At 44.7% G+C, this 121,896-nt stretch overlaps 1 long non-coding RNA gene across 1 annotated transcript; it reads left to right on the plus strand.

Annotated features, from left to right (window-relative positions):
* The first annotated feature begins 44,304 nt into the window (after window positions 1-44,304).
* LOC123365138 lies at window positions 44,305-120,713 on the plus strand. The gene is made up of 3 exons (XR_006577444.1): window positions 44,305-44,344; window positions 46,719-46,851; window positions 120,613-120,713. It is a non-coding gene; the product is annotated as an uncharacterized LOC123365138 (long non-coding RNA).
* The last annotated feature ends 1,183 nt before the right edge of the window (window positions 120,714-121,896 follow it).

Genomic DNA, 121,896 nt, shown 5'->3' on the forward strand with positions numbered 1-121,896 from the left:
TAAGGGTGCCTTACAGGGAGGCTCAGCACCTTGCAGGATTGAGCCCTCTTTTTTTTTTTTTTTTAGAGCCATGTTATAATCCAAACAACTAGTCTAATTTACATACTGTAAAGCTGAGTTTAAGGACCACTCTCAATTAGTCATTGCCTCTTGTTAGTAGCTGCATCTTTACCATGCCAGCCGCAGGCAGAAGTAATTAAATGTAATAGAAGCCACACTTATTTTGAAACCCACCCTCCATTTTTTTATAGCCTCAGAAACAAAAAATTAAATTTAACAGAGGCTATAGTGTTAAAATAAAAACCAACTGTATAGTAGAGAGGAACTTCACAAATTTGGAGTTCAGCTTTTTTTGTCTAACAGGCTTTAACTTCAAGAAAGTTGGTGAATGATGTCATATTCTAAATTCAGTGTTCCAGGCTTTATTCTTCAGATATAGAGAAGAAAGTGAAAAAGAGCCTGACTTGACAGCTGGGGGATGGAGGAGAAAAGGGAAGGATTGTGAGTACAAAAGGAGGAGAGTTCAGAGGATATCCTCTATAGGGTTACCATATTTCAAGTTCCCAAATAGAAGACACTGTTGGAGGGAGAGGAAGTAGGAGTGGGGAGGATGGGTACAGGTCTCCGGCTGCCCAGTTCTGAAGGCAGCACTGCCGCCAGCAGCAGCTCAGAAGGGTGGCAATACCATACCACACCACCCTTACTTCTGCACTGCTGCTGGCGGCAGTGCTGCCTTCAGAGGTGGCCAGCCAGCACCCACCGCTCTCTGACCACCCAGCTCAAAATCACAGACGTTTGTTCTTATTTCAGAAATGCAGCAGCATGGAGATTGGAGGACCTAAACAGAGGTCATGTCTGGGAAAACCCAGATATATGGTAACCCTAATTTCCTCGATGTGATGACTCCTCTTAGTCACTTTGAAGGTGTATTTGTGTTTCTTCACATTGGCAATGTCCAAGGGTCAGATCAGACTGTTTAACATAAATGGTTAACATCCCAGCAGGATTGGTGTGACTGGGGTTTTTAATTTTGTTGGTTTATGGATAAAGGTTTAAATAGAGATAGTGGACCTCCCAAATTAAAGATTTCAGAAATAAACTGCTATACTAGTCCATTGCAGCTCTGGAGCCAGGGGAGAAGCGCCTCTCCCCGCTGCGTGTCTGCATGGCCTTTGATAGTGTGGAGGCCAAGAATTAATTAATAAAGGTTTGAAGGGATCTTAATGTATGTTAGCTAATTAGCAGAGGTTAAGCTGTTACCCTGTATCTGGTGCAGAGTGAATTGTGTGAAAAGTCGTTACGACCTTGTGAATTGCAGTCTTGTTTTCTGTTCTGGTATTGCAGACAAATAAGATAATGAATAGGCTTATGTATAAACAAATGCAAATGTTTACTTTTACTGTCTGCAAGTTTGCTAGCCACTGTCTGTTAAGAAGGTATAAAGATTGTTATGATTGTTTTACTAATGGAGAGAGATCTGTTCAGGACAAGGGGCAACCCAGTTCCTGACACTCTCTCCCTCTTGTGTTCACTAGAGTATTATAATAAAGTATTTGTTTTTGCTGCACCTAAACATAAGCGAGAACTGAGTTTTCTTCGACAATTTGGGGGCTCGTCCGGGATGGCAACGCCCACGGACACACAGACGGCTGCTACGGATCGTTCCCCTTCGAACCCCATGGCGCCACAATAGAGGTAAGAGACCTTTTGAAATCTCTATTGGGGTATCGGAGGAGGACTGTCTGTGGGGGACGTCTGTTTCTGTTGGGCTCACGCCATCTGAACTTTTGACTGTGCAGCAGGATCAAATGCAGAGTGGTATTGGGGAGAGGCCCCAATAAGGTTAGTTTATAGCAGTACTGGGAACTGCTGAGTTGGCCAACAGGTAATGCATAAGGTAATGCATTAGAATGCACCGGTGCTGAGGGGTTTTTACCGCCTCAAGAGGGGTTGTCATACCGCCTCATGGTATTGGTCCGGACCAGGTAATGATGCATCTTGGTTAAAAAAATAAAAAATAAAATAAAAAAGAAAAAATTTTAAAAAAGGTTAAAAAAGGGTTAAATAGAGGAAAAGAGGCCTTGGTGTGTGTGTGTGTGTGTATACCTGTGTGAGTGTTCGTTGCTGGAAGACGCCCAGATTGCCCTGTGAAGCGATTGCTAATGATCAGGAGTAGTCTAACGCAAGCCCAGTAACTAGTGGATCTTTAGGAGATCCGACCCACGGTGGGCTGACTCAGCTTGGCATAGTCCGGCGAGGAAGCTGCCTGGGTCTAGGAGTGTGTGAACCCATCTTCCCTCCTTTTCCCTTCTGTGTGGGCTACTGACAATCTGATCGTCTCCCTGGAAGCACTTAGAGTATGCGGGTTTATCTCCCGGAAATGGAGTCTTTAGCCGACGCTCTTTGCTGAAAGGAGATGTACGAGGGTCGTAGTCTTTCTTGTGAGTCTCTCCTGTACGTGAGTGCCCTGTAGGGAGGGATTCTTAGATTCTGGTCCGCTAGCGCGGACAGGGACCCCTTCAGTTGGTGTGACTGGAACATGGGGGGGGAACAGTCTAAACTTTCCACTTTACCCCCTAAGGGTACCCCAGCATATTACATGTACGTACATTATGGTCCTAAAACCTGCAGGTATTTAAATGATTGGAATCTGTACACGCGTGAAAATTCATTTAAACAATGCCCATTAGAAGGTACCTTTGAGTTAGATAAACTTACATGCCTCCGGGAAGCCCTTAAATCACACACCTCTGCTGCGCAGTGCGAGCAGTTTCTGTCTTGGTGGGAGGAAGCAACAAAGAGACTCCATGAGTCTCGGGTGCGGAGTCTGAAGGACTCCCAGGAGAAATTAAAAACTGAAGTACAAGATTTAAAACTTAAATGTCAGACATCCAAATGTCTTCCTGCTTCAGTGCAGCCCTCTGCTTCTCTTTATCCTCAATTAGTTAAACCTGAAAGTGAGGAGGAGACTACAGAAGATATAGTGGATTTTTTTAGCAGCATTCCACAGCCGCAGCAGGCTTCCCCCTCGGCCCCCCCTTCTCGGGCTGTGCAGGCAGTAATTGTTTCGTCGCCGCAATTATCAACTGCACAAGTTGTTCATTCTCCTTCTTCGGAAGAATTATCTTCTTCCCTACTGACTGACACCAGTAGTCCGGTTAACCCTGCTTCTGCTGATAACCATGCCGGCTACTTTCTTAGAAGCACGACACAGGCACTCCAGGCTCCTTTAAGGGACTTGCCTGGAGCTGGAGCGATAGGGGGGTTAATTAAGGTACATGCCCCGTGGACACCTGGAGATCTTAGAAACTTGGTGAAAGAATTTCCTAAAATCAGGGAGGAGCCAGTAAAGTTTAGAGAAGAGCTCCAGACAGTGATTCAGTGCTATAATCCATCTTGGGCAGATATTAATCAACTTTTACGAGCTGTACTGCCCGCCGAAGTACAGCAACGCCTTAACAGACAGGCGGCTTGGCCTGATGCCGACCCTGGTATTGGGGATGCTTTGACAGAGGCTAGGAATCGTCTCTTGACCTCTATTTCAGAAGTTTGTCCTAAGAAAACAGATTGGACCAAGATTGCAAATTGTAAACAAAATAAGGGAGAATCCCCTGCTGATTATCTTGATAGACTGACTAAGGTCTTTGAACAGCATTCGGGAATTACTGATCCAGCTGATAATGCCAGGGAAGCGGTGGGAGCTGCTTTTGTTCAGGGACTCTTGCCAAAAGTTCAGCAACCATTGAGAACTATTTGTATTGGCTGGCAAACTAAACCCCTTTCAGAATTGGTGACAGTTGCAAATCATTGTACAGCTTGCATAGACCAGAAGAAAGAAACCAGTGAAACAAAACTTATGGCTTTACAGTTACAAACTTATCAGAATAGGGGTCGTGGGGGAATGAGAAGAGGACGGGGACGAGGTCGTGGGAGAGGTATGGGACGAGGTTCCTCATATCCTGCCCAGAATCCTGCCCCGACTGGGAGCACTGCATGCCACTTGTGTGGTCAGGAGGGACACTGGAGAAATGAGTGTCCAAATCGATTTGCTCAAAATCCTACTCAGTTCCCCAATCCTGAAGCGCCTGTTTTCTCCCCACAAGGAACCCCTTACTAGGACAGCCTGAGGGAACGTAACTGCATCATGAATCCTTTAATTTCTATTAATCAAGAAGGCCCGTTTGTTGATTGTAATATTGCTGGTAAATCTGTTACTTGTCTTGTAGACACTGGGGCTAGTAGGTCTGCTCTGAGATCCTCGGAGTTTCCCTCTGTTCCTTTGTCCGCTTTGTCTGTTAATGCTGTGGGCATTTCAAACTGTCCTGTTTCGCATCCTGTCTCAGTACCCCTCGAAATTTGTCTTGGCCCTCTAGAAGATAAACATTCCTTTCTACTCAGTTCTACTTCTCCTGTGAATTTGCTGGGAAGAGATCTGTTGTGTAAATTAGGTTGTACCATCTACTGTACACCAGATGGCGTATTCTTACAGGTTCCTGATGAGAATACTAACCTGGTGTTGGCTACACTCCATATATCCGAGCCAGCTGCGTCGAAGTCTCCACTCAGCCCTGACCTTGTGCATTTGTTGTCACAAGTGCCCCCCCATCTCTGGTCTCGTCATGCAAATGAAGTGGGACAGATTAAAACAGCCGAGCTGGTTAAAATTCTTGTGGACCCTGCTAAGCTTTTGCCAAGGATTCCACAGTACCCACTGCGTCCTGAAGCAGTGGCAGGCATAGCTCCGGTTATAGAATCTTTATTGCAACAGGGTATTATTTTTCCCACTATTAGTTCTTGTAATACTCCTATCTTTCCTGTAAAGAAGCCAGGAAGGAATACCTATCGGTTTGTTCAAGACCTTCGCGCTATTAATGCTGTGGTTTTGCCTTCTTTTCCAGTGGTTCCAAATCCAGCTACAATTCTTTCTTGTATTCCACCGTCAGCCACTTATTTCTCTGTTGTAGATTTATGTTCTGCATTTTTTTCCATTCCAATTCACCCAGATAGTCAGTATTTGTTTGCCTTTACTTATAAAGGATGTCAGTATACCTGGACCAGGTTACCCCAAGGGTATACTGAATCTCCCTCCCTGTTTTCTCAGATCCTGAAGAAGGATCTGGATGATGTGGTTTTCCCTGGAAAATCAGTACTTATACAATATGTGGATGACCTTTTACTGGCGTCTTTCTCTTTTGACTCTTCTAAAACTGATACTCTGACTCTTTTAACTGCTTTAGCTGCCAAAGGTCACAAAGCATCCCGAGAGAAACTCCAACTGTGTCAACCCAAGGTTCATTATCTTGGTCATGATATTTCTCATGGCAAGCGTCATTTATCAGACTCTCGTATTTCAGCTATTTTAAATATGCCTAGGCCCAGTGATGAGCTGCCAAATTTTTAACAACGGGTTCCCTCCTTCCCCCCCCTCCATGGGGGGGGGGTCGTGCCCCATCCAACCCCTCATGTTCCTTAACACACACTCTCCGAGACCCCTGACCCATCCCCCCCTTCCCTGTCCCCTGACTGCCCCTTGCCGCCCCACCCAACCCCTCCTCTCATTCTCAATGGCCCCCCAGAACCCCTACCCCATACAACTACCCCTTCTCTCTGTCCCTGAGTGCCCCCACCACCTCATCCAACCCTGCTCTTTCCTGACTGCTCCCCAGGACCCTTGCCCCCATTCAATCCCCCTGTTCCCTGCCCTCTGACTGCCCTGACCCCTATCCACCCCCCCACAACCCACCCCCTCCCTGCCCCCTTACCACACTGCCTGGGGACCGGGTCCACTCTGCCAGGACCACGACCGGCGCCGCGGGGCCCGACTCCCCGGGCTGGGCCGGCACCGGGGCCCAGCCACGGGGCCCGACTCCCTGGGCCGGGTCGGCACCGGGGCCCGACTCGCCGGGCCGCTCGGCCCGACTCCCCGGGCCGGGCCGGCACCGGGGCCCGACTCGCCGGGCCGCTCGGCCCGACTCCCCGGGCCGGCACGGGGGCCCGACTCCCCGGGCCGGCGCTGGGCTGGAGGGAGCCGCGGTCTGGGACCGGGAGCTGCTGAGCCAGCCGCACCTCCCCTCCCCCTCTGCGCCCCAGCTTACCTGCTGGCTGCCTCCATGCTGCTTGTTCAGGCTTCCCGTGAACATCTGATTCGCGGGAAGCAGGGGAGGGGGAGGAGAAGGGGGCGGAGCAGGAGAGGAGTGGGCGGGAACTTTTGTTAAATTTAGCAGCCCTTAACAAGCGGTTCTAAAATGGCTGCTAAATTTAACAACGGGTTCCCGCGAACCCGTGCGAACCCGCTGCAGCTCACCCCTGCCTAGGCCTAGTACTGTTTCTCAAATGCGTACTTTTCTGGGCATGACTGGATATTGCAGGCAGTGGATTTTAGGTTATGCAACAGTGATTAAACCCTTACAGGATCTGACTAAGTCTGGTACCCCTGAACCTCTTCCTTGGCCCCCAGAGGCTGAGAGTGCTTTTGTTGCTATTAAACAGAGACTATCTACTGCTCCGGCCCTGGGACTTCCTGATTATACTAAACCATTTACTCTTTTCTGTCATGAGCGTAATGGGTTTGCTTTGGCTGTACTAACGCAAAAGCACGGGGACAAACACCGTCCAATTGCCTACTACAGTACTGCCTTAGACGCTGTGGCGGTAGGATTTTCCCCTTGTTTACGGGCTGTAGCGGCAACGGCCCTTTCTGTTCAGTTATCTGAATCTATTGTATTGGGTTCTCCTTTGAGTGTGTGTGTTCCGCATGCTGTGGCTGCACTCTTGTTGAAATCTAGGACGCAGCATTTATCCGCTTCTCGTCTTATCAAATATGAACTGGTTTTGCTTTCTTCCTCTCATATTGCTTTGGCTCGTTGCCCTGTTCTTAATCCAGCCTCTTTGTTGCCTGGGCCTGAAGATGGAACCCCACATGATTGTGTGTTTGTAACGTCTGTTCTTACTCGTCCTAGAGATGATTTACTGGATGTGCCTTTGCAGAATCCTGATCTCCTTTATTTTGTGGATGGCTCGTGCTTGCGAGATTCTAAGGGTACATTAGTTGCTGGTTATGCTGTCTGCACTACCTGTGCTGTTGTTGAGAGTGCTTTCCTTTCTTCAGTGTTTTCCTCTCAAGTAGCTGAACTTGTGGCTTTGACTCGAGCTTGTGTTCTGGCTAGAGATCAAACGGTCACTATCTATACAGATTCTCGTTATGCTTTTGGAGTGGTTCATGATTTTGGATTGCTTTGGAAATATAGAGGCTTCCTTACATCCACTGGTTCTCCTATTAAGAATGGTTTTTATGTTTCTGCTCTTTTGGATGCTCTTTTGTTGCCTAAAGCTATAGCTGTTGTTAAATGTACTGCTCACAAGACCCCTCATGATGAAGTTACCCGTGGGAATGCTCTAGCTGACTCTGCAGCTAGGACAGCGGCTCTTTCTGCACCTCAGGCTGTACATTCCTGTGTACTGATGGAGCAGCCTTCACTGGCCTCCCTTGACGATCTGGCTAAGATCCAGGAGGCAACATCAAGAACTGAGAAGCACTCTTGGAGTGCTGCTGGCTGCATTTTACATTCTGATAATCTTTGGCGTGCCCCGGATGGTCGCCTGGTGGCACCAAAGATGTTATTGCCCTATCTTGCTCGCATATACCATGGGATGGCACACGTGAGCAAAGGGGGGATGGTTGCTGCAGTTGCCCGAGATTGGTTTGCACCCATTTTCCCTTCTGTTGCCCATTCCTACTGTCAACACTGTGTGATTTGTCAACAACACAACATTGGTAAAGCTGTTAAAGCTATGCGAGCAGCCCACCCTCCTCCTTGGGGACCTTTTGTAAATATTCAGATTGATTTTATTCAAATGTCTAAATGTTGTGGTTATGAATATGTATTGGTTTTAGTTGATGTATTTACCAATTGGGTTGAAGCTTTTCCCTGCAGGAAGGCAGATGCCAGGACTGTTGTGAAACTTCTGCTTAAGGATTTTGTCCCTCGTTTTGGCATTCCTGTGAGTATCAACAGTGATCGTGGAACTCACTTTACTGGACAGATTGTAAAGGAGTTATGTACAACTTTGCAGATCCAACACAACCTTCACTGCCCTCATCACCCACAATCTGCTGGGACAGTGGAACGCCAGAACGGGATTTTAAAAAATAAACTGGCCAAGATTTGTGCTGAAACGAACTTAAAGTGGCCAGATGCCCTTCCATTGGCACTGATGAGTATGAGAGCCATTCCCAATCGAAAGACTGGACTCAGCCCTCATGAGATTTTGACGGGGCGCCCAATGCGACTACCAACTGCACCCCCACTGACCTTAGCTCAGATGGACATTCATTTGATGGATGATATAATGCTTAAGTATTGTCAGGCACTAATGAAATGTGTTAAGTCTTTTTATACACAGGTGAAGGAAGCCTTACCGAAGGATCCTGTGCAACCTTGCCACTCATTGGAACCGGGAGACTGGGTCTACATAAAGGTCCATCAACGAAAGACTGCCCTGGCTCCACGCTGGAAAGGCCCTTTCCAAGTCCTGTTGACTACCAACACTGCTGTGAAGTGTCAAGGACTACCTGCCTGGACCCATGCATCGCACTGCAAAAAGACCCCTCCACCTCGGGAGGCCACACCTACTGATGATCAACGTGCTCCTTCTTCTAGCCCTGCTGCACCTGCTGGACAGCGGAAGAAGAGGACAAGGTGACGTGCTAGAAACCTCTCCCTTGTCCTCTGACGGACCTACTGTGCCTTTGGATTTTTCTAAAGGTATTCCCACATTGCAACCCTCTTCCCTTTATCATGCTAGACCACGATTGTTTTTGGGGGAGAGGAGAAGATACATTCGTTCTGCAAACTCCTCCAGAGTTCAGGGATTCCTGACTAAAAGAGACATTATGAACTGGCCCTGGTGGAAGAAACGAAGCATCGTTTATTGGCAAGGAGGGAACTGTGGGGAGCGTGCTTGGGCGTGTGGGGTTCAATGGTGGCTTGGATTTCTTCCAGGGGCAGGGCTCTGTGCTTATGGACAAGTACCCTGGGGATGTACTGCCCTCCCTAATTGGCTTTCAGATACTGACTACCAAAAGCACCTTGCTACCACAAAGGTTACCCCCACTAGCCCCTCAACCCTGGCCGTCACTTCTGTAATTTATCCAGATGTAAACGAAATTGTATATTCTAATGAGATTCGTTGGCCCAGACCTTCCCATCTTAGTGATTTATTAGGATATTGCTCAGAAAGCCTATTTTTTAAAGTTCAACAGACTTCATATGAGAGAACCATTGAGTGGAAAACAAATGGATCAGTGGCAATAGAGATCCATAATATTACTGCAGATCAGCCCCTAGACTTTAGATATGAAATTGATGGATTCCATAGTGAAGTAGATATGATGGTTATTCCTGGACTTTGTGCTATGTTACCTGAAAGAGGCCCTTATTGTTATTTGGTTACCCAATTAGTGAATAATCAAACGACTACCCAAAGAGTTTGTTCTACTACTGGAAATTTTACCTGTCTTGAGACCATTCCAGTGACTGATAATGTGACTTGTACTTTATTGCAATACACTCCCTCTTATGCTATTGATATTAATGCCTCTCAGAAATATATGCAGGTCTACAACCAACAGATGTGGTATAGACCTACGCTGAGGGGAAATGTGCCAGAATATCGGTGGACTGTACTAAACACTACACTAGGGACTGTGAAGTTTACATTGCCTTTATCTAGTTTTCAGATCACCTCTACATATCCAAATTGTTCCCAAGGGGCTGCCATTAGATTAGCACAACTGAGGGCCTGGGTTATTTCCTCTAGAAAGAAGAGGGATCTAGCCGGATCCTTGTGGGATGGGGCCAATTCTGCAGCTGCTGTTTGGAATATTTTTAAGACCCAGGAGCATGATGAGAAATTGGGCCAATTGAAGAAGGCCACTGGCCTGATTTCTGGGGCACAGCTGACACAAGTGCAAACCGGGGTGGGTGAGTTACATGTCATTTCCGCCCTTAGTTCTCTGACCCAGAATTTATTGAGAGAGATGGTACTGAATATCACTGAGGCTGGGAAGGCATTGCAGTACAAAAGGGGGGAATGTGGAGGCCAAGAATTAATTAATAAAGGTTTGAAGGGATCTTAATGTATGTTAGCTAATTAGCAGAGGTTAAGCTGTTACCCTGTATCTGGTGCAGAGTGAATTGTGTGAATTGTGTGAAAAGTCGTTACGACCTTGTGAATTGCAGTCTTGTTTTCTGTTCTGGTATTGCAGACAAATAAGATAATGAATAGGCTTATGTATAAACAAATGCAAATGTTTACTTTTACTGTCTGCAAGTTTGCTAGCCACTGTCTGTTAAGAAGGTATAAAGATTGTTATGATTGTTTTACTAATGGAGAGAGATCTGTTCAGGACAAGGGGCAACCCAGTTCCTGACACTCTCTCCCTCTTGTGTTCACTAGAGTATTATAATAAAGTATTTGTTTTTGCTGCACCTAAACATAAGCGAGAACTGAGTTTTCTTCGACAATAGGCTGCTGTGTGGCCACGCAGCTTAGAGGGAACTTAGCCCACAACCAATGTATAATGTTCTGAATGTCATTTAAATTAGTGCTGTATGTGCCTCTCACCTCAAACTCCATTTCAGTATTTCTCAGATGAAAAATGCTTATGGCTATTTTTTAATGGTGAGTTTTTTGGGAGGGGAGTGGTTGATAATATGACTAATGATTCTGTGACTTTTTCCTGTTTTATGTTTGGAAATATCCAGGACTTGCTTCATTGCTGAGGGCATGATTTTCACTTACGCTAAGGCCCCTAAACGCTGCTCTGGCACTGTAAAGCGGCCTTAGAATGGGTATAAATGGCACTTACACACATTATTTTATTATTAATTGTATTCCAGTAGCACCTAGAGACCGCAGCTCTGATCAGAGCCTCTTTGTGCTGGAACTGTACAAACACAGTGGGAGACAGTCTCTGCCCAGAAGAGTTAACAATCTAAATAGATGAGACAAAGGCTTTGGCGGGGGAGGGATATAATGTGAATACCATGATGGTTTGCAAGCATCATGTTAGTTCCATATAATTTTTGTGTTTTTTCAGATATTTCTGGGTGGGTTTTTGTTTGATCTACACCTTGTATTTATAGAGCACTAATCAGAGGTGCTTTCTTAAGTACTGTATGTATAAAATACCAAGTCTTAAAATGAGAGTAAGCTCTTCTTATACGTTCCTGGGGTTGGTCACTTGTGATTATTTTGTTTTTATGTAAACATCACAACTCTTGTTTTACGTGTAGTCTTCGCTTGTTCTTCTACCTAATGTTCCCAACTATTTGCTGGTACAGTAACAGCGAATATGAACTTCAATATTACATCAGAAGCTTCCTCAACTACACCTAAAGAGCCAGTGAACTCGGCAATGCTTCAAATGTATAAATATAGCACAGGACTAATCATGGTTAGTTTGGTTTGGAGAATGTAATGGTTCTAGAGCTCTAAAGAGAATTTTGGCATGACCTTGATGAATGTGAAGAATTAACATGGTTTTGGGTTTCCGAATGAAAAGATGAAACTTGTAGATCTATTTCTAGAAATATTCAGTCTAGATGGCTTGAGACTGGTGATAAGTTAAGAGTTTTGATTCCGCTTCTAGTTTGAATCCAACTCGGGTCAGTAGAGACCTAAAGGCATTTTCTTTGGATAGCTCTTTAAAGGCCTCTGTAAAATAGGTTGGTGGTCTCAGATCATTGTTTACTGGACAAGTCTCTACATTTTGCAGACAAACCACCATGAGAACGGGCACAAAATAAAATCCTTATTGGCAATATCCTCAGTGAGGCTATGGAGTGAATGTGGTAGTTCCAGGAGGAAGGGCATAGAGGTGCTCCTTTATAAGTAGTCCTTCTGCTACCTACCTTGCAGGTAGTCCACTGGTGGGGCATTCTGAGGGTATTTGCACCGTTATTCCCTATACTGTACTTGTCCTGTGCATAAATAATTCTGTTTCCAGAGCTAACCATTTATCTTCTTGTCACTATTGAAATGCAGATGGAAAGTATTTGTAAGACCCTGGTGCTGAGCAATGCACCAGTGATGGTAGCTGGGCTTCACACTGATCAAGTGAAGGAGAAAACATAGACAGAACCCAGGCACTTAAAGACTCTGAACTAGTCTCTTCCGTGCTGTAAAAGATTCTAGAAATAGTAAACAGAATGAGATTTGCTCCCTCATGCTCAACAATCTGGGAAATGATGATGGATGGAGGCTGTGAGTGGCGGATGGGCGGGACCATTAGTTATGCAGCTAAAGAGAGAGAAGGCTGGTTGCTGAAAGAAGTACATGGACTACATTAGAGGCACAGAAGAACAGGTACTATAGCAGTACCTAATGAATTTTTGGTGAACTAAGCAACAAGGCAGAGAAATATATAGCTCAGTGAGTCAAGAGGGAATTGCAAAGCAGTTCTGTGGCTCTGATAGAAAAGATGGGTTTATTACCTTTGGGAGGACTGAGATTGGCAGAGCCAGATTCAGGATTTTATACTGACTGATACGTTTGAGAATTTATCGCATGAGAATGAGGGAAAGGGGAGACAATGAGAAATTAATTCACAGATTAGGCGTCAAAATTATGATTCCTTAATTGCGTCAAAGGAAGATGGACACCTTCTGAATTTTATATGCAATTGGATAACACCAATCAGGTACCTCCAATTACTAGACCACAACTTGATACTACAGTAATAGCTTACAAATGCATATAGCTAGCTTTGTTAAGTCAAAAGGAGCAAGCAAACTTTCTGGATCACTAGAACAATTTATTTTGTGTAGTTCTAGAAATTAGTCTCCACATCTGTCCTCCCTATTGTTACCATAAAGCACAGTAGAAAACATGAAAAGGTTTTGGATTTGATCGCAACTTTGTTCAGTGGCTCAAAATACTCTGAGCTAGCCCCACGACAATGGGCCCAACTTCTGCTCTCTCTGTTGCACTCATGCAATAGGATTGTGCCAGAGAGTGCAGAATGAGCAAACTACAACTGCTCTCTTTCATTAGGGCACACTAGACAAAGATGCCACTACTCCTTCCCTTTTCTGTCTGTGACATTATTGACATGAACTGTTATAGATCATTGTTGCAACCAGGGTCTTATGGTTGCACCAGGTCTTGTGCAGAGAAGGACAAGTGGGGTGTCCATGAAAAGGCTGTAACTTGCTGGTTATGATTATGCTGTCTGTATTTGTGTGTCATTTTTGTATTTGAAGTTATGAATATTGGCTATGTACTTGTATCTCAATGTGGTTGATGCTAAGTAGCCTCAGTGAAGCATTTGGTCAGCTTCTTGAGAAAGGACTATTCTCAGTAAGTGCCCAATCAAGAAACACTTAACTGACAATGAACTTTGGGAGATGCCAATCCACATCTGTGCTTTCCTGGGAATGTTCAAACTAACATGTAAACAATGGCGGCAGCCTGCAAAAATCTGAATCATTCAAAGACATGTGACTTGCCCAGGTGGCTACAAATTCCATCTTGTTGCTGTGATTTTGCACAGGAAAACAAAGGGGTTTTGGCTCACGAGAGAATATAAAAGGCCCAGGAACCCCCTCCATTTTGTCTTTAGCTGGCTTAAGAGATGGCCTCTCCACTCCAAAGAGATGCTTGAAAGAAACTGGAACAAAGGACAGTAACTACGAGGGTGTGAGTGATTGCTGGACCCAGACTAGGAAGAAGTCTAGTTTGTGAAAGAAGCTTATTGGAACATCTCTGAGGGTAAGATTTTACCTGCCTTCAGTTTCTTACTGTATTAGGCTTAGACTTGCGTGTTTTTGTTTTATTTTACTTGGTAACTTGGAACCACTTAAATCCTACTTTTTATACTTAATAAAATCACTTTTGCTTATTATTGAACCCAGAGTTAGTTAATACCTGGGGGACCAAACAGCTGTGCATATCTCTCTATCTGTGTTATAGAGGGTGGACAATTTATGAGTTTACCCTGTATAAGCTTTATACAGAGTAAAACAGATTTATTTGGGGATTGGATCCCATTGGGAACTGGGTATCTTGGTGCTAGAGACAAAAGCACCACTTAAGCTGTTTTCAGTTATGTCTGCAGCTTTTGGGGGACATGGTTCAGACCTGGGTCTGTGTTTGCAGCAGGCTATCATGTCTGGCTCTAAAAGACAGGGTGCTGAAGTCCCAAGCTGGCAGGGAAAATGGGTTCAGAGGCAGTCTCAGCACATTAGGTGGCAGTCCCAAGGGGGTTTCTGTGACCCAAACCATCACACTGTCTTCATGAGTTGCTGACTTTGCACATCAGGAGGAAGATACAGAGAAGCAATATAATATTTTCTTTACACAGATCAGCTGCCTTGTTTTATTTTTACTTACTGATAAACACCCAATCCTCCCTGGGAGCTGTTTTGACCTGGATTTACAAATGTGATTTAAATCTACACCATAGGATGAATGATGACAAATGTGAACAACTGCTCAGTGGGTTATATCTCAAGCATATCAAGGATGTATTCCCTTTCAAAAGATGCATATCAGGCCTTAAGTGCTCAAAAGGAATGTCTTAAGTACTAATGATTTGGTACTCTTTGAATGTAATGGTTTGTATTGGATGTGCAATGTAAGGGAAGCTGCCTATGTCACAAAAGGGGTCTAACAAGTCAGCAAACCAAACAAGAATGTGATGTTTTGGCTCCAGGCTTTCTGCCCAAGAAGAAGATAGCAAAGATAAGATTTGGAGAAGTCGGATTCCCATGACCTGTGAGGAAGCCAGGCCTTTTCAGAGAGGGTTCTCCTTGAAGGTTTGGGTCCTTGTTGTAGCAGGTATAGTTGGTCTAGTGAAAACCCTGGTGGAAAAACTCCTGCAGGGTTCAGTTTGTAGAACTAAAATGACTGAACTCTGCAAGGATTGTTCAGATTGATCAGTTGCTACCTTTTCTATGTTCAAATACAGCACTTGATAATGTAATCCAGATATTTAGTGGTTGACTATAAAGCAAGGTATAGCTTTGAAACCCGCAATCAAATCTTTGATACCTTTTTGGTTTATCTGATGTTTATAAATCTCTCTTCTGCAGTCTGGATTGCTGACTGGCCATTCTCCAGGTGTGAAAGGAAAGTTGAGAAATATTTGGTAGAGAACTAACAAACAATAAAAATAGCCAAAGCTGTAAAATCAAAGTGGACAATCTAATCTTTTCTATAGTGTCTATCACCAAAGTATGCAAACAATTACTATTTGAGGAATCTTCAATGGTATTAATTCTCTTAGCAGATTCTTGGGCCTTGCCTTCACCAGGAAAAAAGGTGCATATTTGATAAGTGTTAGCTAGCACATGGTTAAATCGTAGTGGGAACAAGGCAGTAGTAGTTATAAACTACCACGTTAGCTAACAGGCTGCCTACTTGTTAAATTTTAAAACGAGCACCTTCGTACTTTCTCCCATGCTGCCCCTCACACGTGGGAGGAGTTCCCTGTAAACATCCACAAATCTAACTCAGATGCTTTAAAACTCTCTCCTTTTTCCATGATGCCTACAAAAACCTTAACAACCGTTAGGCTGTTGGTGTGCTGAGTCCACTGCCTGTCATGCTCATGGGCGGCAGGTTTGTATATGTTTGCGGTGCCCGGGCTCCAGGAATATTCAGGGCTGGGTGCCCTGCTCCAGCAATATTTGGAGCTGGGTCTCTTTCCCCCCCCCCCCCCCGCCGTGTCCCTGCCTGGAGCAGGTCCCAGCCCCTGCTGTGTGTCCCCCCTGCCACGCCGCGTCCCTGCCTGACAGAAAGCAGCACGGGTCTCTCCCCTGCCTGCTTCCGCTGCCAGAGATCGGCTCCCGGCAGAACTGCTGTCTGCTGCCCCAGGGTCCTAGCGCCTGCCATTTACTAAGGGCAAGGCAGGCTGCCCTTACTCTGTTTCCACCCTCGCCCTGAGCCTCTGCAATGCCCCAAACCCTCATCCCCAGCCAGAGCCCTCATCCCTCTGCACCCTAATCCTCAGCCCCAGCCCTGAGCCCCCCTGCAGCATGATTCCCACGGCCCTCACCCCACACCCCAACCCTCTGTCCTAGCCCTGAGCCCCCCACATCATGAACCCCTCATCCTCAGCCCCACAGCCCTCACCCTGCACTCCCTCCTATCCCCAAACTCCCTCCCAGAGCGTGCACCCCCTCTCAGAGCCTGCACCACCTCCCCCTTCCTACACCCCCAGCCCAGAGCCTGCACCCAAACTCCATCCCAAAGCCTGCACTCTTCACCCCCTCCTGCACACCCACCCCCTGCCCCAGCCTGGAGCCTGCACCCAGCACCCAAACTCCCTCCCAGAGCCTGCACCCCTCACCCCTTCCTACACCCCCAGCCCAGAGCCTGCACCCAAACTCCATCCCAAAGCCTGCACCCCTTCTGCACCCTAATCCCCAGCCCAGGACCTGCACCCCATACCTCCCCCTGAAACCCCACCCAGAGCCTTAGGCAGGTGGGGGCAGAGTTTGGGGGGGTGGAGTTGGGGGGGCGGGTTCTGGGCACCACCAAAATTTCTACAAACTTGCCACCCATGGTCATGCTGACCAATGTTGTCTCATTATGTCTTTGTCCTCCCTGATCTGTCTGTCTGTATCCATCTGAGGTCTTTTCTCCTATACTTGGCCATGTCCACAGTACAGGCGCTACAGGCACAGTGCTGTAGTTATGCTGCTGTAGCGCCATAATGTAGAATCTTCCTACGATGAGAGAAGGGGTTTTTCCATCACTGTAGGTAACCTACTTCCCTGAGTCACAGGATGGAAGAATTCTTCCATTGAGCCAGCTGCACCTCTATGGGGGTTAGATCAGTTTAACTGCAGCACTCGGGGGATAAATTTTCACATCTATGGGTGCTGAAGCTATGTCGACGTAACTTCAAGTATAGGCTAGGCCTCTGATTATAAATTCTTTGGAACAGGGACTGCCTTTTTGTTCTGTTTGCATTGTGCCTAGCACAGTGAGGTACTGGTCCATGACTAGGACTCCTAGGTGCTATGGTAATACAAATAATAAATAATAATAATAATAATTAAAAATACCTTTTTTTCTAGCCTGGATGGAGCCTTAATAGAAATATAGAAGAGCTCTTCTGGCATGTCCTGGGGGCCTTTCCTAGCAATGACTTTCAAATGCATGGGACTTAGAATGTTCTAAAAATAGGGAATAATGAAATTTGTCTTCAGATTTCTTGGCAGTGCTTTAAAATAGTGGAAGTAGCACTTATAGGAATCTGGCATAGGACAGTCATTAGAGCTAGCTGATTTTTTTTAAAAATAGCATAACATTTTGAAGACATTTTTGCTCTACAGGTTTTGTAAACAGACAATTTTTTGTTTCTTTAAACCTTTTTATGAACTTTTTAATCAAATTTTTGGTTTTTCAACCTTTCCAATTTTTTTCCTTTTTTTTCTCTTTTTCCCCTGCACTTCCCCCTCCCCCATTTTATCACTGAGAAACTTGTGTGTATGGGGGAAGGAGTAGGGGGAGGGTAGAGGAAAAAATGGGGAAGAAAGATGGCTAGGAAGGGGAGAATGAACAATACACTGAAAAATGCAAAGCAGAATATTAATAAAAATTATCGTTTTATTTTTTATCAACAGTATCAGAAAAACAAAGCTAAAAAAATCTGCACAAAAATTTGTATTTCAATAAAAGGCCACTTCACAAAATTCTAACATTTTCAAGCATCTTTATCAGTAAGATATTTCAGATTTGCAGCTTGATGTGTTGTGAAGCAGGCATATATATTTTAGAGTTTGTAATTTGTTTCTTCTCTCTATTTCTGTACCTGTGCCTGAAAAAGCATATGTTACCCAAACTAATGAGCGTCAGAAAAACATACTGATCTTACTATCATCTGACTAGGCTTGGAAGGAATAGATTTTTAGTAGTAAAATGTCTCGAAACATCAATTTCACTGTACAGACACACAAACCAATGAAACAATATTTCCATTGATCCATTTACAGATAGACAAATGCGGTTTTGAGAACTCAGAGTTTGATTTAAGGATATTTACTTTGTATACTTTGGTATCTGATGTTGACAGTATTTTAATGGGTTATAGAGCTTTAACCATTTGAATCTCAATGTCTTCTGTAATTAAATAATTGTCTGATCCCCCCTCATTGCCTACACCCCATAATTTCCTACAGCTGTGAATCTAAATAGATAAAAATAGGTTTAAAGCTCATAACTTTGCACAACTATGAAAGCTTTAATCGTTAAAAATAAAAAAATGCTCAAAGATAAACATCAGTATTATCTGTTGCAATATATAAAATTGATTTTTGACAAGCCTACATATGACTGAGTTCCTGGAGTCTTGGTAGAGGAAAGCTAAATCTTATCTCCTAACCACATAACTTATTTCTTATCTAGTGAGGCTAAAACATGCAGACAGGGAAAAAAAATGTTCTCAAACTTTTTATATTGGTGACTCCTTTCACACAGCAAGCCTCTGAGTGAAACCCCTGTTATAAATTAAAAACACATTTTTTATATTTGCCACTATTTTAAATGCTAAATTTACAACCCTGTTGTTTAAAATGAATTTACTTTTTCTCACTGCTTTTAAATTGACTAAAACACATTTTTTTCAAATTATTGTTAGAAGAAGAAAATATTTTTTTTAAATAGCTCCTGTTTAATACGGGGTGGGGGGGGGAGAAATGTTGTCAATATCTCTGTCCACACCATACATAGTGCCCCATTGGCACTCTTACTTCTGCGCTGCTGCTGAGGGCAGGCACTGCCTTCAGAGCTGGGCAGCCAGAGAGCAGTGGCTGCTGGCCAGACACCCAGATCTGTAAGAAGTGCCACCACCCGCAGCATTGGAGAATTGCAGAAGTAAGTGTGCCAATGACATACTGTGCCACCCTTACTTCTGCTTAATGTTTGACCTCTCTTCTGGGAGATGTGGCTACAAGGGGTGGGGAGGCCTAAGGCAAAATTTGGGGTGACTATTGCCCCTGAAAGCATCTCTCAGTACCACCCCTGCCTGCGTGTCTGACTATTAAATTATAAATTACTTTTTTTCCCCAATCTCAGTGTTTTGGCTTGCCTGCGGTTTAATGCATCACTTCAGCTGCTGAACAATCAAGCCCTCTAACGTTGTCTCAGTCCCAGGGCCAGCCTTAGGGGAAAATGGCGCTCTGGGCGAACTTCTGTTCTGACACCCTTTCTTTAGAGCCGCAGACCCGCCATATGCAGGGCTGACAGGCCATGACCCGCACATCATAACCTCACATCCCCCTGATCCGTCATGACCCCAAGTTTGAGAACCCCTGGCTTAACCTACTGTCTGAGGTTATGAGCTACCTACATTGATTTAGACAATTGAGATTATTATAATAATTGTACAATAGGTAAATTAGAATATTGTACCAAGAGCATCAGAATGCTAATAACCCAATCCCCAGAACAAAAAAATGTATCTTCATCTGGCATGAACACCTTTCTGCCTATTTCTATTTATGTAGGTTTTTATAAGGTATGGAGGTAGGATCTCAGATACTATCTGCAATTCCTAGTGGTAGGCAACATTATACACTTACTTCATGCTCATTCAAGGATCACATTAGCTCTTTTGGCCACAGTATAGCTCTGGTTGCTCATGTTCAGTTGATTATTCAGAATGACCCCCAAATCTTTTTCAGAGTCACTGCTTCCCAGCATACAGTCCCCCATCAGATTGGGAAACTGAGACAGATGTTAAGTAACATACTCAAGATAGCACAGGAAGAAAGTGGTAGAATCAGGAATTTGGAGATCTCCTAATTCCCAATCCAGTATTTGAATATACAGTAAAACCATCTTTTCTCTCTCTCTTCATAGCGTCATTTTTTTTAAAATCCTCTTGAAATTCTTCAGACTGAAATAAACATGAAGTGATAGGTCAACTAATCAATTAATGTGACTTTGGATAGATATCAATATACTAAGGGCTGGCATCAGAAAGTTTGTCTATACCATGGATTTTTTTTTTTACTGGTGAAATTAGCAATATAGTTGCACCAGTGCAAATCTGAATTGCAGACATGCTGCACTGTTGTAAAAAGTGACTTGCACCAGTTTAATTTATCCTGGTTTTAAAATGGGATAAGATACCTCAATTCAAAGGTCCATCCACACTAGGAAAAAGGTGTATTCTTACCTCTTTTTATTCAACACAAAGGAAAATTTCTAGTGAAGACAAGGCAGTTTGTAGTTTTTACACATGTCAAGGTAAACTCTGGGGGAGACTTGCATTTACCTGAAAGCTTCTCTACACATAAAGTGCTGTTTACACTGTGAGGTTGGTATAACTGTGTGGATGGGTGGATTTTCCACACTCCTGAGTGACGTACTTATACCATGTGACAGAGTGGACTAGGGCCAGAGGTCCCCTGCTGGAGGCCTCAGAATCCTGCCAGACCCATCCCAGGCAGGGCGTAGTGGAGCTAAGTCCTCCAAGCCACCTAGAGAGACTGTGCAGGAAGCAGCCAATCAGAAGGGGTGACTGCAAGGGGCTCATTGATCAGAGGATGGCAGGCTAGTATAAAAGGAGCTGCAGTGTATACTAGAGTCAGTTGCTGCTTGGAGCCTGAGGAGGGAATGTGGTGCTCCTTGTGGACTGAAAGATGGTATCACTATGGACATCTCAGTGCTAGCAGGGGACTGGGAGAGTGAGAGAGGGCTCCAGGCTGGCTGCTGAGCCTGAAAATAGAAGAGCCCTGAGGTAAGGATGAAGCATTGGTGAACGTTGGGACCATAGGGAAGTGGAACTGAAAGCAGTTTAGTTAAAGGGACACCATGGTGTGTGGCTGTTATTCTGAGGGTCCTTGGCTTGGGACCTGGAGTAGTGGGTGGTCCTGGGTCCCCCCCATAGGCTACTGGAGAAGTGGCCTACAATTAGATGGTGATTAAACCCTCCCAGAAGGGGATCTGAACTGTTAAGAGGCCCAGCTGGGGCCAAAACAGACCAGAGTGGGCCAGGGCTGCCTGGGGGGAGGCGGCAAGTGGGGCAACTTGTCCCGGGCCACGGCTGGGACTCCCTTCCCTGGCTAGAGGTGCCTTTTCAATTTTTACTCACCCAGCAGTGGTCTTGGTCTTCGGTGGCACTTCAGCGGCAGGCCCTTCACTCGCTCTGGGTCTTTGGCGGGTCCTTCAGCGCTGCTAAAGATGCGGAGCAAGTGAAGAGCCCACCGCCGCAAAAGTACAAGCGCTGCAGCAGAAGGTGCCTTTTTCATGTCTGCTCCCCTGCTTTGCCCCAGGCCCCCTGAACCCTCTGGGTGGCCCTGGAGTGGGCCAAGAATCCCCAGGGAGGCAGTCCTGGGGGCTCATCCCCCTACCAAGTCATGCTTAAAGACTTGGTTGGACTAATACCCCAGAAGGGGTCTGTTGGAGTGGTGTTCACTAGAAACAGGCACAGAAACTGCCAGAAGCGGTCACCATAAACCGAGAAGTGCAGAAATACCCAGCCAAAATGGGGGATTTGCCAGGGGTGGGTGTCATGCTGTTACATAACATACGTTTGTAGTGTAGACCGGCTAACATGTGGAAACTGCAACCTGCCTTGTGTCCACAAGGATTTTACTACGTGGTTAAATGGTAATATGTGGTAAGAACCCACCTTTTTTTTTTCCTAGTGAAGACCAAAGCCTACGTCACCAGTTACATTGATGCAGTGCATCTACACTGGCACAAATCCCCACCCCCACAAGTTCAAGTCCTCAGGTCTAGCAATATGTACCAGAAAGCTGTTGCAAGATGTAGCTGTTAGTCCTGACAGAGCATGAAAGCTCATTTTATTTTCTGGTTAGCAAATTCACTGCTCTACCATTGAAAAGGCCCTGATTTGCTTCCTCTGGTGTAAATCTGAATTTGTCTTGTGCATTTTAGGAAGAGAAGATGCTCTCTGTACTCAGTCTTCTTAAAATTTTCATCCCTCCCCCCCACCTTTGTGTGTTGATGGAATTTACCACTGAGCAGTTACTATGGTAACCAGGACATGGCTGTTCTAGTAATGAAAAATCTGCAGAAAGCAAATAAGCAATCCGGCACATCCACGGCTGGATCATTTAGACAGAAAATAATTGTGCATTGTACCAATAATGGATGAGCAAGCCTGTTTAAAAGGCAACATGAAATAGAAAACTAATATGATTCTTCATCCTCTTGTCTTATTTTTAAATGTAATCCTCTCCTTCCTTAAGTCTTTTTTTTTTTTGATTGCTAATGTCACAGCAGCAAATACTGTGGTTCATGTGGTCCCCTTTGTAGTAAAAAGAGATGGAAAAGGCTGTGCTGCAAAATATACCAGAACTAGAGTGTGAGATGAAGGTGCTCAAGGAGGGAAGCAAGGTTCTGCTGCATACTCCCCCCTGACCCAATGCACACAGAAAGCTCCTCTATGGTTGGGGCTCTGACTCAGTCTGTACAGGATTTTTCTTTATCTCTCTGTAGTTAGAATGCTAGGAGGAAAGATATACTTTAAACATGATAGCTAACACATGTTAGAAGCCTGGTGTAGACAAGGGACAGTTTTAACGTGCTAGCTAGTTAAGATAAACCCTACAGGTACTCAAGAAAAACTGGGCTCACCATTCTTTCCAATGCCTTGTCTTAATTGGAGTGTTTTACTTCAGGGTCATTGGTTGCCAGTTAGCTTTCTCCTACCTTGTCTCTCTAATATAAGTATAGTTGAATTTCATGTAGGCTAATAAGTGCACTTGAGGACCAGCTAACATGCTGGCTAGAACTATCAAAGGCCTTCAGTTACATCCTTCATGTTGCTGTACATGTACTGCTATGGATTCTTTTTCAGCCACTGACTCAAAATGAGTCTTTTGCTTACCAAGCAAACGAACCACCCATCCATCCAAAACAAACAGAACTTTTTATTAGCTTCATAAGCTACCCTGCTTTTCCTTTAATATTCCAGTCCATATATATATTTGGTGGTTATAAAGCTCCAGTCTTTACCACTGGAAGGAAAAAAAGATGATTGTCTCATGGAAGAAGAGCCATTATTTGAGGGAGATCTTATTGGGTAGTAGAATACTATGAATGGCAATAAATATTAAAATTCTAAATGTAGAGCAATACATTTTATACTGCAAAAATGACTATAATCAGAGCTGTCCCTTGGGTAGGGCAAATCGGGGCAATGCTCTGGGCCCCGTGCTTTGACATCATGGCATCAGGTGGGGCGAGGACAGCAGCTGTCTGCCTGCAGCAGGGCAGCCAGCGAGCAGGAAGCAGTGTGGTGTGTCTGTCCCCGCCTCCCCACAGTGGTTCATACTGCTTGGCATAGTTGTGCGGGAGAGGGGCTCAGCAGGCCTGGGTCAGGGGTTTCTGGCTGCTGTGCAGACAGCCAGGCTTCCCCGTGGCACCTGTGCACAGATCTCCTGGTCCCTGCCTCCTCCCTGGGCTCTTGGGTCCCTGCTGGGCTCAGGGCAAACCTGGCAGGAGGGTGCTGCGCACACAGCTCCCCTGCCTCATGCGCCCACCCTGGGGCCCCGCCATTATTGAAATGCAGAGGCTGGAGAGTGTGGGGGTCCCAGCCCAAGCTGGGCAGAAGGCAGCACCGGCAGCCAGCCGATGGGCACCCCCAACCACCAGTGGGTGTGCCTTGCTCCAGGTAAGCCGCCTCAGCCCACACCCCATGGAGCAGCTGGAGCCCCATTTCCCCCACCAGCACCCCAGGGGGAGACCCAGCCTGTCTCATGGGGAGCCCATACGGGCTGATTTGTCCCAGGCCACGCACCCCCGTAAGGACGGCCCTGACTGTAATACTATTTATTACCTGTTCCATTTTATCATGCAATATTCATGATTAATAATACACTAATATGCCATCTATGCTAGTGAGCTCACAAACTGAAGCTAGTTGCTTTTGATGAATGGTCTTCAGTGGCATTAGCTGTCTGAAATGTCTTACTACAGATGATCTGCAGCTGTTGTAGCCATCTGCCAAGGACAAGCCATGAATGATCATCCTTTGAGACAACAGCTGCTTGATAAAGCAAGCACTCACTAGATATTTACTAGTGAAATTAGTCACCAAGTAGAGACTTCTGCAGTGCATGGGTCATGCCACAGATCGCTGCTCTGCAGAGCAGTCAGGCTGGATTAAGCTTTGTTCCTCGCAATATGGCTTTATGTGGACATGAGTGTCTGCCTACACTGGTCTGATGGCAGAATCTAGGCTTTTGATGAGGCCTTTCCAGTGCTACAGTCAAAAGCTAGAGTTGTATGGGAAGAAGTGGGCCCATAGATTCCCACTGATTTCACTGGAAGTTTTTTGTATGTGTATCTACGGGCAGAATTCAGCTAACTATTTTTTTCTATGTTGGAAAATATCCTTTTTCTCTCTCTCACACACACACACCCCAATCATACAGGAGAGACATGGTTTCAGCTGTTCTGGCTGCAGCATGGAATCTCACCAGAAAAATGCAGAACTGGTTGTAATGTCACAGTAATAAAGCTGTAGCTATTGCAACATGAGATGGAAAGCAAATGGCTCCTCTAGTTGCTCAGCAGCATTTCTGCAAGGGTTACTTGCCAGTGCTATGGTCAAAGTTAACTTTCCTCACCCCAAAACCTCTCCATTCCCTGCTTCCCCCTGCCCTCCTCCTCCTAAGGTAATAATAAAAAGAAAAAGGTAATAATTGGAGATATACCAATCTCCTAGAACTGGAAGGGACCTTGAAAAGTCATTGAGTCCAGCCCCCTGCCTTCACTAGGCAGGACCAATTTTTGCCCCAGATCCCTAAATGCCCCCCCCTCAAGGATTGAACTCACAACCCTGGGTTTAGCAGGCCAATGCTCAAACCACTGAGCTATCCCTCCTTCCTTCTCTTTGGCTGTGGCTTCACTTAGCACTTCAAAGCGCTGCTGCGGTAGCGCTGCCGCGGCAGTGCTTTGAAGCGCTAAGTGTAGTCAAAGCGCCAGCACTGGGAGAGAGCTCTCCCAGCGCTGTCCGTACTCCACCTCCCTGTGGGGAATAACGGACAGCACTGGGAGCCGCGCTCCCAGCACTGGGGCTTTGACCACACTGGCGCTTTGCAGCGCCGCAATTTGCAGCGCTGGAGAGGGTGTGTTTTCACACCCTGCTGCAGCGCTGCAAATTTGTAAGTGTAGCCAAGCCCTTTCTTTTTGAGGGGTATTGTTGTTCTTGAAGGTGTTAATAGGTACCATCAATAGGCTATCTGATCTAGAGACAGTTGGAAGTGGTTGAAGTTTCTAGCTCTGCCTGGCGCTCTGTGTGTCCCCCATTTCCTCCTTTTGGTTGTGTGACTTTCACCAAAGTTAACAGGGTTCTGCCCATGATGCCTAAAACATTATCAGGTAATCAGATGCAGCATTCAAAAGGTATGGCATACATCCAAACAGAGAAATGATATCGAGTTGAATATAAGGCCTTGCAAGGTTGCTCAGGTATACCCATTTTATCAATGGGGAAACTGAGGCACAGAGCAGGTAAGTGATTTGCCCAAGGTCATATAGAAAGTCTGTCATAAAGTAGGGAACTGAATGTGAATCTCTGAAGACCCAGGATAGTGCCCTAACCATTGGATCAATCCATGTGATATCAACAGTAAATCTCAGAGCTCTTTACATAGGAGGTCATTATCATTATTATAGATGTGCTGATATGTCATAGTTCTATCATTTTCTTCCACTAAGCTTTGTTTTCAGATATTTAGTAATTTGAGAAGTTTTCAGGAAGAAACGTACAAATGCTTTGCATTATCATTTCATAAAGGGGAAAGTTATCCATATTTTGCCCCTAGCAAGACACTTTCATAAATATTTGATTCAACATTTATTCTCCCTCTGAAAAATTAAAAGGGCTTGAATTTTCAGAAGAGTTGAGGACTGGCAGCTCCCACTGACTTCAGCTGGAGTTGTGGAAGCTCTGTACTTCTAAAAATCAGACTCTTTATTACAATAGTGAAGTCGATCACTTATATGCGGAAAGGTCAAGATAGTCTCGTAAGGCTTCTGTGTAGGTTTGTGGTTTCTGTAGGGGCTCGTGACAATCCAGCTTCACTGAACTGCAACATAATTAATTTAGGGTAAACTCCATAGGTCAGATTCATCACTGGTGCTACTTTTTGGGGCCCGAGCCAGGTTTATCCCAGTGTAACACTTTGTCTAGACCAGTGTACCTGAAATCAGAATCTTATGCCAGGAATGAAGTTGGCCCTATTACATTATGGAATGTTATGCATGTGATAATTATTGTTATCAAAGATGTAAAGGGGCTGAAAAACAGCTGATAAGAATAATAAAAATATAATGCCCTGTCAGGTCAAGCAGTGACCAACCATTAGCAGACAACAGAAAATATCTACAGTTTAAGAACTTCTAACTCTCAGATCAGAGTATACACTTCTTCCACAGGCTGTCTGGCTCAGGATATAAGCTTATCTATCTCTTACTTCCTTCTTGAACAAATGATATTCAGTTCACTTGCAGTTTATTAAACTGCATCCCTGAGCCCTGTTTTTAATTTGGTCTGTGTACTAACATCTACATTTGTGGAAGGAGGTTTTTTTTTTTAAATTAATTAAACAGTGCATAAAATATTGCCCACATCAATGGCTTTGTTACTGGTATGACTTTGGATCATTTACAAACAATTCAGCTGTGTATAGTTTGTTGGTGTTAAACATAATATTGAAAGAAAATACAAACAACAGCTGTTTATCTTGACACTTTTTTTTTTGAGGGTTCACATCAATAAATATTAGCACTGAGACAAAAGCAGAACATTGATGCTGACTTTTTTTTTAGGTGATCAACCCTAAAGGGGTGTGTTTTTTCAGAGAGTGGATCCTTAGTGCTTTCTGAGGCTTGGTCTACACTAGCAACTTATGTTGGTATAACTACATTGCTCAGGGATGTGAAAAACTCCCGGTGAAGATAGCACTATGTCCATGGGAGGACTTCTCCTGTTGACATAGCTACTGTCTCTCAGGGAGGTGAAGTACCTATGCCGATGAGAGAAGCCCTCCCATTGGTGCAGGTAATGCTTTCACTGAAGCGCTACAGTGGCACAGCTACAACATCTCAAGTGTAGACAAGCCCTCAAATCTGCCTCCTTTAAGGTGGCTGTAGTTGGAACTCAAAACCTGAACCACCCAAATTGACAATCACTCTGAAAATCTTGACCTAAAGTCATGACATCTTGGGGCCCCTTCTAGGGAAAGAAGTGAGTGCTCTGTGCTCCACTGGGTAGAGAAAATCCTGCCTTTGCAATGGTATAAAGTTCCTGTTTCTAGCCCTGCAGGGCTGAATGGTAACAATCTAAAAATTGTGACCCTTTTATGCCTTAAACTCACTGGCTCAGGACTGAATCTCACTCATCCTGGGTCTTGGGCCAGGATAATTTTTGGAGGGAAAAGTACTGTACACATTTGAGAGGGAGACAGAGGAAACATTTCTCTACTGGACTGGTGGTGTGGTGGGTTTTTTGTTTTTTGTGTTTTTTAAGGCAACAAAATTTGGAACAAGCCTGGGAAAATAGCAAGTGTTGTAGACACAGGTGTGTGATAATCAGTATACCCTGGAGACAAGTATTCTCTAATGTGGCAGAAACAACTCTTACTTTCTTGGTCAAACCTTGAGCTTATAAAATCAGTGGAAATTTAACTGTTCACTTCAGTGGGACCAAAGTTTGGGTCTCTGTGTACAATGAATTTCCAGTGCAATCAGAGCTCAAAGTCTGTGTTGCAACTTCTGCATAGAGAGATCCAACATGGTAAGCTAGATGTTGGATCCTAAATTCCCTCCTACACCACTACTTGCAAACAGGTTAAAGAGTGTAGTCATGCTCTGGCATTTCTGACTTTCAGATATTTGAAAGGCACTTGGTTGCATTTGGCACTGTAAAATTATGTGAAGATGGCAACACACCTGTGACAGGTTGAACCCTCCATTCTGGGATGCCAACTGATGTGCTGGGGTCCCACTGATTCTGACCATTCACCAGCCTGGGTTTACTCACCCTGTCCTAGTTGTGACAGGCCCTCAAGCCTTCTAGCACACACAGGTAAGGCCACACCCAGACACTGACTGAAATAATCTCTGTGTGGGAAGATTCAGATCAGGGATTTATCCAGCACTCATGTGCACACCTCCTTTGGGGTGTAAACCCAAACTAATATTGTCTTGCAGTGTATAGAGATCTGCACAATGCAAGCTCATAAAAATTGCCCCCTCCCTCAAGGTGGAGAGAGAGATGCACAGCTTTTTGCCCCCCCTAGATATGAATTGCACAAAATGGGTTTTGAAATGAACAAGAAATAAGTTATTAACTACAAAAGGTAAATTTTAAGTGAGCATAAGGGATAGCAAACAGAACAAAGCAGATTACTGAGCAAATAAAACAAAACACGCAAACTAACCGTAATACACTCAAACAGGTTACAAAATGTAATTTCTCACCTCGATGTTTTAGGCAAGTTGCAGAGTTTCTGTTGCTTAGAGTTCGCTTTGTCTTTACAGACTGGACCCTTGTCTTAGCGTGGACTCACCCTGCCTTTCCCTGATCCCAGCACATAAGGTGGCATCCCAGATAGGGGGGGTCCAACCCATCACAACCCCCACTTCTTCTACTGCATGTATCCTAGAAGAGATTTTTTTTTGTATGGGATACAGATGACTGCTTTAAAAACGGCATTAAAACATTTACAGCTGTGCTTTTAAAGCGTAGTATTGCCCTCTTGCTAGGTAGAAGAACAACAACTGATTAAGAGAGCTTTAAACTAGGAATTTGGGGGAGATGGTTGGGAAATCTCCAGGTAATCTCCATGCCAGAATTCAACATTGAGAGGGAAGAAAACAAAGTGAGAGAGGATACAGCCGTGGGTAGGGGAATGGACATAAGGAGGAAGGGTAGTGTAGATACCAGTCTAATAGGTGATACTGGTGGTAGAATGTCTGTGCCTAATCAAGTAAAGAATGTCAGAGAAGCCAAATGGCAAAAATTAAGATGTTTGTACATTAATGCGAGGAGCCAAGGTAACAAAATGGAGGAAGTAGAGCTATTGGTGCAGGAAGTGAAACCGGATATTATAGGGATAACAGAAACGTGGTGGAATAGTAGTCATGACTGGAGTACAGGTATTGAAGACTATGTGCTGTTTAGGAAAGACAGAAGTAAGGGCAAAGGTGGTGGAGTAGCATTGCATATCAATGATGAGGTAGACTGTAAAGAAATAAGAAGGGATGGAATGGATAAGACAGTTTGTCTGGGCAAAAATCACATTGGGAAAGAAAGCTACTAGAACCTCCCCTGAGATAGTGCTTGGGGTGTGCTACAGACCGCCAGGATCTGATTTGGATATGAATAGAGACCTCCTTTAATGTTTTTAATGAAGTAAACACTAATGGGAATTGTGTGATCATGGGAGACTTTAACTTCCCAGATATAGACTGGGACTAATAGACTAATTCAGTTCAAACTAGATGGAAGGATAAACAAAAATAGATCTGGGACTAGGGTTTTTTATTTCAAAAGGGCTAACTTTAAAGAATTAAGGAAATTAGTTAGGGAAGTGGATTGGACTGAAGAATTTGTGGATCTAAAGGCGGAGGAGGCCTAGAATTACTTCAAGTCAAAGCTGCAGAAACTATCAGAAGCCTGCATCTTCTTCAATTCATAGGCAGGAGTTGTAGACCAAGCTGGATGAGCAAGCATCTCAGAGAGATGATTAAGAAAAAGCAGAAAGCCTACAAGGAGTGGCAGATGGGAGGGATTAGCAAGGAAAGCTACCTTATTGAGGTCAGAACATGTAGGGATAAAATGAGAGAGGCCAAAACCCATGTAGAGTTGGACCTTGCAAAGGGAATTAAAACCAATAGTAAAAGGTTCTATAGCCGCTAAACACTGAGGATGGAATGGAGGTTAAGGATAATCTAGGCATCGCCCAATATCTAAACAAAGACTTTGCCTCAGTCTTTAATGAGGAGCTTAGTGATAATGGTAGGATTACAAATGGGAATGAGGATATGGAGGTAGATATTACCACATCCGAGGTAGAAGCCAAACTCGAACAGCTTAATGAGACTAAATCGGGGGGTCCAGATAATCTTCATCCAAGAATATTAAAGGAACTGGCACATGAAATTGCAAGCCCATTAGCAAGAATTTTTAATGAATCAGTAAACTTAGGGGTTGTATCATATGACTGGAGAATTGCTAACATAATTCCTATTTTTAAGAAAGGGAAAAAATGTGATCCGAGTAACTATAGGCCTGTTAGTTTGACATCTGTAGCATGCAAGGTCTTGGGAAAAATTTTGAAGGAGAAAGTAGTTAAGGACATTGAGGTCAATGGTAATTGGGACAAAATACAACAAGGTTTTACAAAAGGTAGATCATGCCAAACCAACCTGATCTCTTTCTTTGAGAAGGTAACAGATTTTTTTTAGACTAAGGAAATGCAGTGGATCTAATTTACCTTGATTTCAGTAAGGCATTTGATACGGTGCCACATGGGGAATTATTAGTTAAATTGGAAAAGATGGGGATCAATATGAAAATTGAAAGATGGATAAGGAACTGGTTAAAGGGGAGACTACAATGGGTCGTATTGAAAGGTGAACTGTCAGGCTGGAAGGAGGTTACTAGTGGAGTTCCTCAGGGATCGGTTTTGGGACCAATCTTATTTAATCTTATTACTGACCTTGGCACAAAAAGTGGGAATATGCTAATAAAGTTTGCGGATGACACAAAGCTGGGAGGTATTGCTAATACAGAGAAGGAACGGGATATCGTACAGGAAGATCTGGATGACCTTGTAAACTGGAGTAATAGTAATAGGATGAAATTTAATAGTGAAAAGTGCAAGGTCATGCATTTAGGGATTAAAAAGAATTTTAGTTATAAATTGGGGACACATCAGTTGGAAGTAACAGAGGAGGAGAAGGACCTCAGAGTGTTGGTTGATCACAGGATGACTATGAGCTGCCAATGTGATATGGCCGTTAAAAAAGCTAATGTGGTCTTGGGATGCATCAGGTGAGATTTCCAGTAAAGATAAGGAGGTGTTAGTACCGTTATACAAGGCACTGGTGAGACCTTATCTGGAATATTGTGTGCAGTTCTGGTCTCCCATGTTTAAGAAGGATGAATTCAAACTGGAACAGGTACAGAGAAGGGCTCCTAGGATGATCCGAGGATTGGAAAACCTGTCTTATGAAAGGAGACTCAAAGGGCTTGGCTTGTTTAGTCTAACCAAAAGAAGGCTGAGGGGAGATATGATTGCTCTTTATAAATATATCAGAGGGATAAATACCAGGGAGTGAGAGGAATTATTTAAGCTTAGTACTAATGTGGACACAAGAACAAATAGATATAAACTGGACATTAGGAAGTTTAGACTTGAAATTAGATGAAGGTTTCTAACCATTAGAGGAATGAAGTTCTGGAACAGCCTTCCAAGGGGAGCAGTGGAGGCAAAACACATAATCTGGCTTCAAGACTAATCTTGATAAGTTTGTGGAGGGCATGGTATGATGGGATAGCCTAATTTTGGCAATTAATTGATCTTTGATTATTAGCAGGTAAATATGCCCAATGGTCTGTGATGGGATGTTAGATGGGGTGAAGTCTGAGTTACTACAGAGAATTCTTTCCTGGGTGCTGGCTGGTGAGTCTTGCCCACATGTTCAGGGTTTAACTGATCGCCATATTTGGGGTCGGGAAGGAATTTTCCTCCAGGGCAGATTGGCAGCGCCCCTGGGGGTTTTTCGCCTTCCTCTGCAGCATGGGGCAAGGGTCACTTGCCGGAGGATTCTCTGCACCTTGAGGTCTTTAAAGTCCACGATTTGAGGACTTCAGTAACTCAGACATAGGTTAGGGGTTTGTTACAGGAGTGGGTGGGTGAGATTCCGTGGCCTGCGTTGTGCAGGAGGTCAGACTAGATGATCATAATGGTCCCTTCTGACCTTTAAAGTCTATGAGTTTATAAAGTAAATTTAAAAATGCAGATCTTCCTGTTTCCATAGAAATTATTTCCCCTCACTTAGAAAAGTGAATAGAACATTTCCTTATACAAATAAGGAGCACAACATGGCTTTTGGTTTGGAGCAGAACTGGAGCTGTAGGTAGGAATGCCCAGTGTGTCACATGCTGATATGGAAAGGAGCCAAGAAATGTTGGGGGAAATAAATCATTTTGCACAATCCTTTCAGTTGCCAAACAAATCCAAATCTCAGTTGTCACTCTTCGAAGCTGAGCCTTTTCGAAGTACTTGGGGTGCCTGTGGGGACATGAACAGGAGGGGAGGCTGACATGTGAAGCTGGCAGTACAATAGCCTTAGGATATCTTAATAGATGGAATAGAATATCCTGGCAAAGTAGATGATCAAAAAGATCTGACTTACTCTTTTTCTCCAGGAAAAAAAAAAAGGATCTTTCAGCCTCGAAATATTTTTGAATGTAAAATTGTGAGTTTCTCATAAGTGTAGATAAATAAAAATTGGAGCTGATCAAAAAGTGGCCCCCTAAAAGTTCACAAAATGCATAATTTCTGGTGTCTTTTTTTAATTGATATATTTAAAATTTCAACCAACTCTAATAAAAATCAAGCATGACCTTTGGGTATAGAAAAATCAGTCAAGCTTTTTGAAGTATGAGAGTAAGAGGAAGGAAAAATCAGATCCTGATTACTCATGTTTGGTCAATGTGCCAAGTTTGAAATGCCAGCCTTACAGCTCTGGAAGCACTGTTTTAAATCTTAGCTGGGTCAACTCAGCCCTTCATCACGCTGAGGCAGGTAAATTAAATTCCCTGCAGTTTGCTGTGTAGAGGTTTTTTGGATGGGACCTTGAAACCCAAGCACGTGGAGCTGGATCCAAAGCTCAGTGAAGTCAGTGCAAAGACTCCCTTTAGCTTAACAAGGGCTCTGGCTCAGTCCCTTGGTTCAGGATATTAAAGATTTTATGGAATGTTTCATAACAATAGGGTGTGCTTGGGTGTGCTTAACCAGCATAGCCCTATCCTCCATTATACACAGTGAGTGGCTACCCAAAAGATGGCTGCACATCAGGGGTGCTATGTGTAGTCCATTAAGGCACTACCAGCTTTTAATCATGTGAGATTTTTGCAAGATTAGATCCATAGTTTGTATGTTGTGTAGATGGTCCACAGGGCCTGATCATGCAAACCCCTGCTCACATGAGTATTGACTCCATTAAATTTACATTGATTTCCCCTGATTTAAATGGGAGACTTGCTTGTACAAAGAAGGGAGGATTGGGCCCCTTGCCTCCATGTGAGAGAAAGGGACCCATTAGTTCTCTATCAAATCAAAAGGGGTGGAAAAATAATCTCCAGACAGTTCTGAATTGCCAGTGGTTTCCAGACCTAGATTGTCCTTTCCACCCCAAATGGAAAAGATAGTCACTGTTACCCTTCAGTATTCCAAATGATTGCTTCTGTAATGAAGTGATCTCAGGAGTATAATACAATTTTTATTTCTAAAGCAGTTCTTGCCACAGAAGTACTCAGGAAACTGCACAAAAATATTTACAAGCACAATAAAATGCAGTGCAAAAATTCCACCTCATAAAATATCAAATGAGTAAAAGAAATTGAGAGGCAAAATGGTGTGGGAGAGAAAGATGATGACAAAGATACCGTGGCCAATGGTGATCATATTAAAAGCAAGTTTTGGAAAAAGTAGGTTTTTTTTTTTTAAATGATGTCAGAATGACTCAATATCTAAGGGGTCAGAGCCCTATCCCCACTAAAGCCCATCCCAGCAAAGGCACAATATCCTACTGAAGCTGTAACAATGGGATCCCTAAAAGGGGTGTGTGAGAATGTTATCAGTCAGACAGAGGCTCAAGGAGGAGATAGCCAGAGCCTGCAGTGCCAACTTTAAAACTGGTGTCTGTGCTATGGAATAGAATATGGAATGGAAGCCAATGTAAGGAAACTAGAAAGCCCTATTGGGTCACATTGCAGCCTCCCTTTTGTGGATGCAGTTTGCACGTGCAGAATGTACATCTCTATCTTTGCACCCGCAGCTGAACTGTGGATTTAGATCTAATTACATCGGGGTCGGCAACCTTTCAGAAATGGAGTGCCGAGTCTTCATTTATTCACACTGCTTTAAGGTTTCACATGCTAGTAATACATTTTAACATTTTTAAGGTCTCTTTCTATAAGTTTATAATATATAACTAAACTATTGTTGTAAAGTAAATAAGGTTTTTAAAATGTTAAAGAAACTTCATTTAAAATTAAATTAAAATGCAGAGATCCTGGACCGGTGGCCAGGACCCGTGCAGTGTGAGTGCCACTGAAAATCAGCTCACGTGCCGCCTTCGGCACATGTGCCATAGGTTGCCTACCTCTGAAGTACATGATCATATATGCAAATCAGGCAACCAAAGGTGCAAGAACTCTGATTTGTTCACACAAATTGTCTTGAAGGGCAAAAATGGAGTTGCACATTTGCAAATGCCAATTGCACCAACAAAAAGGGAGGCTGGGACTTCAGATCTTTTGAACAAGTCACTACTTTTAATCCTTCACGTGTCTATCAATGTGTATCTACCACCAGCATTTCTAAGGGCTTGTCTACACATAGACTTATTGCTAATAAGTCCATATGTGGACATTCTTCCAGAATAAGCGTGTGCACACTTGAATTTTAACCAGGAATAACTCCATGACTAGACAAGACCTAAGGTGTCTATTTTTGTGAGCCACTTGATTAATTTAATGTCTGGTCATTTTAGAACACTTGAAGGAAAACAACTTCATACACTGTCTGAGGAACTCAGTGCTCCAAGGAAATCAGAGGGACAAATCCTCTGTCTGAATATTTGAAGGACTGCATGATTTTATGACCAAAAATTAGATCTGTTGTTCCATAGGTGCCGATTCTGGGGTTGGAGCACCCCCCCCGGGAAAAAAATAGTGAGTGCTCAACATCCACTGGGGGCAGGGCCAGCTCCAGCATTTTTACCTCCCCAAGCAGCGCGCACACAAAAAAAAGCCGCTTCATTCTTCCATGGCAGGTCCTTCCCTCCGAATTGCCGCCGAAAAGCTGGACATGCAGCCCCTTTCCGTTGGCCGCCCCAAACACCGGCTTGCTGCACTGGTGCCTGGAGCTGGCCCTGACTGGGGGAGAGGAGGAGGAGCAGGGGCAGGAAAAGCCAGAGCAAAGGCAGGCTGTGCTCAGGTGAGGGGGTGGAACAGGGCGGGAAGAGGTAGGGTGGGGGCGGTGGTAGGGCAGGGGTTGGAAGGGGCAGGGTGAGGCCTCGAGGAAAGGGGCGGAGCAGGGGTCAAGCACCCTGGGGAAATCGGAAAGTTGGCGCCTCTGTGTTCTGTATGTTTAAAACAGGATTGGTCAGAGCTCATGTTTCAGAGCATGAACCAAACACTGAAAGAGACAAGAAGGTATTCTTTCCCCAGTGTGTACAGAATTGTACAATTAGTTTGATGCTGTGGTGGTGAGTTTTCCCATCTTCAGAAGCATCAGGCAAATCATGGAGGGAGGACAAGGGACTTGATATAGCAATGGTCAGGTCCAATGTAACCAGTCCTTCAGCCCTGTTATTCAGTACTGTGGATGACAGCTAGAAATTTAGCTGTTCCTGACTCTTTTTTGCAAAGGATGAATTGTTAATGAGCTTCTGTTGACATTATCCAGCAGGTTTTTTTAGTAATGAGATAAGGATGCCTGATAATCAAATTAGATTAAACCATTCACTATAACAGCATCTCATCAAGCTTGTCATTTACATCATATAATAAGTGTAAAAAGTAAACTCTTTTCATTTGAAATGCAATGGATATGTCTCCATTCAACAAAGTATAGCTATGGTTTTGATATGATTTTGATCTATTACTCAGTTTATAGTATATGTTGTCTAGAAACTAGGTCACAGCAAGAAGCGGAATTAATTTTTAAAAGAAAGAAATATGAGTTGTGGTGGCTGGAAAGAAACTAGATATCAGAGTACAATAAATAAACAGTACTAGCTGACAAGCAGGCTGCCTCTTCGTTGGACATGGCTGCTAATGCCAGTACCTGTGCAGCCTGACCAAGGCTCTTTATTAAAATCCAGTAAATACAAGCGGTGACCTCAGATAAGCTCAATTTTTCCAGTTGAGGGCTTCATGCCCATTGTGGCTGCCTCCCAGAGGAAATTAATACCATTTTTGTAAATGATTGGACTGGTGACCTCCAATGGGAAAGTCAGAGATCAAATTTGGGGATTCTTTTGCTGTCCTCCATGTCCCATTAAAAACTGCATATACAAAATGTCCAGGCTCCTGCTCAATGGGAGTATGAAAATTATTTGGGTCATTCAGTCACCCCACTAGAAGCATGTGTGGTTAGGTGGCTATCACTTTCTGTTCTAGGGTATCCATCTCTGCCTTCCGTTCCTTTCCGCTCAGCCTGCAAGTAGCATGCATGCTCTCTAATGCCTGAACCCCCTCTTCCCTTCCCTGCAAGGGGCTCAATGCCATCCTTACTCCCTGGCCAGTCTCAAAGCACTGCTCTCCCAAATGGATCCCCTCTTCCCGTAAGGCTCTAGCCCTCATCCTCACAAAGATACACTCAAAACAACAAACCAGTCACTGGAGCTGAATGTACCAAGCAGCTGGGTGCCACATCCACAGCAAGAAGGTGGGGTGACCTAAAAGCCTCCCTTTCTCCTTGATTTTCTTCAATGTCAAATAAGTGGGTTAAGCTTAAGGTATATTCCAAAGAACGCTCTCTCAAACGCTCTCCCAAATCCTTAGGCTGGGCCTGTATGGAGTGATGTGAACAGTTGTATTTGGAAGCATGGGGTTGCAAAAAATGCGTACAATGTTTATACCAGCTGAGGAGCTAGTCCATAATCTTTGCTTAGTAGTTTATTATTATTATTAAACATTTATGTAGAGCCATGGCTGCATAGCACTGTGCAAAGATATTTTTTTTTAAAGGCATGGTAGGGTCCCTTTAGGTTGTTTGTTATGTAACTGATTCCTGTAAATAAACAAATGTAAGAGTGGGAGATGTCTCTGATATCTAGGTGAGGAGGAAATTAGTTACAAGGGAGACCTCAGATTTATTCTGATATAAAAGTTGCGCGCACACACTTTTGTTGCTTTAAATCCTCTACCTGACCTTGAAGTCCCCATCACACTCACCCTTCTGTTAGCTGAAGGGAGAGCGATGCTCCTAATCAATCAGAGGGGTTGCTGTAGTGTGGTAAGAGATGCATATTCCCTGCATGGACTGTATTCACATTCTGTAGTGCTCCCAGCCCCTCTGAGAAGACAGTATCTTGAATCTAAGTGCAAAGCACTAACCACTGAGTGGACTCCTTGAACTCTGTTTTCTGCCTTTCACCACAGCTATCGTATTCGTTTTTTCCCCCTGCCCGGACAGAGGATGTTGACTATATTGGATTACTTTCTAGCTAATGCATTATTATCACAGCTGTTTTGAGAACTAGAAACATCACAGCACATAGAGAATGTGGCCAAATCAGACTTGCAATATTATGGCTGGTTTGACAAACATGTACACTGTGATATGACCAATATCATCATCATTTTTTCTTGTTCTTAATTACATTACACTAGAATAATTACAATAGCTCAGACTGAAGAATGACCCAGGGAAATTTCTAATCAGCTAACACTGTTCCTTAGGGATAGCTCAGTGGTTTGAGCACTGGCATGCTAAACCCATGGTTGCAACTTCCATTCTTGAGGGGGCTATTTGGGGATTTAGTTGGGGATTGGTCCTCTCTGAGCAGGGGTTTGGCCTAGATGACCTCCTGAGGTCCCTTCCAACTGCAATATTCTATCTATGCTCCATAGTGCAGACTGGGCCTTCTCCCCATGATGGGTAGGGGGGGAAATAAAAGACCATTTCCTTAAAGATTTTTACCCTCCACCAGTGTTCCCATATGTTAGATGAGCTTTACATTCTAAGGGATGATTGTGGAATTCCAATCTCAGTTCTCTAGATATTGGGATGGATCTAAAGTCAAAGGAGCTACACCAGTTTATACAAGGGGAAGATCTGACCCAGTGGCTCTGTTTCCCTACTGCTTTGCAACTTTTGTTTTCATTTACACTGGTACAAAGTGGGTAAATCTGACTTGCACTTTTCACTCACTTTGTACCAGTGTAAATGTTGGCACAGAGTCTGAGGCAGGGGAGAATCAAACCCATAGTCTTAAGGGGGAGCCATAAAAACATTTCACTCACATCCTTGATGTTTGTGCCACTGTGTTACCCAAGTCTGTAGCAACAGCAGAATTTAATGCAACATCCTGAAGTCTGTGGAATTACTCTGGATTTACACAATGTAGCTGAAAGCAATATTTGGGGCCAAAGTCTTTCTAGCTGCTGATGTTTTTGGGAGAAATGGTTGTCAGATCAATTCAGTTCCTATTTGGAAACCTGCTGCTACCGCCTACTTCTGAGGATCCTTCCAAAAACACTGACTCTTCCTTGAACCAGACTATTATTTGTACAGTCACTGCTTATGAGATTGTCTTGGTGAATACAGTTGGTACGTGAGGGAGAAGTCTATATTGGGATGCAAGCCATCCAAAAACCAAAATACTGGATCTGATTCACAGTTATTCCATTACAACAGTTTCATGCTGGTATAAGTTTGTTGGCTTTCACTGAAATTACTCCACTGACTTAAGATGTTACGTTGATGGCTGTTGTTGCTGATGATGCATCATTGCGTAATGGCACAAATACTGTGGGGCTGGCTAGGCTAGGTAGTTATGCTGGGTTAATGGAGTTGTCAATCAGGCCATTATCTCAAAAACCTGGTAAGCTTTTCCATGGTCTTTTCATCTTTAAAGTCTCTCTGTTGCATTTAGAAGTTTAGATAATGAATCATAGAATGGGTTTCTAGTGCCAGTTTAAAGACTCATCTTTCTTTTACATGCCATCCTTTGATACCTGCTAGAATGTATTTCTTGCTCATTATACACTTGTACAAATTTGTCTGTACAGGGATCTGACTATGAAAGTGAAAAAATATCCATAACTACTTCTACTAGATCCTTCAAAAACTGACCTGTCTGTTGTCATCTCTCTTGTCATTCTATAAAAGAACCAGAAATCTGCCTCTTAGTTCCAGTAGGGCTGTGAATTTAGGGGTAGTTGCAAAGAAAGTAGATTAATGTAATTTGCAAAGATCAGTTACATCATTCTCCTTCCAATTGTTTCTATCTTGCATGCACATCAGCATTCAGTCCATGGCCTAACTAGGGATGACCTATCATTTGCAAGACCCATCTTTTATGAGCCCTAATTAGAGTGACCAGATGTCCCGATTTTATAGGGACAGTCCCGATTTTGGGATCTTTTTTTATATAGTCTCCTATTACCCCCCCCCCCACCCCCATCCCAATTTTTCACATGTGCTATCTGGTCACCCTAGCCCTAATCATCCAGAGTCCCTGCAGCCATTTAAGTGATATTTCTATATTAATTACAGGTAACTCTAAAGAAACCTCAAATAAGCATTGAATAGTTAACTGAGTGGCAGGTAATATAAATAGTCAAATACTTACAGTAGCTCGATTAGTGTTTTGGTCTAAGAGACCGTAGTAAAATAGCAAAGACTTGTACTCTGCATGATCTCTATGGTTAAAAAGAACATAAAGCTCTTACAGGGCCAGATTGTCCCTGGCTGCTGCAGGTGCATAAGAGAAGGGTGGCCACAGGGAGCTTTCCGCTGCCCAACTCCTTGTGGAAGAACTAGGGATAATTGAATGCTTCCTTTGTTTGCTGCTGGGGTCCACTCTGCCTTAAAGGAGTGAGGTAGAGGTGGAGTTGGGACTCTTAGCATCTGATTTGTATCAGCTGGTGGCACCATCACCAGGGATGGTGCATAGGCATTGACTCTGTGGGTGCCCCCCAGCCACAGCTGTTCTCCATCGCTGCCCCACAGCTGATAGGGGCAAGGGTGCTGCCAAAGATGTTTGGTGGCTTGGGGAGGGCACAGAGTGGTGGGTGGGTGGGCAGGGCCCTCGAGGAGTGGGTGGAGTGGGGGTGAGAAGAGGCAGAGTGAGGGCGGGGCCTTGGGGGAGGGGGCAGAACAGGGGCAGGAAGAGGTAGAGCAAAGGCAGGGTCTTGGGGGAAGGTATGCAGTGGGGGCAGGGCCTCGGGTGGCGCATGGGTTGAGCGCTCCTGGGGGAAAAGGAAAAGTTGGCACCTGTGGGACAGTGTGTACACTCCCCCTATGAACCAGGAAACACCGCACTGCCTCCAGTTGGGTTAGTGGCTAAATGCCGCAATCTGTTCTGAAGTTTTTGTGTGAAGGCAAAAGAGCCTTAAGTTGTTTGTTATTTCTTAAATTTGGTATTATTAGTAGTAGTAGTATTGCAGTAGCCCCTAGGAATGCTAGTCATGGATCAGGATCCCACTGTGCTAGGTACAGTACAAACATAGAACAAAGATACTCTTTCAGAGCCGGCTCCAGGCACCATCTTAGCAAGCAGGTGCTTGAGGCGGCCACTCTGGAGACGGGCGGCAGGTCCAGCTATTCGGCGGCAATTTGGTGGAGGGTCCCTCGCTCCCGGTCAGGGCAAAGGACCTCCTGCTGAATTGCCACAGATCGCGATCACGGCTTTTTGGGCGGGGGGGTGGGGGAAGGCTGCTTGGGGCGTCAAAACCCCTGGAGCCGGCCCAGTGCTCTTTGCACCAAAGAGTTTACAATCTAAGTATAAGACAAGAGAAAACAGATGGATACAGACAAGCCGATGATGAACAAGGAAACAATGAGACAATATAGGTTAGCAAAATAGGTAGTAGACTTGATACACCAGCAGCCTAATCAGTGCCAAGTTCTTTGTAGGCCTCATGGCACAGGAGAGTTTTAATGGGGGATTTGAAGGAGGATAGCGAGTTTGTTTTGTGGATGATTATGGGGAGCTTCTCCTAGGGGTAGATTGCCCAACTGATCTCGGTTTGATACTGGTAAAAGAGCTGGATCTTGCTTCTGCTATTGACTAGGTATTGCTGGTTTAACTGACTTTTTTTTAAATCAAACTTTCTTTGGCTCACGTGTTAATAATTGAATGGACTATTTAGAGAATAAATGCTTTGGGACAGGGACCATCTTTTGTTCTGTGTTTGTACAGCACCTAGCACAATAGGGCGTGGTCCAGAACTGGGGCTCCTGACATAGACACCAACTTTTATTTTTCCCCTGGGGTGCTCTGCTCCCTCGCTCCACTTCTTCCCCACCTCCATTCTGCCCCATTCCCTGAGGCCCCCACCTGCCTGCTGCTCGCTGCTCTCCACCCTCCCCCAAGTCCCTCCCCAAGCCGCTGATCAGCAGCATCACCAATCAGTTGTGGCTGGTGGGTGCCGAGCACCCACTAATTTTTTTTTCTGTGGGTGGTCCAGCTGTCAGCACCTATGGCTCCTGAGCACTACTGCAATACAGATAATAAAGAATCATAATAAAGGGAAATGTACGTTCTAAAAGATGCCATTTGACTTTTTTCTGTAGTGTTTATAATGTCATTTTGTTTGTGCTAAACAAAATATAAACGGTCTCTTTATGATATCTGTTCTTTAGTTTTCTAAATCCCCTTTCACAGCTGTCTCCTCCACTTTATCAGCTAGGATTTGTAGCTTACCGACAACTGGCAAGTTAACAGTAGAAGAAAAGATAGGGAAATCTTCATTGTTTTTCTACAGTTGTTGTTGTTTTTTTTAACTCTTTAAAGTAAAATTTACAATTGATTTGGTCAACAACTATTACAGAGTAGTGTGCCATTTGCTGAATAATTGAAACTACATTCAGCAACCAATCTTCATTAGCTCTCCTGATGTGCTGGTGGCAGTGCAACAGTGGGAGAGTTTAAGAAAAGTCTAGTGGAGTTGCAAACTGAGGTGCACTGACTTTAACTGGTTACAGGAAACATGGTTCAGTTTGTGTCCACACTGCAGCTCAACTGCCATCGCACTTCTGCTTGTGCTTTCACACGTACTACCTAACCAGTTTGTGTATGGACACAAGTAATATTTCAACCCAACAGTCTCAGTATGTGATCATAAATTCAGTGAAATCTTGTCATGTGGGCAAAGCTTATCTACGCACAAACTTGAACCAAAATTGCTTGCTCTGTTTTAATTCATACCATCAGTTATTTCAGTCCAAGTTGGTATGTGCAGAGGCAGATTAAGATTTACTGGGGCTCAGGGGAGCTGGAACCAGGGAAGCCAGGAGGGCCATGCCCGCCTACTTTTTAACATAGGTGTAGTAGCCTTGGGCAGGTGTGAAACTGTGTTGGCAGGGGCTGCACTTCGTGGCGGGGGAGCTGATAAGGTGATCAGCCTACCAATGTCAGCCTCTTCCCGTTCGGGAGGTGGGGGGGGTCTGAGGTGGGCCTTAGCCCTCCCTCACCATGAGGCCTTGCTCCTCTTCCCCTAAAGACTCTGTCCCCTGACCAGGCCAGAAGCCAGAACCGGGCTATGGTAAGAGCCATCCAGGGAGCCCCTGACCCTGGATGGCCCACCCTTGGGGGTGGGGACACAGGCCAGGGTCTGCTCTCAGGCACTGTGGCACACTGTTTGGGCACTTGTGCCCCCCTTCCCACTCCCCCCTCACTTCTGCACAGGTTCCATCACCCTGTATATAAATGGTGTTTCCATTGTTTTGAGTCCACCATGCTTAATTTACATAGGAGACAGGTAAATAGCTGCATTCTCTCCTGGCTGGGAGGGAACCCGTTTGCCTTTGTTTGGCCAGACTTTAAAACATAATATTAAGTATCCATATTTTCTCATACAGGGTTAATACATACATTTCACAATTGTATTAATCACTGTGAATAATCAGTGTGTCATTAGGTTTTAGAAAAGACCTCACTCTATACACTTTATAATACAATAATATTGTATGCTAGTTGCTTCAATTGCTTATTGCTTGAAGTTCAGCCCCCCTGTCTTTATAGACCCAAAAGCCTTTGCAATTAATTCTTCTAAAGGTTACTGCTCAAAGTAAAGTTTATTCAAGTTGTGAGGAAGGCAAGATGGGTCTGGTGGTCTTCACCCCACTTATTAGCTTAAATGCAAATTGTTTTGTTTCCTGTGATCTCCTCTCGTTACTGTCTTGATGGTCCTGTTTACTGGTTATATGAAAATGGAGGTAAACACACATTCCTTTGTTTAGGATGGACTCGTTTAACAACTCCCCTGACACTCCTGGTTTACTCACATCTTAGTCATAATTCTAGCATATATTTATAACTCTAATACCATCACATACATATATCACACAAGAATGTTAATGATTAGTGAGCTATTAGTTTTCATATGATACCTCAAGGCATATTTTGTACAAAGATTATTACAATAGTGCACAGAGTGTGACTACAAGGTATTTAGTGTCCCAGTGATCTAGGGCAGTGGCTCTCAACCTTTCCAGACTACTGTACCTCTTTCAGGAATCTGATTTGTCTTGCATACCCTCACATTTCACCTCACTTAAAAATGACTTGCTTACAAAATCAGACAAAAGTACACAAGTGTCACTGCACACTATTACTGAAATTGCTGACTTTCTCATTTTTACCATACAATTATAAAATAAATCAATTGGAATATAAATATTGTACTTCCATTTCAGTGTATAGAGCAGTATAAATAAGTCATTGTCTGTACGAAATGTTAATTTGTCCTGACTTCACTGGTGCTTTTTATGTAGCCTGTTGTAAAAGTAGGCAAATATCTAGATGAGTTGACCTATCCTGTGGAAGACCTCTGCATAGCCCCAGGGGTACATGTACCCCTAGTTGAGAACCACTAATCTAGAGGGATGTGAAGGCATAAGGGATACCATTCCTCTGGAGTCAGAGGCCTTAAGATGGCTGGTTCGTTGGTCTGCCTCCTGCATCTGAGAAGTTGGAACCTAGTTGGTTGATCCTTATAAAAGAGGGCAGCAGGAAATGGAGGAGGGAGACTGTAACACCTTCCAGAGGGGCAGGGGCCGTGCTCCTAATGGACTGCTGTTGGAGCTACAGCAGAGACCAGAGAGGAGTTGCTCCAGAAACCAAATGGTCAGAAGGGAGACTGTGTGAAGTTCTTTGTTGCTGAGGTAAAAAGTCATCAATACAGCAAATCCACATGTATAACCTTTTCTCCTTTAATCAGTTCAGATTTAACAGTCTGCGGTGCTGTGCTGCATCCCAACGTCCAGAATGTTGAGGCTCTGTCTTCTGATTCTAATTAGCGGCACACATTGTGATGCAGCAGAGGCTGGCATTCTCTTTGCACGGGAATGAGAGAGGCTTAGATGCCAGGAAGGTATGATCCAGACCTCAGTCACATTCTTTTCTGCTTTCATTGACTACTCATGACCCACTAGAGACCATTTTCATCTAGTTAGGATCCGATCTCTTAACTACAATACTTTAGCTACTTTTATTATCTTACTGAGTTTTAGTATGAAAGGATGTGCTGCATTTGTCAATTTAATTTTATCCCGGTTTTAGATTTGTAGTGCATTTTCCAAAAATAGCCCCATCCACTCTTTGATTATTGTTTATTAATAATGATTATTTAACTTCTATGTGAGACTTGGTGCCCACGTAGCATGGGGATGACTATACTAGAATGAGATGTTTCTAGTTTTGGCAAATACTCTTTATAATGAAGGATTATTATTAATAGTATCCCCTACTTTTACTAAATGAAAAGTAATTCAAATTGTTTTGTACCGCTCAAGCTTGCAGTGCCTTTGCAACACTCTGTCAATACACAACAGTGATTTCAAGCAACTTTACAAATGTTTCTTCTACCGGTGAGTTAAAACATCTGGAGATCTTTCATTTGGGTAGAGATGAAGCAATGCAGTCTGCAATGGTTTCTCCCCAGCATTTATGAGAAGCCACAAACATTACATCTGCACATCTGATGTCAATAATACCAGCAATGAGCAGTATGTTAATTGGTTTCCAACATCTGCTTGTAGATTATGCATAAAGGTACATAAGGTTCTTTTTGCATCTTTTTTATGGTAATTTAAGGATCAGATCCTGCTATCTTTATTCACATTTAGTACCTATGCAAATAATCCCATTAATTTAAATTGGACAGTGTGCAAGTAAGGTGCTTTCTCATTATGAGTAAAGGTATCAGACCTACAGTATTTGAGATAACAATTCATGTATTTTTGCATGGAATGCTAGTGCCAATATACAAAGCCAACATCACTTTTATGTGCACAACTTTGCAATTTTTGTGCAACCAAAATTGTTTTTTTAAAGTGCATCTGCGCATGTATAGTCTATTTGCACAAGTGACAGTGTGCAGAAATTGCACATGCAAATGATTTGGCGATCCAAAGTTGCATAGGCACAATTGGAAACCAGATGGAGGTACGTGAAAATGGAGGACACCCTTTGCGCTGTTCTGTTTGTTCAGAACAGACAGTACCTTGTTTCTTAAGGCCTCCTCTGAGAGACTATCTGCAATGGATTTAGTCTGACTCAACCAGGCCAGGTGTCATAGACAGTGATTATAGGTGTTTCAGGATTTAAATTTAGACCATTGAGCCACTATCTGGAATAGACTGATTTCACTAAGCACATTGTTCACCAAAATGATGCTTTTATACATTAAACCTGATTCTTCCCTCATATGGACTTCAGACCAGAATAATTCAATTCATTTAAATGGAGCTACTCCTGATGTACACACATCCCAAGCGATGGATCTTAAAGAATTCAGAGACTTAAGGAGAGGTGGGGAGGGTGTTTCTGATTTTAGATAAATGGTCCATACAGTGGATGTGTCTATCCAGGGAGCAGTGGAAAATAGTCTTTAAAGGTTGAATGAAATGTTGTTATTGGAGACATTGGGAACACTTGAATGTTCTTGCTCCAGACAGGAGTTTGCCTATTGGATTTGGCCTTCAGTGGTTGTTTCATTCCTTGGGCATATCTGCATAATGATATTACATTGCTGTAGTTTGTTTGCTCTAAATGCAGCAGGTTAACTGAAGAGAACTTAAGTGCATCCCCACCACTTTGTTATGGTACTTTCATTGTTGATCAGTGTGTTCATTTCAGTTGACTGCTCTGCTTACTGGGCAGAAATTCCATGGTGAAATGTTCAGCTGCTCTACTCTTTCCTCTGTTTTTTGTGTGATGCGTCCTGGAAACTTCAGGCATTCTGGGATTTGGAGGTCAAACTAAACAAACTGCCATGATTTTGCTCTTGGCTTCCATTCACTTTGCCAGGGCCATTTTTGAACCCTGATGATGACTCCTGAGCAGTAGAGAGCAAGATACCAAGACAGGTTGATCCAGGTATGAACCAATGTTGTGTGGGATACTAATTAGTGCAACAATTAGGAATTGGTCCACAGAAATCTTAGAGCAAACAGACTCACTGCAAAGTAGAGTTAATTCTGTTGCAAGGATAACTATTTACTGTGACGTCAGATGCCAAATAAAATCTGTTCTCAAAAGTAGTTTATGTGGACACAAGGCACTCTATGACAAACTAACTACAGTTAGTGTGATGCAACATCTCCATATAGCCCAGGCCCTGATTTGCTCACTGCACCTCTAAATATCAGGCCGCTAATAACATAGTGTACTCCTATTAAGCTCTCTTTTAGGGGGTTACATAGGAACCCACTGCCTCTTTCCTTTTTTTTCCCTTTCCACTCTAGGATGCTGGCATGACTTTTGTATCCAGTTCTGTAGCTCACAGCTGTGGGATGGTTGAAGAAAATCGGCACTTTTTTCTTTCAGAAGCTGATGTCATTTCAGAGAGGCCAGAATGTCAGAGCTGTCAATTAAATGGTAGGTCCATGATTCTGGCTGGGCTTGCTCAACTGCAGTGACCCACGCCGCTCCGAACATAGGAAATAGATTGCAGGCTGGCAGGCAGTACCTGGTGTCATTATCTGATTTGAGTGAATCAGCAAGTGTGTCTGCATTTACAGTGAGGCAATTTATCAGCTAGTTTTGACTGGACAGGGTGTCAGACTTGTGGTGATGGGCTGGCGGATCATATTCACTAGACTTAATTGGCTGCCCCATCATGAATGACTGGTAAATAACAAGCAGTTCTTGTAAATAACTCTTCTATTTTAGGAAGAAAGCTATAATCTCCCACTGAGGTTTTGTGTAATTGCTTTGTTTGTACTTGCTTTTGTCTAGAAGTGACTCTGTGAAGCTATATGAAATATATTCTGTTAAAAACATTAGCCAGATTCTTAGCTGACATAAATCAGTAAAGCTCCAGTGAAGTCAATCAAGCAATGTTGATTTACACCTTGTGTAAATCAGACTCTGAAATGCATAAACTTGGATACCTGGCATAAAGAGTTGATTGTCAGTATTGCCAACAATAGCCAGGGAAAGTAGATTTGATTATTATTTTTTCAGGAAATAGTTTTAAAAATACCTTGACCCATCTAAGAAGGTGCTTTCGTTTTTCAGAGAAGTTTATAAGTAATTTAGGATAAGTAGATTATCTTATCTATCTTTAAATTCTGAAGATAAGTTAACCACCTCCTGAAATAATACCACAACCTGGATGATTTAAACAAGGATTTTGTGACGTAGCCTGATAAGCCAATCAAACAAAGCTAGGAAATTATTGCTGCAATACAGGATTCTCTCTGCTATTGAGTCACTGTCTCTTGCTTTGAAGTAGTCTTTCAATGAAGTGAACTTTGAGCAGAAATGCTAAAATATTGCTAAACAATATAGATCTTCAGTGACCTTTTCAGAAAGCTAAAAGTCAAATGCATGGCGCATCTCCAAGTTTCAACATTCATTGTGTTCTTCCTTGCAAACGGAATTTAAGCAATATGGACCAGCTCCTCAGCTGGTTTAATTGGGATTTCAGTGGCACTACACCCATGTACAACAGCTGAGGATCTGGTCCTTCATTCCTTCTATGCCCCTCCTAATTACCATTTTATAAAACGTTTTTGTCTGATGCCACTCAGTCTGACACAAATAAAAGGGCCGTGAGTGCACTGCTAAAAACAGGCTGCAATTTTGAATCAAAATAATTCATGTTGTTGTCAACTGGCAATCCCCATGAGCCTATAAAATCCTAGTTCCACCTAGTGCTCTGAACATCAGTGAGACATGGCCCTTGAGCCACACCATCCAGGGAGAGAGACAGTATAAATGCTCTACCGTTCCTTATTAATTATGATTATTTGTGTGCTATTATTATTACTGTAGCACCTGGAGTCCTAGCCATGGACCAGAGTCCCATCGTGCTAGCTTCTGTACAAACACAGAACAAAAACCGTTCCTGTCCCAAGGAGCTTAGGCCACGTCTATACTTACCCGCCGGGTCGACGCGGCGAGTTCGACTTCTCGGAGTTCGAACTATCGCGTCTGATCTAGACGCGATAGTTCGAACTCCGGAAGCGCCGCGGTCGACTCCGGTACTCCACCGCGGCAGGAGGAGTTGCCAGAGTCGACCTTGGAGCCGCGGAGTTCGCTTCCGCGGCATCTGGACGGTAAGTCATTCGAACTAGGGTAGTTCGAATTCAGCTACGTTATTCACGTAGCTGAATTCGCGTACCCTAGTTCGAACCAGGGGCTGTGTGTAGACCAGGGCTTACATAATACAAGAGACAATGGATGGAGACAGAGAGATGGGGTAGAGAGGCCATTCATGTATTCCCAGAACACCAGTGCATGTGAGGTCACACTGGTGTGGGGGGAGCAGCATGGTCTTCAAAATGGCATTCCCCCTCCCATATGGGACAAAACACATGCAGTTATATCTCATTACCAGCTGGGGGACAAACCACCCAAAAAGAGGGCTGTCCCATTTAAATCCATAGGAGTGGCCTCCCTAGACAGGGAAGTACAAGGAAACAGTGAGACCATATTGGTCAGCAAGATCCGCAGTCGTCTCAGCACAACAGCTGCCTAACCATTGTTAAGTGATTTGTAGGCATCATAGCAAAGGAGAGTTTTGAGGAGGAATTCAAAGGTGGATAATGTGGTAGTTTTGTGGATGTTTACTGGCAACTTAGCTATGTACACCATACAAAAAGTTCCTGTCCAAAGGAAATAACTCACTGTATATATCCTGTCACCATTCTGCCAGTCAAGCGTCATGGAGGGGCAAATATCTTCTTTCTCAGAATCTGATTCCAGTTGCAAAATAAAACATTATATTATCCATTGTTTTTATGTTGGCCCCAGCCATTAGAAAATAAATTTATTTCTTTACTCTTGCAGCTGGTAGCAAATTCTGGGTGCCTGTCATCCAGCACAATGGATGACCTTCACCAATTTTCATCCTTTGTGCATAATAGAAATGCTTATAGGAAATTACATGGTAATCTAGGACTGGAGCCAAAGGAAGGCACTTATAAAATTAAAAACTATCCTAATTTTCCTGAAAAGGGTCACAGAGACCTGACACTTATTGCATCTGTGGTGGTTTGGCGATTTGTGGTGTATCACTGCCATGGAGCTACACCTACAGCCAAAACTGACACCTCTGTCTTCCCTTTTCCTCTTACCCTCCAGATCCTGCATGTGGCGAGGTGGGTCTCTCCTACAAGCACTAAGCATGTTCTCCTACAAACTAGCTTGTCCTGCTACAATTTGAAACAGCTGTGCAGGCATCTATAAAGCCAAACTGTTTTTTCTTAGAGGAATGCACAAACAAGGAAAACAGGAGAGTTAAAAAGAGAAGGGAATTGATCCTCAATTCTAAACCCATTACCCAGACCAAAATCAGACACAGAATGGTTTAAAATTTTATCTTTTCCTTCTTCTGCACATTCCCACTTTATATGGTTTGTAGTCAGAGGCTGTACCACAGGGGAAACGGTGGGAGGGTTTTCTTCATTCTGATGAGCTGTCGTTGTCAAATGGAGTGGAGAGAGTACTGATCTGGAAGACCAGAAATCTGGGTTTTTGTACTCGCCACTTGCTGAAGCTCACACAGCAGACCAGTGGCAATCATTTCACCTCTGTACCTCAGTTTCCCCCGCCAAATAGGGATAGCAATACTCTTCCAAAGCACTTTGAGAGCCAAAATGAAACATGCTATAGAAGAGCCAAGTGTTACTATTGTTGATGTTTAAAATTCCTATAGCCTGAAGATGATGATGATGATGATTCAGGCAGAAATGGAAGACTCTAATTAATTCCACTGGGTGGCAGCTGTGCCTTTGTTTAGGTCAGGAGTTATATTCCCTTGGTTGGGTCAGGATGACAACCACCTGTTTGCTAGAAGGAAGGAGATTCAAAACCAAGCAGTGCAAACTGTGAGAATCTGGACCCAGCTGACGTGGCCATGCTGTCCTTCTGTACACTCTGACTGCTTTTACCCTTTGAATCCCTTCTTGCTCTACTGATGTTAAACCAAGATCCCCCCTGAACCCAAATATATGTTGCACATGCTGGTGTGGTGTATTGTTTGGATTATACTCAGTGATTCTTTTTAAATGGGTTATGGGTACAAACCAAAACTACACTAGCAGCAGCCATCAGCACAGTTTTTTGATGCTGTTGCAATATGCATGAAGTACAGAAAGAGGAATATCAGATTCCGAGACATGGCCCTGAACAAATGTCTCCCATTATACCCAGCTCTGCATTACTACAAATCAGATACAAACAACACCATCTCCTGGCTATCCAAGGACTTGGATGAAGCCAGCAATTGGATGAAGAGCAGTTGGCTGTAGTGGGAGGCATGGCCAGGGCAAATTGATTGTCATTGAGACCACTTTAAACTAGGTTGCAATGCCAATCGTATTTGGCACATCCACACACACCCCCCCCGTCTCCCTCCATGAAGGAGTGGACAGGCCAGATTTGAGGGTGCTGCAACCTCCTTTAGCCAGGTGAAATGTTGGGAGGTATGCCCCCTGTGGAGGGAGTCAGCCTTCGGATGACCATATAGTTAAAGCTATACAACTCCCTCCCACCATCTCCCCATCCTCTCCAGTGTGGATTCAGTTCTACCAGTAAAAAGGTGCTTATACAGGGATAGCGTATTCCCATACAGGGAATATGTATGACTACACTGGTTCTAAAAAACCCCACCTCACTCCACCCCCCCATCCCTCCCCGCTCCCAACTGACATAGCCATACTGATGCAAAAACTGCATATAGAACAGGGCTCAGACAGATGGGAGCTAGATCTCTTGCTTACTCTCCTATGATCTGTCTTACTCACTCTTACCATCTCACATTTTCACTGTCAGGCGCCAATCAGTGAAACTCTCCATCGCTCTCTGTACTTTCCTACTGGTTCATATTCCTGACTGTCTTTGAAGTAAAGGTGTGAACGCCTTCATCATTATTCCCAGCATGAAGTCATGATTTGGTTTACTGCCCAGAAAAGATTATTTCTCAATTTCAGCACCTTGGGAATCAGTTTTTATGCAGGTTGATGCCTCTTTGGCACAAAATACCATTTACAGCAAAGAAACACCTGACAAAGACACATAGCTACGTAGGGTGCAGAACTACTTGTTTGTTCGGGGTTTTTATTTAGTTCAGATGGACAAAAATACCTCTGGACATTTATGGACTGGGCTTCAAACTAACTGCAGTACTCGCTGCTTGAAGGCAGACAAGTTCTTTATTGTTGTGATGGGAGGGCCTCCCAGAAATTCTCATTAAGCCACCACTGGCCTTTAGACCACAATTTCAGAACCACTGTATTCCCACAAAGCCTGACTGACTGCTTTCACTTTTGTGAAGCAAGGGTCAATTATTCATTGAATCCAGGAATCTTCCTATTTAGTTAGGATAGAAATGTTCTCCCTAAAATATTCTTTTCTGAAGTGTCTTAAAATAAGCACAGACTATATAGCTAATCACCAGACTTGTCATTTTTAATGGTTTCTAATCTGTAAACGTCTCCCACAGAGAAACACTTATTCTCCCTTCATTTCTGTACATACATTGAATTAACAGAACAGAACAGATCAGTAGGATGGTTCATGCTAACACACTAGACCAGATTCTATCCTGAGATCTGTCTCCTTTATGCCACTGAGGTGACATCAAGGAGATGGATTCTGGCTGCAAGTGGCCAGCAGGAAATTTCCCTCTTGTGGAAGAATTCTCTCCTCCCCCACAACCCCAGTGAAATTGATGGAGACAGCACCTACACCAACCATGCTGCCTTCCCTGTGATATAAAGGGTGTGTCAGGACAGGGAGGAGGCATGGTAGAGCTATGCTATGCCTATCTGATGCTGGGATAAGGATTCTTCTCCAACAATGTTGGCATAAGTCAGAGAAACTCCTTGGACCAGCCCTAGTATCACAGAGCCATACCTAGTAATCTGATACCCTTTCCCTCTGGTGTCCAGCAGATCTTGGCCACAGGAAAGAATCTGACCCGCTCTTTTGAGCCACAATTCTGAACACTGGTTTAATGTTTCTTCACAATTTTTCATAAAGCTAATCTGGATGCCAAGGTATTTGCATGTGAGGGTGTATCAGTGAAAGAGAACACTGAGAACATGCATCCGATGAAGTGGGTATTCACCCACGAAAGCTCATGTTCCAATACGTCTGTTAGTCTATAAGGTACCACAGGACTCTTTGCTGCTTTTACTGAGAACATAACGGGGCAGAGTTCAGAGGCTTGTTATTAGAGATGGTCAGAAAATAATAAGCTCTGATGAGAGTTAAAAGAACCATTCAACTTTTATGTAAATGTTGCTTTGTTTCTATTGGAGCCCCAGACTGCTTCGCTGATATTGCTTGCAGTACTGGGCCGTGCCGCCCCCTGCAAAGCAGGTATCTTGTTGCATTGTGCTGTACTGTTTTGCACAGTATTGTAAACTCTTTGCCACACTTCCTCATGGGGAAAACAAAAGATATTTGAACAAAAGATAGTCCTAAAGTTTATTTTGGCGTGTTCTCCTAGTACACTGCTGTCGTGCAGGAGCCCTAGGTGTGAGATCTGTGAGTCACTGCTTAGCACTGTGCTGTTACCAGGCTAACTTCGTTACTAAGTCTTTCCCTATCTACTTCACAGGTAGATCCACATCCGAAGAAGTGGGTATTCACCCACGAAAGCTCATGCTGCAAAACGTCTGTTAGTCTATAAGGTGCCACAGGATTCTTTGCTGCTTTTACTTCACAGTGGGCACCTCCTGAACAACTTCAGGGTGTTCTCCCCACAAAAGTTTCTTATGTGTGCCAAATATCATTTCCTGTTGGCAAACCTTCAGATAATATTCTTACAAAACAAGTTGGTCTAACAGATCTGTACATACATTGACTTAACAGAACAGATCAGTAGGATGGTTCATGCTAACGCACTAGACCAGGAGTAGGCAACCTATGGCACACGTGCCAAAGGCGGCATGCGAGCTTATTTTCAGTGGCACTTACACTGCCCGGGTCCTGGCCACTGGTCCGGGGGGCTCTGCATTTTAATTTAATTTTAAATGAAGCTTCTTAAACATTTTAAAAACCTTATTTACTTTACATACAACAATAGTTTAGTTATATATTATAGACTTCTAAAAATGTTAAAATGTATGACTGGCACGCAAAACCTTAAATCAGAGTGAATAAATGAAGACTCGGCACGGCACTTCTGAAAGGTTGCCGACCCCTGCACTAGACCAGTCTGAGAGCTTTGCATCAGGAGTGCTATAGTGAAGGGACTAGTAAGTAGCAGGTTTCTCATTTGCTTGTTTTTTCTTCTTCCTTTCTTTCCCCCCAGACACACATCCTCCCTCCCCCCCCCCCAAAAAAAACACTTGGTCATAATTTAATATTTCTAATGTTGTAGTGTCCAAAAGTCCCCAGCAGGATTGTGTCCCCTTGTGTTACAGATAATAAAACACTCCCAAAGAAGTTGCAATCCAACTAGACTCTTTCTTAGTTTCAGGATGATACTGCCAGTGCCAAACGTTCCAAAATCATAAGATTCCCTTAAATAATACTTTGGAGGTTGCTTATATTTGCCTTCTGGTGTTGAAATCTTTTGGGCTCACACTTTCAAGCCTTTCTTCATAATTAGGAGGGCTAGAAATTTGCTTAAAAAAAAAAAGCTGAGAGTCTTGTGCAGTCACATGACCACAGGAGGTGGGGCTTGAGGGGGGGACAACACAAAATACCATGAGACTTTCAGTAAAATTGTAAGTTGCTGTCACTGTACTTTGCTTCTTGTTTTTCCATATATGAAAGGCCAACTATATACTTTCAGTCTGTCTTTGATTTCAGACCAAGGAAAACAACCAGATAAGTAGGCACTAATGTAAAGTCTCCAGGAGGGAGCATAGTATGTGTACTCACTGCAGCAGCTACAATTATAAACTGAAACTGCTCTCCAGGAAGAGAGTACTTAGAAACTTACAGGTGCAGTACACACAAGAGAGTCAGAACAGGTAACTAGCTAGTACCTTCTGAGAGGTTTGCATTTAAATTATGGTCAAAGGTACCTGTCAAGAATGGCATTCCAGGTGCTCAGATATTATAAGAGTTCTGTAGATTAAATAGGATACTCACTCCTAATATTGTGGGACTTTGTAAAAGTGTAAAAATATAAGGAAAACTCTTCCTAACCAAAAGATGTTTAAAAATACTGTGTATAATTCTTTTTTGACACTTTTTTGTAGGTTTTAATATTTTACAAAAGCTTCCTGTTATGTAAAAGAATAGTACAGACAGTGATAACCTAAAATGACTTAATCATCAAGAAATGTCAACACTCCCACCCAGTCTACACTAGCAACTTTTGCCAGTTGTCTGTTAGGGTGTGACTTTTTGTTGTTCATTTAGTAACATTTTTATAAGTGCCTTTTCTGGTATGACTTATTTTGCTTAGGGAACTGGTATAAACTCTACCTTCAAAGCATTTTTTGCAGAGATAAATGGTATTTAACTAGGAAGCAATACTAGCAAACATTTTCTAATGTAGGTGAGGCCTCTGAGAGTGCTGTTCAGTTTGTCCTATGGCAAGAGTGATACTCCTGATATATCTGATCTGCAAGGGTGCAGAAGATGTTAACAGAAACTGCAGATAAAACCCATTGCTAGGTTAATAGTTCAGTGCTTAAAGGGAGTGTCTTACTGAGCAATAATGCAACACTGCTGATGGGCAGTTAGTAACCAAAACTCAAGTTTATATAATAAAATCTTTGGGCTAAATTCATCACTGAATTTCATTGAGTCACTGCATATCAAGGATGAACTTGGCCTATTGTGTTTGAAGAGGGAGGCATGCTGAATCCTACTCTGCTTCCTTTGTGTTGCAGAGAACAGAAGAACAGCCATACTGGGTCAGACTAAAGGTCCATCTCGCCCAGTATCGTGTCTTTTGACAGTGGCCAATGCCAAGTGCCCCTGAGGTAATGAACAGAACAGGTAATCACCAAGTGATCCATCTCTGTTGCCCATTACCAGCTTCTGGCAAACAGGCTAGGGACAAGTCGTTTACCCAGCACTATGGGCAGAGTATGTCCAACATTTAACCAAAGGCAAGGCAGCTTTTATCAACCTAGCTGTGGCAGTGTCTCCACTTAAATTTGGATCCCGATGATCTAAGTGCCCTGCTATGCTGATTCAGTAACACCACCTTTCCAAGCAGCATAGAGTCACAGCTGTAGTTTGGTCGATAGTGAGTATACACACTGTGCAGGGCCGGCTCCAGACCCCAGCACGCCAAGCAGGCGCGTGGGGCGGCATTTTGCCGGCAGGGCGGCATTTGGCTCCAGCGGACCTTCCGCAGTCATGCCTGCGGGAAGTCCACCGGAGCCCCGGGAGGAGCGGACCTGCCGCAGGCATGACTGCGGAGGGTCCCCTCTTCCCGCGGCTCCGCTTGAGCTCCCGCAGGCATGACTGCGGCGGGTGCGCTGGTCCCGCGGCTCTGACGGAGCTCCCGCAGGCATGCCTGCGATACTCTACCGGAGCCGCGAACCAGCGCACCCGCCGCAGACACTTCTTCCCCGGTCCCGCGGCCGGGGCAGGGCGGCGAACGCGCCGCCCTGCTTGGGGCAGCGTAATTTCTAGAGCCGCCCCTGACACTGTGTTACCTATGTTGACCATTAATGGCCTCCAGCAGCTGTCCCACAATGCCCTACACTGACTGCTCTGGTCACCCTTGTGAACTCTGTTGCCCAGGGGTTAGGTAGACAGGAAGCCTCTCCTCCCTGTTAAATCTCCACAAATTTTTTAAATTCCTTTTCCTCATTGCCTGGTGTGGCAAGCACACCTAGAAGCTCTCCACTGTCCAGAGTAACTGCCCAGCTGACCATCCCAGCTACATGCTCCAGACATGCTACTGCCTGGAGTAGACAGGAGATATTGGATCAACTGGGCCTATAGGGAGAAGAGGCTGCACAGGCACAGCTGTAGAAACATCAACATCTATGGGCAGATTGCTCAGGGAATTCAGAAGAAGGGCTACAACAAGGACAAGCAGCAGTGCTGCATGAAAGCCAAGGAGCTGTGGTAGTCATACCGGGAGGCCAACAATTGATCCGGTGCCAAGCTGCAGACCTGCCACTTTTACAAAGAGCCGCATGCCATCCTCAGAGGAGACCTCACCACCATCCCCAGGAGCACTATGAATATTTCCAAGGACTCCGAATCACACACCCTTGCCGTGAACAACAAGGAGCAGAAGATGGAAGAGGAGGAGAAGTATGGGGGACCAGCGACAGGGGGATCCAGCTGCACCACGAGCCAGGACCTGCTTTTTGACTCCACTGCACTCCTGTCACTCTTGATAGTTGAGCATGGGCAAGCCTGATGCAGGGGAAGGAACCTCTTGTAAGTATGCAGTGTACTTTGAAATTATAGGAATGGAACCCCCACAGTAGTAGGACACATTTTTGGTCTGCTTATTTTTACCTGTGCTAGAAGAGGTAGTGAAACAACTGAGAGGTAGCGTTGCCATCTGCTTTTCATTCCCTTCTGGAGTTTGGCAGTGGGGGCCACGTGGAGCAGTTTGTTTACATGCACCAGCATGTCCTGGGAATCCTCTGTAGAGAGATATCAATGAAACTTTCATGGAGGTACTCTGCAATCCTCTGCCAAAGGTTTCTGGGGAGGACTGCCTTATTTCTTCCACAACAATAGGAGACTTTCCCACAGCTCTCAGCAATTACACTACAGGGGGCATTAAAGACAATTACAACGTCACATACACCAACAATGGCTTTCATAGTGTATAACTCACGGCACAAACAATATTAATAGGTGCATCGACAATGTTATATTCCTATATACACAGCAATCTTTACAAGAGTCACACTGGGCCGCAAAAGAGCAAGGCTGGTAGAACACACTATAGCAACACATACTACTCTGACTCAGGACTAAAATGGTCTTTCATAGCCTCCCAGAGCTGTATAGCTCTGCGTTAAGCTCTTCTAATAGCCCTTCTAATAGCTGCTCCACTTCTGCCCTCCACCCTGGCGGAAATTCTTCCCCTTTTGCTTCACAGATATTTTGAGGAACGCAGCAAGCAGCTATAATCACTGGGATATTTTTCTCACTGAAGTCCAATCTTGTAAGTAAACCACATCAATGAGTCTTCAAACAACCAAAAGCATGTTCAATTGTCGTCCTGCATCTGCTCAGTCTGTATCTGAAGCACTCCTTGGGGCTGTCAGGGTGGCCGGTGTACAGCTTAGACAAGACATTCTTGTATGAATGCTGAAAAATTATCACACAAATTTGTTCAGAACATTAGCACCAACTTCTAGCATTGGAAGTGGAAATGAAGGTACGGAGGGGTCATGCTAAGTAGAGAGCAGAATTTCAGTCTTGGAGTCAAACCAATAATGTCTTAACACATGAGCAAACTGGGTCTGCTGAAAGGAGGCCCGATGTGCTTCAGGGTATTGCATTTTCAGATATCACTCATGACTTTAAAAAGCAATGTGGGTTTTTTGTGGGTTTTTTGTTTTGTTTGTTTTTTAATTAGCAGAATACATGTAAAACTTTTTCTATTATCACTACCTCATGTTTTGGTTCTCAATACAAATTTAAAGACAAGAATTACTATTCATTTCCTTCTGTAATATGGTAGGGAGCCCCAAATTACACTGTGTCCAGAGACCACCTTTCTGCCTTCCCAATCCTCTGCTGCTCTAAGATGCCCAGTGTAACCTAACCCTGAGGCTCTATTTGCTGTCACTTTAGACACAGCACATGAGTCAAATTGTCCCTGAAATGTAATCATACTCAAAAGGAAACTTTCACAGTATGGTAGACAAAGGGACAAGTGACCCTATTGTATGTAAAAAGAAAAGGCAAATAACTCTCAAGGTAGTAACAATGAGTACTTCTAAGCAGGGAGGAATAAGGGGATAATTCAGATAAGTTTTAGACTCTTTGGAGATAATGGCCTTGATCAAATTTCCCATGCTAATAGACATCATGGGATCATGATGTCATCTTGAATAGACATGGGCAAGAGAACAATTGTCCTGTTATGTAAAACTACCATGTATATGCATAAATGTGATGCATTTCAAAGGACCCAATGAGAATTTGCAAGTGATGAAGTCACCCTACCTTGTTGGAAAGGGGTATGTAAGCAGACATGCATGAATTCAAATAGTTATCATTTGCTGTATGCAGTGTTGTTGTAGCCACGTCAGTCCCAGGATACTAGAGAGAAGGTGGGTGAGATAATACCTTGTATTGGACAAACTTCTTACAGAGGGCTTCTTACATAAAGCTCTTTGTTCCCAAACCTAGGAAGAGCTCTGTGTGGCTTGAAAGCTTGTCTCTCTCACCAACAGAGGCTGATCAATAAAAGATATTACCTCACCCAGTTTATCATCCGCTGAGCAGATCGGTGATCATATCTAGTCTGTAAGCTTGTCAGCTACACAGTCTCTGCATACCTGCCCTCTGAGCATGAGTGAGAGAATCTTCACACATTCCACCGCCCTGGTCTTTCCTCACTTCAGACTCACATTCAACACCCTGACCCTGAGACTCAAAGTTTATCATAATAATTAGTTCACCTTGCACAGACTCCAGTGAACCCTTTAACATCACTAGACATCCACATCACACAATGTTCAGCACTAATTTGCACCCTCGTTGGCAGTCTCAGCGGAGGGCTAGGACTTAGTGGGAAGACAGACTAACCTCTCTTCTCTTAGGTCAGGGATGAGGAATGTCGGAAAAGGATTGTGGGGGTGGCTTATCCCTATTCTGCCTCTGCTATACCTGTTCCGTGGCTAAAGGATTTCAGTGAATCTTCAAGACTGTCAAGCTCGCACCTTTCACAAGTATTATATTCACCTCAATAAGGAGCCCCTTCTCCATCACTGCCATTTGTTGGTCTGATCCCTCCATCTAAATTAATAGATAGCCAACTCTGATTCAGTTCCCTAGAATTAAATGTAAGAGGTGGGGGAAAGGTACAAGCTTTACACCTTAGTAAACTCATTAAAGTATGTACATATACTACAAACAAAGAATTGTTTGTTTAGGGCGAGTGGCTGCCCCTTATGTCATACTCAACTAATTCTTACCATACAATGCTGGTTAGAAACTTGCAGCCCTCAAAGGATATTTCCTTATCTTCTCTTTACTTTAATTATGAACTCAGCAAGCAATACAAAGGAGCCTGAGGTTTCAGAACACTAGCAATGTGGCATGTTTTAAACCGAACTACCCCAGATTTTCTATCAAATCATTAGCACCACTGCAAAGTTAAGAATCGTGGTTGATATTTAGAAAAGCATGTAGTGGATAATTATAATGGCATCTTTATTTAAGTTGGGAAAAGGCTCTATGCATGTGTCATCCCATGTTTTAACATAGCTGCCTCTCAAACATCTTTTGATATATTTTATTGAAGTAGAGGATCTCTGTGCCAGACATCATGTTCGCATCACAATGAGGCAGTCAGTGTAAAATCCACCATGACATTGAAAAAGAGACACAGGTATTTAGCCCTGGGTCAGATTGGTGGCTTATTAGCACTCCAAATTTTAGGTGGTGCTCTGATGCTGAGAGGGTTTCCACTACAGGAAAAAGCCATCCAGCCACAAGACTGTGATTGTGTAATATTATAATGTGTGTTGCGTTAGAGCCCAGTGATTCCCCAGTCAGGATCAGAGCCCCATTGTGCTAGGCACGATACAAAGAAGAAGATTTCACTGCCCCAAAGAGCTTGCAGTCTACATGGATCGGACACAAGTGCACGTAACAAAGACCAAGGAGAACCTTGGGAGAAAGGACAAGGGTAACAGCAATAAGATCACATGGTTGCAAATCCAGGCTGTCTGTGTGTGTATTATATATACACACATGCACGCATGTGGGGCTTGGTTGGGTGGTTTGTTTTCTTTTAAAATTTGAATACCACTGCCTGACCCTACTGGTCCCACCATATATTGGGGGTTGTGGGAAAGTCTAACCTAGGACCAGTGGATCCCAATGGAGACTCTAACACAAGCTCCCACTGGCCACCTCAACTGGCGGAGCTCTCAACCCATACTACCTAGTAGCCACGGCAGCAAAGACTGAAATGGGAAACAGAAATAAGTGCTGGGCTGCCTGGCTTCCCCTACCCCTATTCTGTGCTCCCAGATTCCATCCCTGAGAGCATAGCCTATGGGAGGAAGTTGGCAAGTTCCCTGCTATCATAGGGGGAGTGGTAATTTTTTTTAAGCTATCCAGAAGATATCCCCTATCTTAGCAATTTTAATCATAACACATTTTTTGCCTACGTGACCATACTTCAAATTGTCCCTTTAAATTATGTTTCTTATTTGGTATACTTTTTGGTGATCACGAGGGTATTATCTTTGCTCACCAGGGTAAATGCAATAATGCAGTTTTTACCACTGATAATATATAGTTGCTAATGATTTCAATTAGGAATAGGAATAGTTTGCTTTTCTATAGCACCTTTCACCCCAGGATCATAAAATACTTTGCAGTCATTGCCTATTTCAGAGGCAGTTGTATTTAAACATTAGAACACTCATTTCATAGATGAGGAAAAGGATCTCATAAAGTGGCAGACTTGGCCAAGGTTACACAGGGATGATAGAATTCAGATTTTTCTAATTCTCATTTCTAAGATTTCAGCACAAGACTGTTCTTCCTGAATAGGAAGTATTAGTTATGCATTCATCTATATGATTCATGTATTTTTGTAAGTTTGCTGTTGACCATTAGCATGTGTAAATGTAATTTGTACAGTAGATTTCATTGTCCGTTTCTATGAAGAAGTTTGTTCTGAGGCTCATGGGATTAGGTTCTCCCTTAGATATTATTCACTGTTGGTACAACCCTTCCTAGCCATAATTTCAATCTGGATTTGGGTCTAAAAGGAAAGATTGCTTTGAATGGTTTTGTTTGTTTTTCATATAATCTGAATTATCCCATGCAGTGAGCAAGAACAACATTCACCCCGTATCCAAAACATGCCTCTATTTTTTTTTTATTTAATTGGCACAGAGGCATATACGCTTTTGACTTTTTTTTTTTTAACACTTTGCTCTTGATTTCCATTATCCTGCATCTCATGCGATCATTTTGTTTCAATAAACACTGATGCTGTTTCTATACTTCTAGGGCCCAAAAGATTATGGCTCATTCAGAATGCTTGACAAACTGCATCAATCATTATTTTGTTAAATTGTCTACATCACCCTGTGACTTTTCCATATTATTATTGTAACTGTGCAACAAATTTCCAATTGCCTTTGAGAATGGATAGTCACCGGAGACCATCTAGTCGGCAGGTGGCCTTACTCTTTGTCCTTATCCTACAACTGAAATCAGCCCTGCGTGGGGTCTGTGGTGGTATGAAAAGCTTCCCCCAGGCTTATTTGAGAATATCCATGGTTATGATGTATTGACTGATTCATGCTTACCATAAAGTTAAGCTTCTATAAATGTTTACTTAATCCAATAGGTGGGGCAGCCAGGGGTGGCTCTAGCCATTTCGCCGCCCCAAGCATGGTGGCACGCTGCGGGGGGCGCTCTGGTGGTCGCCAGTCCCGCGGCTCCGGTGGACCTCCTGCAGACGTGCCTGCGGAGGGTCCGCTGGTCCCGCAGCTCCGGTGGAGCATCCGCAGGCACGCCTGCGGGAGGTCCACCGGAGCCGCCTGCCGCCCTCCCGGGGACAGGCAGAGCGCCCCCCGCGGCATGCCGCCCCAAGCACGCGCTTGGCGCGCTGGGGTCTGGAGCCGGCCCTGGGGGCAACTGTCTGATGCTGTGGCAATTCCCAGTTTCTTTGTTGGTGTGTATGCTATTAAGTGAAATGGGATAGCTATTGTTTGTTGTTTATTAGCATTTGGTATGGAATTAAGTTAATATTTCAATGGGAACTTCCACTAATCTCCTTTTGTGCATCATCTGAAAACATGTTTATTTGACCTTCTCAGGAAAAGCTCTAGGTTTTAGAGGTCATCTGCTAGAGTTTTGGAGCTACATGAGCCAGATTTTTATTTCCATTACAATGGTGTAAACCCAGCAATTTGACTGAATTTGGTGTAAATTAAATCAGGATCTGACCCACTATCAAAGATGAGTTAAGAGAAACCGAAGGTCCCTCCTTGCCTCTTTATGTTCTCCAGTGTTGGTCAAATATCTTTAGATGTCCAGAAAGCATGATGGATTCTTAAGGACCTCGAGATATGTGGAGGTGTTTCTGGAATTTAGCATAAACTGTTCCAAATTATTTCAGGAGGGATGGGATTGAAGGGAGAATTTTACATTGCCAGGGCCTTGCACAATGATCTTACACCATATATACTATTCCATCCCCAGTAGTTTCTGTTTAAAAATAAATAAATCAACATCCCTGCATGGCACTTTATTCTCTAGCCTAAGTAAGGTGTCACAGAATGCATTGCTATGATGACAATGTGGCAGGTGCCTAGGGGAAAAATGACAATTTAACATAAAACCACAGTGTGATAGACACACTGACAGCTGGTTTAAATCTGTATTTGTGCTGGTAGCTAACAAAGGCCTACTCTACACCTAAAACTTAAATTGACATAGCCATGATGCTCAGGGATGTGAAAAATCCACACCTGAGTGCTGTAATTGTGCCGACCAGAGTAGATGCAGCAAGATCAACAGAAGAATGCTTCCATCTATTTAACTACCATCCGTTGGGGGAGATGGTGTGCCCAGAGTGATGGAAAAGCCCTTTCTGTCTCTGATGTGTGTCTACACTAGAGTGTTACAGTGGCATAGCTATGGCACTGTAGCACCTGTAGTGCAGACATGGCCTAAAGGATGTAATGGTGCTTTTATGCCAACTTTATCCATTTTAATTAATGCTTTGTAATAAGTGTGCTCACTGCACAAATTATGGGTGGCATGTTCCCTGGCACAGAGGGCAAGCACAATGCTTATGCAGCCCCCAAAGCCCACATAGGTACTGTTTTGAGTGCTTACGTGGGACATCAGTGGTGCAAAGTCCTCGTGCTGGCTTTCTGCATAGGGGCATGTGTGACTCTATGGGCCAGATTTCCTGCTAAGGTCTTGCCCCCTCATGCCACTTAGGCCAGGTCTACACAAGGGCTTTTGATGGTATAGTAATGTTGGCTAGGGATGTGACTATTTATTTAAATGTCATTTCTGTACAGGCAAAAGCCCTAATGTCAGTGCTTTTGCCAGTATAGCTTATTTCACTCGCTGAACTGTCTAAGGTCAGATCTACACTACAGACCTATATTGATATAACTATGTTGCTCAGGGGTATGAAAAATCCACTCCTGTCAGCTTAAAGTGTCTTCATTAAAGTGCAACAGCAGCACAGCTGTGTCAGTGCAGCATTTTAAGAGTAGACTTACCCAAAGCTATATTGGGGGGGAAAACACACTTGCCAGTATGAGCTGCGTCTACACTAGGAGGATTTGCCAGTTCAACTATACTGGTATATCAGCAAAACTTCTCTAGTTTAGCCCTTATCTGAGGTAGTGCAAATTAGGGTGACCAGATGTCCTGATTTTATAGGGACAGTCACTATATTTGGGGCAGTGTCTTGTGTAGGCACCTATTACCCGCACCCCCCATCCTGATTTTTCACACTTCCTGTCTGGTCACCCTAGTGCAAATGGACCAGATTTTAGCTGCAAACATTTGGTAGGGCAATCCCCTCATGAAGGAGAAATTCCTACTGACATAAGGCCAGCAGAGCCGACTCCTGGACTAGCTGTACTGCCCCCACCCTGGTGTAGGAGATCTGTTGGAGGTGAATCAGGACAGTGTGGTAGCATGACTGAGGTCTGCTCTGCGCCACTAATCTCCACAGGCATAGTGTTCCTTAAGAAGGCCAGTGGCATAAACTGGAGCAGATGTCAGGGCCAGCACACACTGGACCTCAGAATCTGGAGGTTGTAATCAACTCCTCAATATCCTGTCCCATCGTGCCCCCTGGTAGCTGAAGACTGTGGTTTCCACTTCAAGCCAGGCTGTTCAGGGAAGTTAACCCAGTGCCAGCTATGACTCTAATTCCATAGACACACCAGCTAACTGCTCTGCTTATTAACTCCCTAGGCTTTTGCCAGCCTTCATACAGAATTTATTTAAACAGTCCCCTTGGAAGCTCCAGCCCCTCTTGAAACCAAGTGAGCAGACCCCTGTGATATTAGGCCCCTTTCATCATAATATCACAGAAAATTCAAGTACCTCTGTTCCCAAATGATCAGATATGTTCCACAGATTAGTCCCTCTTTAGGTCTTCCTCCTTTATCCAATAAGGCAACACTCAGTCCAATCCTGTTAAACTTATTTAGGCTTTATTAATTAAATGAAAATTAAGCAAGAGATATTTGCCCAATGCTAAGAATACTAAAGACACAGACAGACAAAGACAAACATAACATTTTGGTTCAAGTAACTAAGTCTTATAGAAAGAACAGGAGTACTTGTGGCACCTTAGAGACTAACGAATTTTCATCGTCCGATGAAGTGGGCTGTAGCCCACGAAAGCTTATGCTCAAATAAATTTGTTAGTCTCTAAAAGGTGCCACAAGTACTCCTGTTCTTTTTGCGGATACAGACTAACACGGCTGCTACTCTGAAAAAGTCTTATAGGTTCAGCTTCTGAGGCTTATCCCAGCTATAGAAGCTAAGGGTACCTTACCTGACAAAGTCCTGTTGGCGGTGCTTCCAGGCTAAGGCAGGCTAGTCCCTACCTGATCTGACACCGTGCTGTGGCCCGGAAGCGGCCAGCAGCAGGTCCAGATCCTAGGTGGGGTGGCCACAGGGCTGCGGGCGAGAGCCCCTAGGAGCCAGACCTGCTACTGGCCGCTTCCAGGGTATAGCCCGGTTCGTGGTGCCACGATAGGCAGGAAGTCTGCCTTAGCACCCCCGCTGACCAGGAGCTGCCTGAGATAAGCCCGTGCCCCAATCCCCTGCCCCAGCCCCAGCCTTGAGCCCATTCCTGCACTGCAAACCCCTCATCTCTGGCCCCACCGCAGAACCTGCACCCCCAGCCCAGAGCCCTGACCCCATCCCACACCTCAACCCTCTGCCCCAGCCCTGAGCCCCCCCCAAACCCAGAGCCCCCTCCTGCACCCCAAACCCCTCATCCCTGGACCCACCCTGCAGCTCTCACCCCCACACCCCAACCCTCTGCCCCAGCCCTGAGCCCCTCCCACGCCCCAAACCCCTCATCCCCAGCTCTGTTGGGTTGTGGGCATCAACAATTTTCTTCAACTGGATCACCAGAAAAAAAGTTTGAAAACCATTGGACTAGGCAGCTTTTATCTGAAAACTCTGCTATGTGACTGTTCTGACCCCAGGGCTCACAGATGCAAAAGATGAGTGGGGGAGGGGAGGGAGTCCATGAGAATTCTTCTGTGAAGTTATCCTATGTGACTCATCCCTAGGTGGGAGTTTCCCCTTCTGCATTGTCATGTAAAGTGGTTTCTACCCACTGTATTGAGAATTGAGGTGTTTCCTCTGCACACACTTTTAATGGGTATCAATTGACCACTCTCTCTTCTTAGGGGTGTACCTGTTGTGTGGGTTAAACTCAGCAATGATTAATGGCCCTCTTGTTATCATGCAGTCTGTCCCATCTGTGTGAGAGTAACACATGTACAGATATTACTTTACATTAATCACTGTATTTCTTTTGTTTATGACTATTAGTGTTCTGTTCACCAGCCTTTTAGGAAAGTCCAAACACTACATATTTTACTGCAATTTTAACAACTTAATTTTAATAGCATTTCAACAGTATTAAGTCTGACAGACTCTCTCAGTTGATACATAGACCTAGTGTTGGCCTAAGCCTCCAGCATCACATCTCCTTCATGCCTTGAGCAGATCTCGGCTGCAGGAGGGAATCTAGCCCTCTGCTTTAATTTTTGCTCCTAAGATAGTATTTAGAATGGAAGCTCTTTGGGGCAGAAACTGTCTCTTTGTTCTGTGTCTGTATAGTGCCTAGCACAATGGGGTTCTGGTCCATAACTATGTTAAAAGAAAAATAATTAATAATGATCTTCTCATATTGCAAAATAAATATCTAAAGTTCTCAGGAATGTACATGTTTCATTAGCAATAAGTGACGCAGAACCTGAAGAAGAGCTCTGTGTAGGCTCGAAAACTTGTCTATCACCAACAATAAAAGGTATTACCTCCCCCACCTTGTCTCTTGTGCAGGAGACAGGCAGAGATGTGGGAAAGAGATCTTTATTCAGCATGCATAGAAGCGAATGTGACATGCTGAGAGGTCTGTGTTAGGTAGCAGCCTAGCCACCGGCAACTCCTGAGCTCCAGGCATTAGTTATACCAAATTAGGACCATCCTAAAACATGGCCTTCTTTCTCCAGACTCACTAATACTATTGTGCCTTGCCTGTGCTTGTTATATTAGAGAGATTGTTGTCGTTTAACTCATGTTTTTAAATCTCTTAAAACCTGCATTTGATACTAATAATTTTTTTGAAAGTTAAAACTTCAATCTCTCTTCCAATCAAATGTCATTCTCCAGTTATGTAACTTGTTGTTTCGTTAATAAACACAGAACCATAATTTCCATATTGGTTCTAATTCCTTGGCTTACTAATGAACTGCTTTCCTCACACTCCTTAAAGGAACAGAGTTTGATGTGGATGAATTGTTCATGTTTCTCAAGCAAGTTAATACATGTCTAATAATACCTTTATTAGCAAAATAAATCTGTATGTATCCTTTTAATTTTTTTAAGTAGTGCTTAAGTTGTAACACTGAGCAGGATCTTTAGCTGGTGCAAATCAGCATAGCTCCTTTGAAGATAGAAGAAGGTAGTTCAGCCTCCATGCCTATTAATTGCTTGTCTCTGCAGAGATTGCCAGCTAGAGTCCCAGTTAGTGCCAAATGTGGTTTTCTGATGTGGAAACATATCTTGTGGGAACTGAACTGAGACTAAACAGCCATCAAATGATAATGACTACTTCCCTGAATTATCCAGCTTGCATAAAGTTTGTGCTTATTAGCTTGTATCCTTCACCAGACACAACACAGTGTTTGATAATCATTTTGCATGGTTTTGTTCATAATATGATTTTTCAAGTCAGGAAATGGGGGTTCCCCCCAAATGTGTCATCTCTGTCAGGGATTTTCATGAGGCTGTTACGATGGAGGGGGCTTTACAATCCTGTTACCCTACTAGCACTACCTTACATAACTGAAACTAGCTTATATGAGATGCAGCAATGTTTGCAACTGCGTAGTAAAGAATCAAATTGCTCCCCAGCTAACAAGCTCTAACCAGCACTAAATATGGCTATTTTTCTGATGTTTATAGCAAAGTAAGCCCATACCTAGTGGATGTACCTGGAAAATAGCGACCTCAGCTATATAACTGTTTCAACTCAGGAGGGCAGAGCAGAGCAGTACTGATCCCTAAAGCTGCTATGTCATGGCTGAGCCAAGTGATTTACAGACAAGTGAGGGTTCTGATGCCCCTGGACTGAAGAGCCAGGTTTACGGACTCCCTGAGTATGAAAGTTTTTTGTGGGAAATGGACAGATATTTAGAAAAGCTAATTTTACCCAGTCCATGTATTTACTTGTCACAAAGCTTAGTAGACTTTCAGTTTGATGGTGACTAGTCCCTTTAGCAGCACTGATCTTTGCCAATTTTGATGTCCCTGTGTACTCTGCCATTCCTTGCTATTCCATCTGGCAGCCAGAAATCATTGCAGAGGACCCAAACTGAAGGTTACACAATGAGAGAAGAAAGGGTGGAGGTGGTTATGATCAGAGCCCAAGGCAAGGGACAGGGGCGACATATTTGGCTCTTTGGCTGCGGGTTCCTCTCGGAGGGAAGGACCCGCTGCCGAATTGCCGGCAGGTCCTTCCCTCCGAGAGGGACTGGGGGACCTTCTGCCGAATTTCTGCCGAAGAGCCGGACATGCCGCCCCTCTCCCTTGCCGACGACCAGTGGCAATTCAGTTCCTCTTGGAGGGAAGGACTTGCCGCCGAAGGAGAGACTTTCTGCACCCTTCACCTTCCGCGCCCAAGGCAAGTGCCTCACTCGTCTTGCCCTCGTTATGGCGCTGGTTATGATTCCCAAGAAGATGGAAAAATGTCAGAGACAGCATAGCCAGATAGAAGTTACTAAAACCTCAGTCAGCTCAGACTATTTACTTTGACCGGATGCTGGGAATCATGTCATTAGCTCACATTTTCTTGTTTCTATTTCCTCTGCCCTTTTTAAAGTGGTATTCACTGGTACCAATGCTTTTCCCTGTGAAGTCTGTATTTAAGGCTTCTCTACACTGGAAAGTTTCTGTGCAGTAAAGCAGCTTTTTGCGCTGTAACTCCCGAAGTGTACACACTGCCAAGCCACTTAGTGCGCAGAAACTGCACAGGAGAGTGAGCAATGGAGGGAAGGGGGTGGAGTGAGCGGGGGCATGGCCTCAAAAAAGGGGCATGGCAGGGGGCAGGGCAAGGGTGTTCGGTTTTCTGTCACTCACCCGCTCATTTTCACCAGGCTGGAGCAGGGGGTTGGGGTGTGGGAAGGGGCTCCAGGCTGAGGCAGGGGGTTGGAGTGTGGGAGGGGATATGGGCTTTGGGCTACGGGTGCAGGCTCTGGGGTGGGGCCAGAAATGAGGGGTTCAGGAGAGGGATCCAGGTAGGGGGTTGGGGTGAGTGCTCTGGCTGGGGATATGGGCTCTGGGGTGAGGCCGGTGATGAAGGATTTGAGGTGCAGGAGGGGGATCCGGGCTGGGGCAGGGGTGGAGGAGGGGGTGTGGGCTCCGGGCAGTGCTTACCTCAGGCAGCTCCTGGGAAGTTGCCTGCATCTCCCTCTGGCTCCTAAGTGGAGGCACGACCATGTGGCTCTTCCGCAAAGTCTGTGCCTGCAGGCACCGTCCCCTCAGCTCCCATTGGCCGTGGTTCCTGGCCAATAGGAGCATCTGAACTGGTGCTGGGGGTGGGGCAGCGCACAGAGCCCCCGTGGCCTTCTTTCTGTCTAGGAGCCAGAGGGAGATGCCGGCGGCTTCCCAGGAGTTGCGTGGATCCGGGTAGGGAGCCTGCCTGTGGTGCTGACTGGACTTTTAATGGCTCGGTCAGCAGTGCTGACGGGAGCCGCCAGGGTCCCTTTTTAACCAGGCGTTCTAGTGAAAAACCAGACACCTTCCAATCCTACCAGAGAGGTGTGTGCTTAAGCCCCTCTCCTCTGAGATAGGCACCTCCATCCAGGCTGCAGGGAGGCATTGACCAGAGGGATGTGTGCTAAACCCCAACCCTATCTTGGAAATAGGCACCTAAATCCAGGCTGCTGGGAAGTGCAACAGCTTCAACAGGAGAGACTGAGGGAGTCCCACATCAGAATATCTGATAGCTCAGTGATTAGAGCCCTCTTCTGAGAGAGAAGGCCCCTCTTACTAATCCTTCTCCCCCTCTGGAAGCGATGCGTGTCCTGGATCCCAGGTGGTGCTCTAGCCACAAGGCTGAAAGTTAAGTTGGACATCACTACTTCCCCTTCAGACTGGATTTTAAATGGGACCTGATTTGGTAGGTGGCCCCACACATGACTTGGATGGCCAAATGCCTGTCTTTCCCTGCTTCTTGAATTGCTCTAGGGCAGTGGTTCTCAAAGTTTTGTACTGGTGACCCCTTTCACATAGCAAGTCTCTGAGTGCGATTTCCCCCCCCCCCAATAAATTACAAACACCTTTAAATATATGTAATACCAGTATAAATGCTAGAGGCAAAGTGGGGTTTGGAGTAGAGGATGACATCTTGCGACCCCCCCCATGTAATAACCTCGTGACTCCCCGAGGGGTCTCGACCCCCAGTTTGAGAACCCTTGCTCTGTGGGGGGAGAAGTGTCTGGGTACCTAGAGTGAGGCAGCAGTGCACATGCCCGGAGACAGAAACATAGGCACTGAGGGAGACTTTACCCTGAAGGCACTGACGGAGTTTAGGCACCTACAGGATTTAGCTGAAGTTTGTGGATCACAGTGGAGCCAAAATTGGAATTTAGGCACCCTAACCCAAGGTTTAGGCATCTAAATTGGGGGTTTAGGTGTATAACTACCTTTGTGGAGGAAGTCAGAAATGGAATCTGTTAAAGGCTCACCTGAAGAGGTGTAAAAGCAGAAGTGGAGCAAACAACAGTGTGCTAGTGGGAGTGGTCTCCAAAGACAATCTGAAGCAGCCTGTGATAGGGGTTTGGTGGGAAAGACCTACTAGGTAGGCAAGAAAATGAGCAAAAAAGTGGTCCTAAGGGAAAGTCTGAGGGTGGAGTGGCAACTGTTTTATTAGTCTCTGGGCTGAGGCCTGTAGTAGGAGGATAGTATGGGCTACAGCTCAACTGTGACTCTGAGTGTGGGGTGGGGGGAGTGGGCATCCCATCCAACCAAGAGGAAAAGATCCTCCTGTGGATTCCTGCACTGATGGGAGAAGATCTGACTTTGTCTTCTCATTTGAACTCTTGTTTCTTTTGGAATGGGAGGAATTTTGAAATGGCCAGGGGGCTGAATCTCCCTATCTGCTTGGGAAGATCCTAGTTAATGAAGGGAGACTGAGGCACCAGCGGCATATGTGGTGGTTGAGAGGTAAGCTACACGCTTACAGGGCCTTGTCACTTCCAGATGATCTTGCCTTAACTTATTCTAGACTAGATCCTCTTCTGAGACTCTGAGTAACTAACTTCTGAATCTGAAATCCCCCTTAGAATCAAAGTGCCTTCTTTACACACAAATAAGCAGAGATTGAAGGCTAAAGTCATCCCTATGAAACTTGACTCAAGTCAATCGAGTTACATCAGGGATGAGCTGGGTCCTTGGTTTTTAGATTTTACAGTAAATTCATCCACCATTAAACAAATTGAATCCATTATTTGTGTTTAGAGGGGAAATGGTCAATGGGAGGGAGCCACAGTACATATGAAAAAACACATATTTCTAAAGGAAGAAGCATTTAACTCTGCTTATTTGCTGTTGCGTTTGGAGCTGGTTTGTGATATAACCCTTACCAAGTGTAAAGTGAGTCAAAAGGTCACTACTCTCTCCCTCCTCTTATACATACGCTTACAATCTCTTGCAAGTTCAGAATTATTTTTCTGAACACAAATTTGACTGTTTATATAACCAGGCAAAAGTAAGTTGCTGCTTTAAAAATCTGTATTGCCTTCTTGCAAGTAGAAGGCTAGACAAACTGTGCATGGTTTCATAGTTTAGGAAAAGCTTTTTCCTCAATCCTCATACACTATGAATGAACTGTATCTTTGTAAACATCTGATTTAGAGTTGCTAGACTAATCAACCTAATAAAGCAGCAAATTAAAAAAAATTAAGAACATCTTGATGTGATGATCTTAAGACACTTTAATTTCCTCAAGTACCTTAGAGGTACAGTACAGTATAGATGTGTGTGCATACAGTACAGTGCCATCAATATTTTAAGCACTATCAAATACATGTTTCTGCAAGCAGTATGAAATGAAATTCAAAGCAAATCTTAATATGGCACTATGCAGCATCAAGAACAAATTAGGTTTCTAATCTTTCCAAAAGTGATCTGATGAGATATTCAAGATTAAAAAGAAAAGTCTCTTTTTCACTTCAATTTTACTATAGTGATAGCATTATCAGTATATAATCCACCTCTTTATATTAATTATTTCTTTATCAAGCAGTGTATTTTTAATACGTAAGTATTCTTGATTTAGGAGTAAAACCCCATTTTTATCCTGCTTCATTACTCATAACAAATTTATGAGGTTAAGCTATCACTGCAGAATCTGGTCTACTGGTAAAGCACATGGAAGTTAGGACAAGTGCTGCTCTGATTCATTTATTTTATTGGATCTCAGTTTGAATTTGCAATGGTGGCACTTAGAAAAATCACTCTTTGAATTGAAAACTGAATACATTTGCTCTGGGAGTGGCTTTAGAGAAGTCAGTGCAAGAAAGTATGAACTCTACAGTAGAATTGTGTGTGTGTGTGTGTGTACGTACACAAAACTACTGTTGGTGTTAGGACAGCACCCAAAGGCCTTGGTCAGGTTTGGGCGCCTGCTGTGTTCAGCACTGTACCAATGCAGAAAGACATCTTGTACCATGGAACTTCCAATCTAAGGCCCCAATCCTGCAATGTACAATGTATAGGTAAGCTGTACCCTTGAAGACCCCCATGGGACTCCACGTAGGCTCAGCAGTCCACCCATCTGTTGCAGGATTGGGGTCCTAGTCAAGATAAGATGCAATGAGTAGATGTGGCAAGCAATACGTTGGAATGGGTAAGGAGAAGTAACAATAATAACATTTAGCTCCATGAGATAGCTATGTGCACAACCTGCACAAACAATTGGTTTGCTCTGTGAGCTCAGCCCCGGACTCTTAGATTGTATTTCCCATAGGCAAACCTAGGAATTGAGGCTGAGTGCTTTAGATTATTGGTAGGTGACCTATTAGCAGACCCCTTGAGGAATGATTTCCTCCTCCTCATCGGTGTATTTGCAACTAAATCCATAATCATCCAGCTATACATGCTCTAGGATTTCAAAAATTAACAGATCTATTAAAAATATTCCAGCTGCTGGGTGAGAAGGATTCCAGGCAAAAGCTGATCAGCTCCCAGGGGAAACAAGAAAAAATTGTTAAAGTAGTAGGGATACATGTTGATCTATACTTGGATGCCACCAAATATTGTGGAGTCAGAGAAGCAATTCCACACAACATGTCTAGGATTGCACATATTTATATGTCATACACCATGACCTGGTGTACAGGATTTATCTGAGTCTGAGATGGGCCTGGTAGTCAAGCATCGCAAAGCCACAAATGAATTGTGCAGGTCGTCTTAAACAAGTTTCAGTAAAAATCCCACAATCCACCCTATATTTTCCTGCGCTCTGTACAGACACTTGTTACAGAAACTACTTTAGGAAATGTTCTAGAGTTCTAAATAAATATTTTTGGACTGTGTGACAGGGTGGACTAGGCCCAGAGGCCCCCTCCTGGAGGCCTCAGTGTCCTGCCACACCCATCCCAGGAAGAGAGTAGTGGAGCTAAGTCCTCCAAGCAGCCTGGAGAGACTGCACAGGAAGCAGCCAATCAGGACAGGAAGGGAGGCTGCAAGGGGCTAGCCAGTCAGAGGTTTGCAAACTAGTGCTAACAGTGCAGTTCTTAGTCAGTTCCTTGCTGGAGCTAGATAAGTTCAGATGGTGCTCCTGACTGGCCAAAGGTAACTGCAGTGCTATGGACAGCTCAGTGCTGGCAGGGACCAGGGCAGTGAGAAAGAGCTCCTGGCTGGCTGCTGAGCCTGTACATAGAAGAGCCCTGAGGTGAGGGTGAAGCATTGGTGAAGGCTGGGGCTGCAGGCAACTGACCCAGAGAACTGAAAGTGGTTTAGATAAAGGGACACAGTGGCACATGGCTGCTATTCTTAGGGTCCCTGGCCTGGATCCCCCCACAGGCCACTGGGGAAGTGGCCTACAATTAGACAGTGATTAAACCCCTAGAAGGGGATCTGAACTGTTAAGGGGCCCATCTGGAGAGCTTTGGCCAGAACAGACAAAGGTGAGTGAAAAGTCTCTGGGGAGGATGCCTTGGGTTCATGGCTCAATACCAGGGCTGGGATTGTAAGACCATGAGACGGCTTAAAGACTGAGAGGCCTTGTGATACGTCTCTGTTGAACCGCCTGGGGTCTGTTTGAGTTGTGTTCCATACAGACTGTGAGACTTGGCCAGAGGGCTGAGTCACTAGAAACTGCTAGAGAAGAAGTCACCGTAAACTGAGAGAAGCACAGACTCACCCAACTGGAAGGAGGTGCTCACAAGAGGTGGGTGCCACGCCATTACAGACTGGCTTGTCCTGGGCAATGAACAAGTGTTATGTTTTGGGGGGCTACTCTACAACTGGAAAGCAAAGGTGGAAATACTTCTCTGGCAGGGGACAGAAGCTGCTCTAGGATTTGGATTTGAGTGGGGCAGGTTACAGGTGAAGTAGTCAGCATGCTACAATAAACTCACTTATCACATTAAGCTTTTCAACTTGTTACATGAATATCTGAAGCTGTAGTAAGTAGTGAAAAATGGATACAATGAAAGATCTCTCATGTGCACAGAGAATACAGACTGCTGGGCACTCATTGTTTCACTTCTGAGCTGTTTGCTCTACTATCTAACTTGGAAGTAGCCAGAAATGTCAGCAAAGTCCTGAGGTGCAAACTGAAAAACACCTTCTTGTTGACTACTCTTTTAAATCAAAAGTCAAATGTCTTGTCTTCTACTGCTTATTCGTTTCCCCTTCTTACCTGTGAGGTCAGCTATAGCCTATTGGAGTGAAAATCCTTCTCCACACATGGTCCTTCCCAATGTTTTTAAACAGAATTTGTAATGTGTTTTTTATAAATGAACACATTTTTTTAAAAGAAAAACAATTAAAAAATCTCTTAGCTATTCTATGCAGTAACCTAATAGATCTGCCATGTTCAGAATTGAACAGACTGGCAGAAGCCTTTCCCCTTTCTAGCCTTGATCATGTATTCTTTTTTTCCCCCCTGTTATTCAAATTACTGTTGCATAATATGAGAACAGGATCATCCTGTGCAATAATTCTCAGGTAAATATTGAACTAGCTCAAGGGAATCTTCCTTTATCCAGACTGTGGCATTCACTACTGCAGGAGGCCAAAGACCATAAGTGTTTTGTCTTTTACATTTTCATAGAAATGTCTGTGTTCATGCAAGGTGTACTAGCCTATCTGACACCTAAAAATCTCTGTCAACAGAATAAGTAAATAGAGTGTGGCCCACTGAAACACAAGTTTCTCAATACTATGCTTTGCTATTATGCTTCAGTTGACCTGGAGGGACCCTCTCTAAGAGCATTAGGGTTGTTCTGGTCACCAGGACAAGGTTTAACCCATTTCAGAACTTCATTTTGGTCATTCCAGCATTGTGTTACTGGCATGTGGTGAGATTGCATCATAATATAAAGAAGCAAAGTTCTTGCACACTGAAGCAATATTTTGACATGAAAATATAAATATTGCAACCTAGAGCTGCAGCATTGAGATGCATGTTGGGAGTTGACTTTAGTACCCTGTCTTTAACGATGACTTATGCTAATTTCCCTGATTAGTGGAAGACAAAATTGAACCATACTGTAAATTGTTTGGAAACTTAGTATGACTGAGTTTATAGCATAGCTTATAGCATAGCTAATGGGATATAATTATAAACCAAAATATACCATAGTTTGTCCCTATTTATGCTGGCCAGGAAAATGAGACCAACACCCATAATAAGGACTGTGTTTAGGGACTCAATTCTGTTCCTACAGAAGCGAACTGCCAAACTCTCATTGCTTCAATAGGACTTGAATCGGATCAGGCTCCAATACTAGCATAGAGAGGGCCTGGGGATAAACTTTGGCTTGGTTACCAGCCTGTACTTAAGTTTTTACTACACTGGCTTAAGACTCATTACTCCTTAATATTCTGGTGGCACCCACAAGCCTCAGGTAGGGATCGAGACCCCTTTGCATTATGTGCGCTGTACACACAATAATAAAGACAATCCTTGCTCCTTGTGTGCTTACAATCTTAGCCTATGGTTAAAAACAATAGGCGGATACCCAAACCAAATAGGTGGGAGTGTGCAGAGTGGAAAGAATGACTAATGGTGAAATGATCAAGTTTAGTATAAAGTGGCAATTTGCAGTTGCACTTGCAGTTGTTCCTCTTCCACCTGTTCCCCTTCCCCACAAATAAAGGAAATTACAGAAGGACTCTTCTCAAACTCTATGTATTTATAATTTTTTAAAATGTAAAACTGTATAGTGTATCCTCTAAGGCAATGAATGTCTTGTCAGGTCTCTCTGAGCAAAGGAGACAGTCACTTTGCTACAGCCAAAGTGATTGAATAACATCCAAATGTGGTGTGTGATTGAATGCACATCAGAAAGATTTAGTCGGTCTTTCTTTGGATGGTGTGATTGACTCCCATCCCAGTGAGTTAGTGACTGTAATCCCCTCCTAGCTTGCCCTACCACTGTAAACTGTTGGGGATGTCTCTGCCAGTTCTCTCTCTTTAGCACACAAAGGCTCCTGTGTGTGTAACAGTGTTCATGTGGGAGTGAAAGATAAAAAGGAGATTATGAACAGTCTGCTTTTCTCCCCTCTATATAGCTTTGTGTAGATAATACCATAGCCAAAAGCAGTAGAAAATGGGAAAGTCTTAACACTTTGTCTCATTTCAGAACACAAACAGGATGACCAGATACCCTGATTTACCAGCATTGCCCTGGTTTAAAGAGGACTGTCCCAATGTCTTGGCTTGTTCTAATGAAACTGGGACAAAGCTCTGGTTTAATTTGAATCCCAAAGTAATAAGTGCCTCACAGCAGTGCTGGTAAGAGACAACTGAACTTTAGTTACCAGCTGCTGTCATTTGATCTGGCTAAATTTACAAAAGCCAATACTCAGTCCCATGACTGTCAGTATCCACTGATTCCAGTAGTGGTTGTATACATGAGCTATTTGGTAACTTGCCATTTGCCCGCGTTGGCCTACAATACCTCTGCTTTATCACTAACCCAGTAACCACTAGTGACTCTCACCTGCTTAGCTACTTCACATCTCAGAGCAGCTGAGGATGAGAGGACAATAGCTTCTCAGCAGATCTCTGGGCTGCATGGTAGCTCCACCTGGAAGAAGGTCATGCCAGGCCCCAGTGCTAGGGATCACAGTAGGAGAGAGGAGCAGTAATGCAAGACATAAGGTAGGACATGAAATCAGTCATGAGGACTGTAATGGGGTGCCACGCACTCCTTGTAAACATCCCCTGTTGGTCGTTTCTCAGGTGGGTTTTCAGTGACTCAGCCCTCCATCTGAGTCACACACACTGTCTGTATGTGAAACAAAACAAAACCCTACCAGGGTATATAGTTTTTAACTTGTCCCGGCCCTGGTATGGGGCCATACCTACAGGGCTTCTTCCCTGGAGACGCTGTTTTCCTGTGTCCCTCCCTGGGCTCAGTCCTTACTCAGGATGAGCAGCCAGCCAGGAGCTCCTCCTTTGCTCCCCCAGTCCCTGCTGGCAACTGTCTTCGGCTCAGTCCCAGCAACCAGCCAGGAGCTTTCTCTTGCTCCCCTCGTTCCTGCCAGCACTAAGCTGTCTGTGGTCCTGCTGCTCTTTCAGCCAGCCAGGAATACAGTCCTCTCTCCTCCCGCTCCAGGCTGACTCTGGACTCTCATCCTGCAGCTCATTTTATGTGAATTTTCTAAGCCCTGATTAGCTGCTCCTTGCAGTTTTCCTCATTGGCTGCTTCCTCGCAACCATTCTAGGCCACTTGGCGTACTTCTCTTCTGCTCCTTTCCTGGGATGTGTGTGTGTGCAGCAGAGGGCCTCTGGGCCTAGTCCACCCCATCACAAGGAGAATAAAGAAATAAAAGCAAAGCTTGGTGTCTGTTGAACAGGGTACAAGGGACACAAAGGGGGTTGAGGAGTATGGGAGAAAATAGCAAGGTGTCACTTGTCATCTGAAAATGGAATTGTACTAAACATTGGTCTCGTAAAATGAACTTCACTCTGTAAAAATGCATTAGAGTTAGGTGAAATAGCTTCAGTAGTTAGTCACTTATTTGACAAACTTTGTATCTTCTATGGGTGACTGAAGACTATGTTTGTGAAGAGTTTACCACCTCCTCAGTCATATAAGTTATGACTAATTGCCAAATATTTGTACAAATGATTCTTAGTCTGAAGGGTGTCTGAGGAGTTGAAGTGTTTGAAATTTCAGCTAGGATGGGTAGCTTTAATTGGACCCTTACATAACATATGTTTCCTTTTTTTTGACTGGAAAGGTATAGTTCTTCTAATTAGTATTCTGGTGTGAATACTTATAGAGGAGTTTAGAATTCACTTCCTGTGACTATTCTGATACTTGCTTAAAATTCAGATAGGATTCTAGATTTCCTTACCGGGAAATTACTTTCTAAGTATCTTGTAATTTACTCTTTTCTGTTTTTTAAACAGAATAAAGCAAATCTACATTGTAGCATTTTTTTTCTTCCCTTCACTTTTGCATTTTAAAAGGCCTGGCTTAGTTTACTCCTAAGCTTTTGTTGGAAGAAGCCAATAGAATGCAGGCTGAAAGTCCCCAGTGAGGCCTGCAATCACAGCTCCACTGGAGGTGGGAGTGAGGAGGAGGCCTGGAGCAAACCAACACAGCTTCAGATGTGGGCACAATTTAATGTACCTCCTAGGCATCAAGGGAGGCGGGAGAGGGAAGGAGCCTTCTACAAAGTTGGTGGCTTGCTCTTAAAGCTGCACAGTGAAACTCCCAGGGATGGTGTCAATATTGTCTCCTCTTTTAAGAAGACTCCATGCTCAGACAGAATATGCAAACAGCAGCCTCTTGCACTAGCTGGGGTATATCAAGACCATACTATATAAAGACACTTAGGGCTAGACTCTCAAAGAAACTTGGATGTGGTGATTCTCAGGGTATGTCTACACTACAGGATTATTCCGATTTTACAGAAACCGTTTTTTAAAACAGATTGTATAAAGTCGAGTGCACGCGGCCACACTAAGCACATTAATTTGGTGGTGTGCGTCCATGTACCGAGGCTAGCGTCGATTTCCGGAGCATTGCACTGTGGGTAGCTATCCCATAGTTCCCACAGTCTCCCCCGCCCATTGGAATTCTGGGTTGAGATCACAATGCATGATGGAGCAAAAACAGTGTCGCGGGTGATTCTGGGTAAATGTCATCACTCAATCCTTCCTCTGTGAAAACAACGGCAGATAATCATTTCGCGCTCTTTTTCTCTGGATTGTCCTGGCAGACGCCATAGCCTGGTAACCATGGAGCCCGTTTAGCCTTTTTTCACTGTCACCGTATGTGTACTGGATGCTGCTGACAGACGCGGTACTGCAGTGCTACACAGCAGCATTCATTTGCCTTTGCAAGGTAGCAGAGACGGTTACCAGTCATATTGTACCATCTGCTGCTGTCATGGGTGCTCCTGGCTGGCCTCGCTGAGGTCGGCCGGGGGCACATGGACAAAAATGGGAATGACTTCCCAGGTCATTCCCTTCTTTATGTTTTGTCTAAAAATAGAGTCAGTCCTGCCTAGAATATGGGGCAAGTCTACTAGAGAACCAGAGAGCACAGCCGCTCCGGGTCAGAGCCCCAGAGTTCCCGCAGAAATGATGAGCTGCATGCCATTCTAGGGGGTGCCCCTGCAACAACCCCACCCATTGCTTCCCTCCTCCCACACCCCTCCTGGGCTACCGTGGCAGTTATCCCCCCATTTGTGTGATGAAGTAATAAAGAATGCAGGAATAAGAAACACTTACTTTTTAGTGAGATAAAATGAGGGGGAGGCAGCCTCCAGCTGCTATGATATTCCAGGCAGGACATCTCCATTACTCATTAAAGGGTGGTGGAGGAGAGGAGCACAGCCTCCCGCTGCTACGATAGTCCAGAATCTCCATTAGACATGAAAGTGGGTGTGGGGAGAGGAGCTCAGCCTCCAGCTGCTATGATGAGGACGGTTACCAGCCCTATTGCACCATCTGCCAGGACTGAATCTCCAGGACACAAAGCTTAAAGAAAGGAATGACTGGGAGTCATTACCATTTTTGCCCAGGCGCCCCCAGCTGACCTCACCGAGGCCAGCCAGGAGCATTCACAGGATGATGACAAGGACGGCTATCAGTCATATTGTACCATACCGTCTGCCACCGGGGAGGGGAGAGGATGCTGCTGTTTAGTGCTGTAGCACTCCGTCTACCAGCAGCATCCAGTAGACATACGGTGACATTGAAAAGAGGTGAGAAACGATTTTTCTCCCTTTTCTTTCAAGGGGGTGTGTGTAAATTGACGACATATTCCCTGAACCACTTGCGACAATGTTTTTGACCCTTCAGGCATTGGGAGCTCAGCCAAGAATGCAAATGCTTTTTGGAGACTGCAGGAACTGTGGGATAGCTGGAGTCCTCAGTCCCCCCTCCCTCCCTCCATGAGCGTCCATTTGATTCTTTGGTTTTCCATTACGCTTGTCACACAGCACTGTGTTGAGTCCCTGCTGTGGCCTCTGTCTATCATAGCCTGGAGATTTTTTCAAATGCTTTGTCATTTCGTCTTCTGGAACGGAGCTCTGATAGAACAGATTTGTCTCCCCATACAGCGATCAGATCCAGTATCTCCAGTACGGTCCATGCTGGAGCTCTTTTTGGATTTGGGACTGCATGGCCACCCGTGCTGATCAGCTCTCCACGCTGGGCAAACAGGAAATGAAATTCAAAAGTTTGCGGGGCTTTTCCTGTCTACCTGGCCAGTGCATCCGAGTTCAGATTGCTGTCCAGAGCGGTCAGAATGGTGCACTGTGGGATACCGCCCGGAGGCCAATACCATCAAATTGCGGCCACACTAACCCTAATCCGACATGGCAATACCGATTTCAGCGCTACTCCCCTCGTCAGGGAGGAGTACAGAAATTGGTTTTAAGAGCCCTTTATATCAATATAAAGGGCTTCGTTGTGTGGATGGGTGCAGGGTTAAATCGGTTTAACGCTGCTAAATTCGATATAAACATGTAGTGTCGACCAGGCCTCAGTGTTACCACACCTTTTAGGCACCTAGAAAATCAGTTGTAGTCACAAAGACTGAGTTAAGTGCCTAGGTTCCCTATGCAACAAACGGGGACAGATGCCAAATGCTAGGCAGCGCCTTGCCTAAGCTAGCCGATAGGAGAGGGCAAGCCATGGGATGAGTGCGAAGCCCAACCCCTCTGAGATAGGAACCGCTCTGTAGCCTGAATTTAAATGCCTATCTCTGCTTGGGATTCTCTGCTGCAAAACCTCTCTAGGGTCTGGTCTACATTACAGATCTATATCAGATAACTACGTGAATTTTCCACACCCCCAAGCATAGGTGCAAACTTCCCCTTTACCCCATGGGTGATTGACCCCACCACCACCCCTGGCCCTGCTCCTGCCCCACCCTTACCCTGCCCAAATTCCACCTCCTTCCCCCAAGTCCCTGCCCCTGCCCCACCTCTTTACTGCCTCCTTCCCTCACCCTCCTGGAAAGTCTTAAGCGCCATCAAACAGCTGTTAAGTGGCAGGTGGGAAATGCTGGGAGGGGGAGGAGCAGGGACGCAGCATGTTTGAGGGAGCTTGGCTGCAGAGCACCTGCTAATTTTTCCCCATGGGTCCTCCAGCCCCTCAGCACCCCTTTAGTTGGCGCCTATGCCCCCAAGTGACATAGTTATACTGACCTAACCCCCCACATGTAGACAGTACTATGTTGGCAGGAGAGCTTCTCCCATATAGCTACCGCCTCCCATGGAGATGGGTTAACTAAGCTAATAGGAGAGCTCTGTGACAGGAGAGAGCATCTTCATTAAAGCGCCGATGCAGCATTTTAAGTGTAGCATGCCCTAGACATTGAGTGTTCCTTGTACCTCCCCCCCCAGAAGCCAGCGGAGCTCCGTCATAACTTTTAGCCCAGTGGTTAGGGTACTCACCTGAGAGACTCCCAGTCCACATTCCCCCACCCCCACATCTGAGGGGGACAAAGGGACTTGAACAGGGATCTGTCACCTCTCAGGTAAGTGCCTAACCACTGTGCTAGGGGAAATTCTGATGTGGGGGCTCTCTGTCTCTCCTGGTGAAGCTGTTCCACTGTGGATAGATGAGTCTTTCATCATGGGGTAAGAAAGAACCTGTAAGTGACTCTGTAGCCATGGGTTAAAGCACTCACCTGACAGGTGGCAGATCCCTGTTCAAACCCCTTCTCCCACTCAGTGGAGGAGGTACTTGAAGTGGGGGTCTCCCACTTCCCTGGAGATTACCATAATAACTAGTGAGCTTAAGGTTATGAGGGTGTCCTGCTGCTGTCTTCTCCTGCTGTTTTGTATAAGTTTGTCTACAGGGGCCCAAGGCCATGAGTGAGGTCTGAGCACGCTTACCAGATTGGGCCTCATAGGCAAGTTAGGCAGAGGAAAGCCATCTTCCCCTGGTTAGTGCATTGCTCTGGGGCTTAGGTGTATGGATGCCTGCCATAGGGCTGCAGCAGGCATGTGTCACAGTTCAGGGCAACCCTACCTGTATTTCCCCTGGGGGTCCAGCAAGGGCACCCACTGTCAGCCTTCCAGCTGTTCCTTTTCTTGGGTGCAGACCAATGTCTCTTTACCTTCTGATGGGAGGTGTTTCCAGGCTGCACATATAGCAACTAGGAGTGCCACAGTGGCATAGCTGCAGCGTTACATAGGATGTAGCTGCAGCACTATATGGGGTTTTTCCTTGCCTTTGCTATCTTATTCCCAGCAGAGACAGGCTGCCGAAGCACACCTGCTTGCTTTCTCATCAGAGACTGATAACAGAGTGATTGTCGACAGGTATAAGTTACCACACAATTCTTTCTGTGCAAGCCTGTTCTATTCTTAAGGTAACAGCACTATAGAGAAAACATATTAAAACAAAAGAACCTACACGCTTGCTAATTAGCTTACCAACCCTATCATGGATTCTGGCAGGAGCAGTCCTTCAAATCCCCACTGAAGAGATTTCCTTGGGGTCACAAGTTCATCACAGCTTCAGCTCAGAACAAATACCCAGTCTTATGGGACCTCAGTACGCCCAGTCCTTCCAACCCTCCCCTGAGGATTGGGGCCCTCCATGGACCAGGGGTCCTGTCCATTTGCTAGATCAGGAAGAAGGGCCTGAGCCAGTTTTAAACCAGGCTATTTATCCAAAAATCCTTTCTTTGTCTGTTGGTCCCTAGAGAATCCAGTTTGAGCTAGTATATGGGGGGAGGGGGAGGCAGGCAGGGTATAGCTTTACAGGGCTGATAACAGAGGAAATACATTAGTATCCTCCTCCCTACTAAAGAAGGTACATACAATGCTGTAGTAACACATAAACAACTGCATTTTTAATAGAATGTACCCCCAAAGGTATTAAATTTTATTGAATTAGGGTTAACTTAATTCAATAAAGTTTATCTTAATCCAATAAGGTTTGTTCAAGATATTACAGGATATTGCTAGTCCGTCACAGTATGCTCAGAGGCAGAAACACTTATGCCTAGAGAACTCTCTTACTGCTGAAATTTACACACCAAACAATTATAGGTGCCTACAGGGTTTGGGAGCAACTGAGATGGGGTTTTGTGAATCCCAATGGGACCTGATTTGGGGTTTAAGTGTGAATCCAGACCTTAGTGTATAATTTTTCTTTTTAAAGCAGCAAACCCTCTCTAACTTTCCTCTTGGGTTAGGGTAAGAAGCTAAATATATGATTGTTCCTGACCTAGCAAACTTCTGTTTTAGCATAGCATACATTTTATTTTGAATTTCCAGTTATGCAACTTTAAATTAATGTTGAGTCATTTTTAATTTTCATTCTTAAAAATGCAGACCCAAAATGTAATATACACTATCTAGTGCTGACTCAATGCTGCAGTTCTACCATTTAAGTTCACATAGTACTTATTGCTTGGGCAAGTAGGAAGAGAAACTTGTTTGTTTAAAGCAAAAAACAGTACCCCCCAAAACCCCAACAGCGTTTATCAGTCCAACCTGCTGTAAAGGTCATTCTTCTCCTTTACCAAGTGTATTGGGTTTTTTCCCTTACACACGCATTGAAGAACCTTATTCTTCCATAACTGCCTCTAAACAAACTTGGGAATTCCATTTCTGAGTAGTGTGTATGCTTTTAAGAAAATATGACCATTTTATAAAAAAGAGCTAATTCTTGATTTGCACATATTTGGCTTGGACTCATATTGTTCAGGGCACCTTTTATGGATTTCTCCTTCTAGTAGGAACTTGGCTACTCATTCAGCAGGGTATTGCTCCAAAGCCCAACTATAGGAGTATTGTTGATTTTCATGGAAACTTTCAGCCATTGGGCATAGACTCTTCCAGAGGAGAAGTCTTCTCCAGCTAATCCCCACTCTCATCTGATTCATTAAAACTGAAAGCCAGCCCTTCGTAGTCAGTGTGATTATTGTTCAGAGACAAAAGCTAATCCAGCAAGAGAACATGGAACCATGCCATAATGGCAAGCCCTTTAGTCAGGTGCCCACTGGAAAAAATGCCTATCATTTTTAAATTTTACCTGGTCTCTTGCCACTTGTGGGGATGAGGAAACATTTGGGAGCCTTCTGTCCTAGTTAAGGGAATTGTAAACACTGATTTAGGCTATATGTTTCCTTCTTGTCCTATAATGGACTGGAAATTAATCTGAGTTGATCTGAATAATTGAATGAGTTTTAAAGTGAATTTAGTACTTGTAGAAGGTGACAGACTGATGGCAGAAGAAACAGAAATCTTTGTTCAGAAAACAGAGCTAGCCAGAGCCATAGCAATAATAATGCTTCAAGGCTGCTCAGTGGATAAAAAAAGAATTCAGTCTTCATGCCCCCATGGCATCTCTGCTGAGACTGCCAAACACGGCAACAGTTATAATAGGGTTTGTGGTGTGGATACCATTTCAAAATGAACTGTGTGAGACCACCAGCTCACTTCACACAAGCCACTCAACAGCCTCTTGGTGGCAATGGCTTTCAGTCACTGACTGGTGACCAAAATGGAAAATACTGGAAATGGCTGAAAAAATGGAAATTGTCTCAGGAAGTCAGGAGTCTTCTTAATTAAATTTTGTTTCAAAGCTTAGTTTTGGGAGTGGTGGTGGTGGACCGAATCATATTTAAAATATTGCCATTTGTGAGGAAGAGTGGGACTTCCCCACAACTTTGAAACAAAATTTCAGAATGCTTTGGCAATATTTTGTTCTGAAACTTTGAAAAACAAGGACAAAATTTTTCCCTGAGGTGTGTGGTTTTTTTTTCATCAGGCCCTATCTCTTTCCTCTCTTACCTTTTAAAAAAAAAATTGAACCATCTCTAGGAAGACTCCATGTCACATTACTGTTTGGTCACCTCACCTGTCTATTTTTTTGTTTGTTATTTTTGTAGATGGTCTCTGTTTTTTCAAAGAGAAATTCCTACTGGAGCAAACTTGGAAACAAGATCATATGCATTTTAAGGCATTTACTTGGTCGATATATTGCTTTTATTGAAAATAGAAAATTCTGCATGGAGAGATCAACATAGTCCATCTCCAGTATAGCCACTGTATTTGTAACATTTAGGACAAACTAAGTAGACTGTTATTCCTAACAGATCTGACTTTCAGACTAGCCTCAACTTCTGCTCAGAATTCCGTACTGCAGTAACCCTGGTTTGACTGCTATGTCTACCTCTTTCAAGAGTTTAATAGGATTTTACTAGAACACTCACTAAAGTTAATGGCCTCTTGGACAACAGTCATTTTTCTTTTTCTGGCAGTGAAGTTACAAATGTGTTTATCGCATCACAATTTGACATGAATTATGTGAGTTAATTCCTCTGCTGCACCAGAGCTGAGTATAGAAGATAGACGAAGGGGAAGCAAAGATGCCTCTAAGCACATGGCATAAATTAGTTGAACCAGTCCATGTCACACTTTCCAGTATCCCAAAGGCTGCTGTAACTCATGCCAGGTTGTAATGGTCCCCTAGGGACTACTCTGTCAGTGAGGGATGCTGGATTGCAACACAAAGCTCTCAGAATAGGGGCCAATAGGTTAGCCCTACAACTTCAGTATCAGATCAGAGGTGAAGAAAGAGGCTGAGAAGATTAAACTGTCTTTAAACCATACCTTTTTAGATATATTAAGCTTTTAGTCATATCTGACAGTCCTTATTTAAGACTTTCACAGACTGATGTTACAGAAGTTTGCTGTTAACTACCCAATGACAGCCTCCCTTAATAGCAACCTGTTACACCATTGGCCTAAAAATATCAACAGTGGAACACACATCTTATGTGCCATGTGGGAGCGGGAGATGTAGTGAGGCTTCATTGCAACTGAACAGGAGTTCTTGAAATTTGAATTCTTTTGACTTCTGTGGATCCAGAACGTGTGGTAGACAGGAGTCTGACCTGTGGAAGCTAGGTATCTTTGTAACAATGCGTGAAATATTGATACTTAAAATTTCTTAAATCCTGTAGTTCTAATTGCATCATGCATTTTAGGAAACATTCAATTTAGAAAAAAATCTGCTTATCTAAATGTATATTTTGCTAGATTGCCTTGTATCTATTTATAGCAATGTTGTCAAATTATTTAGGTGCCCAAGTCTCATTGGGCCTTCAGTACATAGGTGATGATGTTTTCAATAGAGAGAAATCACCCCGAGTTCAGTATAGTGCCAGGTTCTGTATGCGCTGTACAACACAGAGTAAAGAGGATAAATTAGGAGTTTTTAAACAAGTAAGGCTTTTTAGGAATATTAAAGTTTTTCAAATTGGCATCCCTTTTAGGTATGTAAATACCGTTTGTAAAGGCTCCCAACATAAAATGCTCCAATTCAGGTACCTTTTCCCAGCAACTTTCCATAGTTGTCACTCTAAAACATGGCACGCACTAAGATCTGGTCTACACTTAAAATTTAGATTCACACCCTTGAGCGCCATAGTTAAACCAACCTAACTCCTGGCATGGACATGGTTAGGTCAACGCAGGAATTCTGTTGATCTAGCTGTGGCCTCTCAGGAAGGTGGATTAACTACATTGATGGAAAATCCCCTTCTATCACTGTAGGATATATGTGCACTAGGCATGCCACAGTGGCATAGCTGCAATGCTATATGTCTCCTAAAATATGCTGGGCCTCGTTGTTATTTACACCTTTGCACACCCAGGTCAGGGCCCAGTCACACTGCCAGAGCAATGTAGAAACATCTCTGAATTAGGCCTGCAGAGTCTAGTGAAAATTGCAATGATAGTTTTCAATCTTGCAGGAAGCTTAAACTAAACATGTCTCATTCTGAGAGATGGGAATGTTCCTACTTATCTTCGGTGGGACCGCTTATTACCACAGTGCAAAGAGATGACAGGCAATCTAATTCAAATCTACTATAATTTTTTTTTTAAATATAAAGATACCAGGGGTCTCTGTTTTTTTGTTTGTTTTAATTTACACATGCTCCTCACATTACTAAGTGAGGGTGGAAAAACCTAAAGAGGATGTAATTTTGGAAAACACAAATATTCATGGTCGTGCAAAGCCTTGCCCGTATAAAGACTCATGATTTATCTACCTTGCTCTGAGTTGTGCCGAGCCCACAGAACATGGTACTATTTTGAACGCAGGGTCCCTTCTCTATATAGTATATATTCCCCATCCATGTCCTGTTGCGCACACTTCACTTCACATTAACCACACCTCCTTTGAGGTTAGCATGCTCTTCATTTTAAGAAAAATTCATTCTCACTCCTCATTCCCTCCCTACCAAGTGTAAAAGGTTCACAGTGAACAATTCATGTTGGCTGTAGGGTGACTAGATTCCCAATTTTATAGGGACAGTCCCAATTTTGGGGTCTTTTTCTTATATAGGCTCCTATTACACACACACTCTCCGCACCCCCTGTCCTGATTTTTCTCACTTGCTGTCTGGTCACCCTAGTTGGCTGTGAGCTGTAAATACTGCTGATGCAGTAAAATTCTTCTCCCTTCCCCAAGGAAATCTCCTCATGAAGAATTTCAGTGGGAGCTAAACCTTGCTGTCCTGGATGTAACCCACTGCTAGGAGGGGGGCCTACCCCTGTCTAGAACACACAGTCTACTGACTGACCCACTTCCACAGTTATGGAACAGTTATCACAGTTGCCTTCTACCTCTAGCGTTCTTGAAGTCTTGACAGTCAACTTTCAGACTGTGAGACAGATGTCACCATCGTGTTAAGATAATGGCTGCTACTGCTACTTATGTTCACCTCTGTCACCAGCTTCTTGCTTTGTCAGCACTGCCACTTACCACACTGCTGAATCTTGCTTCTCTCGTAGTATTAGGGCTCTTCCAATCCAATGCCATCCCAGGCCTTCTTGTGTACCACAGCCATTTGACTAAGTTCATGGTATCGGCAAAACTACAGAGTGACTTCTTGTTGGCCACTTTTCATAGAGATAGAGCCCTTGCTCAGCTGGTGTGGGAGGAATGTGGCCTAGTATCTCCCCATATGTTTGTAATGGCCATGTCAGCAAGGATTCCAAGTCATAAGCAAATGCTTCTAAATCTTCCTTTGGTTTGTAATAGTGCTATGTGAACTCAGTCACTCAGATCTCACTTTCAGATTTGCAGAATTCTTTGTCCCAGTAGAGGCACCAAGCATAGCTTATTACCAGGGGATATATTTCTCTGAGTGACTCTCAGCACAATCAGTAGTATGCAAATCCTGGTCCAGTGGTAAATACCATTTGATTTCTCCTGATTGCGTACAGCTCCCCACCTCCAGTTATGTGTTGCTGCAGTGTTCCACGTTTCCATTCAAGGTTATTGTTTTCCACATCACGTATGTTGTCATCTTGTATCCCTTTTGAGCTATTTACATTAATTGCTAGCAACATTCCAACAGGCTGCAATTGTTTGGCTCTTTATTTAACTTCATTTACCTCCCCACTCTTTATTACATGCTGAATTGTTCCATCATGGCATCTCTTAAATTCCATGCTTTACCATTAGTAGATGTGTAAAAGTGCCAAGTAAACTTGCTGTGTTGTACACATAGGTGTAAATTTTGCCTACCTCCCTCACTCTGCATATGAAGGGCTTTGACTGCCCTAGAACTAGTACAGCTCTGCTGTGAGAGAAGTGGAGGGTAGGGGCAAGATGCCAAGGGGTCTGCATCCTCTGTGCCACCCTTTGGGTCCTTCATGGATCCTTCATCCAACCATGGAAGGGGACTAGGGAGCAGAGGAGGGACAGACTAATGGAGGACAACTATGCTCCATTCACCCTCCTGTTACAGATGCTGCTATATCCCTGAGTCTGTAGAGGGAGTCCCCCATGGCCTAAGGAGAAGGATTCTGTTTTCCTCGTTCTCCTCTCCAAACTTCTTTGTGAAACCTTTGCACCAAGCACTCTTAATCATGGTTGATGGAGTGTTTGGCCCACAGAGCAATGATGATGGGGGGAGGGGGAGAAAGGGGGTGGTAGGGGTTTGAAATTATTCCAGTAAAAGAAGCAATAATCTTCCTTTCACTTGGGCCTGTATGACCTTGTGCCTCTCTGTTTTCACTCAGCTTTCTATTTTCTGCTGGAAAAGAGGAGGAAACTGAACAGTACTGAAAAGTGGTGAAGGAAAAGAAATGCTGCAGTCATGCCTAGTCTCCTTCCTTGTGTCTTTTCTAGTCCAGTTCTCCATTGTATTTTTTTCTAGTTCAACTAAATTCTACTCTGACCTTTTTCTAGAAGATTGATTTTCCTATAAATTGCACCCAAAGTTTTTTTGTTTTAATTTACCTTAAACTTTTAAAGGAAACTGTAATGCAGGGATACATGTTGAACTAAAGTCTAATTTAGATCAAGATCTGTGAGTCTTACCAATTTCTTGAGCTCCAATATCTTGTTTGACTTAAAACAAGCTTTGCATTTGCCACTGTATAGTGCTTAAAATATTACTTATTTAGCATGAACTGAAGGGGTTTTTTTTGTTTTTTAATCTAAATCCAATCCATATTGACTTTCCAAGCAGCTACCATTCTCTGACTTTGGCGAGCATGGTCCATTCTATAACTGTAATGCTCTGTAATTTGCAGAATGATGTAGTTGGCCGTGGAGCTGGAATAAATTCTGACTGTTCTGAGACTGACAGAGACATGAGGTATGAGGAGGGGTGAGGAAGGCTTGTTCAGGAGCATGAGCCCATCAGTCTGTAGCATTTTTAGAAAATGCTATGGCAGCCAGTGTTCACTGTTACTAGTGAACCTCGGTCTAAGGTTCTCTTCTTTTAAAGCTGACAGCAATGGATTGTCTATTTCGTTCCATTCTATTCCAAGCCTGTTTTTCAGAGAACATGATGCAAAGAGCCTGCAAATTTGAACCGTCTGGATCTCTTCCAATCTCTATTCCCAGAAGACTTGTTCTCACAAACACTGCTGAATATAAACACAATACAAGGTGGGGAAGAGAGGGAAGATTCATAAGGGGAGGGGGCTGTATAAAATGTCACTAACCACACTTTCTAAAGCAATATGGTCAAACAGTCTGCATTAAATCTTTTAACTTGAGCAGGCGAGATTGTTTGTTTATTTTTGGAACTGTATTAATTGGGAATAGGCAGCATCATAGCTGGTTTGATCAGCCTTTTGTGAGCTTCTGAGCCCATGAGGTAAATATACTGTAGTCCTTTTGAAATTCACACGCACATTAATAAGACGGGTCTGAGCAGGAATAGGCCCACCGACATCAATTCCAGGCCCCAGGGCAGAACTGTCAATGGGTCCCTGCTGGTGCCCAGCAAGCTGCCGGCTGTGCTGCTGGGCACGCTCTTGCAGCACGGCCAGGGCTTCCACATGCCAGCCCAGCTGCCTTCGCCACTGCGGGTACCACCCCACGCACACCTAAGAGCATAGGTGCCAATTTCTAGAGTTCCCAGGGGGTGCTCAATCCCCCACTCCATCCTAGGCCCCTTCCCCCAGTGCCCCATCCCCACCCCATATACAACGAGTGCCTGCCCATAGTGTGTGGGGGGCACAATTTAAAGGGCAGGTCATGTGTCTCTTTCCCCTCCCCCCCGTGCCCAGCCCAGGGCCACCGCACTCTCCCCGCCCCATGTTACCTGCGGGAGAGGTGTTTTGTCCTCCCGCTGTGCCTGTCCCCCTCATTCATCAGCAAGTTCTGTTGCTCTCTGTGGCAGGCAGGAGCCCAGGCAGGGAGCAGGGGGCAGCCACTTTTAATGCCAGCCCCTCCTGGTCGCTGCTCTGCAGCCCTGCCCGGCAGCTGCCTGAGAGAGCCTGGCTGGGGAAGAGGCAGCTTCCACTCCCCACCAGCTCAGCTGCCAGGGTCCCCAGCACCCAAGCCCGGGCAGGGAGTGGAAGTCACCTCTCCAGCCAGGCTCTCTCAGGCAGCCACCGCACAGGGCTGCAAAGCAGCATCTTAGCAGCTGGCTGGAAGGGGCTGGTCGCAGCTGGCTGGAAGGGGCTGGTCCCAGCCCTTCCACTCCTGGCATCTGGGCATCGCCCACCCCTGCTCCTCCCCCTCTCCCCCCCAGCGCCTCTGACACAATGCCAAGCAGCTGATGGTGGTAGGCAGGAGGCACTGGGGGAGACAGGGATGAGCTGCTCAGCGGGGCCTGCTTCTGGGGAGGAGGGGCCCACTGGTGGGTGCTCAGCACCTATGCCTAGGAGCCTTGCGGCCCACCCAGGCACTTTAAAATGGCCTGGGGTCCTGGCCTCAGCCTACCACCCTGGGCAATGGCCCCCTTTGCCCTACCCCTCCTGTCAGCGGGCCTGAGCAGGAATATCCAGCCTGTCTCCGTACCTGTTGGTGTTGCTCCTAAATAACATCTTTACTTACATGTGCCTCAAATTAACAACAACTTTTGTTTGACACAGCAATTTCTCAAGGAATTGGGGGGTGGAGCACGAATAGCTTCTTGGGTGACATCTACCAGTTCAAAGCTAAGCTAAATGGGTAAAACTTTCTGCTACCCATGAGCCACCAACAGGGCTGGCTCCAGGCACCAGCGAAGGAAGCAGGTGCCTGGGGCGGCCAATAGAAAGGGGCAGCACTCTGTCCATTATTGGGGTGGCAAAAAAGCTGGAGCCGGCCCTGGCCACCAAACCACCCCATCACCTCTGTATGACACTTTCAACATTCTAGGTGTCGATAACATCTCCAAACTGTGTCCTGTTCAGATTAATACACTTCTGAGTGTGAACGGTCAGAAAAGGGGAACGTCGTTGTTTTTGTGACATGTTTGCCAGCTCTCGGGAAGGAGACAGATTCCCATAATCAGGAGGAGGGGAATAAAGAGAGTTTAGGGCAAAATCATCCCTGCCCACACCAAATCCAAGTAGGGGAGGTTGACACAGGGAGTTCTGCAGTCCATGGAGTAGCATATCTCTCTCTGCTGCTTTTAGAACCCAGCTCCGCTGAAGGTTAGTGGGTCCAGTAATGCTGGATTCACCAGCTCCAGTCTCGTTCCAGTCCATACACTCAAATTCCCAGGGCATGATGGTACAAAGGGAGGGATAACTCAGTGATTTGAGCATTGGCCTGCTAAAGCCAGGGTTGTGAGTTCAGTCCTTGAGGGGGCCATTTAGGGATCTGGGGCAAAAATCTATCTGGGGATTGGTCCTGCTTTGAGCAGAAAATTCAACTAGATGATCTCCTGAGGTTCCTTCCAACCCTGATATTCTATGAAAGGGGGAAGAGTTGAGCTCCACAGCTCAGTAAGAATATGAACTTTTAACATGTGCACCCCAAATCTTGCTTTGCTCTTCCCCTCTCACCCCTTCACCCCATGGAAAGAAGCCAGTTCTGTTTTAGGTGGCACCCCCAACTAAGAAGGGAGCAGGATCTACTTTGTAGGACTTTGGGAACAAAAGCAAAGAAGCGCTTCACTCAAGATTAGGAATCCACCTTGATAAATATGCAAATTGGAAAGATAAACCAGAGCAACTGAAAATCACAAGGGAATGAACACCATGAATGTCATAAGTAATCTCTTCACTATTCTCTGATTCCCAATATGCTTTGTATCCTGAAATAAAAATCCCATAGTTTTGGCTCTGTCGATTTAACAATTTAAAAAGAAATAAGATAAGCAAGACTTTGCTGAGAATGCAGCTTGTGAATAAGGAAGTGTTATTTACCTCTTCACATAACACAAGAGCCACAGGTCATGCAGTGAAATTAATAGGTTTAAAACAAACAAAAGGAAGTATTTCTTCACAGACTGCACAGTCAACCTCCGGAACTCGTTCCCAGGGGATGTTGTCACAGTGAAGACTATAAATGGATTTAAAAAACTATTAGAGAAGTTCATGGAGGATAGGCTCATCAGTGACTATTAGCCAAGATGGTCAGGGACGCAACCCCATGTTCTAGATGTCCCTAAGCCTCAGATTGCCAGATGCTGGGACTGGACAACAGAGGATGGATCACTTGGTGATTACCTGTTCTGTTCATTCCCTTTGAAGCATTTGGCATTGGCCACTGTCGGAAGACAGGATACTGGGCTAGATGGACCACTGGTCTGACCCAGTATGGCCATTCTTATGTTCTTCCAGATAACCAGTGGTGAGCTGGAGCCGGTTGTTAAATGTAGAAGCCCTTTTAGAATCGGTTGTCCCGTGAGGGACAACTGGTTCGAAAAGGGCTTTTAAATTTAACAAAACCTCAGCAGCTCCCTGCCCTTCCCCTGGCCCCAGCTCACCTCACTCCGCCTCTACCTTCTCCCCCTCCCCGGCTTCCCGTGAATCAGCTGTTCGCGCGGGAAGCCTGGGAGGGCTGAGAAAGAAGCGGCAGCTTCCCGCAGGTGAGCTGGGGCAGGGGCGCGAGGAGGGGTCCAGGCGCCGCACGGCTCCAGCCTGGCCCCCGACCCTGTCCCCAGGTGGTGCGGCTCCGGCCCAGGCCTGACCCCAGCCGGCGTGTATCCAGCCCGACCCTGACCTCGGCCGGCCGGGCAGCACGGCTCCGGCCTGGCCCCAACCTCGGCCAGTCGGGCAGCGTGGCATCGGCCTGGCCCCAACCAGCGCAGCTCCGGCCCGGTCCCAATCTTGGCCTGCCGAGCGGCGCAGCTCCGGCCTGGCCCCGACCGCGGCCGGCCGAGCGGCGCGGCTCTGGCCCAGCCCCTGGGCCCGGCCGGCCGAGCGGCGCGGCTCTGGCCCAGCCCCTGGGCCCGGCCAGCTGGGAGGCACAGCTCCGGCCCTGGCTCAGCGCCCCGGCTCCGATCCCAACCCCGGCCGAGCGGCCCAGCCTGGCTCCCATGTCCAGGCAGCGTGGTAAGGGGGTAGGGAGCATGGAGCGGGTGTTGGATAGAAGGCAGGGGAGTTGGGGGGGTGGATTAGTGTCGGGGCAGTCAGAGAGCAGGGAACAGGGGGATTGAATGGGGGCAAGGGTCCCGGGGGGGCAGTCAGGAAGGAGCAGGAGTTGGATGGAGCGGTGGGGGGCAGGCAGGGGCAGGGGTTCCAGGGGCAGTCAGGGGACAGAGGGAAGGGGTGGTTGGATGGGGCAGGGGTCCCGGGGGTGCCATCAGGAATTAGAGGAGGGGTTGGATGGGGCAGCAGGGGGCAGGGAAGGGGGGTGGATGGGGCAGGGGTCCCGGGGGGGGGCTGTGAAGGAACGTGGGGGATTGGATGGGGCAGGAGTCCCGGGGGGCATCATCCCCCTCGTGGGGTGAGGAGGAGGGAATCAGTTGTTAATATTTTGGCAGCTCATCACTGCGGATAACTACTGTAAGTTTCAAATAACACAGTGACCCTCTAAGATACAGTAGCTCTTTACGGCTTTTCCTTTTCATACAAGTCTAACTTAGTGGCATGCAAAACCCATGATCAATTCACAATGGAGGCGGCTATCCGACCAACACAGATGTTGTGGGCCTACAAGCAAGAGGGCTCCTGCAGGAGCATAGCAGGTTTTGTCTGGCTCAATCTGTCAGCAGATGTTAGGAAACTGCCTGAGTCAGTGGGATTTCAGCAAAGTCTACGCTAGAACAGGTTTGCCAATTATAGTTATAGAGGTGTACTGCCAAATACTGCTAGTGCAGTCACAGTTCATAGCAGCAAAAGCCCTCTTTTGTTGGTATTGTTTATACCACTTCCTCAACAAAATAAGATCTGCTGGGAAAAGCACTTTTTTGCCAGTGAAATCATATCTACACCAGGGCTTTTGTTACAAATACACCCCTACAATACAAATATTGTTTAAAAAAATCACACCCCTAATTGATATTTCTATGCCAGTGAAAAGCCCTTATGAAGACTTGGCCACGGTTCAGCTGAGGCATTTTGTTAACTTCACCCAAGATGCCTACAGAGAAGGAAGCAGGGAGCTAGATCAGAGACGTCTCATCTACTTTGTCATGTTAAGATTTTATTTGGTATCCGATTTAAAAACACTTAGCTCAAAAACATGCCTTTTAATAAAACTAAGATGCCAAAAGAAGCAAAACATCCTATATTTTGTTTTCTTGTTTTGTTTTAATCTTGTTATATCATACCAACACGCACTACTGGAAACTATACAGAATTATTGTCTTTGTCTGGAAAGGAAACTTGCATCTAGCCTCAGCAATCTGACTCTTCCAAACACAGAAATCTTTGAGTGAAAGTCCAATAACTTTGGCCAAATGCTCTTCAAACATGGGGGACTTGCATTCAACAAACCCTACTTGTAGCTCTTTCAGAAGGAGTCTAGGAAAACATGTTTCTGACTATGGGATTGTTGCTGTGTCCAGAGTGTGCTACGGCAGATGTGATGTGTTGACAGGTCTGCACCCAGAAATGTTTGCTGGCAATTGACTAAAGCCGTATACAAAATATCATGGAACCAATATAGCTGGGAAGTGAGACTCCTTCTTTAGTACTGTTATACAATGATTCTAGATGCTTTTTGCCATCTTTTCTTGAAGATGTATATGTTCAATTCTCTTAATCTCGCTAGAGAAATTAGGTCCTAATTTTCAAAGGAATTAATGGATCAAGCCACAACTACATAGAATCATAGAACTGGAAGGGACCTCAAGAGGTCATCCAGTCCAGTCCTCTGCACTCGCGGCAGTACTAAGTATGATCTAGACCATTCCTGACAGAGCTTTGTCTAACCTGCTCTTAAAAATCTTCAATGATGAAGATACCACAACTTCCAACCCTAGGCAACTTAGTCCAGTGCTTAACCACTCTGACAGTTAGGAAGTTTTTCCTAATGTCCAACCTAAACCTCCCTTGCTGCAATTTAAGCTCATTGCTTCTTGTGCTATACTTAGAGGTTAAGAAAAACAATTTTTCTTCCTCCTCCTTGTAACAACCTTTTACATACTTGAAAACCGTTATCATGTCCCCTCTCAGTCTTCTCTTTTCCAGATTAAACAAACCCAGTTTTTTCAATCTTCCCTCATAAGTCATGTTTTCTAGACCTTTAATCATTTTTATCACTCTTCTCCGGACTCTCTTCAATTTGTCCACATCCTTCCTGAAATGTGGCGCCCAGAACTGGACACAATATTCCAGCTGAGGCCTAATCAGCAGAGGGTAGAGCAGAAGAATTACTTCTCGTGTCTTGCTTACAGCACTCCTGTTTTTTTGCTTTTAAATCCCAGAAGGATGTTTGCTTTTTTTGCAACAGTCTTACACTGTTGACTCATATTTAGCTTGTGGTCCACTATGACCCCCAAATCCCTTTCCGCAGTACTCCTTCCTAGGCAGTCATTTACCATTTTGTATGTGTGCAACTGATTGTGCCTTCCTAAGTGGAGTACGTTGCATTTGTCCTTATTGAATTTCATCCTATTTACTTCAGACCATTTCTCCAGTTTGTCCAGATCATTTTGAATTTTAATCCTATCCTCCAAAGCACTTGCAACCCCTCCCAGCTTGGTATCATCCACAAACTTTATAAATGTATTCTGTATCTAAATCATTGATGAAGATATTGAACAGAACCCGGACCCAGAATTGATCCCTGTGTGACCCCACTTGTTATGTCCTTCCAGCATGACTGTGAACCACTGATGATTACTCTCTGGGAACGGTTTTCCAACCAGTTTTGCACCCACATTATGGTAGCTCCATCTATGTTGCATTTCCCTAATTTGTTTATGAGACGGTCATGCGAGACAATATCAAAAGCCAGGGCCGCCCAGAGAATTCAGGGGGCCTGGGGCAAAGAAATTTTGGGGGCCCCTTCTATAAACAAATTACAATGTTATATTCTTCTGGGGGCCCTTGCGGGGCCCATGGCAAATTGCCCCACTTGCTCCCCCCCACGGGCGCCCCTGGGAAAAATAAACCTTCCGCATTTCGGCACAAACCCAGTTTTGAGAAAACTTCTTTACAAGGTATCACTGGTTCTCAGCATCAGCTAGTGCTAAAAGGCACTAAAGCTCATTAAAAGGGTTGGACAAATATTGTCCATCAAAACTTTTTCTGGATCGAAAACTAGGGGTTTTTAAAAAGCAGAAAAAAATCACGGACAATGTCTGCTTTCCTTCAAAATTTGTTGTGGTTTTTTTGATTGAAAAGCTGAAATTAGTCTGCCAAAACCTGAACATGGTTTGAGGTTTCAGAAGTGTGTGGCCAAATATTTGCTGCTTGCTGTTTTTGATTGTTTAAAGAAACAATAAAAAAAATTCTGCTTAAAAAAAATCCAAAACTTTTGAACCACCTCAGCTTGTAACCAAACACCTGAGCCCATCCAGGCGAGATTTTTCCAGGTTTATGATAATCTGCTGGCTTCCTTGACTCATATGCGTCTCCATAACTTTGGCTTCATTTAAGTTAGAACATAAGAACAGCCATACTGGGTCAAACCAAACACCATCCTGCCCAGTATCCTGTCTACCGACAATGGCCAATGCCAAGTGCCCCAGAGGGAGTGAACCTATCAGGTGATCTCACTCCTGCCATCCATCTCCACTCTGTGACAAACAGAGGCTAGGGACACCATTCCTTACCCATCCTGGCTAAGAGCCATTAATGGACTTAACCTCCATGCATTTATCTGTTTCCTAGGCCTGGTCTACACTAGGACTTTAAATCGAATTTAGCAGCGTTAATTCGAACTAACCGCTCAACAGTCCACACCAGGAAGCCATTTAATTCGAACTAGAGGGCTCTTTAGTTCGAATTTGGTACTCCACCCCGACAGGTGGAGTAATGCTAAATTCGACATGGCTAGCTCGAATTAGGCTAGGTGTGGATGCAAATCGAACTTAGTAGCTCCGGGAGCTATCCCACAGTGCACCACTCTGTTGACGCTCTGGACAGCAGTCCGAGCTTCGATGCTCTGAGCAGCCACACAGGAAACGACCCGGGAAAATTTGAATTCCTTTTCCTTTCTGGACAGTTAGAATCTCATTTCGTGGTTGGACATCGGGGCGAGCTCAGCAGCACCGGCAGCAATGCAGAGCTCTCCAGCAGAGGAGTTCATGTAATCTCTGAATAGAAAGAGGGACCCGGCATAGACTGACCGGGAACTCTTGGATCTGATCGGTGTGTGGGGCGAGGAGTCTGTGCTTTCGGAGCTGCGCTCCAACAAACGGAATGCAAAGACCTACGAGAAGGTCTCCAAAGCCATGATCCAGACAGAGGATACAGCCGTCATGCAACGCATCGCCGCGTGAAAACCAAGGACCCCAGACAAGGCTACCAAAAAATCAAAGCGGCAAATGGACGCTACGGAGCCTGCCACCACTGCCCCACCAGTGACCATGGACTCTGATGATGGGACAGTGTCGATGGACAGTTCCTCGACGATATTCACGGACGGGGAAGATGAGGAAGTGTTTGTGGAGGACGAGGCAGGCGAGAGCGCTTACAACGCTGGTTTCCCCGACAGCCAGGATCTATTCATCACCGTCACGGAGATCCCCTACCAACCCTCCCCGGCCATGAACCCGGATCCTGAATCAGGGGAAGGAGCAGTCGGTAAGTGCTTTAACCATGTTAACTTTTATTCTTAATATAACAGGAATCTGAAGTGTGTGAGAAGGAGGTCTGTCTCTCTATATATGGTGATAGAACAGAAATCCTCCTGGGAGATCTCCACGAAGCTCTCCTTCCGTTAATCGATAAGCATCAGCAGGAGGTTCCTGGGGAGAGCTGCCTTATTGGGTGCTCCGTGATAGCACTCTTTTCCGCGCGAGGCTTTCATGCGGTATTCAGGGAGCATTGCCTCCCCGAGCACGGCTGCATCGGTCCGTGGTTCGTGATAGATTTCACGCAGCATGCGCTCTCTATCTCCTTCAGTGCCCGTCCTCACGGTGATCTCGCTAGGAGACTCATGCATCTAAGTAGTGGAATTACTGTTATGGTGCGCCTGGTCCAAAGTATTTTTAATAAATCCACGGACAGACGGCATAGCACAGACTCAGCATGCAGCTGCGTGACGAGCGTAACAGAAAGCCAAAGAATATAATGGACGCTCATGGAGGGAGGGGGGAATGAGGACGCAAGGTATCCCACAGTTCCTGCTGTCTCCAAAAAGTATTTGCATTCTTGGATGAGCTCCAAATGCTTCTAGGGTCAAACACAGTGTCTGCGGTGGGTCAGGGCATAGTTCGGCAATTTGCGCACACACCCCACCCACCACCAGAAGTGAAAACAATCCTCTGTTGACTCTTTTACATGTCACCCTATCTTTACTGAATGCTGCAGATAGACGCGATGGTGCAGCACTCAACACCAACATCCTTGCTCCCCCCACGCTATGGATGGCTGATGGTACAAAAAGATGGAAATCCGTCCTCATCATCAGCCTATTGGCACATGGGGCAGTGCAAAAGGACTGGTAATCATGCGTACTAGCATCTGTGAGGTCGATCAAGGGCGCCTGGCCCTAATTTTTCATGGTAGATGGTGCAGTATGGCTGGTAACCGTCCTCATCATTGCAACAGGGGGCTGAGCTCCATCAGCCCCCACCCTTCCTGTGTAAAGAAAAGATTGAATTGCCCCTGGACTAGCAGAGGGATGATGGGCTCCTTCATCCACAGTAATTAATGTCCTGCCTGGACTATCATTGCAGCTGGAGGCTTCCTTCCACTCATTTCTCACAAACAAGTCACTGTGTCTTATTCCTGCATTCTTTATTACTTCATCACACAAGTGGTGGGACAATGGTATGGTAGCCCAGGAAGGCTGTGGGAAGGCTGGAATGAACAGGTGGTGTTGTTGCAGGAGCACCCCCTGTGAATAGCATACAGCTCCAAATTTATGCAGGATCGGACACAGAGCAGCTGTGCTCTCTGGTTCTATGATACAGTGGTTCTCTAGTACACTTGCCCATAATCTAGGCAGGACTGATTCTATTTTTAGATACCAAAAAGGAGGGATTGACTCAGGGAGTCATTCCCAATTTTTGCTTTTGCGCCCCTGGCTGCTCGGCCGGGGCACTTATGACAGCACCAAATGGGGCAGTGCAAAAGGACAGGTAACCATGCCCATCTTATTACCATCTTATTACCAATTTATGGTATGGTAGATGGTACAATATGGCTGGTAACCATCTCTGCTGTCATGCAAAAGCAAAAGCATGCTGCTGTGTAGCGCTGCTGGCCCGCCTCTGTCAGCGGCATCTAGTACACATACGGTGACATACACAAAAGGCAAAACAGTGTCCACGGTTGCCACGCTATGGCGTATGCCAGGGCAATTCTGGGAAAACGGGCTTGAAATGATTGTCTGCCGTTGCTTTCCCGGAGGAAGGAATGACTGGCGACATTTATCCAGTATCCACCGCGAAAATTATTTGTGCCCCAGCAGGCACAGGGGTCTCAACCCAGAATTCACAGAGACAGCCTAGACTCAGTTAATTGTTCGCAAAAATGTATCTTTGCAAGGAATTCACTCCCTGTTTCCCATCTCACAGCTTCCACTGTCTCCAGACCTGCCACAGCATCCCCCTCGCAGAGGCTGGCAAAGATTAGGCGGAGAAAGAAAAAGACAAGGGACAAGATGTTCGATGAACGTATGGGCTGCTACCTAGCCGAGGCGGACCAGCAGAGGCAGTGGAGGGAGACCGTCTCTCTGTACCAGCGCTCACACAGCGAACGGGAGGAGAGGTGGCGTGAGGAAGACAAGCAGGCGACTCAAACAATGTTTGGACTAGTGAGGGAGCAAACGGACACGCTCAGGTGCCTTGTGGATGTTCTGCAGGACCGCAGGAGGACAGAGCCCCCCTGCAGTGTATCTGCAACCGCCCTCCCCCGCCACAAAGTCCCATACCCCCCTCACCCAAAATAACCAGAAGGAGGGGCGCCAGAGGCCGTGTAAACTGTCACTGCACCCCAGCAGAGTGCTCAAGTACCCAAAAACTCTCATACCCTACATTTGCAGAAGTCGTTCCCTTCCGGACTCACACAAGTCCCAATCCCAGTTCCATCCCCTAAGTGTCTACTTAAGTAATAAAAATACTTTGCTGTTAATTACTGTTTCCGTCATGTTTTTTCAAAGAAGACTGTGTTTGAATGGGGGGCGTGGGGAAGGGGGTTGTTAATTGCATAGGACAGTCACCTTTCCCAGGGTACAGACACGGGGGCAGGATCAGCAGCGGGTCACACACACAGTGCAGTCAGTAGGCACCATGGTCGGTATGGGAGGTGGTTTCCAGGTTCTGTGTGGGCGGGGGGGATGTGACTTTGTAGCGGGGGAGGGCGGTTACAGATCTTATACAGTGGTCCTTGTCCTGGACCGCTGAGTCACGCAGCAGAGGAATCTGTATCCGTACTCCTCCGCCACAAGGTCACATATCCCCCCGCACACAGAATTCGAAAAAGAGGGATGGCAGGCTCCGTTGAAAGAAGCATTCCGGCACTGCGGACCGCTCTAGGAGCAGGAGCCTGTCATTCATTGAGTTTAGAGGCGGTCTTTACATCACCGCACACCCTACCCAGCACAGTCTGCCTCCCAGTTTCAACCCTTTAACGCAGTCATGAATAAAGAAACCTTTCTTCAGTAACAATGGGACATGTATTTTATTTTTACACGTGTGTTGGAAGTGGGGGAAACGGGGTGAACGGGGTATGTAACCGAAGAGGAGAGTCAACAGTCAGTGGCAGGGGCAGGTTCAGCTTCTCTGTAAAGAAACTGAACAGTCACAGGTCACGCTGCTCGCTGGTATTTGAAGAGTTCCTTGTCGCTGTCCCAGGCGCCTGTATAGGGCTTCATGAGCAAGTGCATTAGCGGGCAGGCTGGGTCCCCGAGGATGACTTTAGGAATCTGCTCATCCACAACAGTTATTTCGTGGTCCGGGAAGAAACTACCTTCCTGCAGGCGTCTGAGCAACCCACAGTTCCTGAAAACACACGCATCATGAACCTTGCCCGGCCACCCGACGTTGATGTTTGCAAAACGTCCCCTATGGTCCCCCAGTGCTTGCAGCACCATTGAAAAGTAGCCCAATTTCTCATCAGCTGACTGTGGAAGAGGTGGACGATAAAGTGCGAGGAGGAGAAAACGGCGATGATCGCAGCGGGCTCCATGCTTGCAGTGCTGTGGCGTCCGCGCTGTCACTGACCAGAAAAGTGCACGAACAGATTGCCCGCAGGCGCTTTCAAGGAGGGAGGGAGGGAGGTTGTGATTGACGGTTCAATGACGACACTTACCCAAAACCACCCTCGACACATTTCTCCCCCCAGCAGGCATTGGGGGCTCTACCCAGCATTCCAATGGGCAGCGGGGAGTGCGGGAACTGTGGGATAGCTTCCCACAGTGCACCGCTTCCAAAGTCGACGCTGGCCCCGTGAATGTGGACTCAGAAATTCGAATTAGTGTATTTAGTATGGATACACAAATTCGACTTCATAAGGTCGAATCCACAAATTCGAACTAAGTTGAATCGAAATAGTCTTGTAGTGTAGACAAGGCCCTAGAGACTGGCTCCATGGGGTCCCTCACAAACTGGAGATGGTTACTGTAGGTTTGTCTTTAGTATAGCTTATGTACATACTCCATGAACTGAGCATCTGAGCTTGTTCCAGTATCTGGGATGAGCCTATGTTGTCAAAACTGAAATGCTCAAAATAGCACATGCATGTGAATGGACACAGGGTGCTAAAATTAAATTAACCCAGGGGTTCTCAAACTGGAGGTCAGGACCCCTCAGGGGGTCATGAGATTATTAATGGGGGTCGTGAGCTGTCAGCCTCCACCTCAAACCCCACTTTGTCTCCAGCATTTATAATAGTGTTAAATATATAAAGAAGTGTTTTCAATTTATAAGGGGGAGGGTCGCACTCAGAGGTTTGCTATGTGAAACGGTCACCAGGACAAAAGTTTGAGAACCCTTGGTAGGGTTGGGAAGGCTATTGCTCTTCTCATGTGATCCCTTCCCCCAGTGGCTAATTTTAAATGAAGCTACCCTCCCCTGACATGAATCTCCCTATGGCACTGAAATTACATATAGACAATAATTTGGCATTAGAGAAGTGAAAGGGACGGTAGCCCTAATGGAAAAGCTCACAGCTTGGCTCTTCTGCAAGCCTCAAACTGCTGAATGAGCTTTAGGGTAGGGAAGGCTGTGCCTCCCAAACAGCCTGGCCCTGCCCCCTATCTGACCCCCACCCACTGCCCCCCTCAGAATCCCTGACCCATCCTGCTCCTTGTCCCCTCACTGTCCCCCAGAGACCGCCCCCCCACCACCCTGGGACCCCACCCCTGCTCCCTGTCTGCCCCAACCCCTATCCACCCCCCGCCGAGTCCCGACAGACCCCCCCCGGAACGCCCACAATCCAACCCCCCCATTCCCTGCCCCCTGACCGCCCCCACAACCTCTGCCCCCTCCCTGCCCCCAGGACTCCCTGCCCCTTAGCCAACCCCTCGGCCCCAGCCTCTTACCCCCGGCTCCCGCCTCACCCGGAGCCTCAACACGTCGCTGAACAGCTGCATTGTGTTTCCGCGGGGCCTGAGCTCCGCCCCGCTCAGAGCCGCGTGGTCAGGGGGCGGGGCTGTGAGCTCCTCGCCGAGTGGAGGGAGCTGAGCTCAGCCTGAAGCTCGCAGCCCCACCCCCTCAGCATGCGGCTCTGAGCGGGGCGGGGATCAGGGGCCCCGCCGGAGCCGCGCTGCGGTGCTGTCTGAGACACCGCTTGATGCGCTGAGGCTCCAGGAGATGGGCAGAGGCGGGAGCCTCAGCTGTTCTCTTGGGGGCCCCTGCGGAGCCCGGGGCAAATTGCCCCACTTGCCCCCCTCTCTGGGTGGCCCTGTCAAAAGCTTTGCTAAACTCAAGATATACCACATCTACTGCTTCCCCCCATCCACAAGCCTTGTTACACTGTCAAAGAAAGCTATCAGGTTGGTTTGAAATTATTTGTTTTTAACAAATCCATGCTGACTGTTACTTATCACCGTACTATCTTCTAGATGTTTGCAGATTGATTGCTTAATTATTAAACATGCAAGACTGAATTTCAATTTTGAACCACCATGACAGCTGCGCTTCTCTGGGGCAATGCAAATCACTAAGCCCAGGATGAAGCATGAGACAGCTCAGGAAAAAGCATTCTCTGTCAAAGGGATCCAGCTATGGAACCATCTTTAGAGGAGATCAGGCAAATCCAGACTCACCATCTTCAGGAAATATTGCAAAACATTTCCTCTTGAGACAGCCACCATAAGGGCTGCTTGCAGTTGGAACACCCAGGGGCGGCTCTAGGAATTTGGCCGCCCCAAGCAGGGCGGCACGCCGCGGGGGGCGCGCTGCCGGTTGCCGGTCCTGCGGCTCCGGGGGACCTCTTGCAGACGTGCCTGCGGAGGGTGCGCTGGTCCCGCGGCTCCAGTGAAGCATCCACAGGCATGCCTGCGGGAGGTCCACCGGAGCCGCGGGACCAGCGCACCCTCCGCAGTCATGCCAGCGGGCGGTCCGCCGGCGCCGCGGGACCAGCGGACCCTCCACGGTCATGCCTGCGGTTGGTCCGCTGGTCCCGCGGCTCCGGTGCACCTCCCGCAGGCATGACTGCGGAGGGTTCGCCGGAGCTGCCTGCCGCCCTACCGGCAAAATGCCGCCCCAAGCGCGCGCTTGGCGCGCTGGGGTCTGGAGCCGGCCCTGGGAACACCCCACAACAAGCTGAGTTCCAACCCCATAGGGGGAGAAGTGCCAAAGTCTCCATGAAGTCCACGAGGGACTGTGCTAGCCAGACTGTGCTAGTTACTGGCTTTACATGGAAGGCACTCAGATACTATGGCAATGGGCAGCAATATAAAACTCTAAGGCTATGTCTACACAGCAACTAGACACCCATGGATGGTCCATGGCAGCCTACTCAGACTCACGGGGCTTGGGCTCATGGGACTGTTTAATTGCTGTGTACCTTGGGCTGGAGCCTGGGCTCCGGTATCCTCCAACCTCAGAGGTCCCTAGAGCCTAGGCTCATGTTAGGGTCTGGGCCAGGCAGACCGCAGGCCAAATCCAGACTGCCAGATGCTTTCAAATGGACCATGAACTCTTTATTTATTTATTTATTTATTTATTGTTATTGTGGTGTGGAAAATGTTTCTGTGGCATCTGGACCTTGACTATACCTTGATCAAGAAATTTGGACCTTGACAAAAAACAATTAACTACCCCTGGTCTGGGGTCTAGGACTCTGCAAGATGAGAGGGTTCCAGAGCCTGGGCTCCAGCCTGAGCCCAGAAGTCTACACAACAATGAAACAGCCCTGCAGCCCAAGCCCCGTGAGCCTGAGTCGGCTGGTGCAGGCCGGCCGCGGGTGTCTAGTTGCTGTGTAGACATATCCTAAGATAGATAGACCCTAGGTCATGCCCTACAGTCTTTGAATCCTCTTAAAACTCTCAAACTCATCTGTACTTCTTCAGAAGTGAAATACGCTGGCTTAATTTCAGAGCAAAAAGTAGAGCTGATCAAATGATTATGGCTCATTTACTGGAATCAGTTAATTTGATAGATTTTTCTGATCATGAAATAGCCACAAACACATTGGAACTAATGAATATGCTTGTAAAAATTGCACTGTTCAATGAAAAATTTGCAGGTACAAACTTTTAGCCCATGTTTTCTTCATTAACTGGTTGCTGTGATTATCTGCAATCCTCTGGTTAACTAGCTATGCTTTAAATCACCTGATGTTGTTTACATTCCCTGATTGGCTCACCTAAACTTTATAAACAGCGGAGAGTCCCTTCTTCTGTTTGCAGATTATCTGCAAGCATACATAGTTATTAAACAGATCTATTGGGCAAGTAATATAAAGATCTTTGGTTATAAGGGGAATTCTGATGCAGATCCTTGTGCAGATGTTTGTGAATATATTTGCAACTTGTTTGCTTTCTGGGACTATTCTGGCAAATAAAAACTCTCCCACACAAATGTTTGAGAACAAGCAACTAAAGGGCACATGAAATACCAGTGAGCTGGCAAGTTTTTTATCCACAAGAAAATAGGTGAATACATTTGTTAGGTTTCTTGCTGTATCCTCCCAGCTCTGGCATCTACTGTCCTGAAGGTTAGTTCTATTTCTGCTATAATGGCCTAGCCAAACACAAAGCCAGAGAAAGAAGGATATTTTTATTTAAATAAAAAATGAAGGCTTGTATCTTGGCAAAAAAAAATTAATTGGTTTCCTAGCTAGCATTCAAAAGGATGTTCCTAATCAGCAATTAGGTGTTGTGGAGCTCTTTACAGTGAAGTAGGAATATTTGTTTTATATTTCAGAGACCATTTGTTCTTCCCTGAGCACCTTCAGGGACCACTCCTTGCTCTCATTTTTTTCAAGAATTAAATGTGTCAAGATTCCTGGTCTACCTTCTCTCACTTGTTGAAGGAACAGATTTTTCCTTCCCTCTCTCACCCCTGCTCTTCTCTTGTATTATACAGTGGTAGTATCTCACCTCTTAGGAGTATTCTGTATAATTTCAGTGCCACCACTTTGATGTTCTAGTTCCTTACAATATGGGTCCGCAAGTCCCTGCTGGGTGACGAGCTGAGGCTAAAGAAATGGCAGCCTTTGAAATGCTGCTCATGCACATTTTAATTAGAAGTCCAATAAAAACAGCTCTTACAGGTTACCTATAGATTATTGCCCAGTATTTGATGTATAACTGAGCCTACAGCTGCAATCAAATTGAGAAATTTTATGGATACCTTGCAAAGTATTAAGTGTGCATTTTTTAGATGTGCTGCTTGTAGCAGTACTTCTGATACCAGAATTTACACACTGAAAAGGCTTTAGTGTTAATAATATTGCAGTAATTAAAATGTACTGAGCTGTACACTGGCTATTAAGGGGAAATGACCAGTAACATTTGAAATTGAAATGGCATTTCGAACTATTCACTGAAATGAATGCATAGTGCTTTTTTCATAGAATATTATGAGAAATAGTATGAGATGTTTGAATTCCTTCCAGTTTAGAAGTGCTTTTTAATAAACTGCTAAAATATCATCTCAGATGAGGCCATGATGGCTGAAAGGATTCATAATGGGCTACAGCATCTTTTGCATCTAGATCACCAGTGCTAATTCATGTGCAGGCTACTCTGTGGCACATCAAAAAGGTCTCTTTTGGGTCACACCTGCTCAATCCCTTGTGGAGCCCATGTAAGAGTATTCCCTACAATGTATCTTGTGGTGCTTTGTCCAATCCAATTTTAAATAACTTAAATGATGGGGCTTCTCCCACCTCCCTGGAGATGCTAATCCACAATTTAATACATCTCAGTGTTAGCAAGCTTTGCTGATAGTCCAATTTTTTCTTTGTGGAATTGAATCTTCGAGCATGATTGAGACATGTCGGTAGACTAGTGGTTGCAAGGCTAGAACTAGAGGTAGTTATCTTTCCATCTTCTAGCTGTGCTTTTTACCATTAGAAAGTCAGAAATCTTCCCTTAATAGGGTGCTTGTTTCTAGTCCTGGTGGATGGCAGGAGGCTGGACCTTTAGGTTTTTTTCTGCATAATAGTGTGATGAGTTATTGGAGGTAAATGTTAGAAGTTTCCAAGATGTGCTGGCTATAGCCTTTTCTCTCCCTTTGAGGCCTCTGCAGTCAGAGCCCATAACAATGGTGGTATAAACGTTTGAGTGGGAAGACGTGCACAACTCATTTGTGGCCTTTGCAATTTTAGGAATGCATTTACCCTAAACTCACACCAATTTAAACTTTTATACCACACCACGCAGTCACTCTTCCTAGATATTTACACATTCAGTACACACAAGCTGTGAGATTCTTTTTTTAAATGCTTAGTGTCTTACATTTCAGCTGAAACATCATCAGCATTGCATAAACTGTTTTTCCACACAATTAAACCCATACCTTATTGTTTTTCCCAAATACTACTGTTTATGTCAGACTCAAAGTGCAAACTCCCACAAATTAATCCATGCTGTACTTGATATTTCTCCGTGCAAAAGTACACCACTCACATTGATTCATACACCCTGGGATGTGCCCATGTCAACTTCTAGGTCTCCACAGAGATGAGCCACACAGAGGGGATCTTGTTTCTATTTCATTCTGCAGCTGAAGAAACATACAGTGTGACAGGGAATCTTGGGAAGCTGATATAAAGACTGATTTTTGCAAGCTGCTCATTACCATCCAGCATTTGTACAATTCCTCCTGAATAGCTGTTGTTCAAATTAAACTGTGAAACAGTCTGCCAGAGGAACAGAAAGTGGGCCAGGTCCTCAGCTGATGTAAAGCAGTGTAGCTCCCGTGAAGTCGAGAGTTTTGCTGACTTACATCAGATGAGGTTCTGGCCCACTCTCTCTTTTAATAGCCTGATAAAACGAATGGACAGCATTAAAAAACCCTCTGTGAGGAGAACCCCACTATTTGCATTTCAGTTCCGACTAAATTAGCTAAGATTAAAAGAGTGTAATTGCCTTTGGGCGGTCAGTCTGCAGCTGAGCACATGGTGAAATGGTTTGGATGGAAATTTTAATGTAATGCAAATAGATGTTTCTAATGACCATCAAAATATCTTAGTGCAAGTGGTGGACAGCATTAACTGGATGTTTGTTTATTGATAATGTATGCCGTATTCTTCCAATCACTGAAGCCTTCACAGAACATTTCCCCACTTTTTGGTATCAGAAAACAGGCGGCAATAAAAACAGCACACTTTCTTCTTAGAAGGCAAATAGATGAGCCTAATCTGTTTGTTAGGCTTCACATATTCAAACATTGATTTGGTCAGATAACGATTCCGATTGGTGTACTCTTGCTTTGTCAATGAAAAGTCAGCATCTAGATTCTGGAATTTCTATGGGCCCTTCTCAGTCCAATATGCAATGAGATCTTGAGAAGTCATGTCCCTCTTGCCTGGATCGTTGGAAAAGGATATTTTTGTGTTACTATTGCTGGGAAAGTCTTCAGAGGAGTGGGGTGAGACTGCAGCTAGAGAAGTCACAGGAGACTGCTCCTTTTCATCAGGCGCAGCTGGTTCACGTGGGCTGGTATTCGCCTGGACTTCCTCACCCCCAGACTTAGCAAGAGGAAAAATTTTTTAGGAGAGAAGGAGTTCCTTGCAGCACTACATCTTGTCTTTGCCATCTTTCTTTGGCCTCCTTCAATTTCTGCCGCCCTCCTTTCTTCAACACGGTTTCTATTGTCCAGTGTAGGCCTACTGTGTACAATGTCCAGTGTAGGCCTACTGTGTACAATGTTCAATATTGCTTGGCCCCACGCTTACTTAGCCCACAAAGACAAAATCACAACCACGGTAAATTGAATTCACAGTCTTGATGGATTAATTTGTACGAAGCAATATCTAATGAGACAAAATTTCCGATGGCCCCACTACCGTCACCAGCTGTTACTTCAATATGGAATGGAGGGTCTACAGTAGGGCCTAAAAATAGGAGGGCCTAAAAATTAGGGCTGAAAGGAGGGCCTAAAAATAAGAGGGCCTAAGGCTACAGCCTTATTAGCCTATGGGTTAATCTGACCCTGTATATCCATTGCACACAGCCCCGGCTCCGGCCCTGGCTGAAGTTCAGGGGTCAAGGAGGGGCACACTGCACAGGCTCCAGTCCTGGACAAAGCTGCCGGGGAAAGGAGGGGCTCACAGAAAATAACCACCCAGCCCTGGTTCCTCCTGCAGCTGCAAAGGAGATGCACAGCCCCAGCTCCGACCAAAGCCACAGGTTGGGGATGTGCAGCCCCAGCTCTGCCCCTGCCTCTAACAGCTGAAGCCAAAGTCACGGAGGTCCGGTAAAGTCACAGAATCCAAGACTTCCTTGACCTCTGTAACTAAATCGTATCCTTAGTGATCACATACTACTTTTTTCCACGGCACCCCTGCTTCATTCAGTGCACAAGAAGGACCTGAACTAAGGATGAATCACAGTTGTATAAAGAAGGAGACTTGTCTGTAGTACCCCTGTTTCATTTGTTGCCAAAGTTGGAAGGTGTGTAGTGAATGAGGCAGGGGATGGCAGGAAGAGAAAAGATGGTCTCATGATTAAGGCAGTTGAACGCTGCCCTGGATAACAGAATTCTATCCCTGCCTCTACCACAGAGTTCCTCTGTGATGCTGGGCAAGTCTCTTATACCAAACTTTTCACAGGTGGCCACTAGTTGTGTGTTTCTCATGTTCTGGGCACTTGAGAGCTGGGTGTCTGATTTGCAGGAGTGCTCAGCACTCTCAGTTTCAGCTGAAGACAATGGGAACTATGCTTTGAACATATGAAATGCTTATATAATGCTAAGTATCATGAAAAATCAGTCCTAGTCTCCTTTCCCAGCCAGTTCCAGCCCCCCTCATCCCAGCTCCTTGTCTAATCTATGTCTCCCATTCCCCCACCACCACACACACACCCTCCATGGGCTCCCAGTCCTAGACTGCCTCCCTGAGCTCCTCATCCTGTCTGTCTTCCAAGTGCATGAGTAGTGCTAAGGCTGCTTTAATTGACACTGTTATTTGGACAGGCCCCTTGGACATACTCAGAATACCAAGCAGTGCAAAGGTGATGTAAAGCCACTTTTCTCTACCTCACCCACCCCTTCATGCCTGCACTAAGTGCATCTCTGCTGCAGGGGAAAACTTGGATTCAACCCTGATTCTGACACTGATCCACTGTTTTACTTAGCCTCTGGAATCTGTTTCCTGTTTTATAAGTTAGTTATATGGCAGCACCTTGCTACTACTGCAATCCCTTGACGCCTTCGAGGAGCAGTGGGCGCTGTCCGGGGTTCTCTGCTCGGTGTCCCCGTCAGGCTCCCTTCTTATGACCCTTTGACCGCACTCCTGTCCCTGTTCTTTTATTAGTTGTCCCCCGCAATTAGTGGGTTTCTGAGGTCCTGTAGATCCTCCCCTTAGGCTGAGGGGGGGATCCGTTAGCATGGGGCGGGCTTCCGCCCGTCCCGTTTCCCGGAAACCCAATAGATACTACTGCAATAGGAACTTTAGAAATGCTAATAGGTTAGCTAACAAAGACATACTTCACACCCCCAACTAATCTTTGTGGAAATGTTACATTGAATGTCCCCTGATGGGTGGTTTCAGATTATTAGCCTGAAATTCTTAGATGAAGAATGCAATATTTTCTGCTTCATTGTGTTGTATTTATTGTAGAGGACTAAGGGAACCAGCATCAAACTGTAGAGTAGAAGGTCTGAGCTCTACTTAAAATCAAATGAGAAGAAAACGTGCTTTATAAAATGGCAATAAAAAGCCACCTAATAAATAGAGAAGAATTAATGGGTTGCAGTGATTTACAAGTAAATCATTTAATTGAGGATTCAGTCTACACAGGGTGCTGACTACACACTTGCCACCCATTACCCTTTTGTTTGTACTTAATGGAAAGAGGAGAACTGCTTTTTCCCCATCTCTCTATAGAAGCAAACTTGGATGCAGTCTGCCAGATTCTCTTGATATTTCATACTGGCCATGGGTGACCATGTGGCTTTTAACCACAGTTTTAGAATTACTCTCTAGAGTGCTGGTAACCTCAGGGATCATGGATACCAACTGCTGCTGTGTGATGAAGGGAGGAAGGTGTTGTGGTGGATTTTTTGTTATTGTTTTTTAATAACCCTGATCAGGTGACTGGGATCAGGCACTAAAGTTGAGTCTCTTAAGAGCACTCCTGTGTATCATACCTTCATTATAGTGTAGTGTGGATTGTTGTTATGGACCTTTGTTCTCCCAAAAGGTTTCACAGCTCCTCACTTTGCAGGATGTACTGCACTGCTGCATGTAAAGCGCCAAGGACACCAATAGTGCTTTAGAAATTATTAGGAATGCGCGGCTCTTCCTTTCTGATGGAACTGCCAGCTGTGGATGAAAAGTAGATAGAGTTTAGCTGGGTACATGTGCCCTCTAGGATGCTGTCAATCGGCATCTATCAGGACCGCCCAGAGGATTCAGGGAGCCTGGGGCAAAGCAATTTCGGGGTCCCCTTCTATAAAAAAGTTGCAATACTATAGAATACTATATTCTTGGGGGGAGCCCTGTGGGGCCCGGGGTCTGGGGCAAATTGCCCCACTTGCCCCCGCCCTCTGGGCAGCCCTGGCATCTATCCTCCTCCACTAAAGTGGAATGTCAAAGCCCTGTGTCATTGTTCTACCTGTTAGAATAAAACCACAAGCAGGTGATGCAACCGACAGTGTAACCATTGCTCATGCCTGCTGCTGCCAGCTGCATGGAAATGATGTAATAACTGAGACTGTTGACAATGAATTGCTCTTAGAACCGACTATCAAGGCTTTGAAATGAATGAAGTTAGACTCGCAGACGATATATCCATAAGTGATTTCCCTCCACTGGGAGCCCTGACTACAGAACACTAAGTGAGATAGTAAGAAAAGGTACATCTTACTCATAGGATCTGATTCTTGTGTGTGTTTAGAGTCTCCTGATTTAATGGCAAAATGAACCAATAGAACTATGACAGAAGGAGCTAAAATTCTAATTCCAGAGCCAAATTCTGCCCTTGGTTACACGAGTGCAAGTCTGTTCTTTAAGCTGGGTTTGCACAGTTGCAACTGAGGTAAACATTTAGTCTTGCAGAATCTTTTTTTGATGCTGCTGGTGCATGAGCCAGAAAGAACCCAGCCTGACTACATAGTGCTGGAAGATAGAAAATCCATCTAGATATATGGGTGTTTGCTTTTAAACGGAACAGAGTTGATCTAGATGTTGGGAGATAATTATAACCCAGTCCCCATTCCTAATTCTGCCACTTTGCTGTAGGTACAGTGGGCTTGCATTTTTTTTTAAGGGTAGCAACTTTAATCAGCTTTTCTCCATTCTCTATCAGCCTCAGCAGACCTTATAGTTATTCCTCTTTATTGGGATGTTTGAAATAATGATATTATACTCCCTAATGTAATTTAAAGGTGTTTTTGTTAAAAATATGGGGATAACAATTATTCTAGCTCAACTGAAGTCATTAATGATTAATTCTGAGGGACATGGTTTTCTTTGATGTAGCACTCTGGGGACTTATTGATTCGCAATAACACAAACTGCCTGAGTTTTCTATTTGACATTTTAAAATAAAAAATGCAAAGGTTGCTGGTACAGTATAAAAATCTCACTGACTGAACAATTTCCCCAGCAGGAGATTGTAAGGACAGAAGAGTAAAGATGATTATATAAAGGCCTAATTGTTTTCTTATTGACGTTCTATTTAAAACAAAATAGAGATTGTAAATAGAAAGACAATTGAGGCATTGATCTAATGTTATGGAATCCAGGTATCAGATAGTAGGCAAATGCTAAATTTAATAGAACTGTTTGAACAGTGATCATGCATAATAGAGCTGCCAATCCTTTTACAGTATGCTGTTGCTAATGATCATTGCTCGTTTATGAACAAAAAACTATTAACACTGTTAGCAGTTCAAAACAGCAGTTTGTTCCAATGGAATAGTATCATCTTGAATGCTGTTTTGTGGCAGTCTGGAGATCCAACACATGTGCCACCTTCTAGCAGTAGACAGATGAGAAACCTATTTATAAAATTGTATTCAAAAGCCAAATCCTATAAACCAAATGAATACAAATTGGTGGTGGGGGGGGGTGTATTATTATGTGTTTGTACAGTGCCTACTTCAGTGGGCCTGATCCTAATTGGGATCTGTAGGTGCTACCAGAATATTAATAATATAGTGTGTGAAAAGCCAAGGAAGTATTTGTACAGACCAATAGTTTCAAACCTGAGTTCCTACAATTAGAATCCTAAATGAAAATAGGTTAATTTTCAAAGATGCTGAGCTCCTGCAACTCCCAGTGACTTGAATGGGAATTGTGAATTCTCCGTGCTTATGAAAATCAAGCCATTTTTAATTCAGCTCACTACATATGGATTTAGAAAAATAGGAATTGTCATACTGGACGAGACCCAAGGTCCATTTAATCCAGCATCCTATATCTCCTACAGTGGATACTTCAGAGGGAGGTATAAGAACCTTGCAGTAGGTAAGTGTAGGATAATCTGCCCTCCACATAGGTCTCATCCTGATCTCTACTAGTCAGACTGGCTTAAGCTCTAAGCACACAGTTTAATATCCCATTCAAAAATGTTATTGTCATTAATTGTGATAACTCTGGATATTCTTGTTAGCCATATAATTGGCCAGTCTTTCTTTGAATCTTGTTAAACTCTTGACATCATGAGGCAATGAGTTCCACAGTCTGTCTATACATTGTGTGAAAGTGTTTCCTTTTTATCAGTTTTAAATCTCCCACCTTTTAACTTCACCAGATAGCCCCTTGTTCTTCTGTTACAATTCAGGGAGAATAGATGCTCATGATCTGCTTTCTTTATGCCATTCATTATTTTATATACTTTTACCATGTTCCCTCTTATTAGTCACCTTTCTAAGGTGAACAATCCCAATCTTTTCAGTCTCTCATCATAGGATAGTTTTTTTCCCAGGCCCTTGATCATTATTTTTGCCCTTCACTGAACCCTCTCTAATTCTTCCATATCTTGTTTTGAGATGGGAGATCAGTACTACATGCAGTATTACAGATGAGGCCGCACCATTAGTTAATAATGGCATTATAATTTCCAAATTATTCTCCATCCCATTCCTCATTTGCTTTTTGGACTGCAGCTACACATTGAGCAGAGGTCTTCATTGAGTTGTCTAGGCACCCAGGTTTGAAAACTCAGGCCTCAATTCTCACTGTATGGCAACATAAGTAATAATAAGTGCTGGGAAATTAGCATTCCAGCCCCCATCCTTATTGTCCCTGTGCCATCTGCCTTCCCTGCCCCCCCCAAGAAGACCCAATGTTAATGTGTGGGGAGGGGCTTGTGTTGTTTTTTGTGTTGGTTCTCTCACCAGAGAACCAGGAGACTTAATTAGAGCACCACATTATAATCTGAACTGCTTTAAGGTTCATCTGGAATTTTACTCACTGTCTCACCATTCTTTATTGCACCATGGAAACAAAGAGAGCCAAATTTTGCCTTCACTTGCAATGCTGCAGCCCCATTGACTCCACTGGGGTTGCACGTAGTGTAACTAAGGACAGAATTAGATCCCTTGAACGTCTAGAGGGTCTTTTTTGAAAATTAAATATGTGCTGATCTGAAGGGCCAGGAAGTTCTAATAAAAACAATCTGTTTTCATAACCTATCTTCATTGATTTTTACTTAAATAACGTTACAGTGTAGTAGTAAAATGGACATTATACAACATATTAGTCAGAGCATGGACAAATGTTATGGTGCCTAGTTGACATAATTGGGAAACCTCTCTCTCTAAGCCTTATGAAGCCATAGTTTTATCACCATCCATCAAATAACGATTGTTCCAACACTCTTTTGTATAGACAAGTATTCTGATAGTGGGACCTAAGATTATTAACTGGTTTGTGCGTATATAAGTACATCCTAACCATCCCCAAATCTTGTTTCTTAATGCCAGTATGATTAACTTTTATTAGCAAACTTGCATGATGAAGCAGCAGCAGCAAAGAGCAACATTGCACTCTTAGTATCATCTCAGCTTCTTGTGTGCAGCACACTCAAATCTGCCTGAGAGGAGAGGAAGGCTCATATGGTATTCAGGACGCAATGCAGCTGAAAAATTGTGTGTGTGACATGTTCACTGCTTTGCTTGAGTTCTGCACAGCAGGGCTCGACTCACGCGAGCCATGCCTGATGTGTGATTTATTAAGGCTGCAAGCAGAGTGAATGTATAGTGCAGTCCTCACCTAGGCCAGATTAGAATTCTGAGATCATACTGGTTTGCAGGCTTTCACAAAGCAGAGTTTTGGCTAGGGCCAATCGAAAAGCTTGTTTCACTGTGGGTTGCCAAGTAGCATAAACCACTCAAAGACTTTATAATCTGAATGACAAAAGGGGGGAAGTACATTTTGACTGGCCCAGAAAGGTTAGACTGCAGTGTTTTGTCGTGCCACAATAATTTGGCAGTCTTTGCCCTACTACTCAGAGAAATTATTGTCTGAAAAAGTAAAGCCTTTCATAAGAATGGAATCTTGATTTTACAATGCCTTAGGGGACTCCAAAGCTTTCTTAAAACTGAAGTTCATAGCTTAGGGAGCAGGCATAGTACAATGACATTCGGTCAGATGGGAACCCAGAGGTACTTTAGATTAGAATTTTATAAAACCTGAATTCTAGTGGAATTGCAGAAAGTCTTCAAAAGCTGAAGTGGTCTCTAATCAGACCCATTTGAAATGTTAAGTCACCTAAATTATTTGATTCCATGCACCACTTTTCCCCATGGTAGGGTGACCAGATGTCCTGAGTTTATAGGGACAGTCCCGATATTTAAGGCTTTTTCTTATATAGATGTCCCCCACCCTCTGTCCTGATTTTTCACACTTTCTGTCTCGTCACCCTACCCCATGGAAGGGCTTCCAGTGGCCCAAAGAGACAACAAAGATTAGGGTAAATAGACACTGACTAACATTCACCGGCAAAACTCAATGACAGTCATTTGTAGGATCTGTATAAGTGGCATAACCATATATATCTGAGACAAGACTATCCACAAGCACAACCACAACTCCTGTGGCCTGGCAAGCACTGCTTCCCATCCCATCTTTCTGGGGATCTTTGCAAATCATAATAATGTAGAGTGCTGACTCCTACATTTCTCCTAAGGATCTCAATGAAAGGGCGGTCTTGTGGTTAAGTTATGGGAGTGGCATCTGTGACAGACTTCTTTTGTGACCTGGACCAAGTTGCTCTGTCTCCCTGTGATTCAGCTTCCCATATGAACCATCTAAATAGACAAAGGGGGTGTGAAAGGGAGCAGTATTATCCCCATTTTAAGCTCTGTGCCTTATTATGCCCATACACAACACACAGCACAACGCTTCTAGGTGACATTGTAATACAAGTAATATGAATATAGCTATTGTCATGACCACAGATATGGCTGCTGGCAAGAGCTGTATGTGGTAGGGCAGCCAAAGTTGAGACTTAGGTCCCATCTAGAACTAATTCTAAGTTGGAGGACCCAGATATAAGGCTGTCCCTTGACCTAGTTACACCAGGGTTTAAAAGAGTAGTGTTGGTGGAACCAGACCGTGTCCCTTTATTCTAGTTACAGGGTCATCAGCATTGCTAACCACAAGCATTCAGAAATCACGAGTCAGCCTTCAACTATCATGAAATGGTCTTAAAAATCATGAGACTATAAAACAATACATTTTGGGGTGGTTCTTACTTGCTTTCTAGTTTTTGAGGCTTTAGGATACACCTGGGTCAGCTTTTCTCTGCAACCATGAGGGCTAGGAACTTATTTTTTTAAAACCAAAAGGGGAGATTCTCACCTAATAACACAACTCCAGAAGATGGAGCTTTAAGAAAAAGAATTGGTGTTAGTCTCATGATAAAAACACAATGCTGGGACACTTCGGCTCCAACCACTAATTTAAGAGTGATGTAGCCAGATCCCCTGATGTGACTTGCAGTTATAGCATAGACGGGGCCTGAGACCACTGCTTTCTTTCATTTCCTACCAAGCTCTCCATTCCTGGGTTGCTTGTCCATGTTTGTCTATTATGAGCCTAAAGCTGTGGCTGGGGTTGTTAAACTGAGCTACCTGTTCTAGAAATGTAGTATCTCAGTCTCTCTCCTCCCTTTAAAGTGAGTGTGATGGTGCACCCCATAAGGCTTTAAGGAAATATGCTTATGAATGCATATGTATGACATAACTGGAATATGTTTTATGCTACATATGCCATGTAATGTATCTCTGTAAAGTTATGATCTATTGAATCTATTCATTCTATTTGTATGCATGTGTCATTGTTGTATTCAAAGTTATGAATATTAGCTGTGTACTTGCTTGATATCTAAGTAGCCTTAGTAAAGCATTTGGTCAGCTTCTTGAGAAAGGAATGTACAAATTAAGTGCCCAATCAAGAAACACTTAAAGGACAATGAATCTTGGAAGTCTCTAATCCACATAAGAAGTCTACCTTATGATGTTCAGGGTAGCACGTAAACAATGGCTGCTGCCTGTAAAAACTGAGTCATGCATGGACATGTGACTTGCAAATGTGCCTCCAAAACTCCATCTTGGAACTGGACTTTGTATAGGAGAGAGGAGAGGGACTCCACCCACAAGAGAAAGTCTATTTAAACCCCTGGGAGACTCCACCATTTTGTCTTCAGCTGGCTAAAGAGATAGCCTCTCCACCCCCCAAGGATACCTGAAAGAAACTGGAATAAAGGACAGTAACTACAGGGGATGTGAGTGATTGCTGGACCCAGACTAGAAGGAGACTAGTCTGTAAAAGGAAGCTTACTGGAATTCCTCTGAGGATGAGATTTTTATCTGTATTCAGTTTTCTTATTGTATTAGACATAGACTTCTATGTTCTATTTTATTTTGCTTGGTAATTCACTTTGTTCTGTCTCTTACTACTTGGAACCACTTAAATCCTACCTTCGGTATTTAATAAAATCACTTTTTACTTATTAATTAATCCAGAGTATGTATTAATACCTGGGGGGGGGGGGGTGTGCAAACAGCTGTGCATATCTCTCTATCAGTGTTATAGAGGACTAACAATTTATGAGTTTACCCTGTGTAAGATTTATACAGGATAAAACGGATTTATTTGGGGTTTGGGAGTTGGGCATCTGAGTGTTAAAGACAGGAACACTTCTTAAGCTGCTTTCAGTTTAAGCCTATAGCTATTAGGGGATGTGGTTCAGACTTGGGTCTGGGTTAGCAGCAAGCTAGCGGGTCTTGCTCAAACCAGGCAGGGCACTGAAGTCCCAAGCTGCTAGGGCAGGTAAGCAGGGGCAGAAGTAGTCTTGGCACATCAGTTGGCAGCCCCAAGGGGGTTCCTGTGATTCAACCCATCACAGTAAGGTTTACTTAAAGATGAATGTCACAATGGGTGAGAGCACATGGAACGTTTAAGTCCAATGCCAGGTGGCAGTATTCATTTTATATTCAAATGCCAGACTCATGTACTGGAATACAAAACCTTGAAAAGTGCTGGACTCACACACACATATTATTACTGCGAGAGGAACAAAAACATTTTTAAAGGGAAGGGGGAAAAGGATTTGGAATCCCTACATTTTGTAAACTGAATATATTTTTTTATTGGGCAAGCTGTTTCTCATGGTATGTTTCATTCCCTTCTCTTTGACATGATGAAGCTATATTTGTTAGTGTTTTAACAAAGGGAAGGACATGATGGTCAGTCCATAAGGGGGTGGCCTGCCTTGAAGTGTCTACATTCATTGTCATGTGACAAAAAAAAAGACTCTTTTTCTAAACTAAAATATGTGCCAAAGGGCATGCAAAGTGAGTACTTCTAGAAACAGATGTATCTTTTCAGCAATTAGACATTAAGTGGACACTGAGAGTATACTAAATCATCCTGGGTTGAAGGATAAGTATAAATCTCTTCCAGTTGTCACCAGAAAATAAACACTCGAGTCTTTATTACCTTGTTTGAACACAGAGGATTATATGATGGTGAACTACATTGACAAGCAGAGTGAACTCCCTGAGCTCTATTCCCAGCTGACTTGCCGTGTGGCCATAGATATGACACTTCAGTGCTCTGCCTCTCAGTTTTCCCATTTGAAAATGGTTCAAAGGAGTGTTATGAGAATCAGTAATTGTATAATGCCGTGTGATACTTCTATTGTACCTATGCTTACAGGTCTATAAGAATTATGATCCAGTTGGTCAAACCCAGTTGTTACACTAATATAATGTTCCACATCTATGACAAGAAATCTAAAAATGAGTCACTAAAACTGTCCAGTGTGCAACTTCGGTGTATAAGAGCCAGCACAAGCCAGGCATTTCTAGCTCTTCAGTACTGTGTGCTGGAGACCCAGCAGGCTTTATTTTTAACTACACTTAGAATGCACACTACCAAAAGGATGTTAGAAACTGCATTTCTTAGAACACCAAATGTTCTCTCTTATTTTAAATATTGACAATGAACCTACTCTGGGCTCTAGCAGCTTCTAGGCTTATGTGACTCTACAGTATGTGCAATGAAATTCTTTTTGTACATTTATATTTCCAGACATATAATATTGGATGTCATGGAATTGTTCGTATTATTTTACTGAGCCAGTGTATGCAGGGGATCTCATTTATTGTGATATTTTGGTTTGAATTAATAACGCATCTTCCACAGACTAGAAGGTTGCTTTAAAAACGGATGCCATAATAAATGTGTTTTCCCTTAATTTAACAGATGTCCATGAATTGTGATGAAGCTCCTGTGATTAAGATCCTGTCCCCTAGAGGGAAATGAGAGAGGCTTGGGAAAATCTGGTAATGTATGTAAGTGTGGCGAGCCTTGAGCCCAAGCATGAGTGTGTGAAATCACTGACCTTGGAAACTAGGTCTGTTCTAGCTGAAGTATCATGTTTCAATAAAAACCACTTGACACTGAATCATGTGTCCTGTGGTCCAAGAGACCTTCCCTGGCAAAGTAACAAACATGTCCTACGGTGCTGCTCTGTGAATAATAATGCTATTAAAACAAATGTTACCCAGTTAGTATACTGTTATGCATTGATAAGCTCCCAAAATCCTAAGAACTGGTTCCCTACTGGGTCCTCAGCGGCACTTTGGCGGCGGCGACAGGGTCTTCTCTCGCTCCGGGTTTTCGGTGGCATTTTGGCAGTAGGTCCTTCACCCGGAGCGAGTGAAGGACCTGCCACTGAAGTGCTGCTGAAGACACGGTAGGGAACCGCGTGGTGAGTACAAGCCCCACCTACCTGCAGGGCCGGCTTTAGGAAGTGCGGGGCTCAGTTCGAACAGTTTTGACGGGGCCCCAGCAGGGATGACTAAAAAAATAAAAATAACATGTAAAAAAACAGATGGGGCTTGTACTCACCGGGCGGTGCTCCGAGTCTTTGGCGGCAGGTCCTTCACTCGCTCCAGGTCTATGGCGGCACTGAAGGACCCGCAGCCAATGTGCCGCCGAAGACCCAGAGCACCACCAGGTGAGTAAAAATTAGAAGGGTGCCTCCAGCCAGGGAAGGGATTCTCACTGGGCACAGGGCCCTCTTAGGCGCGGGGCCCGATTCGGGGGAATTGGTGGAATAGGCCTAAAGCCAGCCCTGCCTACCTGTCTCCCCCCCACACTGATCCGACCCCAACCCATGTCCTGCCCCTGACTGCCCCTCCTCAGAACCCACAAGCCATCAATCCCCCCTCTCCTTGTCCCCTGACTACCCCCTCCCAAGACCCTCCCACCCTAACTGCTCCCCAGGACCCCACCCCCTACCCAACTCACTCCTCTCCCTGTCCCCTGGCTCCCCCGACCCCATCCACCACCACCCTGACAGAGCCCTGGAACTCCCACACCTACCCAACCCCTTCCCCTGTTCCCCATCCCAGAACCTCTGCCCCATCCAACCCTCTTCCCCCACTCCCTATCCCTGGGACTCCCTGCCCCTTATCCAACTCCCCCCGGCCCCTTACCATGCCTCTTAACCCCACCTCCCCCCTCTCCTGGAGCCTCAGCGCG

The sequence above is a fragment of the Mauremys mutica genome, chromosome 2 (assembly GCF_020497125.1).
Source record: "Mauremys mutica isolate MM-2020 ecotype Southern chromosome 2, ASM2049712v1, whole genome shotgun sequence".
NCBI classification, from domain to species: Eukaryota; Metazoa; Chordata; order Testudines; family Geoemydidae; genus Mauremys; species Mauremys mutica.